This window comes from Sarcophilus harrisii, chromosome 3 (genome assembly GCF_902635505.1).
Source record: "Sarcophilus harrisii chromosome 3, mSarHar1.11, whole genome shotgun sequence".
NCBI classification, from domain to species: Eukaryota; Metazoa; Chordata; class Mammalia; order Dasyuromorphia; family Dasyuridae; genus Sarcophilus; species Sarcophilus harrisii.
The window spans coordinates 255,467,218-255,583,247 of record NC_045428.1 but is presented as its reverse complement, the minus strand read 5'-3'; the positions used below and the strand labels follow the sequence as shown (position 1 = coordinate 255,583,247).

Here is a 116,030-nt window from a genome sequence, read left to right as displayed (position 1 = left end):
ACCTCTAGTGTCTCCTTTAGCTCTAAATACTATGATTTTATGATCTAAGTGTATGCTGGAGCCAGCTCCAACAGGGGAAAGTTGATTGTTAAATTTTAATTATAAGCATTTACACATACAACTCAGAAATGAGTAAATACTACAAATTAGGGCTTGATTTATTTTGTTGATTACCTAGACAAAGTGACTGAGAATATGTTACCAATGCAGATTGAATATAAACCTATGCCTTGCCTACTTTTTTTTTGTAGAGATGGTTGACCAAAACACCCCTGTTATGATCCTGTATATAGAAAACTTGTTTTCCCCTGACCAAAACAGTTTCATATCTTTCCAGTTATCTGGAATTCCACCACTAGCAATTTCCTATGAAAATCATAAATTTTCATCAGCTCACTATTTTTCAGTCTTCGATTTCTCAAACTAAAAGCAAGAGATGCACCTAGAAAGAAGAAGAGGCAGTTTAAAGAGCTCGAGGATTCTTAATGTTGGTAATAATAATAAAAATGATAAAATAGAGAAATGCTATTATTATCTGTTCTCTGATTCCAAGATGTGTTGCTCTTGAATTGTTGATGTATTTTTTAAAACATCGTTAAAGTCTCAAAAGTGCATATACTCAAAAGTGAAATGAACAGTAATTTGAATTTCACCAAATCTGTGTTATTACTTTCTCTTTAAAGAAGCTTCATTATTTTAGGCAAAATAGAAGACTAAAATTTCTGGGATGAAGAAAATGGGAGAGAGACCCCAAAGAGTAGAAAAATATGTTAAAAGAAAAAAAAAAAAACAACCAAATGTTTTTCTTATTGAGCATTCTCTTCACTGTTAGCAAAGAGTGAACGCCTAGATTAAACATTTCAGTATTTTAAAAATTGCATATTAGGGAGGCCACACGCGCTCTAACCTCTCCAGGTGGCATCCCTTCACTTTCAGAGTGGGACAAGTAGAAGGGGAGGAGGAGCCAGAGGCGGAGCGGGACGTGTGATTGCAGTTTAGCAATAGGTTAAGCCTGATAACCTCTTCCCCCTTTTGTTCAACTGGGTTCTTCCTAAAGAGAGGAAAAGGTGGTGAGAGTAAGTAGCTCCACAGTAGAGGCAGCATCTGTGACAGCGGCAGCAGCAGCAACAGCAACAGCAGCAGCAGCAGCAGGGATCCGTCCCTAGAGGAAAGGAGGCAGCCTCTAGAAAACTGAACTGGCAGCAAGGAAGGGAAGCATCCTCACGAGTCACCGCCAGCTCTGCGCTTCCACTACAATCTCCAGAGCATCAACGGCAGTCCTGTCGGTCACCACTGTGACCCAGTTTGCCAGCCTCTGCTTGCTATTCTGTGATCCCCCTCCTCTTCTCACCCTTCTCTCTCCTTTCTTTCTTCCCTTGCTGCATCCATCTAGTTTCTCGGAAGAGCAGGGGTGTGGGTGCTTCGTGAGGTGTACCTTCTTCACCAGCTCCCCAGATTTGCTCATTCTAACCCTCAACCCTCTCTACGTTTATTTTTCGGAGTAGGGGTAGGATTGGAAGAGGTGAACAGGAAAGAGGGTAGAGAGAGAGAGAGAGAGAGAGAGAGAGAGAGAGAGAGAGAGAGAAAGAGAAAGAGAGAGAGAATATCAAGGGGAGGTGGGACATGGAGAGCAAACGCTGCTTCGCTAACCGATTCGATGACTACCAGGGCAGCCTGCTAGCTGGCCAGTGCAAGGAGGCGGTAGCGCCCTTGGTCACTGCCACCATCGACCGCATTTTGAAGGAGCTGCCTCAGTTTGGGGGCAGTGGGGAGTCTAAAGGGGCGGCGGCCCGGGAGAGCTGCTGCCAAGGGGGTCTGTATAGCGGCGTGGCCGGGGTGGCCTACATGCTGTACCACGTCTCCCAGTGCCCTCTCTTCGCCCCGTCCCGGGAGAGGTATCTCCGTTTGGCCAAGAAGCTCATCGACGCCTGCACCCGCGCCGAGGAGTGGGGTGAGCCCGACGCGGATACTCGCGCTGCCTTCTTGCTGGGGGGTGCCGGTGTCTACGCGGTGGCAGCTTTAGTTTACCACGCCCTGGGCCGGCCTGACTATGTGCAGCCCCTTGGCAAGTTCCGGGAGCTGTGCACCATCTGTGCCCCGGTCTCCTTCCTGGAGTGCGGCTCGGACGAACTGTTCGTGGGTCGCGCGGGCTACCTGTGCGCCGCCCTGGTGCTCAAGCAGAAACTCTCCCTGGAGGTAAGGACACCTCTTCTCCCTATGTGTCTCTCCAAACTTCCTCTGCTTCGAACTCTTTCTCTATTTCTCTTTTCCCCATCAATTTCCCTTCCCTCCTATTTGCCCCAGAGCCTTATCACAGCAGTGGGCTCTTCCACATTTATCTCATCCTCAATCTTTCCCGGTGTCTCCTCTCACAATTTCTGCCTCAGTGTCCATTGAGCTTTCTTTTATTGCTTCTCCAATTAACTCCTCCTCTCTCCTCATCCCCACTCCACTCACGTCTAGGATTCTTTGCCATGAGACTTTGTTAATACTTTATTCCTGTCTATAAGAGGGTTTTTTTTTTTTTTTTTTTTTTTACACTTAAAACAATAGTTTTAGGCTCTTGTCCCAACTATATTTGGTGCCTGGAAGCTGTATGATGGCTTTCCATTCTAAGTGAAAATGAATCAGAAGGGACTGTCATGAAACAAATGAGAAAACTAAGATTCTAAGAAATTGAAATGGTTTACCCAAGGTCACCTAGCTAGATAGTTAGCAAAGCTGGGTGACTCAGGAAACCTTTTTTTTTTTAAACTGAATCTGGTGCTCTTTCCATAGTAGCACCCTGTGGTGGGATTTTCCCATCAAATGTGAACGGGGTTTCCCTTCCTATGAAACTTCATTCAAAATACTACAGATATACTTCTTTTTGAAATATTAAATAATTAACTATTTTTTTTTTTTTTTGTACTGAGTTTGCCAGCTATTGTTTCTATGCAGTCATGTGAGAGTAAGTTGCTTCTTCCGACTCCTTGGAATGAAACCAAAGACAAGAATAACTGCCTTGTCGTAGGTTTGGGATTTATTTAACATTTGGTTAGTTTCCAATTCATTTAATGCTTTCAAAAATACTACCTTAAGGTATGGAATGTAGCTCTATTAAGTGAAGAAATTTTTTTATGAAGAACATTCAGCAAACACTATTGAGAACCTACTATGTGTCAGGTATCAGGATAGAAACTGGACCTGTGATTTCACTGATGTAGGGATCTTCTTCTGCAGGAAATTCCCATCAATTCAGGTCGATACTTTGCAATTTGTCCTAGAGAACTGGAAAGTTAAGTGACTTATTCGGGATCACAAAACTAGTATGTTTCAGAGGAGAAACTTGAATCCAGACTTTCTTGATTCCAAAATCAGTCCTCTTTCTACAAGGATAAATTATCTCTCAGTTGATGATCATATACAAGTATAAAAAAAAAAAAACACAAAAAAACCTCACCAAAAAAACACTCACATTTAAACAGTCTATGCCCTCAAGAGATTACATTCTATTGGACAAAAGGCAATCATGATTCTACATGGAGATTTGTGCTTTCCTCTTAAAATTTGTGATTTAACCTTAGTTAACATCACAGATTTTCTTTACAAGTCATGGGATTTTCATAAGTTACTTTTTAGTGCCTTTTTGAATTGGACTGAAATTAGCTGCTCTAATTTTTTTTCCTTCTCTCCCTTTTGGTTCACTCCTGGAAAAATGTAATTATGAGTGGGGGAAAGTGAAAAAAAAAATCTTGGCTTCTATGGAGTGGAAGATACACTTAAAAGCTTCATAGTAACTAGTAATAGAATTGTCCGGGAGATATCCCATTTAAAATTTACAAGGGCCAGATACAGATCTATTGAGGACACAACACTTGAATTTTAGTTGATTTTATTTGGGTGAATGAGGTGTTTGAAGATAAGGTAAAAGTATACATAGAGTCTATTTTAAAAGCTGTAACTGACTTATGCTAAATCCAACAGATTCACACTCTATATTTTCTTGATTTTCAGAAGGTGACAAATCAATTAAAGTGAGATAGAAGGCTTGTTCACTGTAAAAAAGAAAGGCTGTCATGTCTCTGTGATAAAGGCTTCTAATCCAGTAGTCATTAATATAGAACTTTCTCAAGGGCTATTTTCATAATATTTAATTAGTAGAGCCACAAGTGTATTGATATAACATCAGATTTCCCATTGCTTCCTTGATGCTCTAATGTTTTTAGGACATTTTCAAATTTCATTTTTAGTAGTATCCTTCTCACTCTCTCCCCCAATTCCATTCTCAGGTTATAGTGGTTTGATTGTTCTTTCCCCCCCCCAATTCATTTTACCCACTCATTGTCATTGACCAAAGTACCTACTTCAGAAGTATATGGCAGAATGAGAGGAGACAGACTAATTTATAGGTAAGAAATCCTGACCAGGACAGTTGTAGCCTCTGGGCCACAATTTGGAGAAGATCACTTATCTACACAGACATTTATTGACACATTATTTCTACTCTATTGATAAACCATATCTATCATTTTATATTTCAGTTTTGGAAGTCCTTTTCCTTTGTCTTTAGTTTCTAGAAGAAAGAACAACTACCATAAGTAATAATAGTTATGCAATTAAATAATTCTGTCATTTCCAATATCAGCCACAGATGTTAGGTAGAGGTTTGGGGGGTAGCTGGATAGGAGTGAGTGGGGTGACACAAAAAAGAAAGAGAGGTCATTCAAGAAAAAGAACAATTTCCTTAGAAATTGAGCTTTGTGGAGATAGGAGGGAAACTAGAGTTAATTACCTATTACACAAGTCTTTATTTATTATGAGAAATTTTGCATCAAGTCCTATGAATTTTTCTATCAGAATTTTTCATATTTATCCTTTTATGTTTATTGCTAGAGTCACCACCCTGACCAAGGCTGTCTTATCTCCTGTCTAGATTATAGCAATTATCTTCTATTTAGCCTTTCTCCTTGACTATAGTTTCTACCAGCTTCAATCCACCTGCACAAGATAATAAAGTAATTTTAAAATAATGTTCCTCTGCTCAAAAAATAAATTGGTTTCTCCTTCCACTCAATTTTTATTAAACAATGTTTTATATCCCTCACAGCTCTCAGTACTAAATTAAGTTCATATAAAATAAGTACTAGTCATGTTTGATTTGTTGATATTTATTGTTTTGATTTGTTAAAATAATTTTTCACCTTATTTCTCAAGAAGACTCAATTTATTTGCTTATCTACAAATCTGCTTCAGTGCCTCATCATAGCATTGGAGGTGACCCAGGTGACTTCAAGAACACTTTCTTGAAGTCAGTGCCAGCAGAGTGCAGGCTGTGCCAGGTTCTTTAGAGCTGGAAATCCTTCAACTCCAGTCCAGAAGTCAAACAATACTTGCTGTTTGGGGACCACTCTAGTTGAGTGTGGAGATCCTCCTCACTAGAAGGTTGGCTGATGATATTTTTCAGGTATAGTAACCCATGAAAAGATATTAAGACATGGAGGGATTGCCATCTGTCTATTGGAGAAAATTGTCATACCCACAAAGTGATTGAGCTGTTGAAGGCAGTGGTGAAGGGGAAGGTATATGTATTTGGAGCCAGAGATGAGATCTATAATTACTTCCTGTGTAAACTCAAGCCACTCACTTAGCTTTTTTGAACCTCAGTTTCTAATTTGTACAATGAAGGTATTTAACTAAATCAGAGGCATCAAACATACAGGTGGTAGGTTCATGCACTCTTGGCTGTGGCCAGACAGATTAAAAATACAAATGGAAAATGTTTAACAAAATAAGTAAAAATATAATAAGACACAAATAGCAGTGCTTTAAAAACTAAATCCATATATGATCTGCAAAAATCCTTCTCTACGGTGAAAAGCTTCCTGTTTCTATGAGTTTGATACTACTGGACTCTCTGATACACAAAGGCTTTTCCTTAGCTCTAAATCTGTGAATATTAATATCTTTGTACTTTTGAGTACAAAGTGGTTTTGCAGAATATTGTGAGTTTACATTTAATTGATAAAAAACAAAAGGGAAAACCAGTTAAAATAAGTGTTTTATCTATTCATTCATATGTACTTCTCAAAACTTATTGCTAATAACAACAAAAAAGCAAGCCACTGGTGCCTGAATTTTACAATTGGGATATTAGGACTGAAAGAGAATAAAATGTAGAAAAAGCTTTCCTAGTCAGCTTTTACTATTATACTATACTCATAACTTGGGTACTTTGCATTAAAATACTGGATACTATTTGTAGCCAGTGAACACACTAATTCAGCTAGCCAAATCAGATGTATACATAGGTGAAATCATTAAGCAAGTGGAATTTCTTTTTAGCAGTGGTCTCTACATCCCCACCCCCCTTTTTGTGCTTCTTGCCCTTATCTCTGATATCTTTCATGATGAAGATAACCATTCCCTTTTGGTGGGTGATAATTACAAAATTTATTTCTTTAAGTCTTCAGTATTAAAATATTGTAAACTGGGATTCTGAGAAAGGGCCACTTCTCTGTAAGATAGGAGCCATCAACCTGGAAAACATAGAGAAATGAGTAGAGCTTGAAAATATGTAAAATGAAGCCAGCCAATCTTCTGAAATGAGCTGAGAGGAATTAATTGTCATTGGGCAACTGGAACTTAATGAAAGGTCCAAGAGGCAGTTGTAGGGGTTTAAGATAGAAGTAGAATAAGTCTGGGAAGTCCTAAAGGATTTGTGTTTGGACTTAACCCAGACCCTGATTGCTTGATGGTGGAGCTCCTGAAAGCAGGGAAATGCAGGGATCTCTAAATGTTTTTAGCTATTCCAAGATTCTTTGGTTCTCAGTAGCCAGAGAACTATAATTAACGTAGTTGGAAATACTACAAATGTTTCATGCCATATGGATTTATACAGAAGCAAATTTTACTGATTCTACCAGTAGATATATTTCATGATTTTAATTAATTGTAGGGTTTTTGTAAAAAAAAGTTTTTTTCACAATAGCCAGGAAGAAAGCTCTCTTCTTCACTTACAAACGACTTTTATAAATTTCTTTTAGATAGTCATAATCCAAAAAAAGTCATAATGCCATACTATACAAATAAGAAAATTGTAAAGTTTCAGTTATTGATATAAATCTATATCATTTTTTAAAAAAAGAGGTCAATTCAGGCCAACCCTTAAATTAATTAGTTAAAAACCTGGAGGAGGATACTGTATTACACTACTTTAAAATCAAATAGGGGAAAAAAAAACCTTCAACAATTTAAAAGCTATGTTTCAAAATATATTCAACTGAATTTTATCTTTGTGATATAAAGGAGTATTGGCTAAAACTCAAAATGCATCAAATGACTTACTTCTAAATGAAGGCCATTTTGATAATATTCATTCTTTGTGATTTTTTTCCCCTCTCTCTTTTCTTAATGGGCCACATCAGCTATTTTAAAACAATCAGGCATAGTTTCTTCTTACCATTTCTTTCATTAAGATATTGCTGATGTGTGTTAGCTAAAAAAAATTAACTTTCCTTTGTATTATAATTGTTACATGAAGTGAAATTTATTACATAATTTTTGTTGACCAATTGAAGAAATTTGAGTTATATCTAGGTTCTGAAAGAATTACTATAGACATATTGATCATATATTTTTTCACTGTAAATAGCTTTATATCCTAATGACCTGTCAGTACCCTCATTTAAGTTGTTCTGCAGTACTGTGAGTAGTAAGTGAACTTTTAAAGTGAAAATGACAGATCTTATTCATTTCTCATTAACTTCGTTAATTTAATTGATGCTACTTAATTTAACAAGTTATGCTTACTGTGTAGCTGGTTCCAAAGTAATAGCCGATCGATTTCTTCTATGTGGTAGAAATATATTTAAGTAATCTCCAGTATACTCCAATTTCATAAACTGGCATATAAACTTGTCAAAACAAGTATTACTCTCTGTCATTCAGTTTTTCAAAGTAGGCAAATTACAGCATTTATTAATTGGATTCAATTAATGTGTTGATACTTGCTTTATTTGTTCCATAAAGGACAATGTTATTCTCATACATTATTTATGCTCATCATAGCACCATTTATCATTCCCCAATTATTTCTCTTTCCCTATGGATTTAGTTACTAGGGAAACTCATGAAGCTTACCGAATGTTTGACCTTGTTATTTCTTGATAAGCATTATTTTGTAAGAATTGATTTCATCTATATGTAAGTTTTGATTTGTCATGCTGGACAAAGCACCGTCTTTTATAAGATTTGAACTTATTTTATTGAATAGATTTAACTCTTTATGGCACAGTTGTATGGCTCTGACATGTTGAAGTTTGACTTTGCCTTTGATTCTTTAAGGAATCATGTTTTCTTAGACTGGAAAGTTGTAGGCGTTACTGAGAAGATGCTGTGCAAATGGATGGTAACAAAACAAGCAATAGCTGTAGCACTTTTTTTTTTTTTCCGGAGTAATAGTAGTGCTCCCTGAACAGAATGGATCCCACGTGCTCTACTAGAGTGAAGTGCAGTGTCCATGGCAACCATGCCATCATCAACCTCAAGGCAAGCACTATGGAGATTCATTGAATTCCCACCCACAAAATGGCTTTGCTGGAAATGTTCTGAGGCTGCTTCCTACCAATACTTCTTAGCTAATAACCGGTATGGAGGTAAATGGCTAATTTTAATGTCCCAAGCAAAGATTTGTCTATCCTAGTATTCCAAACATCAGTGTGCTTTTTGTTATTAAAATGCCTTCACCCTTTTTTGTGTGTGGCAAAAGAATTACATGCATATTACAAATGCCAAGCTCATCAGTATAATTGAGCATGATTCTGATTCTAATCATAAATAAGAACTGACAATTATGTAGCATTCTATGGTTACAAAGTACTGCACACATAGATGTGTGCATGTCATCAATTCCAAATATAAGTTCTGTGAGGTGTAAAACTCAAGTACTGTTGTCTTATCCCAGTTTCTCAGGTGAGAAGGAAATGTAGATAAAGGAATTTGCAGTTAGATAACAAAATGGATAGAGCCCTAAGCTTGGAATCAGAAGGAAGACTCATCTTCATGAATTCAAATCTGGTCTCAGACACATAGTAACTGTGTGACTCTGGGCAAGTTACTTAATATTGTTTGCCCATATTCCTCATCTGTAAAATGAACCAGAGAAGGGAATGGTAAACTAGTCTAGTATCTTTTCTAGGATAACCCAAATGGTGACACAGAACTAGTTGGGACTGAACAATATATGACAAATACATATTTTCTAAAAGGAAGCTGAACTAGGTTTTGAACCCAGGTTGCTGCTTTTCTGTATCATAATTTCTGAAAACTGTTTTAGGTAAAAGAACAAACCTCTTCCACCACTCCTTTTTTCTCTTCTTTACTTTCTTTCTGTCCAAAGAAAAGACACACTCCCTAATATTCATGGAATGGTATTCAGACTTGTGTTTCTAATAAAAACAACAATAGTTAAGAGATTGGCATTCATCAAGGCTTAAGAAGCTGAGCTCTTCTTACCTTACAGGTAGATAAACTGATCTGTCCAAGGAAGTTATGTGTCAGAGCAGAGGAAGAAAGGAGACATCATCTCTGACTTAATCCGTTTGAATTACAGCTTTCACTCTCCATGGATCAGATTTGTTTTCCTTTTTAATGCTGCAGGTACTCTGCAGAATTCACTTAGGTATCGACTCTCTTGTGACTTGGTTTCTGACTTCTTTAAAGTAATTCATCTGACTTATTTGACTATTAATTAAGGTTGTATTAGAAAATTTCCACCTTGTGGGAAAAAAGCCCATTTTTCTTTCCCATCATTCCATTAGTTCAGATGGACTGATTCAAAAGAGATAGTCCATCTTCACTTAAGAACCTCTGCATTTCAGTGAAATGAGCATCACATTTGGAGCTATTAGAGGAATTTAATTTAAATTCAAGTCTTAGACTTACTGTCTATGTAACCTTGGGCAAATTAATTAAATTATTTGAGCCTTATTTCACTCATAGGTAAAATGAGGGGGTTGGACTAAATGATATCTGAAATCCTTTATCTCTCTAAACTTATGATCCCCTGTACTACAAAAAGGTGTGGACAACAAAAATGCATTGATTTAGTTGCCACTGATTCAGAGTTTGTGAAGATGAAAGTTTAATACTTGCTGATTTTTACTAAATAGTTCAAAGTGATTTTCCTCTGTAGGAAGATATGCAGCGTCTTGCTAATAATCAAAGGAAATGTGCTCTAAATTTAATAGTTGGTTAAAGCCAAGGACTCAGAAAGGAGATTCCTTCAAAAGATTGTTAACTTCTGGGTCCATTAATTAATTTTTATAGGTTAAAAATGTTCCTGGGATATTATTAAGCAGGTAGCTCTTGTATGAAGTATAATTTTCTATTTATTTATTTTACTTATTAATAAGGTGATTAGTTAATATTGGTCCATTTAGACATACACATTTATGTAAGTATGTATAATACACTTAAAAGAAATAAATTATCATGTTTAAAATACTCTATAATTCTGATTCCCACCCCCAAATCAAAATATTTTATCAGTTCTGTCTCCCCTCTGTTATAGAATAATCCTGATAAGATAAAACTCTTTATATGAATTTTATTGTTGTCTATTTAGCTTTGTTTTATTCTACTGATATAGACTTCATCCCTAAGTCTCCTAATCATCTTATTATGTAATTTCAAATCAGAAAGAGGACTGGGTAGGAGAAAGAATATAGATAGTTCCACATATAACTCACTCCCCTTACTGGAAAAATAAATCCAGATACATGGCATACCAATTCAAGATCTTCATTTTTCCAAATGAAGGATAACACATTATTACTAAATGCTATTGAAAGGAATTGTAAAGAAAAAACTAAATTTCCAGAGATTTCTGCAGAAAAAAAAAAATTGTCTTTATTATGCAAGGAATGGTTTGGCTATTCAAGCAAGGAATTACTTGAGTATTGAGTGATTCATGGCTTTAAAAATCAGAAATTTAAAAATATTCAAAGAAAATTATTGATTTTGTCATAAATAATAGCAGAAATGACTCTGCTGCTAAACTGACAGTTCCCTTTCATATCCTTTCCCATATCTATCTATCTATATCCATCTCTTTATTTATCTATCTCCATGACTTCTCCATGTAGGGCAGCTAGATAGTAAAAGTGGATAGAGCTCTGAATTTGGAGTCAGGAAGACTAAGATCAAATATGGCTCAGATACTTATTAGCTATATGACCACGGGGAAGTCTTTTTGCCTCAGTTTCCTCATCTGTAAAATGGGAATAAAAATAATAACTATCTTCCAAGATTATTGTGAGAATCAAATGAAATATTTGCAAATCATTTGGTACAATGCTTGGCACATAGTAGATGCTGTATAAATGTTAGCTATTTTTATTATGATTATTCTGTTTCCTCAGAAAATATTTCTGTTAAATGTTCTGGGCTGGATCTGACTTGGGCTAGTTGCATGATAATTTGGATTCAAAAATGGAATTAAATGAAATACTAATAGATCATTCCATTTTTAAAAAAGGAAATTTACTTAGTTACAGCAGGAGAAGGATCCTCAACAAGGCTAGGCATTAAAAACCCTATTGAGCTGATTCAGCTGACTGAAGCTCCCATCGTGATCCACCAGCCAAGCATCAGAGCCCCTTTTGGGACCTTGTTCTGTTTTGGACTCATGCAATATGACATCAGCAGTCTGAGCCCTTAATCTTTACCCTGAGCCAACCAAGTCTACAGGAATACCTTAATACCTTTTAAGAAAAATAAGCCTAACCTCAATGGAGGAAGGGATTAAAATATTGCTCTTATGACATTCTAGTCAACCCTCTTCTAGTCACACATTTAATTAAGTTTTGTATAGTGTTCTAAGAAAGCATTTATGCAACTCATGAATTATTAATTACATCGATAATATTATTTATGGAGTTTAGCTATAGAAAGGCAATGTGATTTAATGGGCTAGAGAGCAGCACTCAGAGTCCTGGGTCCTTTGACTCATACTGACCATGTGACATCTGGTAAATCATTTAGTGCAGCTCTCTGTTATTACTTGCAAAACAATTGCAGAGATACATTGATAAAGGGCATTTTCTCACTTTAAGTTCCTTACACTAATGAAATCACAAGTCCATCCTTTCCTACCCCCTAGGATTTTGGAAAATAAATCTATTATCTACCAATGGTTCACCATCAAAATGTGGGGTATGGTATTTTTTCCATTAAAATGGCTACAAGACAAATGCAACTGGGTCCTAATGGATGTAAACAGTGAATCTCCTGAAATGGTCACATTATTTGAATTTGTGCTGCATATTTCCCCTGGACTAGAACCAATCACTATATTTTACATAATTATAATTTGAATAGTATAAATTTAAATATCTGAGACCACTTTAGGGGATTCTTTATCTGCATTAATTGGAACCTAGCTGTATTTATATTACTATAGTCATCTATTTTTTTTCCTTTAGATAATGACATTTTGTTAGCAGTGATATTCAAATCGAAATGGGTCTTCCTTTGCTTTTAGATAAGTATCTAGACAGGCCTCACAGAAATCTAGAGTAAGACATTCAGAATCTTATCATTTTAGTTTTCACCCATAAAATTATGTTCTAGAAAATAGTAGCAGAGGTAGATATCTGCAAAATTTACCACTGTGAAATCAAATTACTACTTACTTGGAAAATGTTTAATAAATAAAAATATGGTACAGCATAGATGATGTTAATTCATGGCTTTAAAGTCAATATTGATTTTGATTCCTTTCTATCTGAGTTTGACACCTATACTCTACAAGACAGTATTTTTTACTTTAAAAATCTGCATGGATCAGTTGGTATCAATCTGCTACATCTCTGCATTAAAAAAAAAAAAAAAAACAATGTTATCTAATCATATTCACATGCCAGGCAAAATTCCAAGGTATTTAACCAATGAAATTCATGCTTTCTTGAAGTTTATATTTTCAAATTTCCATGCAAATAAGCTCATACCATATTTGAATGATCTGGGAGCACTGATTTGGAACAGGAAAGGACCTTGGAGATCATTTATTCCAATTTCCTCCTTTTATAGAGAAGGAAACTGATGGCCAGAGAGGTTAAAATCATTGTTAAAGGACATAGCTGTTAAATGACAGCCACATGTGACTATAAAAGAGGATTCTGCCCAGTTATGAGTTAACGATAAAAATCTAAATGCTTTGAAATATAGTTAGGTTAGCTTGTATTCCATTCAATCAGCATTAATTGATACTTCCACACATTCATAATGTTTCAGTAGATGATAGTTATAATGATGTCTGAAGGTCTCTAGAATCTTACCTTGTGAATATTCAATGAAAAACTAAATATTATTCATACTAGTTTAGTGCCAATTGAATGTATTTTAGTTCTCAGAAAGATAGCAATATGATGTCTATTAACCAGAATAATGAAAATCAGAAAATGCCACCTTTCAACCATGTTAGAGAAGAGAACTTAGTGCTTCATTTATCTAAATCTGTCTTGTATAAGACTTGAACTGTTGGAGCTCATGATGAATAGAGAAGCAAGGAGGAATGCCAGTTGGTTAAGTAAGAAGAGTTTATGAGAAGATCCAAAATTCTAAACTTGACTTTGTCATATACTAGTGGGTGACAAAGCAAATCGCCTAATTTTTCTGAGTCCAAGTTTCTTCTTCTGTAAAATGGAGATATGCTCTACCTATTTCATAGATTTGTTGTGAGAATCCATTGAAAGCACTATAAAGTATATAAATGTAAAGTATAAGGATTATTCTAGAGTGGTATAATTACCCATTTATTTTATTCCTCTCTCTTTTCTCTTTCTCTATCCTGACTTATCCAGGTTAGTGCTAAGGATTGGGAGTGATAACAATGGCCACTGGGAGTAGAAATTAGTCATTAATAAAAATGGCTGTCATTGTTGTTTGTCCTTTTTTCTCAAAGAGGACTATGATATCAGGGAAATGATACCATGACATGCAAGTGAACTGGATTTAAGTGAGGGAGGACTGTATAATGTCACCTGTCTCACTTTCCCCAAATTAGACGTTGGGATAGCTGCATCAGGATAGCTGCCTAAGTCACCCTTTTTCCTGCTGACTTCAAAGCACATCCATCACAACTTGAGACATGAGGTGAACGCATGCTAGCCCAAAGTGACTGCTATGAGAATCTAATCACTATTATTTGGTCACTTATAAGACAACTTACTGCAGAAATTTTGCACAATATATGGTTGCATTTTTATTGTCATTTATTGTCATTCTCAACTCAGATGGGCTCTGGATTCTAGTGCAATCAATACCTTGTAAGGTTTTAGGCTGGGTATGATGTGGGTTTGAGGGACCCTTCCAGGCTTGAGTCACTTTTGGAAAATATAGAGCCCCTCTGAGGAAATGAATGAGTTCTAGATACCTTCAGAAAGTTGTATGATAATCTGACCAGGATCTTCCCTAACATCTTTTGTCTTCCTACCCCATTAAGTATGCTACGATGATTTGACATATCAAGGCATAGAGGTCCAAAAATAAGATATAAAGGAGATAGTTCATAATTATACATTTAAATAAGTATAAAAAATTCGCCGGAGAAACTTGCTTGGATTACAATCTCTCACATTCACTTCTTGAAATCCTTGACTTTCTTCAAGATACAAGTCAAGTTTATAACTCTAAAAGAGTTCCCCTCAGCTGTTAGTGCCTTCCCTTCTAAGGTTACTATGCATTATATTCTATGTTTCTTGTATATATATTTATGTATTTATATGTATGAATATATATATATATATCTATGTACATATATACAAGTACACATGCATATCTGCATATCTCTTCATTAGAATATAAGTCCTTTGAGGGCAGGGACTGTTTTTGCTTTTTGTTTGTTTTCCCAAGGCTTAGAATAGTGCCTAATACATAGTAAGTGTTTAAAAAATGCTTGTTGATTGATGGATTCATGGTGACTAGGATGATGGGTTGAAAGATTTTTGTTCTATACATACATCATTTCCAGTGTTTCACCTACTATTTTGCCTTAAGGCTTTTTCTCTCTCCCCTTTTCTTCATCCAGCATATAATCCTTTTCTTTTTATTGTACCCTTCCCTGCATAGATCATGTTCAGTTTCTTTGGATGCATTTCTGGATGCTGTCTCCCTCAAATGTTCCTGGCACTAACTATGGTTCTTTGAAATACTTATACACAATATCCTATTGATTATGGAAATAAATGAGCAAGTTGCAATATTCATAATTTCATGAAACAAAAAGGAAATTCTCACAACATTCAGGGTTGATGTTGATCATTTGCAAAAGGATAACCCACAATTTAGCCATCAGGCTCTTCAGAGCAGATTGACTTCTCTTATAAAAACTCAGCATTCAAGGATCTGCCAGTAGAATCTCTTAGAATTAAGTGCCTTGATTGACTGGAAGATGGGTTAGTTATGGATCTGACCATATATCCATTTATAGCACAGAGATGACTGAAGGCAATTCCTGTCATAGTATAAAGTGGGAAATTTGCCTAATTCTTGACATACTAAAGTAATTCAATTGAATGCTTTCATATGGACAAATTTAAATCTTCTGATTGTTAAGTTGAAAGCTAGCTTTTAGAAAGTGTCATTTTGGACATGCACAATGTCTAATTTACACATAAAACATTATTTGCTTAATATTCCCAAGGTTTTTAATCACTACTCAGCATTAAAATTCTCTTTTCCTGTCTTTTCATTTTAGTCTTCTGCTTTTAACTCTCTTTCTGTTAAGGTCTTACATTTACACATCAGTTACTAGGATTGATTTTGTTTATTATGAAAACTTTTTTCTCCAAGATTTGTTCTCTGTATTTATTCTTCTAACCACAAGGTCCAGGAACCAAAAATCTAACTATATAAATTCCAATTTGTGGAACATTCAAAGGGATCAGTAATCTTATGAATATAGATATTCCCTCCATTTGATAAATATTTGCTAAGTACCTATAATATCCTATTTATTCCTATTAATTGTCAATAAAAATAGCTATTAAGCTTTTATGGTTAATTTCTAGATTGATGTTCTAGAGGAAAAATATTGGACTAATTATCAGAAGGACCGAGTTCTAGTTTTAGCTCTAACATTATTTTTGTGACCTTGGGCAATTTATTTAATCTTGCTGAGTCTGGTTTCCTAATTTAAAAATAAGGATGTTAACCCACTACACTAGGTTAAGTTCAGAGAGAAAGTCTACATTATGTAGAAAAAGTAGCATTGGATGAGGAATCAGGAGACTTGGGTGTGAATTCTGGTACCCACACTTGTCAGTTGTGTGACCATGTGCATAATATACATTACATCCCTGACTCTCACTTTTCTCAGAGATAACCATACTTATATTATTTAATTTACAGGGCTGATTGTGAGGAAAGCATCTTGAAATTCTTTAGATGTTGTAAAGGTCTGAATTAATAGCATCAGATGAAATAATGAATGTGAAAGCACTTTGCAGATTGTTTAACACTATACTTATGGGTGTGATACTTTAGTTATTCCATAGGATATATTTGCTTAATTGTTAAATGGGTCAACTGTAAATGTGACTCTGGAGCAGCTTGAAGGAAAACCTGTCTCTGAATTGTAATAGATTCAATACAATTTCCAAATGGTAAAATTTTTGATTGCTTTTTTATGTGCAGGTGTGGGACTATTGCAGTGAAATTATTCAGTAGAATGAATTAAAATTCAATTTCATAAACATTTGCTAAGCACCTATAATGTCCAAGGTGATAAGACACAAAGATAAAACAAACAAACAAACAAACAACAAAAACAAAAGCAAGAAAAGATATAGTCTGACCTCTTAACTGGCATGTTGTACTTTGGGATAATGTGGCATGTACAAAGATAAACATGTTACAAGATACAGTGTGATAGGTCTGAATGTGCTTAGGAAAATTTGAGGACGTAGAAAATACTTCTAATAAAGGGGACAGATTCAGAAAAGATTTCAGAGAGGAGGAAGTTTGGATAGAGATTGTGAAAGACCTTCAATGCTAACCTAAGGACTTTGCATTCTATAATAGAGCAGTGGTTCCTAAATTCTTCAAGAATGAGAACTCCCTTTTTAAGGTATATACAATTCCATGAACACTTCTAGGACAGTATTTATACTATTGCCATCAGTTGGCTGAATGTACAATGTGACATAATCTTACTCTGAATAGCCACATTTAGACACATTGTAACTTGACTCTAACATAAGGATGTCATTTTGGTCGTCTTTGAAAACAAAAAGACAGCTTCCAACAACCAACTCTGAATCCAATAATGCTTTTAAAACACGTTGTAGTACAGGAGAAAAAGCACTGGTTCTGAAGTCAGAGGACCTGGATTCAAATTCCTGCTTTTAATGCTTACTTCCTGTGGTGGAAAAACACTTAACCTTCGTGAATCTCAGGTTCCTCATCTGAATACCAAAGGGGTTGAAATGGATGGTTTCTGACTCCTCTTCTATTTCTAGACTGATGACCGAATTATCCTAGCTTATCTATATATTTGAAAAATGTCAATCACTTTATAAGAGGTCTGTTTGCTGAATTGTCATATGGAATCCAACTGTATGTTTTGTTGGAGCAAAATCAAAATAACCATGATTATTCTCCTTTCCCTTGCAAGCCTAACAGGTGGGAAGTTCGCAGCAGAGAGTTTTGAACAGTGGAGTGTGACATTGTCAGACCTGTAAATTAGGAAGATGACTTTAGTAACTATGTGGAGGCTGGTTTTTCAGGATGCCTTTGAAGTAGCTAAAATAAGAAGTGATGGGATTCTATACTAGGGTGTTGGGGTGTGAATGGAAAGATAAAATAGATAGGGTAATTGAAAGAATGAAAAAGGTACGTACTGAAAAAGTTGTAAAGCTTTTTGATAACTATTATTGACTACTGTTAAATGTAGGGTTTTGATAAGAAATTATTAATGAATTATCACTGCAAATAGTATATGTCAACATAGTGAATGAGGATAGAGCTTGAGTCCTTTGATGATGAAGATTCAACTTGGAATTGGTCTGTTATTTTCTTAAAGATATTTTTTCCAGTGGGTTGTGCTTTTGTTTGCTGGATTTTCAGTTTGGCTACTTGTCCTTAATCTCTTGAATTTGGAGTTTTTGGAGTTTGCATACTTTATCACGTAGCTGATGAAAATTATCAGCTTCCCTCAGGTGCTAAATCTTTCTTTTGAAGTTAAAGGATTTTTTTTTTTTTTTTTTTTTTTTGGTGTAGAGGTAAAGGATGTTTTGGATGGGAAGAATTTTCTTTTCCTTTTAACTGCTGTTTATAATCCAGTTTATAATGTTATAATCCAATCCTGTTCAGCATGCCTATGCAAAATTTTGAAGGTAGTTGTCCCATCTAATCAATCAAATCCTGAACTTTCTGGATCTCAGATAATTCTTATGTCTTTATCTGTGGAAAAAAAGTGTTATTGGATTAAGGGCTAAAATGTGTTCTGAGTTTGTTTACTTTTAGTTTTGAACTTGCAAGGTGACTTTTAAAATGTCTCAGTTTTTTCAATAAAATTCAAGTATTTGTATTTAATAGATCAATATGAAACTTTGAAAAGGGATAGTATGACAAGATGTACTTTTTTATTCGTATAAAATAATTTATTTCTATCTGATAGCTCTTTTTCTGTTTTCAAAAGGAAGCATAAAATAACTTGATTCTCCAAATTTTTTGAAGAGCTGGAAATATAGGACTGTGTATAATCAGCAACTAAAAACTAAAATTTAGGGGGGTGGATTTTTGGTTTTTTGTTACATCAGGTATCTTGTTGAAGTGTGTATATCTGAGTTTATATGCTCTTCAAAAATGAAGCAGTTTCTTTAGCCATATGGCAAAAGCATGGTATTCAACAAGCATTTATGATGAACACCAAAAAATAAAATAACTCCTCTCTTCAGGGAATTTATGACAACCACGATAACGAAGTAACTAACACTTGATTTGTAATGAAATTCTATGTGTTTGAATCTTTTGAAGAGACCATTATTAATTTAACTTATTCTCAATCTGCTGTGACCTTTTGCTCTTTCCCTCTTCTTTCAATGACCATTTTTTATTGGATTCAGGTCATTTTATAAATCATTGTTAATGGGATCTTTGGTTCTTTGGCTCTAGTATTCTTGAAGATCATTTTGATGGAAGGCAGGCGATGGCAGTTTTTATCAAACTGGACATAGTTTAAAGAATCCAGGACTATCCCAATGCCATGCTGAGACACTTCTCATGCTGAGTCATATTTCTATAGGTTACTGAAGTAGTATGTATACATATACAGATCACATAGATAGTAAGATTGTAATTTGGATTTGAACTCAGGTACTCTTGACTCCAGAGTCAATGCACTATCCATATACCACCTAGCTGCTCTTATGTATAATTTTAATATCAATAATTATACTTTCTAAATTCCTTATGGAAGTTACCCTCTCTGAACCTCCATTTCCTTATAATTAAAATGAGGAAACTGAACTATGGAAACACATATCTGTTCTCTACAGACCAACCCAGCTACATCTGGAAAAACTCACTGCCACATTATAGATGACTTTGAGGGGATATGAAGGAGGGTGACTATTAATCAAGAATAACCACCTACCAAGGTAGATAGAGAGATTGCATTCTATGATAATGGCATGAGTTCTCATACAAGTCAATTAATGCATTTTTGAAGTATTAATTTGAATATACACACACACATAATTATGTATTTATGTTTCCATGTCTATAAATAGAAAGCTTGCAGATGATTTGTAATAATGAATTAATAAGCAAAGCACATTCATCAATAGATAACAACTACTAGATAGCATATGTGATTCTATAATGGAAAGTGATTGAAGTGATGAAGCTGCACATTTAGGATAGGAATTGTAGTCTTCTGAGAGGAGGAAGTTAAAGGGAATTCATTCAGTGATAGAATTGATTTGCCTAGTGACAATGGGATATCATTTTCCTCTAAGAGTTTTATAAATTGAAAGGTCATCATGGGGATTTAATGTGTTGGATGATGAGGCTTTTGGAAACTACTTAAAGCAAGCCAAATTATTACATAACCGAAAAAACCCACAGTGAAGTGGGTATGTGAAGACCTAAGTTCTGGTCCTTCTAGGCAACTAACTGTGTGATCTTGGGCAAGTGACTTCCATTGATTGGGCCTCAAATAAATTTGAAAAATAAAGGTGTTAGAAAATTTGATTTCTAAGGTCCTCTCCAACTTTAATATGGTGTTATTCTATAAGTTATATGGAAAGGAATATATCTGTTCTAGATAATAAAAACAACAATTGCTCATGTCTCTATGATACTTTATAATTTACAAAGTAATTTTACATGCCTAATCTCATTATTTTCATGGTCCTATAATTCCATGTTAGGTTTTTTTCTGTATAACAACATTTTTCTGGATGGTGCAGAAATTCTTTAGGAAAATAAGTTGCAAATTCATTGATCAGATACATTGGGAAGATTTCATTTCCCAGCAGAAAGAATATTTGTGTAGTTTGTTTTACTTTTCTTTTTCACAATCTCTTTGTTCTTCAGCTTCATCATCTTGGTCATATATGGTATAGGGATAAAATTAATTTTTTAATTAAAATTTTTTTCAGCTAGCAAAAATCTTCTCCTCTACTCCTCAAAGAACCTCCCATCTTTAAAAACAATGACAAAATCCCCCAATCCTGTTACAAATATGTATAGTCAAATGAAACAAATGTTTATATTGATCATTCTCATTCTGTAAGCTGAGTCCTTCACCTCTCTATCTGGAGGTTTATAACATATATTATCTTTAGTCATCTGGAATCCCAGTTATTGATCATACTAATAAAAATTGCTATTTCTTTCAAAATTATCTTTATCATGTTGATGTCATTGTATAATTTTTCTCCTGATTCTGTTCATTCCATTTTGGATAAGTTCATATAAGTCTTCCCAGTTTTCTCTGAAACCAATCCGTTCAACATTTCTTACAACAACAAAAATTACATCATATTTATATAATATAATTTGTATAAACATTTACTAATTTATGGATATCTCTTCAGATTCCCCTTTTTTAACACTTCAAGGAGAGCCATAAATATTTTTGTACATTTCTAATTATAATTTGTTTTGCTTAGGCCTAATCTTTCTCTTAATTTGTCCCTCAAATTCCTCTTTCCTATTTGTATGTTGAGTGAATATATTTCTGTGATTCCGTGTGTGTATGTGTGTATATGTGTGTGTGTGTGTGTATTCTTCTATTTTCTGACCACTAGTTCAGATAAGAATGAAGTTCAAGTGTCAGCTGCTCCCACTGACTTTTTCCTTGTTTGTATCAATGTTTACTTTAGAACCATGATTCTGTGAGATCATTTTTCCTATCTTTCCTTTTTCTCCTTCACCTTACTGTATTCCTCTTCCACATTCTTTCCATTCTTCTTAAAAATGGTATTAAAAAATCCTCATCTTTCCCTCTTTTTCACAGAAAAAATTCTATTATCTACTGAAAGAAAATGCCCCTACATACATACCCCCCTGAAAAAAGTTTCCCAGAGAAAAATTTCTGTAGTCTCTGGACAATACTTTACACAGAATAGATGCCTTTATTGAATGAATCATTTTATTGAATGAATGAATGAGAGTTGGTGACAGCAAGCTAGTAGTGGATTTCACTTCAATGAATAATATACTCCTTTCTTCACTTGAAGATGTGGATCTAATTACAGATTTCATAGTGATAAAGTGCATAACAATCTTTTTACTGTCCTATGAGATGAGCAAGAGTAGCATGGTACCATAGAAAGAGCATTGACTTTGGAGTTATAAGATGGAAGTTCAATTTTAGCCTCAGTCATTTACTACCTCTGTGACATTGAACAAATCTTTTAACTCCTCCTTCTTATGTGAAGAAAAGTAAATGGACTAGATGTCTGCTAAAATCTCTTCTATTTTTAAATCTATGATCTTATGATATTGCTACCTTTGAGGTTTAATTGATATAAATATGAAAGCCTAACCAGACAAATACTTTATAGAAACGTCTTTCATTTTAGCTGTTAAAGATCATTAAAGAAACACTTTGGGACTTCCAAGGGAAAAATAACCAGAATTGAGTTAAGTTGACTGACTAAGCAAAACCTCTTCCAACTCCACTGAGATATGAAATTAGCTCTTGCTTCCCTGAACTGCAAGTACTACTAAAAGATAACATTAAGACCCTACTTTCCTCTGCACTTTTTGTGAGCTAATGCCTGAGTTAGCATAAAAGGGCAGTGGAAATACGCTGACCTATTTTTTTTAGGACAAAAAGAACCTTTTAGTGATGCTTCATGCAGGAGTAAAGTCAAGAAAATAAATGAAGAACCCGCTTCCCCAGATGTCAAGGTTGACATCTCCAGATTTTAAATTAACTTTCAACTTTACTGTCCAAGTTCTATACCCAGATGGCTAAGTTATTCTCCAGGGCATGAAATATCTTATCAGATCCAGAAAATGAGACTATACCATTGACAAAATGCCAGAGCCTCTGTTGGGAAGCTTGCCGACATTTCACCCAGACCATTGAGTTCTTCTTCAGCTGTTCTGACATCTGCACCTGTCCTGCTGTTCTTCAACTCTGCCAAACTGCTCTCCTTCACTGAAGCATGTGAGAAGCTGTCCTTTGTGGGATTGGAGAATAGGATCCTTTTAAGATGTGAAAAGCTGCACTCCTGATGAGACAGAAGCAACTCCAGTGTGATAACTATAGAACACTCTAGCACAAAGTAGCCAGTCCTTCTGATGTGTCCTGCCTGAATTGGCAGCATGCCTTACTATCCCTTTCAAGAGGTACTTAGTCCTGCCTTTATACTAAAAGAGGTATTGGGATAGACTGTTTCAATTTTATCTTTGGGGCCAGTGCTAGGTGATGTTTTGAGAACTCATTTAGAGATGATTGCCCTTTGCAATGTCATGTTGAAAGTGGTGGATAGAGGGAAGGGGTATGTGTTTGAGTCTGTGCGTGTTCTATATGAGTTATGGTGGCAAGATGGAAGATTATGTTGTGAAGGAGACTTCTATTATTTATAGGTCCCTCCCTTTCCCCTTGCCATCTACCGGAGATTAGATTGGAGAGAGAGAAACTAGGAAAAAAGAGACCATGGGAGGCTATTGCAACTTAAGATATGAGGAGGGCTTATATTAGAAGAGTGAAGGAATGAATGGAGAGAAACAGATGTATGACAGAGAAATTGTGAAAGTAAAAGGTAGACTTTAAATTAACTTCTACTTCACACGTATTTACTTAGATTATTCTCAAGAGCTGTTGCAGATGAAATATCCACAATTCTGACAGTGAAGTGGTAGATTCAGAGTACAGACTGAGGTCTTTTTTGAGTTTTTTTTTTTTTTTTTTTTTTTTTTTTTTTTTTTTTTTTGCTATGGCCAATGCAGAAATTTGTTTTGTTTGAATATATATATATATATATATATATATATATATAATAAGGCTTTGTTTTTCTTGCTTTCTTAATGGAAGGAGGAGAGATGGGGGAAGAGAACCTGTGTTTTTGTAAATAAAGTAACATATAAGTTGTTGTAGGTCTCCCACAAAGACCTTCCAAACTATAATTTTTCTTTCCTTAAAGTGGGGGATCTTGGATATTTACTCTTTATGGGATGAAGAAAGTTACATATTAAAAGAATCATGGAGGGGGAATAGTAGTAAAAAGGGGGAAAACTGAAAGGTATATGCTAATTTTATTATATATTTAAAAGCAATACCAAGTTGTATATAATAAATTTGAAGTTTCATGTTCTATCTCACCCCCGTGATATTATTGTTTCGAAAATGCTTGTTTTATTTCTTAATTATTTCTTAATGCTTCTTTTATTTCAGGATAAAATAAAATAAAACTTAAAACTTAGTTTTAAACTATGTTTAAAAACTAGTTTAAAACTTATGAGATTGTCTCAGTGCTCTGGAATGTTCCTGAGCCTTCCCTCAACATGAGATCTTTAGAAAGGAGTGATGCTATTAAAAATTTAAAAAAAAGAAAGGAGTGATGATAGTCAAATTTTTAATGTTATGTTGCTTCTTTTCACGTGTTTTCTGTGGCAAGAGAGAAATGATCACAAAGCAAAACCTGCGTTTTCCTGCCACATAACAATATCTTACATTTGTTGTTGTTTATCCATTCTCTAAGAAGACAAATGACAAAATAAGAGTGGTGTCTTTACAATACTCTAACCTTTTTAAAATATTATTTTATTTTTCTAAATTCATTTAAAGATAGTTTTCAACATTCATTTTTATAAGATTTTGTGGTCTAAATTTTTCTCCCTCCCTACTTTATACTCCCCTCAAAAATCCAGCAAGCAATCTGATATAGATTTAATATGTGGAATCCTTTTACCATATTTCCATATTTCTTATGTTGTGCAAGAAAAATCAGACTAAAATAGGAGTGGAGGAGGGGAATCATGAAAAAGATAGAAACAAAGGTGAAAATACTATGCTTGGATTCACATTCAGTCTCCATAGTTGTTTCTCTGGATGTGGATGGCACTTTCCACCACAAGTCTATGGAATTGCCTTGAATCACTACATTGTTGAGAAGAGCCAAGTGCACCACAGTTGATCATCACATAATCTTGTTACTGTATTACTGTGGTACAGTGTTCTGCTTTTGCTCATTTCACTCAACATGAATTCATGTAGATTTTCCCAGATTTTTCTGAAATCAGCCTTTTGATCATTTCTTAAAGAATAATAATATTCCATTACATTCATATACTATAACTTATTCAGCCATTTCCCAACTGATAGGCATCCCACTCATATTCTAAACTTTTTATGGAAAGTTTTATGGAAACTACAAATAGGTTAAAGGTGGTATGCCATAATGGTTAGGGATTCTGCCTATATATATTATAGCTTCTCATTTAAAAGAGTTCAAATTCCACCTTTTGCAGAAGACATTTTCTGGTCTTCCCACTAGGGAAGGCTTCCTGGGGAGACTAATATCCATCTATCCTTACTATATCTTGTTATACATAATTATTTACCTGTTTTTTCCCCATTTCAAATGTGAGCTCCATGTGGACAAGAGAGATGTTTTTGTCTTTGTAGCTCCAGTGCTTAGTACAGTTCCCAGTCTACAGTAAACACTTAATAAATGTTACTGACTACTGGCCTAAGTTGCAGTACTTTATTTAGTAGGTGATGGGGAAATAGCGAATGATTCAGACACGAAGTAACAAAATTAAAAAAGGGCTTTATTAGATGAATTTTGTGGCAATGTACAAGATACTTAGGATGGGGAATGAGACTGGAAGCAAGGAAAACAATTTGTAGGCTACTAAGTATGAAGAAATAAAGGTATGATATAGCATAGTTATATAATCAGTATCTCAACTTGGGGATAAAGAAAATAGGCAGAGCTTTTAGGCTCTTTTATATTGTCAGGTGGGACTTGTACAAGGAAGATAATTAGCCCTGGCATTTTACCAGTGAAGGGCAAGTCAATCGGAACATTTAGCTTTTATTGTTCAGACATGTCATGTCCAGACTTTTGTGATCCTATTTGGGATTTTTCTTTTTGGCAAAGAAACTGGAATAGTTTGCCATTTCTTTCTTTAGTAGATTCATTTTAAGCAATTAGAGGTTAGGTGACTTTACTCAGTATCACAAAGCTAAGAAATGTCTAAGGCTGCATTGGAACTCAGATTTTCCTGATTCCAGGTCTTGTGCTCTATCCACTGAGCCCTTATCTGCTTCTTGAGAAGTTAACAGATATCTTAATTGAAGCTATGAGCTTAAATGGAGTAAAACCAAATCAGCAAAGCAAAGTGGATGAATCATCTGTACAGATGACGGAAGCCCAGGGGCAATGCAAATGGCAGGACTTTACAAGTCATGAGTGACAGCTATTTTTCACAACTAACTAAAAAAACTGAAGACTTTGGCAAGTTCACCCTATAGTTATTGGAGATACCTTTATACTGAAGCAGACACTCCGAATATTTATTAAGTACCTATTATGCACAAGGCACTTTTCTGGACTTTTGATGTGCAAATGTAGTTACACTTTAGGAGTTCACACTGTAGGCCATCCCCCTACCCTGATAGTCTTTTGAAACATTCATTTTGCCATAAGATTTAGCAAGTAGGAATCAGGAGAAGAGATAGGTGAAACAGACCTTTCAGAAGAAAAATTAACAAGATTTGCAATTGATCAGGCCTTAGGGGGACAGTCAAGGAAGACTACTGATGTGAGCTTCAATGATTAAAAGAATGGTGATACTTTTAAAAGAAAAAGGGAAATCAGGAAGATTTTTGTTATCCCTCTGCCACATATTTTGACATTTAATGAGAAGAATGTGCCATAATGGATAGAATGTTTGACTTGGAGTCAGGAATACCTAAGTCTTGCCTCAGACACTCAGTAGTTTTATTATTCTGGGCAGGTCTGTTAACCCTCCTGAGGATAATAAAAATATCTGCCTCATAGGTTTAAGGGAAGAATATGAAAATGCATAAAAATAAAGCCCTTTGCAACTTTAATACAATGTGTGTGACACACACACACTAAACAGCTAGTTAAGGGGCACAGTGGATAGAGTGCCAGACCTGAAGTCAAGAAGAATCATCTTTGCCTCAGTTTCCTCATCTGTAAAATGAGCTAAAGAAGGAAGTGGCAAATGATTTCAGTATCTTTGTCAAGAAAACCCCGAATGAGGTCCCAAAGAATGAGGCACAACTGAGCTAGTTGACACAGAGTGTGGAGCATTGAACTCGAAGTCAGGAAAACCTGAGTTCAAGTTCTATCCCGGACACCTACTGGTTGTGAGACTCTGGGAAAGTCACTTATCTCTGTCAAACTCATTTACCTCAAACGGATAATACAGATAATAATAGCACCTTCACTAACAGGGATATTGTGAGGATCAGATGAAATGGGATAACTTCTGAAGTGCTTTGTAAATCTTAAAGTCAAGCACACACACACAGACAGAAGAAGAGAGAGCAAGGATAGATAAAAACAAAAGAAAGAAGAGAAGAGAGGAGAGAGAAGAGGAGAAAAGGAGAAGAGGGAAAAGGCAAAAAGAAGAGAAGAGAGACAGAGACAGAGACAGAGAGACAGAGAGATAGAGACAGACAGACATACAGACACACAGAGAGAGATAGAGAGATAGAGACAGAGACAGACACACACACACACACACACACACACACACACAGAGAGAGAGAGAGAGAGAGAGAGAGAGAGAGAGAGAGAGGTTGTACTTAGCATTTTTTATGTCTCAGAGTATTCACTAATTTTTTAATGGGTGTATCTTTCAAGGTTCAGACAAGATCTGAGGTTATAAAAGTTTAGAGATGACATGAAACTTAGTTCCCAATCCCATTTTGGCAGGTAAAGAAAATGGAGGTTCCCTGAGATCCTATAGTTAGTGAATCTTGACTCCAAATGTCCACCCCAAAGTGTTTCTTTTTGCCTCCTGTGGTAAATTAAATATATACTATATCTTCCAGAAATATTTTTTTGCTGAACTGAATTCAAAAGAATTGTCTGATTCAACATAGTTTCATTATAGTCTTATTTTTAAACTATTATTATGTGATCAGTTTCTGAATCTTAAATGTTAATGCTTACTAATGTTAACAAAGAGATGTGCTTCCTCTTTCTCCCCCCCCCCCCCCACCTTTCTCTCTGTTTCTGAATGCAAAAGGGCATTTCTCCACTGAGTACTCAAATTTGCATTTTGCTTATTAGCTTTTCCTGTATAGGTAGAACCTTATCTTTTAAATACTCTTTTCCTCCATAAGAGCAAAGATGAAACCAATTTCCAAACTCTTTCTGTCAGAATTTTAGCACATCAGGCAAGTCTGTCTCCGTCTTTTCAGGGTATCCATTTGTCACATTTCAAAGTTTTACTTCAAATGGATAGGATTTTGTGGGATGTCACAGTCTCTTGAAAGCAGCAAAGAGCAGCAGACATCTTTAGATGTGAATTCTCTCTCTCTCTTGTAGAAGATTATTTGCAGCTGACAAATGCTATATTGAATTTTCTTCTGCAGGTAGAAAAAGTGAAATCTGTTCAAAATGAAAATTGTAGAACATCATGGAACATAATTCTTTTAAGCATGTCTCATAAAAATTAAAATGTATTTGGTATTATTGCTATAATATTCTGAAATATCCTTCTTCCCAATAGGAAAATATGATAGGGTGGTATGTCAGTAGCAGTACAAATAAATGTCTGACATTTTGTCCAGGAACACTTTTTGTGAATGAAAATAGAAGCATTAATCTATTTTAATAGTGAATAAAAATAATGGACCATCAGGATTCCTAGATTGACCAGAGAGATTAATACCTTTTATTAGACTTAACTGAATGTCAAATAATATTTACCAATTCCATTTAAAAAATGACAGTTCTGAAAGAAATATTCAAATACAGTTTCTAGCTATCTTAAATCTTAACTTAGCATTTAACCATTTTGGCATGACAGTTATTTCTTCCTTGAAATTTTTTTTATCCATGATAGAAACCTTACTACCACAGAGCAAGGTATTATAATCCTGAGCTAGTGCTTTGAAGATCAGAGATTATATCCAACTATAATCGTCTAAGGATTGTGCTGGGATAGAGGAGGAAAAAAGCATCTATACATACATACATATTCATTTCTAGGCAGAAAAAATGGAAAGGAGATAGATTTTGTGCTCAAAGAAAAGAAGTACATGTCAGTGATTTCACTATGTGACAATGCTAAGTATCACTAGAAAAGGCTAAAAAACTACAATTCAACATGAATACTTCTGATGATCTCTTGTCTGACATAATTGTGGGGAATCTGAAACTTGAAAAATGAGGAAACTATGTAGCCTATTAAAGCCATTACTTTAAATTTCATTTCAAACATATTTTGAGATAAAAGGAATACTCGTTACTTATTTGAATATTACTTGGAAATTGGAATTCCCACAGGGAAATCTATATAGTGCCTTTCAACTAGAACTAGGTCATTGTATTTGCTTCACTTCCTCCTTAAACAGTTTTACTTGCTGTACTTAGCAAAAGAAAAAGAGACATAATGAAAAATCAAGACTTAAAGAAAAAGCCAGGATGAGTTAAAATTGACCTAGATAATTGATCTCAAACAGGTGTCTCATTTAAGTCCTGTCCTGCCTCCCCTGACATATTTATTGCTAGATTAGACCTTTAATTTTCATTATTTTAAATGAGATAATATGGAGAAAGCATTTCCCAAACTTTAAAGAAGTACATGAACACTAGCTATTATGTTATTACTATCACTCCAGGGCTTCCAAAATTCTCTGATTTTGTTACTGTGAGTGCATTCCCAATGAAACAGACCTTTGAAGTTCTGTTCTGCATCTTTGAACAAAATATCAAGTGCCTAATGCCCTACTTTCTGGTAATAATGTCTATTGAAGATCTCTCCTGTTTTTATAGATGACTGACAAACCAATTTCTTTGTCCCTTCTCCAAGTTTTTCCAGCGGACCAGTCAAGTCAACAAGCATTTGCTAAGTACCTACTATGTGCCAGGTACTGTGGGAGGCAATTTACATATAACTACATCCAAGAGGTAATTCAAGGCAATCTCAATAGACTTGTCATGGAAAGAATCATCAACATCCAGAGAGAGAACTACAGAGACTTAATATGAATCACATCATAGTATCTTCACTATTTTGTTGTTGCTGTTGTTTGTTTGCTTGGTTTTTTTCTTTCTCATTTTTTCCCTTTTGATCTGATTTTTCTTGTGCAGCATGATAACTGTGGAAATATGTTTAAAAGAATTGTACATAGTTTAACCCATAGTGGATTACTTGCTATATAGGGAAAGGGGGAATTGGGGAGGGAAGGAGAAAAGTTTGGAATACAAGGTTTTGTAAGGGTGAATATTGAAAACTATCTTTGTATGTATTTTGAAAAATAAAGAGCTATTATTATTTTTAAAAGGTTATTGTTATTTGGTGCTTTAAAGTTTTACAAACAATATCTCAACTGATCCTCATCACAACCATTAGTTGGTAGATGCTATTATCATCCTCATTTTACAGATGAGAGAACTGAGACAGACAATGTGATATACCCCAGGTTACACAGTTAGTAATCATATGAGATTGGATTTGGATTCAGGTCTTTTTTACTTCAATCCCTGTACTTTATCCATTGTACTAATAAGAGACAATATTTACACAGCACTTTACAAATATTATCCTTATTTTACCCTCACAACAATCCTGGGAGATTAGTGCTATTATTATTCTCATTTTACAGAGGAAGCAACTAATGCAAACCAAGGATAAATGACTTGCCCAGGCAGGGTCACACAGCTGATAATGGTCTGAGGTTGAAAATGGACTCAGATCTTCTTGACTCCTCAACCACTATTCCATCCCATAGCATAATGTTATGTTATCTAGTTGCCTCTGAATAAGAAAATGCATAAAATACTACCAAAAAGTCCATGAAGAACATAAACACTGAGGTGTTTTTTTTTAATTTTCAGTAATATTATATTTTTCCAAATACATATAAAAATAATTTTTAACATTCATTTTTAAATAATAGTTTTCTATTTTCAAAATACATGCAAAGATAGTTTCAACATCACCCTTGAAAAATCTTATATTCCAAATTTTTCTGTCTCCCATCCTTCCATTCTCCTCCCCTATTTAACCAATATAGGTTAAACACATGCAATTCTTCTAAACATATTTCTGTGTTTATTATGCTGCAAAAGAAAAAATCTTATCAAAAAAGGGGAAAATGAGAAAAAAGCAAGCAAATAACAACAAAAAAGATGAAAATACTATATTATGATCCATATTCAGTTCCGAGGGTCCTCTTTCTAGATGCAGATAGCTCTTTCTGTCACAAGTCCATAGTATTTAACATTCACTTTTGTAAGATTTTGTATTCCAAATTTTTCTCTCTTCCTTTCTTACATCCATCCTCTCCAAGATGGCAAATAATTTGATATAGGTTAAATATGGAGAAGTACTGAGTTTTGGCAATTTCTGCAGCTTCATATCCCATTCCCCAAATTATCAAAAGGAATTGTACTTGAGGTAAATGTTATGGTAACTCTCTGTCATACTGGTAAGTTATTTTATTCAAAATTCAGTATTTTTAATATATGGAATAAAATAAGCATTTCAATAATAGTATAATAACAATGATTGCATATGAAACTGTAAATCTTATGTACAACTTGCTATTCCTTTTAAATATATTCCCCTTCTCTCCCCTTTCCCCTTCCACCCTAGAGATGGCTACCATTAGACATAAATAAATATATATAAATATACATATATATATATTTATATTTGTGTCTATATGTGTGTATGTAAAATTATTGTATATATCTATTCATCACATCACTTCTTTCTCTGGATGCAGATAGCATCTTTCTTCATTTCTTATAGCTAAACAATTTGTGGCATAAGATTGTGATGGAATAGTACAATACTGTGCTATAAGAAATGATGAACTCAATGATATTAGAAAAACATAATAAGTTACTCTTTCTTACAGAATTCTACATAGTATTCCTAACATTTACAGCACCATCCTATGGTTTAAATTCCCCTCTAAAAATAAACATGCTTTGAAACTTTATCTGCATTGGATTTACACTGAGTAAACTCTGGCTTTGTTCTCCAAGTAGGATGAAGTGCAGGAACCATACAAATGTCTTTTTCCTTCTTTATGTAAAAAATATTTCATTTTCAATAAATTTATAGCAAGGTTATTGGGGTCTAATATATTCAAAGGTCATTCTTTTCTAGGGTTGCATACAAATTGCAAGTCTGCTACTTAATTTGTTTTTATATTTCATTTCATCATCCTGAGAATTCAGAAGTTATAACTAGATATTTTTTCAGTAATTTTTCGATCAATTAAGATTAGGATTCCCAGCTCACTTAATCAAATGTTATTTATTTTAAAAACTGGAAAAGCTCCCATTCCCAGTTGTTGCTCATATCTCTATATATTAAAACCTTTAAAATCTTAGAATTAAATGTAAATATGAAAATCATTGAATATATAATTTATTAAAAGTGAAATCAGTAGTAAAGATATAGATTATTATTTATAATGATTTGGCTGTGAGAAAGATCACACCCAGAATTACTTCCAACCATAACTATAACTTCAGACTGGTTTCTCTTTACTTCTGAAAGCAAAATCCTTCACCATTGCTTAGATTGCAAATTCAGAAGATGTAAATCCTTAAGATATCTCCTGAAGCTGATGCAAAGAAGGAATGTTCCCTTTTTTTCTGCTAAAAGAGTAAATCATGTGGAAGTGGATTTCTTTGACAAAGAGAAGATCTAATTCAGTTCCAGTTGATCAATGATGGACAGAAGCAGCTACACCCAAAGAAAGAACACTGGGAAATGAGTGTAAACTGTTTGCATTTTTGTTTTTCTTCCCAGGTTATTTTTACCTTTTGAAATTAAATATAAATATTTTGAAATTAAATATAAAAACAAATTAAGTAGCAGGGAAAAAGTCAGAACAGAAGTGAGTGCAAGGGATGATATTGTAAAAAAAATTACCCAGGCATATGTTCTGTCAATAAAATGTTACAATTAAAAAAAAGAGTAAATCATGGCATTATATTGCCTAGGAAATTGAAATTTTCCTTCCTTTCTAAGATAGGCCTTAAGGATGTGTCCTAGAGCTTCTCTCTCAGCCTATATGCAAGTCCATTTATGTCTTCTGTAAGTCACCATTGAAATCCCTGGTGAGGATGGGAAAGAGAAATCTTTCTTCTTTTGCTGCACATTGGAATATGGTACAAGGGGGAAAGTTAAAGAGCAGTCCTCAAAAAGTGAGAACCGAAAGCTTCAGAGTAGGGTCAGGTGCTTTTATAGTCCAAACTGACTCTCAGTCACATTAACTCATCACAATAACTTTCCAGTGTCCTTCAATTTCCTTCACAGGGTCCAAAGGATCATCAACTTCATTCTGATTTGATTAAATTCTTAAATTTTATAAAGGACGAGAAATGGCCCTTTAATCTTATCAAGTTGAGTGGAGGAACTCCTCAGTTTGAACGGGGCTTCTCCTGATTCACTCCATTTATAGTAAAAGGCAATATTGGTTCCATGGGTGCCACATTTGTGCCTACATAATATCAGAAAATTAGGTCCCCATCCTGTCATGTTGGCTGACTTTTTGATGGAAGATTTGTATACAAAAGTAATAGAGAAGTAAATGAGAAGGCATCAGGGGTTGTAATCTGCATGACTGGAGAATATACCTATACTGACAAAATCATAGAGTGTAACTCTTGTTTTAAATGTTTCTTATATAGATGTCATAGCCATTCTTACATTCTGTTTAAAAGGTAGAGAAACTTGGAGAGTAATAATTTAAATTGTAATCTTTATGGAGTTTGAGTGTGAGTTTGCCTTTAGTCTATGAGCTTCTATAAATAGTTTGTGGAGGAGAAAAAAGGAGGAATGAATTTTTTTTTTCTTGGAAGATTTCCTAACTGCTATTTCATGAAGATTTTTATAAAGAGAATTTTATGAGGAAAAAGTCTGGAAAGAGGCTATTTAGAATGATGACTAGAGAGAATGAAAAGATTGTTACTCTGTCATGACTGGCTAGAGATAAGCCAGGAAAGACAGAAAGCAAGAAGATGGAAGGATTGCCTTTTTTTTCCTGACACTCTTGTAATCTTTTTCTTGTGAAGAGAATGAAGATGATTCATGCAGATACTTATGTGGTTCTTAAATAAATTGGATAGTGTAGAATTTTGCTTTCAGAAGTGAAGAGAAACCAACATGAAATTATAGTGATGGTTAGAAATGACTCTGAATGTGATCTTTCTTACAGCCAAATCATTGTAAATAATTGTCTATTTCTTTACTACTGATGTTACTTTTAATAAATTGCACATTCAATGACTTTCATATTTATATTTAATTCTAGTATTTTAAAGGTTTTAATACAGAGAGATGTGAACAACAACTGGGAATGGAAGCTTTTCCAATTTTAAAAATAAATAACATTTGATTAATTGGGCTGGGAAAACTAATCTTAATTGATTGAAATGTTAAAAATGTATTAATTACTGAAGAAATATCCAAATATAACTTGGGAATATTCAGGATGTTGAAATTAAATATAAAAACACATTAAGTAACAGACTTGCAATTTGTATGCACCCTTACAGAGGGATGACCTGTGAGTATAGTAGATCCCAAATGACCTTGCTATAAAGTTATTAAAGATGAAATATTTTAAAAACTCAGCATAGCAAGTTCACCTTATTATTAAATATCTCATCCTGAGTTTTCTTCTTCTTTGTTTTAGTTTTTTTGTGGTTTAGTCATTTTAAAATTATGTCTGATTCTTTGTGACCCCATTCGAGGTTTTCTAGGCAGACATATTGGAGTGCTTTGCCATTTCATTTTCCAGCTCATTTTATAGGTAAGGAAATTGAGGCACATAAGGTGAAGTTATTTGCTCAAGGTCACACATCTAATAAGTATCTGAAGTCAGATTTGAATTTAGGAAGATGAGTCTTCCTGACTCAAGACACTGGGTCCACTGTGCCACTTTAGCCTTTTAGTATTTATTAAGTATCCATGGAAAGTCAAACACTTGCAAAGTATCCAAGACATAGTTCCAATTCTAAGAATTTGCATGTTATCAGGTGTCAAATAAATTAAACGAGACCTTGGAAACAAATGAGGTTTCCAAGGAGAGAGAGTGGTTGCAAAGAAGTGCCAAGAATGTCAACTGATTCATAAAATGATGAAATTTTAGGTAAGATAAGGAATTTCTCATAAAGCTACAGCAGAAACAACAAGAGAGTCAGGGATATGGAAGCCCTTGATAGAAAGTAAGTTAGACAGGAGACTATCAAACCTTTCTCATGATAAAAGAAATTTGAGCTAAATTCTGAGTCATCTTTCCCTGCTCAGTAAAATGAGGGAGTCAGGAAACAAGTTTGTAGAAGTGCTGATCACACCTAAAGAGTGCTTAAGGGACTATGCCTTGTTCTGATGCCTGAGCCTTATTTCTGTTTTCTTCTGGCATCCCAGTTTAATAAATATCTGGCTCTTGAACTGACTTTATTAATTTCCATTTGCCCAAAGTAATGCATTTGTCAACCATGTCCACATACAGAGGCAGATGCTGAAAAAAGGTGATTTTGTTTGTTGATGGTGTCAGGGAAATGAAAGCATCATAAACTGAAATGTTCCTCTTTTCTTCTGATTGCCCAAAGGTACATGTCCTCCAAGGTTCTGTCCTTGGTGCTCTTGCTTTCTATTTCTAGACCCTCTCCCATGGCATCTTATCCAAGTCCAGATGACTCCTTAATCCTTCTCCTTTAAAAGCCAGAACTCCAATTCTGCATTTCTTATCTGGATAGCTTCATCTGAAGGTCTCACTGGGACCCATTACTCTACATATACAAAACAAAATTCATCAACTTCATTCGAAAATGTGAATCCCCAAACCCAGCTTCTCTATTTCTGCTGAAATCTCACTCTTTCTTAACTTTCCTTATCCATTCTGTTGCAAAATATTGTTAATATTTCCAAAATATTTAAAATCTATTTCTTCCTTCTTATTTATATTGCCACTTCCCTGGTTCAGTCTGTTTTACTTAATTTTAAAACATTTTCTGACTAATCTTCTTGACTCTAATTTCTCTTCTTATACTTAACTTTTATGTCCCTACCCCTGATTATTTCACTTCCCCTAATGCTCAGGTCTGGTTACACCATTCTTTTATTTAAAATCTTTCTGTGGTTCCAATTTTCTGGCAAATAAAGGGTAAATTAGTATCTAGGCCTCTCTATAATAATGACTCCGATCTTTAATTTCAATTTTCTTTTATACTACTACTTTTAGTAAGAGCTTAATAAATGCTTGTTGATTGATTTATTGATGTATTCTATATTCTAGTCAAAGTAAATTCTTCAGAATATGCTATTCTATCCATGTCCTTTGGGGTCTCTCTGCTTTTTACTCTTGCCATCTTCCATTCCTCCAATTAAAACTCCCCCCCACTCTTGCTTGTTGAAATCTTTCCTTTAAGTCCATTTCAGATCTTGTTTCCTCCATGAAACTGTCCCTGATTCTTCTAGCTTAATGTCATCTATTTCTTTGAAAATTTCGCCTGGTTCTTTCTATAAATCCCTCATTTGTACTTATGTATTTGCATATATAAATACATGGGCGGATCTATTCATGTAGTTTACATCTCATAATACTTCCTCATTGTCTGTTATTCTCATAGATCTTCCATAAAGGATTTTCCTAATAATTCTGGAGTCCTTTATCTTGGTCATTTTACATTTTTATGGGTACCAGTGCAGCACTCAGATATCAGTTGTTATTCATTACCATCATGACATAACTGGACCACTTCCTTTTCTGATCATACATAATTTTGATGACACCCTTAAGCCACTTGAAAATATATTGAAATATTTTCGTCATTGAAATTATGTTATTATCTATTTTTATGCTCACCATGTACCTCTTCATTAACTTTTGCATCTCTCCCAAATTTTGATTCTGTAGAGATTGTGATACTTTATTATTCTCTAGCAGAGGTCCTCAAACTATGGCCCGCAGGCCAGATGCGGCAGCTGAGGACGATTATTCCCCCTCACCCAGGGCTATGAAGTTTCTTTATTTAAAGGCCCACAAAACAAAGTTTTTGTTTTTACTATAGTCCGGCCCTCCAACAGTCTGAGACAGTGAACTGGCCCCCTATTTAAAAAGTTTGAGGATTCCTGCACAGCATAAGAGAGAGAGAGAAGTACCCTTAAGAATAGCTTGTGATTTAGCAAAAGTAGTATGTCTGTATGTCCCAAAGCTATCAAGGAGGGAGAGACAAGGGAGGGAAGGAGGGAGGGAAGGAGGGAGGGAAGGAAGGAGGGAAAGAGGAAGGAAAGAAGAGAGGGAAAGAGAGAAAAACAGAGCAAATAGACAGAGAGACAGAGAGACACACACAGAGAGAGACAAAGAGTGAGAGAGAGAGAATATATGTGTGGTTTTAATTTAAGTTTAATTTAGGGGAAGCAGCTTGAAATTGTTTGAAACACTATATAATTTTCTAGATGCCATCCATCACTTTCCCCCTTTATTTTTAATGTGTTCCCCAATTTATTGCCAAAGTATAAATGCTCTTCACAAATATATGAACTAATGGACTTACTCAATGGACTGGCCATCTAATTGCATGACATAGTCTTGATGAAAGTTATGACCTGGGGTTGATCAGATTTTTCCTAGATTTGTCATGTTTGCTTCCAACTAATTGGAGTAACTCTATGCTTGGATACTCAAGGAATGACAAAGTGTGCAAAAAGAACTAATGACTTGCTGGATGTTGAAAAAAATTATATTTTACCCAAGGACCTTGCTTCTTTATGGGAACATGTAACTTTGGGGCTTCCCATGAGGAATAAGGGAGGAAGGGCAGGTGACCCTTTCCCCAAACCTGGCTATCACACAGTGGTGACACATATCAGTGTCACATAGGTGAATCTGGGACTGGATTTCAAAGCCTTAGTTGCTTCTTCTAGTTTATGTTTTTTTCCCTAAATATAGGTGACTGAATATGACCTCAAGTTGGATATCCAGTCTTGGAGGTAACTTTGTGACTTAATGGGGCTTGGAGGTTCTGGAACCAATGGGTAGAACTGAATAGGAGAAGTTTCATCTAGAAAATGATCTCTTATCAAAAGAAGTGGCCAGTGTAGACATAAACATTGAAGAGACAGTATCAAACCAAGCTAAAACATAACTATCCAATGCCCTCCAAAATGCTTTATATTCTGATGAAGTTTAAGTCTCAAATTTCTGGGAGAGCATAACCATAGTTATAAATGAAATGACTGAATCCTCTTTGAAGTCTTTCAGCCAATTCATACTTGTGAATGTTTTGTGTAGCATTTCTTTTGTGTGTAGAAAATAAATACCTTTCCAAATCTAAATAATATTGTATACAGAGTACCTTTCTACTCCCTATTTTGAAAAAAAAATAAGACATATACTAAAACTTAAGCTTCAAATAAATCCCTGAGGTGCTGGAGTGGTATTCTAATCAGCTGGAAAGTGAGAGAAAAGAGAACCTACTTGTTCACTTGAGTCAGACTCCTGTAGGACTGAAACCAGTTCAGGCTGTGTCTGTGGATCTAGAGCAGATGGAGCCCTTAGTGGAGAGGGAATAGACTCTGTGCTCCAGTTTTCACTGGCCCAGAAGTCTTCAGAACCTGTCCATGTGTGCCCTAGAAAAGAAACAATCTGTGTTTCTCGTCTTGAAGGAATGCAGAAATCTAGTGAAGAAAAAGGAAAAGTGTTGATGGAGACATGAGAGGGAGTGATAGATTAAAATGGACTAATAAGATTCAAGTGAGTTCCAGTTAAGATTGTGGAAGGAGTCAAATCCTGAGGAAATAAGGCTGATGCCAGAACTCTGGCAATGAATCTTGAGCAATTTTATTTCCATTGTTCATTCCTGATAGAGTCATCAGCTGCTTTGAGCCTTTACTGAGGGGCAGGAGGAAGACACTTATCAAGGAAGAGTCGTACCCTTAAGAATAGCTTGTGATTTAACAAAAGTAGTATGTTTGTGTGCCCCAAAAGGCTAGCAAACGTGCATACCCTTTTATCCAGCAGTGTTTTTAAATGGGTCTGTATCCCAAAGAGATCTTAAAGGAGGGAAAGAGCCCCACATGTTCAAAATTGTTTGTGGCAACCCTCTTTGTAGTGGCTAGAAACTGGAAACTGAGTGGATGCCCATTAATTGGAGAATGGCTGAATAAATTATGGTATGTGAATGTAATAAAATATTATTGTTCTATAAGAAATGAGGAGCAAGCTGATTTCAGAAAAGTGTGTGAAGACTTACATGAACTGATACTAAATGAAATGAATAGAACCAAGAAAACATTGTGCACAGTAACAAAATTATGTGATAAATAACATTGACTTGGGATGGAAAGTGCCATTCAAATCCAGAGAGATAAATATGGAGACTGAATGTGGATTCAAGTATAGTATTTTCACCTTTTTGTTGTTGTTTATTTGTTTGCTTGTCCCCCCCCCCCCTTTTTCATGTTTTTACCCTTTTTGACTAGATTTTTCTTGTGCAGCATGACAAATATGGAAATTGTGTTTAGAAGAATTGTACATTTAATTTATATCCCATTGCTTGCTGTCTTGGGGAGGGGAGAAAGAGATAAAGAGAGGGAGAAAATTTTGGAATACAAAGTTTTGCAAGAGTGAATGTTGAAAACTATTTTTTTATGTATTTGGAAATATAAATTTTTTTTTTAAAAAGAATAGCATATTTGCAATAAGTTTACAACAGTAACCACTAAATTCTAGCAAACCTTCAGATTTTGAAGATTTTTTGATTGCTTTCAAGTCCTCAGTCTGACTATCTTCTCTGGATAGTTGTTCATCATGATACTATATGAACCAAATACGTGACAGAGGTTCTGCAAAACTTATCAATGCAAAGTATAAGATCATTTTTCTCTAGCCAAGCTAATGCCTTCATTGGTCTTTCCTCATTTTATTCCAGGATCAAAACACTCAGACATTGAACTTCAATTTGTTTTCAATCTTCTGATAATATCTTGACAAGTCTAGAATTGGTTACAATGAGTGCTTTTACTTCATAGATAGATGGTAGGTTTAGACAGCAGAACCAGGATGTCTGCAGCTTTGTTGATACCAGCAACTTCTGTTCATTAAAAAGGTTTTAAAGATATTTTTTTAAATCAAATGTGTATCATAAAGCTCTTTGGACATAATGGTTGCTTGTGCTCCACTGTCCATGGGAGCATTGCAATCCATATCCAATCCACATCCACATTCACATTGCAATCTTTATGGAGAAAGTCTTCTAGATAGTGCAATGAATAGAGTTCTGCACAATCAGGGAGACTTGTGTTCAGATCCAGTCTCAGATACTTGCTAAAGACACTTAACCTCAGTTTCCCTCAGTTTCCTCAGCTGTAAAATAGGGATAATATCAACACTTGCCTTGCAGAGTTGTGATGTTCAAGTGAAATATTTGCAAAGCAATTAAAACAGTGACTGGCATATATATAGCAGGTACAATTCCCCTCCTTCCCTCTTTCATTGTTACTTCTGTATAGCTGTTTTTTTTTTTTTTCTGATTTCATCTCCTGAAATATCATTTTTGCTTCTTTTTGTAGCAACCCTAAGATGTCAGTATCAGGATCCAAGTACGTATTGTGGTTCCAGTCACTGATGATGAAAATAGATCATTATAGAAGTGATAACAAATCTATGACATTTTAATGTACATTTGTCATCTTATTAGTTTCAGTTTCAAAAGTCCTTAAGATGTCGTGTCTTAGGTCATTTGCTAAGTTTGCTTGTAGTTTCTTTTCACATCCATGCTTTTTGCTATTTTATGGGTGATACTACTTGCATTTTTTTGCAATCGTCTTCTGTAATATTTTACAAATGACCTTGTGTGCTAAACCAGTGTTGTCCTTAGCTGCAATGTCTATTTATTTGGTGAAAGAGATTGTGTTTTCTGGTTAATGTGGTTTCTGGGTGACTTCCTTGTCATAATGATCTCTTTACACAGGTTAAATTTTTTTGTAGGAAATGTGATAATCAAGGTAAATGTTATTGCCTTTTATCCATTTATGATTTTTTTAGTAGTGACAGTTTAAATAGGTCAGATTGAAGCTTTTGAAATTATATGTGGCATCTTCCTGTCATTTTTATATTAGTTTATCTAATTTGATGTTGATTTTGGCCTTTGCTCTGCAATAACTAATCTCTAATTTTGGTTTTATAAACAAATAAGTCTATTGATACATATCAGCATCCGATAATTATTTGTTTATGATATATGGTTAATTTCAATTTTATAATGGTGTTAATTACTTGCTCAATATGTAATTTATATAGTTATTCATATACATATCATGATGAGCATAGTAGAGTATAGAGTCTGGAATCAGGAAGACAACTTCCTGAATTCAGATCACCATGTGATCAGACACTTGCTAGCTCTGTGACCCTGCACAAATTATTTTACCTGTTTGCCTCATTTTCCTTATGTGTAAAATGAGTTGGAGAAGGAAATTTAACCCACTCCAGTATCTTTGCCAAGAAAACCCCAAATGGGGTTACAAAGAGTTAGAAATGACTGAAAAATGACTGAACAACAGCAATAGAAATCATGAGCTCCTTTAGAGTGGATATTTCCTGAGGGCAAGGACAAGATCCTGGCCTCCTCAGCATTTAGCACATTGCATTACACAGAGTGAATGTGAGATAAATATTTATTAAATTGAACTAAAGAAATTCAATCAGCAGGCACAGATAGTCTTATCTGGGGAGCTTGAGAAATGATATAAAGGAACAAGATATGATAGTAGATGCAGGAAATGCGATATAAGATTGATTAACATTTTTCATCACTTGACATCCCAAGTAATTCATTTATTCATAGGTATTATATCTACCTCTTCCAGACCACTTTTAGCATCAAAATTTTAATTTATTTCAACTGTTTTTAATGAAAATCTTTCCAAAATGTATAACTAAGTTAACTTACTTCTTAAATCGAGCATGGTGAACAAAATTTAACCTTTTTTTGGCACCTTAAGAAGCATTACTATGAATTTTTCCTTGAGGTCTATAAGGATATGTTTAACTCTCAGCCCATTGTACTTTGTGAATTCTTGTGTTATTATTTCAGAGGGTTTTTTTCTTCCTTAGTTTTCTGGCTATTATTATTATTATTATTTGCTATTTTGAGTGTGCCTATATGTTTTTAGCTGCCTTTCTCCTTGCTTCTAATCAATATCTCCCACCTCTAATCTATCAGGAAACCAGATTATCGAGAATGAATCATTCATTCATTTAAGTCTCAATAAACATGTTTAATAAAGTCATAGTATATAGAGCACTGGGTGTGGAATCAAGAGGACTTGAGTTCAAATCTGGACTCAGACACACTCACTATATGATCCTAGGCAAATCATTTAACCTCTGTTTGCCTCAGTTTCTTCAAATCTAAAATACCTACCTTGAAAGATTGTTGTGAGGATCAAATATAATATTTATATAGTATTTATTATATCTTATTATATATATTATATATTTAATATAATATAGATAATATTTATAGAGCAGGATAGGATGTAGATAATAAAATATAGAATAGGAGATAGATAATAGAATATTCTATAATAATATAAGAATATAATAAAATAGAGATTGTTTTTATAGAACTCAGCACAGTCTGTAGGTGCTGAATAAGTGCTCATTCTTTCTTTTCTTTATTAAATACCTCCTGTATGAAAGCAATACTACTAGACACTAGAAATTCAAAGACAAAAATGAAACAGTTCTTGCTTTTAAGAACATTCTATTCCATTAGTGAGAATACAAACAAATACAAGTATTTATTAAACCTCTGCTTTGGGGTTATCAATATTGTCAGGTCACCTAACCCAGCTCCTAAGGACTGATCCCAAGAGCATCCTCTCTTAGACTCATTGTCTTCATCTAGAGTTACTACAGAAAAATTTTCAATTGCTATTGATAAGTTTCCTCTAAAGTAGATTACATAGTCCCAGCTCCTATATAGGCACTCAGGGTACCCCACAGAAATGCAGATGATGCAGAAGGACTCCCAGAAACTCATAGACCAATACCCAATTGCATAAAGCACCTAAATAGCCCATTCATGTAAATATATCTAGAAATGTGACCAGAAACACTTTCATTCACATTCATATAGAAACATATACACACACACATATATTTGACATGAGAACAGAAAGGAAAAGAACTATCATTTTTAAAAAGTTATTTCTTCATTGTTCTTTTCCAGTTTAATCTCATTTACATTTACAGCCTTAAAAGCACCCTAAGAAATTGTCAATTATTGTTTATAAAATTTTGTAGTTTCGTCTGTTTGTTTGCCATTGAACTAAATAAATTTTTTTCCATGTAACTTGTCATGTGAAGTGCTTTTGAATAACCTGCTTTATAAATCCTCTATGAGAACTGACTGAAGTATTGGAAATCAAGAGAATATGGTTTATTCTTCTACTACATTAGTCACTCGGTGGTTTCCAGAACCATTTTCTTTTAAGCCTGAATTCATAAACTATAATTTTATTCACCATTTAAGTTCCAAATAGTGACAATAATCTCTTTTGCATCCAGCAGCAATGGCAGAGATCCTTTGCTGCTTGGAATGAGCTCTTATTTCATCAGCATGAGTATTCCCTGCCCTGGTGCAGATTGCATCTCCTCTCCTTCCCTGGAATTGCTGGGACCAATCACATTCTTCATCTAATGGATGCTAAAGCTCATCACTATTATCTAGGCTGGTTCTTGGACAGCAGCAATGTGCCATATTCAAAGCACTTAGCTTGGTGCGACTTGCCAAAGTTTGCTCCTTTGGCATCTTCTTTGAAAACTCAGCTTCATCTCAGCGCCAAGATGGTAATTTTTATGGAGGAACACCCTAACTATTGTGTAGTCCCCTTGTGTGGTTGTGTATATTTTTCTAATTCTTGATGATAATGTACAGGCTGAGCTGAGCAGTGACTGGGGCAAAGGAATTGCCTGCTGACTTTTGCATTTAAAGCCTGGAATTTAATCCCCATGACCTGAGGGGATCTCTGACAAGATTCAGTGTCATCCATTATGTTCACTCATCTTTCTTTTCATAACCTAAGCAAATCATTCCACCTTTGCTGTTGGCAAAGCACTAATAGGAAATAGCTCAGCAACTTTTTGTGGGTTTTGAGTGTATTTGTTAAGCATTGGGTTTGCTTTTCTAAAAAAGCAACCCAAATCTAGCCTTTAACTGATGTAAGTATTTTGTCTAATAACTTTGAATTATGAAATCAGTAGATTTAAAGAGCTAGAAGTCTTGGAAAATTACTATATCAAAAGCTCAGAATTTACTCAGAATTTATTTTCTTCTTTTGTAGTGAGGGCATTATTCAGTTGCTGACACAGTAAATAAATGATAAATGAATATTGTGGGATATTATTGTAGGCACTACTAGGCATTAGACTCAGTAATAATAGAAGATCATAGCTTTAGAACTGGAGGAAAAATGGAAGGCAATCTTGCTTAATCCCCTCATTTTTCATGTAAAGAATAGGAAGAAAAGAAGTTGTGACATATGTAAAACTATATATAAACCTCAAAGGGCTATATAAACATTGTTTGATCATTTCTATTGTGTCCAACTCTGTGACTCCATTTGGGATTTTCTTGGAAAAGGTCATGGACTGGTTTGCCTTTTCCTTCTCCAGCTCATTTTACAAATGAGAAAACGGTGGCAAACAGATTAAAATGACTTGCCCAGGATCACACAGCTAGTAAGTGCCTGAGAACAGATCTTTAACTCCAGTTTTTCTGATTCTTGGACCTACAATTCTATCTATTATTGAGTCACTTAGCTGCTATGTAAATGTTAGCTGTTATTATTATTATTATTATTAATCATCCAAGATCATAGAGGAAGTAAGTGTATTATTGGAATTCATACTAGTTCATGTCTTCCTGTTTTCAAATTCAGAACTTTGCCCACTCTATACCACATGGCCTGATTCTCTAGTTCGAGCTCCCTATTTGAAAGATGAAGGAAGAGAGGTCCAAAAAGGTGAACTAGTTTAAGGTTACACAAGTGGTAAGGAGCCAAGTCAGGATGTTTGATATGATGCATTACTCTCACTGTTTCCGGCCTTATAATCTTGAAATATGAAACTTTCTGTGCATTAACTGCAGGGCTTGTCATTGATCTTGAATATAAGTAAATCACATGTATTATAATGCAAAATGAGAGAGGAGGAGTGGAAGAAGGAAAGATAAGGAGATGAGAGAGAAAAGAACAAAAGGAAGGGAGGGAAGAAGTAAAGAAGGAAGAGAGCAGAGACAGAAGCAGACAGAGACAGAAAGAGACAGAGAGATAGAGCCACAAATACATCTACAGAAAAGGCATCTTTTTGAAAATGTAGGATGGTTGTAAACATTTTCAAAAATGCTCAGTGAAATGCATACAAATAAACATCACCATGAAATTCAGTATATAACAGTCACATTAAAACCCAATTTTATGCCCAGTAAAATCAATCAAATTAATATTTTTCTTAAAAGAGCATAACTTTTTTCAGAATGATAAATTTTGGAAGTAGAAGAGCCTTTCTCCTTGCTTTATTCTTCTTTCTTTTTCCTATCTCCTTCCTGGTTGACCAGATCAAGAAGGAAGAGGGAAAAAAAAACACTCTAAGTAAGGCTCAAACACCAAACAGATATTTTAGGGGAAACCATAGTAGTGAAAAGGTACACTTATTTTTAATTGAATTTAATTTTATCAGAGGAAAGATTCATCCCATTTAAAAAGACTTATAAAAAAGGTAAAAAATACCATTATCTATTGAAACACATAGAAAGATTTAGAACAATAATTTGTTAACTTTTCTGGGATCCCCTACTAGGTATTACATTTTTTCTATTCCTTTAGAGGGAAGCAAAAAGTAACTGTTTTATTTCCAAGTTTTCTTTTTATTTCCATTCCAACTTCTTCACAGTCAATTGAGCATTTTTTTGAACTATTACTGTTGGTTAAATAGTTAAACTCTATTTTAAATAAACAGAAGCAAAATTCTCTCTCTAAGTACTTTTGCAAGTAGCTTTAGTCTGTCATTTGACATTTCTTCCTCTGGCTGTACAAAGCTGAGAGAAGGGAACCTGCCAAAGTCTTCTATGAGAAAGAGGTAGAGTTTACCCTGACCCCTACTCCTACCCTTTTTGTTTTCTAAATGTCTGTCAAGGATATTCAAATGATATTTACTACTAAATGCATAGTAACCTACCTTGGCCTTGCCCTGATGCTATAATTACAGGTCAAATACTGAGCACCCTTTCTGTGGATTGCACTGATAAATGATAGTTTCCTTTCCTGTCTAACTCAGGTGTTATTTGGTTGAACACGCGAACCCATTCAGAGGTGTTACAAACTATATTTCCATTAACTGTTGTTTTGTATTAAGTTCTGGCCAACAAGGTTTCTTTCCCTATTCTTTTATTTGATAAAGACTTGCAGCTACTAAGAGTTCCAGGAGTGTTACCATACAGAGGGAATGCTAATGCAAAAAGGTACACCCATTTAGGACATCTAATAAGATTCATATGAGCATGAACAATAATATTATTTTAGGGTATTTAAGATATTTAGGGGTGGGTATGGTGTATGAATATTCTTATAGGTGCTACCAATGGTAATAAGAGAGGATCATATGTATTGCACTGGAGGGAAAAGGCCATCTTATTCAACTCCTTCATTTTGCAGGTAATATAAGTCCTGGAGAAATTAACTGACATATGTAAAGCAATATGCAAACTTCAAAATGCTAGGTAAATGTTTTTGATCCTTTCAGTTGTGTCCAACTCTGTGACTCCATTTGGAATTTTTTTGGCAAAGATACTGGAGTGGCTTGCCTTTTCTTTCTCCAGTTCATTTTACTGGATAAGGAAACTGAGGCAAATGAGGTAAAGTGACTTGCCCAAGTTCACACAGCTAGTAAGTTTCTGTCTCTTCTCTGTCTGACTCGCTCACCTTCTTCCCTTCCTTCATAGGGTATTTAGTCTATTTTCAAAGTTCCCACCTTTTAAAGTTAGTTATAGTTTTTATGGTTTATTCTTACTAAGGAAAGATGAATAAATATCATTTAGCAAAAACACCTTTCAGAATATATAGTAATGGAGCTTAGTAAATACTTAATTAATTGAGTTAAAATCCAAAAAAGGAATGAGTACTTTTCAGAATCAATAGCAATGAGGATGGCAATGGAATAGCTTGGATTTCAGGAGGTTAGCTATGATTATCCACCTTCCACTCCTATCACTTTGTGCAACTACCTACCTTACCCTTGCTGTTCCTCAAGCTCTGCATCTTTAAACTGGGATACTTCCTCCATTTCCAATAACCTTATTTCAGTTGCAGGACAAGAACAATTGTAGCAGCAGAACTTAGATCTCAGGGTGGTTTGGCACTGAATGTGTGAAAACACACAGAACATATCACCTTTACTGATCTATTTTAAAGAGTGAACCATAAGGAATAAATCACGAAAAGAAAAACTTTGCAGAAAACATTAGGTTTCATGTATTTCCTCTATTCATACTAGTAGAATATATACATATGTACATATAGAATATATATATATATATATATATATATATATATATACACACACATATATATTAGAAGTTCCAAATATGAAAAGCAAAATAAACAAATTAAGAAATTGGAATTAAAAAAAGTAAATTCCTAGAGAGGAAAATATTAATTTACATATTATAGGTATCAAATAATTTCCTTTGAGAATATTTCCTGATTGGAATATTCTACTGAAAGTCTTTTACTTAGGAATGTAACTTAAATCTTCCTAAATTTAAGAGTCCATGTAATGATGAGTTAAAAACCAAATAAAGTTAAGCTGGATAGAGATGTTATGTAAGGTGCTATAGATTTATAGTATATCTAGCTAGCTAGTTATCTGTAGACTTTTGCACAGAATGGATAATATTATGATAACTGACAAGAAAGAGATGGCAAAGCTGTTCAATTCTTTTTTTTTTTCTCCTGTTTTTTCTCCTTAATATTTTATTAACTTCTTCTTTGAATTTGAGAATTTCTATTTTCTGTTCAATTGGATATTTTTCTTTGTTGCTTTTTAATTTCTTTAGTTGTATGCTCAATTTATCTATCTGTTCTTTCTTTTTTTTAATCGAAGTATTTAGAGATATAATATTTCTTCTTTTGGTTTCCATATATTCCAAAAGTTTTAGTATATTGCCTCAAGGGAGAAATACATTTGGAGGTCTAGAAGAATAGGTCAAAAGTGTAAATGATCCAAAGGGCAAGTAACATATGGTCCCAAGTCGAGAAAGAATTCAGATAACTTGGCATCCAAACAGGTTTGAGATTACAAAATTTATATACAGTTTGTTACACTTAGAATGGTGAATTAATTGGCATTTAATTATATAACCTCATGTACGTATACTGTGCCTGTCCTCTTCATTATATTGAACACACTGGCTATGGATGGCTACCACTTACTGCTAAAATTTTTGGCAGGATACATCACTATATTTGAACTAAGTAGGATACTCCTTTGTACCATAGAACTAAATCCCTGCATGCTTTCTTTGTATTCAGTGCAATACTGTTTATCATGAAGAGAGAATTGATGACTTTTGAATTTTTTAGTCCAGAGAAGTGACATCTTTGACAGTTTAAGATGATAAAATATGTAAGAAACTCCACCTTTCTCATTGATCAGTAATAGTGTGGCATAATCTCCAGTTCTTTATCACTTTATCTTCTAGGGAGCATAAGACACAAAATGAATAACTCATTTTATGTGAATTCTGTCAAAGAACTCCCATACAGCTTTCCACCATCTTAGGAGTTAAATAATGCTATCTTTTTCCATTTGAAATATATATATATATATATATATATATATATATATATATGTGTATATATATATATATATCCTGTCATTAACTTTAGAAGTCATCATCTGTGTAAAGAATGGAATCCAATAGTCCTTGAAAGCTCAGTGTCCCTTAATATAACAAAAGAGTGACTGGGTGAGAGTCTCGTTTCTTTGAAAACAACTGATAGAAAACTGCAATTGATAGAGAATCAGTTATGAAAGGGCAGAAAAGGGGACCATCAGGACATCTAGTTTCAAGTTCCATCTCCTATTTAGTAGCTAAGTGACCTTGAATGATCTATTTAACCTTTCTGTGCTTTAGTTTACTCATTATGAGGAGCTAACTAAATCTTTAAGGTTATTCCCTGTTCTATCATCTATGATTCTAGGTTATAAGAACATATATATGGTTATATTTTAGGGTGGACCAAAGTTTTATTTTCTAATTTTCATAAGCATTCTTATGCTGCAGAATCTGCCTTCAAGCATTTTAAATTAAAATAGCATTATTGCTGTTCTTAAAGTTGTAATTTCTCTCAACCAGTCAGCAAATGTTTAGTGTTAGCTGCATTCATGCCATGCTCTGCTGACATTTTTCACTTTTATTTTCTCTCCTGTTCATTATCAAACAGTTTTCCTTATACTGAGGGAGGGAAGGGCAGGGAAATAATCTCCATCAGGAAGAGAATCTGCCTTGGTAAATAAGATAGAAAGTTGACCTCTCAATTAAGGAGAACTTTATTCAAGTCTTGCCTCTTACATTCTTATCCTGTGACTCAGAGCAAAAAAATTCATCCTTCAGTGTTCCCAGGTGACTCTCTAAAACATTAAGTTGCAGAATTCTGGTTGCTTTGCTTGTGTAAAGGGCAATGCCTTCCTAAGAAATGCCTATTCCTATGAAATCACAATGGGTAGTTAGCTAGGTGATTCGGGTGAATAGAGTGCAGGGCTCATCTTTGTAAAAATTTGGCCTGATACTTACTAGTTGTTTGACCTTGAACAAGTCACTTAACCATGTTTTCCTCATCTGTAAAATGATCTGGAGAAGGAAATGGCAGATCTTTGCCAAGAAAACTGCCTAGCGGGGTAATGGAAAATTGAACTCAACTGAATAGCAACAAGGCTATGAAATTACAAATTTAGCCAATGTTTCCTTTTCCTATCCCCACCTTAACCTCTAAAGTGATGCTTTATAATGTTCATTGGATCAGTAAATGAAAAGAATTGGGTTTGAATCAGGCAGAGACAAATACCCTATTTTTGTTTTTCATTTTTTAATCCTGTGTTTGAATAAAAATCAATCACAATCCTTCACTGAACAATGAGTTAATCAGTCAATTTGACATTTATTTAGTGTTTACTATCTATAACACATTGAAAGTATTTTCTCAATATATAGGGTAGGGTCTTTCAGGACTCTACAAACACAAGGGACAGATAATTGGTCTCCATTGCTTTTCTTGTATGTACAGATATGTTGTACAAATTATTATGTAGTTTAGACATTTTATATGAAAAAAATGAGAAATAGAAATGTTACTGTTTTTTGGAGCTCTGGAGTTTGTAGCCGTCATAGGGAAGAGAACAGAATTGGGAACAACATAGGGTTTAGAATGGTGGAATTGTCCAGTGATTTATGGGAACATAACAGTGTTGGAAAGAACCTTAGTGATCAACTGTACCAGTCCAGACCTAAATTAGGAATTATATCTGTAATATTATGGACAAGTGGCCATCAAGTTTCTTCTGATAAGTAATTTCACTATTTCTGAGGTAGCCTATTCCATTTTTGACAGTGCCAGTTGTTAGGACAATTCAATCAAACAATGATTTTCAAGTGCCCATAAGGCTTATGAAAATTTATATCTTTATATTGGGGATATAATGACCAAAAAAAGTAAGGGAAAAAAAACCTGCCCTCAAGGGCTTACATCAATCAATCAATCAATCAATCAATAAACATTTATTAAACACCTACATATACCAGGCACTGTGCTAAGAGTTGGGGGTACAAAAAGAAATAAAAGACAGTTTTTGCTCTAAAGGATATTACAATCTAATGAGGGAGACAACATGCAAACAAACATGTACAAGCAAGCTATATTCAGAAATAGTAAGAAATGATTAATGAAAAGAAGACACTAGAATTAAAAAAGGTAAAAAATGAAGTTTTAATAGGGACTTAAAAGAAACCAGGAAGGTCAGTAAGTAGAGGAGGTATATGGGAACGGGGTGGACAGTCAATAAAAATGCCCAGATCTCAGAGATGGAGTGTCTTGTTCATGTATCTGTTAGGAGGCCAGTGTTACTTGATGGAAGATTTCATGGCAGGGAGTAAGGTGTACAATGACTGGAAAGGTAAAATGCCAAATACTATGTTTTTGATTATGAAGCCAATAGTAGACCACTGGAATTATTTGAGTAGAGAGAAGAGTGACAGGGTCTGATTTGTGATGTAGGAAAATCCCTTTAGTGGCTTAATGGAATAAAGTAACATATTACACAAATAAGAAAATATAAATTGTATTTTTTAAAAAGCAAGAAGTTGTTAAGATAGAATGGAAAGTACCAGCAATTAGGAAATTTGGAAAAGACCCCTTTGATGTGACAGTTGAATTAAACTTTGAAGGAAGCTAGATATTTCAAAGGATGGAGGTAGGGAAAGGAAAACATTTAGACAGGAGTTTCAGTCTGTAAAAAGATATTGGGATAGGACAAGGATTGTCTTGAATTTAGATCTTCAAGGAAGCCAGTTTAGCCGTATCTCAAAGTGAAAAGAGGATATGACATATTGACATAATATTAACATATTAGTAATGTCATGTTTTATATATCTGTATATACACATGCATAATTAATACATATATCATATATACATATGTATATGTATAGTTAATATGTGTATATATATATATATATATACATATATATAGTTAATATGTCTTTAATAGTGAGAGGCTTTTGTTGTTCTGTTGTTTCAATCATGTCTGATTTTTTTTTTTACCCCAATTGAGGTTTTTTTGGCAAAGATACTGGAGTGGCTTGCTATTTCTTTCTCCAGTATATTTTACAAGTGAGGAAAATGAGACAATATCAACTATGTTGTAGTGTTAATTTAGATCTTTGGTACTCTCTTGAAACTTGCCAATCTGAACTCCTTAAAAAAAAAAAAAAACTTAGGTAATCTTCATATTAGGACAATTAGTTTTCAAATTCCTTGATATCATAAATATCTCAACAAGTCAAATATCCCCAAATTAGTATTTCTAGAACTGTTTGAACTTTCATGGTTTTGTGTGTGTATGTGTTTGTGTTTGTGTGTGCATTTAGAGAATCTTAAGAGTTGAAAGGGACCTGAATCATAAAATCTATCCCTTTTTCAGACAGGCTTTCCCCTCTAACATCCCTGACAGTTGGTCAGGGAGGACTCAGAAGGTGGTCCAATTTCTAGGCAGCTTTATTTATTAGAAAGTAGTTGGTTACATTGAGACAGCTTGTGCCTTTCTTTAATTTTATCAGAACAACTCCTGGGCAGCCACATTATTTTTTATTAATGCTTCTTTCTAAGAATTGAAATCCCACACTAGCTGTGTGACCTTGGCAAGTTATTAAGCCTTTCCCTGCCTTAACTAGTGGATTTTCTCAACTTAAAACTTAGGATAATCATAGCATCTACCTCATGGGAGGTTGCTGTGGGGATCAAATGAGATCATATTTGTAAAGTACTTAGTATAATAGGAGCTGGCACAAAGTAGGTACTTAATAAATACTTGTTTTCTTCTTTCCTTCTTCCCTACTAGAATAATTTTTAGTTGTATTTTCTGCATTTTTGAGGTCTTCTTTAAATTCTCTGGTCATGAAAATTGTTTCTTGAAGCTCTTTGAAATCTAGTTTTATAAATTCCAAGAAACATATCTGGCTCTGTCTAGCATTCTCCAGTTTTTATATACTCAAAGATATTTATTTCTCCCCAAAGTTTCTCTTACTGCCATAAGTTGATTTCCATAGTCATTGATCAAGATTAAATCTATGAGTAGTTTTCTTCCTTAGCTCTCCTTTTTTTGAGACATGAGATTGTCAGTTTAACAACTTTTTAATATGAAGTTATTAAGAAAGTTTCAGTTGTACCATTTGTTCTTCCCCAAGATGAAAGGAATGAATGAAATACCTCTAATGTGTTTTGTGTGAAGGTTAAAATATACCAAAATTTCTATATTTGTTTCAAGACTATTGAAGCACTTTTGTTACTTGTGGCTAAAAAAAAACCCCAACCCCCCCAGCCCCCCCCCCCAAAAAAAAAACTCAATCACAACAAGAATAGGAGTCATTCTGCCTGCAGCACCCAAGTTGCTTTGTCAGGATAACTATTAACTGTCTCAAAGACTCCCTCTGCTGTTCTGAGCAAAAATCTTTATTTTACCCCTTATTCTTTTTAATACTACACTTTGAGCTTCACTGACATTTTAAAACTAAATCACAAGTCCCTGATTGCTCAGATATAAGATCTTAAATCCATCTATCACAAAAGAGGCTCTTATAGGACCATGGACAATAATTTAAGAGCTAGAAGGAACCTAGGAGACCATTTAGTTTAATCTTCTTACTCTCTAGAGGAGGGATTTTATTCAACCATAAACTCTTTTGATCCCACTTGGGATTTTCTTGGCTGTGGTTTGCCATTTTCTTCTCCAGCTTATTTTACAAGTGAGGAAACTGAGGCACACAGAGTGAAGTTTCTTGGCCAGGATCATACAATAGGTAAGAATTCAAGGTCAAATTTGAAGTCAGGTATATCCACTGTTCCACCTCACTATTCCACAGATGAAGAAACTGGATTATTATTTTTTGGTTGTTGCTGTGCTGGCTTTTTTTTTTTTAAATTAAGCTACTTATGACAAATCATTTGAATTATTGACTTTTCATAGATATCAAGACACAGAATATGAGATATGTGATCATTTAAATTTACATGCTACAGTCCAGAAGTATAATTCAAAAAAACAAAAACAGAAATCATAAATGAAAAATAACTTGTATAATGGCAAGATCTCTCATCTTGGAGATAGTAAGAGTTGAATTCAAATCCTACCACAGAAGATTACTTTCTAGGTGATATTGGACAAGTTATACGTCTTGCAGAAATAGTTTTCAATATTTATACCTGCATTATTTGGAACAATTTTTTGTGAAGATCAAATAAAATAATGAGTTTTAAAAATTTTAAACAGACACATGTATGTATCCATATGTGTATATGGATATACACACATATTTGTGTATATACACATATATATATATATACATACATACATGTATATATATATATATATATATATATATATATATATATATATGAAGTTGGAAATAATTGTAGATGGAGGATGTGCTTATGTCATTGAAAAACATTTATTAAGAGCTTATGTTAGGTCCTTTGCTAAAGGTTGGAATTATAAATACAAATAAAAAGAAAGGGGCTAAAGAGTATGGGAATGAAAACTGAAAAGGTGAGAGACAGGGAGGAAGAAGGGAACATGGTGGAGAAAATCCAAGGAGTGCTGTCTCATAGGAAATGGAAGAGATGGCTGGCTTGAACACCCAATTAATGGAAATTCTGGGAGCAACCCAGTCATAAGATGAGGACTCAAGGTGTCCAAGGAATTCTGGGGTTGAAAGATGAAGAGGTTTCTGAGCCTGATGGAGCCTGATGGGAAATGATCTGACCTTGAGTATGACCCCATTCCCTGTTTTGGGCTTATTCCCTTATTTGTACAATGACACCGGCTGATTATTAATGGGAATTCCAACTGGGAGAGTAGTGGCTCATGAGCTACGATAGTAGAATTCACCCGACACTGTTACTTCTAGTTAATATGAAAATAGTAGCCATCACCTAGGACCCTAACTTGCAACTAGGAGTGCAATTTGGAGGGGAAAGTAGCACTGGGGGGGTGTTAGGGTACTTATTAAGCACTTACTATATACCAGACACTTGGTTTAAAAATATAAGCAAAGTGAGAAAAGACCATATATTAAAAGATGCTGGGAGACTGGGGATGGGGATGAGGGTGAAGGTACCTTTGCAAATGTATAGTGAAGAGATAGCTGGAAAGCAATATGGAGGCTTTAGCCCAATAAAATAAGTCAAGAGTTCCTATATCAGAGCCAGGTGAACAGGTATTCCACTTTTCCACTGGGTTAAAAATAAAAGGACAGTGGGGAGGGCCATAATGAAGAAAAGTTAACATGTATACATATATACATATATAATGTATATATATATAAACACATTTTATAATCTTTATGAATTATATGGAGAAAGAAACAACAAAAAGCGGCTTCCCCAAATCATTAATTATTATGGATTTACTGCAACTGAAATTTTCTGTGTGTAAGCAGTTTTTTTTTTTTTCAATTCTTATAAATGTACTTGGTTACTTCAGTACTAACTTTTTTTTCAGTCATAAAACATCTGGCAGTGTTACGTGAAATGTCTATTTAGAGATACTTGCTTCTGGATCATCGGTACTAAAAGTGAAATTGCCATATGTTCTATTGCACATGACAAGCCATGGAGAGAGATTCAAATTTTTCTGATTAACAAGTCAGGTTTCAACCAAAGCAGCACTTCCTGTGATTTTCCATCACGCTCCACCCTGTCGCTTCCTTTTCTAACTCCTTATTCAAAGGACATTTGCTCACTCTTGTTAACATACTACCTCTTTTGCTTTGTCTGCCTGCTCTGGTAATTTTGCCTTTAAAGCTGAAAGATCACTGGAATTTGTAGTCAGAAGACATACATTTGAATCTAGCCTGTGTTACCTTACCAGTGGTTCTCAAACTTTTGTTCTCAATATCTCCATGTTGTTAAAAAAAACTATCGAGGATCTGTTCAAAGAGTTTTTGTTCACATGGGTTATATTTATAGCTACTTATTATAGTAGAAATAAAAAATAATTTCAAATTTGTAGACCCTCTGAAAGGGTTTCAGAGACCCCAACAATTCTTTGCACTACACTTTGAGGACCACTGCCTTAGACAAATTACTAAGCTTATTGGGACCTCAGTTTCCTTATCTGTAAAATAGGATTTTAATTATAATAATATCATATTATAATAATATTACTGATATTATTTAAGGAATATTACCATTACTTTAAATGGGATTTATAATAATCGTTACCAAACTCTTTGAGTATGAAATCTCTTTATTATCAATTCATTTCATGTACCTCTATGATGATAGTTATTCTCAAGTATCTGTGATGGAGAAAATACATCAGGACAAAAAACCTCTATGAATTCAGGGACATTTTAAGATGAAATTGAAGTTTTGTTTTTTGGCTATGCCTTCCACTGTCAGGAATTAAGGCTGAAGCTGACCCAAAGGTGATTCTTAGTAGGGAGGCACAAAGTGGGCATGAGATGCTAAAACATCTCATAAACAAGGAATTTAGGCAGGCAAAAGTGGTAAAAAAGGATAAATATACAACTAGGAAGAAATGGCATGGTGATGTGAGGAGACTAAGGGAAAGGATAACCGATGGTTTCCCCTTATGCTCCCTGGTATATTCATGAATTCAAGAAAGGTCTCCAGTCACTGGTTAGATACCCTATGATGACTGTAAAAGAATATGGAGAAGCATTGCATAGGAGGGGAAGGCTTTTGGGATGAGTTAATGGAAGGAATTCATATACCCATAAAATCATAAATCTGTTAAGAGTAAGAAAATTTTTTAATTAATCTTAACAGCATCAACATATGCTTGAAATATAATGACATATACATAAGATATTTATGCAATCTATAGAATATATGCTTATTTAGTTCTAATACTGAGTCATGCTTTATATTTTATTGGAATTATATATACACCAAAATGACAGTATTTATGTATGTATGTGTATTCAAAGACTTCTTTGGGTTTGTGGTTTAAAATATAGAAACCCTTGTCCCTGAGGATCTCTAAGGTCTAGCTATGGATATGTTGAATTTCAAATTTTTATCTGCAGAATAAGACAACTTCAGCAAGTACCACAATGGATGCAATACTTCTATTACTCAATTTTAACATTTTTGTTGCTTTTGTTTTCATTTCCCATTTTTCTTATTTGATTCACTTGGTTAGACTATGGGGAATAAGATCGCCTGCCTGTTTTATAACACAAATTAAAAATTAAATAAAAATTATATACATATACATACATACATATGTGTATATATCCATATATATATATATATATATATATATATATATATATATATATATATATATATATTAATGGGCCAGGTTGGGAGGGTTGATAGGAGGAAAGGATTATTATCTATTACAGGAGTATAAGAGAACATTTTTATTTCTTTAGTAATAATAATTGTAACTAGCACTTTTAGGTTTACAAAGCTGTTCACCAATATTATGTTATTTTATTCTCACAATGATCCTGGGAAAATAGATATTATTATCTCCATTATGCAGATGAGGAAACTGAAGTACAGCACAGAGAATGGTTAAGTGACTTGTCCAGGGTCACACAACTACTAAGTGTCTGAGACAGGATTCAAACTCCAGGTCCAGCACTCTATCTATCCACTGTGAGACCTTACTGCCTCATAGTTTTAAGTTTTGCAAAGCATTTCTGATTTATAACAATCCTATGAGGAAATCAACGCAAGAGTTATCAAATCAGCTTTACAGATAACTATGGCTCAAATAGGGTAATAGTGTTTTGTTCAAGGTCAAATAACTAATATTCATCTGTGGCCAGGGGTGCAAATACAGATTTTTTGGCTTTCAAGTACAGGTCTTTCCACTATATCACACTGTAACTATATAAAGTGTTTCAAAAGTTTTAGCTTCATTTTAAGCTATTAAAGCTTTTTACTATGTAAGTTTTTATTATTTATCATTTAAACTTTAATCGCTTAAAATGGCACTAAGTCTTTTGGGACACTATATATATTCATTGAAACTTTCCTCTGTGGTGAATTATAGAATTGGAGAGACTTAGAATTTAGAGATCATTGAGTCCAAACCTCTTCACTGTACAGATAAGGACAACAAGCCTAAAGGAGAATCATGATGTATTCAAGCATATCCTCTGTATGTCCTTGCAACAAAACTGACATCAAGAATTTCTAGCTTCTCGAAGGCTAGAGTTGAAGTTGAATTAAAAAAAAAAAGAGTTGTCATACATGATAAAATATATCATTGCATAAGTAAATATTTGTTGAATTGTTTTTCAGTTTTCAGGAGGAATTGCCATTTCCTCCTCCCATTGAAATGAATGAAAAGCCTGAGATATAAAGTTTCTAGGTATTAATAATCAATTTATTAATTATGACTAGCAAATAATCAACAAATTGAGGTCAGTGGCCCTTTTGAAAGCAAAGATGAATCATTGAGATCACTCAGTGCTTAAATACCTTTGGAAGAGTGAGTATCCCCAACAAGGGGAAATCAATTCTAGTTAAGATTAATGAGAGAATGAATATTCTATGAGAGATTCTAATTCTAATTCCAATGAGGGGATGGGAGATATGCCTCTAATCTGTCACTCTTGGACAAAGAAATTCATCTCAAGCCAAACCACAACTACATTTTAGACAAATGAAATGAAATGAAGGGATCCATCTCCACCCAGTCTCATCTGAGAATCTGGAATTCACTTAGATTAGATTCTCTTTATTCTTTAATTAGAAATAAACTCTCCTAGGTGGGAGATTGAAGAGAATGTATCAATCTTTTCTTTATAAGAACTGAGTTTTGAATGAGGAAGTAAAAAAGGAAAAATCCCGGATCTCCACCCTTTCTCATTAACAATTGGTTCTTAATAATAATTTATCTCTAAGCCCATTTTACAGATGAGGAAACTGAGACAAACAGGACTAAGAGACTTGCTCAGAATCACATAGCTACTAAGTGCCAGATTTGAGATCAGGAAAACTCATTTTCCTGGCTTCAAATGCTGAAATTTATCCACTGCCCTAACCAATCACCTAACTGCCCCAAAAGTAAATATACTTGCTATATGAAGAAATGTTTCCATAAGATCACCTCCAATTCTTGACATCATCCCCCCCAAAGTTTTGTCACTAGAACGTAGGTGATAAATGAAATGTTTAAATATAAAAATAAGCATCAGTAATTTTCATTCATCACAGTCTAATTTGCATATGGTAAATTAGCCAAGGAATTCATATTTCTATATATATCATGTAGGTGGTAGACACATACATAAGTCACTCTCTTTATTTTAGTATTCTTCTCCCTTCCCTTGGAACAGAAAGACTGATAATGGCTCTATCCTCTGAAAAGTCCTTTATGACGGGGACAAAGAAAGCAATTTCAATCACTTTAGTTTGATTTCATTTTTACCTCCCAGTAAGCAGTTTGACTTTTTTTTCACCTACCTCCTTCAATCTGTTCCTAGTTCAGAATATGAGAATTGATGGAAATAGAATATTAGTGACTTTAATAAATGTGAATTTGTTTATTCTATTCCTGAAAATATGGCATATTTTTAAAGCATTTTAATATAATTTGGTTACCTTTTGAATCTGCACCCAGAGAAAGAAACAATAAATAGAACTAAGTAGAGAATGGTTTACATATAGAGAATATATGTATCTATATTTATCTATCTATCTATATTTGTGTCTAATGGTAGCTATCCCAAGGATGGAGCATAAAAAAGAGGAAATAAAGAAAGTAACATCACAGTTATTATATATTTAAAAGGAATAGCAAATTATACATAATAGACTTGCAGTTTTCATGCACAATCATCTTTTTTCCTTCTATTTTACTGCTATGGAAATGATTGTTTTATTTATTAAATCCAGAACAAAATAATTTTTTAAATTTAAATTTTAAAAATGTAACAGTCTCTGTCAGAGAGGTTATAGAATATAGTGGATAAAGACTTGGACCAATTCTCCCTATTTCCAATTCTTTCATTGCCTTTGAAATGTTGCTCAAAGCAGTGCTAAAAAATCACAGATGGTATAGGAGGAAGATGAATGGATAGTGGCTAAATGTGGGATGATAAGCAGAGACTGAAAAATTCCTTGAAGGCAGAAATCCAAAGGGTGCCATCTATCAACTGCTCTGAAACACCAGTCACATCAGGAGTGGCCAACATAAATTTTCTAAGGAAGCTCAGATTCCCATAGAACAAATAATATGTGTTTGAGGGGAAAAGCTAAAGGGACAGTTTTCTTGATAGTGCCATTTGATGGACTGACACATTTTAATGGAGGGATGAGATATAGATCTGTCACAGTGAATAACTTATTTGTCTAGACATTCACTTATCCACAAAGATTATTTGTGAATATATTTCTTCATGCTACAGCATTATTATGGCAGCATCTTTTAAATGAACATTATGCATGTCTTTATGCCTGTATGTCCACACATACATGAATAAATATGTTCATGTGGATATGTACACATACATACATGTTTACATGAGAGGTGATATATTTCCTTGGAGTAAGAAAGTCTGAGACCAAGTCTTGTTTCCAACTCATACTGGCTTTGTGATCTTGAACAAATCAATTAACTTTTCATCACTTAAAGTAACTCAGCTCTCCAACACTATAAATTACATATAAGTCACTAATCTGTGCATATTCTACACCAATAAAACCACAGGTCTGGACAAAACAAAACCCCTAACATGCATGTATTTCTCCTATCTTTATCTGATAGCTAAAGCTGAAAGATGAAGCTACTGTCTTAACTTTTATTTTTAAATAATAATGAAGAGTTGGAATAGGTTCAACCAACTGTTTAACATATATTGGACTACTTGCCATCTAGGAGAAGTGATGGGGGAGAGAGGAAACACAAGTTTTTGCAAGGGTTAATGCCAAAGAATTGTCCATGCATATGTTTAGAAAAATAAAAAGCCTTAATTTTTTTAAAAAATGGGAAAAAAAAGTGTTGAAGCTTACCTATGACATCAAATTTTCTTATTGTTCAGTCTTTTGTCAGTCATATCTGATTCTTTGTGACCCCATTTGGGATTTTTCTTAGCAATGATACTAAAGTATTTTTCCATTTCCTTCTCTAAGTCATTTTGTAGATGTGGAAACTGAGGCAAACAGGATTAAGTGCCTTGCGTAGGGTGAATCAGCTAGTAAGTGTCTGAGGTCCAATTTAAACTCAGGTTTCTGCCTCTAAACCTTCACTCTATCCCTTGCTCCATCTAGCTGACCCTTCCCCGGTAAAGAGCTCTAAACTCAGGTGAAACTGGTATCATTTAATGGACTTGGATTTGGTCAGCAAACTCTCTAAAGGCAGCATTAGCATAGTAGTTATGCTGCAAGTGTGGGCAACAGAATTGTAAAAAAAAAAAAAAAAAAAAACATACAATGTAAGAAGCATTGATTCTCTATAAAAATGATTCTATTAAATTTAAACATAATAAAATATGACTCAATGGGGCCTATTATATGGAACAAAAGATCAAAAAGCAAAGGAAATACAAATCTAAGTTCTAAGGTGATCCCTTTGACCATTAAGTTTTCTAAATCTTCTTGCAAGTGTTCATCTAGAAGCCCATTAATAATATAGGATAATTTTCTTTAGGATGATGCAAGGATGAAAAATTTCCAACTTTGGCAAACAAATATTAAGAATTTCAAAGCAGCAACCTTGGAATTCCATTTATGATATTGTTTTCATTTTGGAAAAATGTCTCCATGACAACAGTCATGGTTCACATACTATATTGATTGGAGGTTAATTTATAATGATCTGATGCAATTTCACTGCAATGGAATATTGTGTAGTCACTGTAAAATACAGTGTCCCAAAAGGCTTAGTAGGGTTTTAAGCTATTATTATTATTATAACATTTCATTTTAATGAGAAAATTTACATATATCAATGTTAATTACATTAATATCAATTAATATATAATAATATTTTGTTTATTTAAAAATATTTCTGTTACACATTCTTTTTGGGAGGAGGAGAAATTTTTTTCCTCTTATCCCTCTCCCATGTATAGATTGTATTTGTGAAATTATGCAAAACTTGTTTCTATCAGCCATGTTGCTAAGAAAAAACACACAAAAATCAAGAAAAATAAATAAAATTAAAAAGTATGATTCAATCTGCATTTAGAGTTCATCTTATTTTTCATCATGGATCTCTTTGGAATTGTCTTGGATCATTGTCTTGATCAGAGTTATAGCATATTATTTTAAGTTATAAGTATAACAAAATGGTTTTGAGGCTTTTGGGATGCTATATATATGATCTTTGTTTCTCAAAGAGCTCTTAACCTAGTGGAGATTATAAAACAAATGAATGAAGGAAAGATGATATCAAGTGAAATCTGCTATGTATTTATATAATGAGAAGCAGTGAGTAGTAGAGAGTAGAGAGTTAGCCAGCATCAGTAAGAACTGGGTTTAAGTCCCTCCAATGACAGATAACTTCTTTGTCATCCCAGAAATCTAAGTTGCTGGTCTTCATTGATAGAAGGAATTTCTTTATACAAAAAGGAAAAAAATACAACAAAAACATCAAAGTGACCAATTGGGACAGACAAAAATAAACCTAGTGGATCAAAAAAAAAAAAGTCAGCTTTTGAAGTAAGACCCGGGTTCAAGTTGTCTCTAAGACACAATAGCTAGGGGACCATGGGTAGGTCATTTAGTCTCACAATACCCTTGGGTATTTCTAAGACTGTAAAGTTAAGTCAGTTCTACACCTAGAAGGAAGAAGAATGTCTCATTTTATCCTGGGTATTTCTTTTTTGTGTGCAAAGATTTTTTTCATGTGGTCTTCCTCATTAGATTGCAAGTTTCTTGAGAGTAGGGACCTGTTCATTCCTTGTATCCCTAGTACTTAGCAAAGTGTTTGGCATACAGTAAGTGCTTAATAAATGCTTCTTAACTTGATTTGACTTAAAATACTCCAATTCTGTCATTTTATAGATAATGAAACTAAGGCTGAGGGAAATTAATGATTCTCCCATGATCATAGAAGTAGTAGGCATCATAGGAGAACCTTTTGTGTTATCAAATGTCCTTTAAAGATCAATTTCTACACTGACTTCTCTAGATTAGTGAAATCAGGTATAACACACACAGACACAGACAAACACACACACAGACACAGACATACACATATACACATTTAGAGCTGCGAACTACTTTCACTGAAAGGAAAGACTATCAGAGAGCACTAGATTCAGAGTCAGAAAGACTTAATTTTGAATTCAACCTAAGACATTTATTAGTTGGGTGACCAACTAAAAAATAAATAATAATAAATATAAAAATAGAAATAAATAAAATATGATAATTTATAACATAATTTGTAGTATATTAATAATAATAATAATAATAAGATGTAACAGAAGTCAGGTTTTAGGAGTCCTTTTGGCTTTTACCAACCCATCTAGAAAGTGCTTGAAAATTGACCACTTACTCCTTTCTGGAAGACACTGAGGGCATACAGTGGGTACCAAAGATGGCTGTAAATATTTAATTTTACTAGTCAATTTGCTGCAATGGGTTAAGATCTGTTTTTCTTCATTAGTTCCTCATCTTTTCCTGGATTGTATTTTTTTTTTTTTTAACATCAGAATGAAAAAGCACCTGCTTTGAAATAATTTCCCTATCTAAAATTTCAAACCAGATTCCCTGTTCAATCACTTTAATGATTTATGGGTAATTAAAAACTCCCCAGATTACCCCAAACTCCTCTCTTACTTAACATTCTAAGCATAATAATCAGAAAACATCAAGTAAATTCAGATAGAAGAGACTTCATAGAGCCAGGTGTTCTCCATTTGAAGAGTAATTAAAAATATGTAAAACAAAACCATTTTGGCTAAGGATTCCCAGCCAGTCATATCTTGGAACACATTTCTCCTGATGTGGTACATTGAAAGAGTTCCCTGCTGGCAATACTTCTGGGGTTTCTGGCAATGTAAACATTTATATACAAGACACCTTCCTTGCTCTGTAAAGACACTCTCTAGGCCAGGGATTCTTAATCTTCTTGGTATCATAGTCCCCACTGGCAGTATGATGAAAACTATGTGCCTCTTCTCAGAATTATATTTTTAAATAATTGAAAGAAATAACTAAATATTTTAAATAATTGAAAGAAATTGAAAAAACTAATTTCAGTTAGAGCTTAGTGAAAATAAAGATGTAAGGCTTCAAAATAAGCCCATGAACTCTTTGAAGGCTAAGAATCCCTTTTCTTCTGTAATTCATTCTTATCTTACACAATTTTCTAAACAATAGTTTTCCCACTTCATCTAAGTTGGTCAATTCAGTTCAATTCAGCAATCATTAAATGGAATAAGTTCCATGATGCTGACATCTATTTTCATGGAGTAAATAGGGAGATAAATTTAGATAAGACATAGTTCTTGATCCACATGTTCAAGGTGGTGTCCTAAGTGCTGGAAAGAATAAAGTTTAGCCTTAAGTCAAGCTTTCTGCTCCATGAAACTCAGTCAAAGGGAAAGATATGACAGAAAAATAAATAGTTATAACAAAATATATTAGCCCAGTGTCCCAGGCAACTCTATGACTATAATTTGCTAAGTGGACTCTGGTCTGTATTATTCTGTAGAGAAAGTATTCTCACTGAGAATTGCCTATACCAGTAAGATCAGAGATCCAATAAAATAAACACATACTTACATGAGAGGCAATTGTTAAATTTTCAGTGAACTTTTACATCTCAGAAATTGGCAAATGCAAATTTTTTGTTTTATTGATTATCTAGACTTAAGAAAAAGAGAAAATTCTAATATGCATATTAAACATAAAGTGTATTGAAGGTATTCTCCCCACTCTCCAGCCAGTTATTAAACATTTACTACCTGGATCCTATAGATACACACAATATATATGTGTGTGCATATGTGTATGTGTGGATATACAAGTATACATGTATATACACATAAGTGTATATGTACACATGTATATATATATATTTGAAAAATGTATGTGTATGAGTATATTTGTGTATATCTTTATTTATATCTACCTATCTATCATCTATCAAAATAATCCTTCTCAGGAAGCAAGAACCAGATTGTTGAGAAATTTAATAGCTATATGCACGAGATATTTCTTAGTCACTGTTTGGTGACAGTAGTCATATGAATACAAAATGAGAAATCCAGAAATTTTCTTTCACACTACTCTAAGGCAATGATCTGCAAAGTGGGGAGTGGGGTTCCCCACTGGATTGTGATCACCAAAACATGCAGTCTCCCCTAGTGCAAGCTACCAAACGTCCTCTTTCAGAGCTGGCTGCTGGCACTTTCAGAAGCAGCTGTGATTCCATCTCCATCCCAGGTCTCCCACATCACCTTGTGGCTATGGTGAATGTCCCTTGGAGGAAAAGCTCTGCCCTTAATCAGACTCTCTTCACCTTCAATATTGTAATGGCTTCCTGATTGATCTCTCAGCCTTGTTTTTCCCTTTTCCAATCCATTCTTCTCTCAGCTGACAAAATGATTTTCCAAAACACTTCTGGCCATGTCACTCCTCTATTCCATAATTGCCAATGGTTTCCTATTGACTTTAGGATCAAGTATCATTTCAGCTTTATTTTATTCTTTTAAAAGTATCTACTATGTGTAAGTTTTAAAGTGACCATAATTATTAGTACAATAGTTTGTTGTCCAGACATTCTAGTTGTACCCAACTCTTCATGACCCTATTTAGATTTTCTTGGCAAAGACACTGGAGTGGTTTGCCATTCCTTCTCCAACTCATTTTACAGATGAGGAAACTGAGTCAAACAGGGATTAAATCACAGCTAGTATCTGAGTTTGGCTCAGTAATCTGTCTCCTGCACCACCCAGCTATGGGTACTATGTATTATGTGTTATGGTACATGATTACAATTTATAAAGATATATAAAAATTTATAAAGAAGTAAATACACTCATATCTGGGGTTCTGTACAACACACACATTTAACTGACAAGATTATATTGGCAAGGGTTTAACAACTGGATTTCCAAAAAAAAAAAAAAAGATAGCATGCATGACATACTTTTAAGTTTAATTGGCATTATTAACCCTTTCTCCATCACTTTAAGTCTAGGAGATAAATCAAAAACTGGTTTTTAGTATTTTTGCTGATTTGAGGTAAAAATGCTCATACTGAAGACTATTATAGGGCAGGGATATTGGATCAGCACCACTGGTCTAGGGCAGGTTGGCCACCCCACACTTGTTTAAATACAGAACTGAACCTCTTGAGCATTGCATATATGCTCACTACATTGGTACCTCACATGCTTCACACTTAGTGTGTGGCTTTTCTCCATCTGTAGTTCGATAATAAGCCATTTAGACAGTAGATACTTTATAACTCTACAATCCTAAAATGAGGAATAAAAAAACTGATGGACATATTAGGAATGGTGGAGTGAAAGGATTTCCAGAAAGATGGAAGACCTGGACTCTAGCTCTGGAACAAACTATATGATCTGGAGAAAATAAACCTTACCTTTCTATGTTAAGGTCTCTCATAGCCAGAACCTCAGTTTCCCTGTGTAAGCCTTGGACTCTCGGGCACTCTTGGAGACTAGAGGAAGCCCAGAAAAGAGATAATTCAGATAAATGATATGATACTCAATCTGGTTAATAATCCCTTGCCCTCACTGCTTGTGGGAAGGGAAACTCAGCAGACTTCTTACACTTGAGGAATGCACACCTCCTGGGATAATAACCTAGCTTTGATTGACTGATTTTCTCCGTTTTAACCATAAACACTGATATACACATCACGGGGGTTCCAATCTACCATCACTCTTATACCCAGATGACATTCCTCCCATTCACACATTTCCTCTTCCCCTCCTATTCACACAACTGAATCATTCTAAATGCAACATCATATTCCTTTCTTTCCTTGTACATCCTGAAACTAGCTAGCTTTCACTTCCAAATGATTCTTTCAAATGCTAGTACTGGGAATACATCCCATTTCTTTCTTTCTTTCTTTTTTTTAGACAAAGCTCTAAGGACTAATTGTTAGCTCTGAGCAGCTGTGTTCCCTCACACCCCCCCCCCCCTTAACTCCCCTGCACAGCTGTTCCCTCTCCTATGGAATTCTCAAACTTGGGCTTTCTAGGTCTCAGTTTTTCTCATGTTTAAAAGGAAGGGAATAGACACAAAAGGCCCCATAAATTCTAAATTTTTATAATTCAGTGACCTTCAAACTTGCTTTGTTCCTTGTTTAGTGTCCAACAGTTGTTGCAAGGAAAATTCTTCAGATTTTATCCTGATTAAGGAGGCAAAACTCAAGACAAAGAGAATTAAAGGAGATTTTTTATAAGGATGGCAAGGTAGCAAGCAAGACCTTCCTTACTTGGGATTTTCTTGGCAAAGATACTGGAGTGATTTGTCATTCCCTCTCCAACTCATTTTACAGATGAGAAAACTGAGTCAAACAGGAATAAATGATATCTAGTATTTGAGGTTGGATTTGAACTCAGATCTTCCTGACTCCAGGCCCAGCAATCTATTGCACCACCCAACTACCCCCCTAGAACATGTATATAATTTATTAAGAAGTAAATATATTCATTTGTGGGTTTCTGTGTATACACACACATTTAACTGATAAGGTTATGTGAAGATCGGCAATGACTTCAAGGTAAAGCTAGAATTTATTGGGAACTTTAAAGACAATTTGGGAAAGACCCACTTCAACAAAAGAGACAGGGCCCTTGTATCTCTGTTTTTCCCCAAGGCTGCAATAATGGGTCAATGTACAGGGAGGGGTATTTATGTCACAGTGTGTGACATGCAGCAGGTAATACAAAAAGTTGCAGACTTGGTATACAGGCTCCTGCAACAATAATAATAGCCCTTCCCTGCGTTGTCAAGATCAAATAAAATAATAATTGTATACCACCTGGCACATAGTAAACACTATAAATGTTGTAGCTATTATAATTTCTCAAGCCAAAGATATAATTATAATTCCTTAATCTTTTTCCCTCCAAGTGGTAGGTTTTAATAATGAGTGAATGGATGGATGGGGAAGGGGGGAGGAGTGTCAGCTGTAGGAGAGAATCTATAGTTTATTTTCCTGCCTTTAATATATCTGAATAGAAGAAAAACAAGAAAACTGTTTTCATCTTCCCCTCTCACACCTACCTATAATGGACCCTGTTTTTCTTTTTCTTTGCTGATCAATAAACCCCTGGGAAGGTCCTACTGTTCACTGAGATAAGGAATTGCAAACTTAACAAGTCTCTATCCTGTGAAACAAGCTTTAGTTTCTCTTTGTTTCTTAACTATGTTTTTGAGAGATAAGAGGAAACCACCCAGACTGGATGTATGACCTGAGGAGGTTTTACAACTGTACTTTCTCAACCAATTCTCTGTTCTAAATTTTGGATTAGAGAAGAAAAATAATCAACACCCATTAAACACTCATTTTTTTCTGGATTAAAAAACCAAATAAATAAGCCATCAAGTAAACAAAATAACAATAGATGGGGAACAAATAAATTACCTCCTAATTAAGTTATTAAATTGAGATAGGGAGTATTTGAATTATTAGATGATCAAAATGTCAGATTAGCTAAAAAAGAAAACACATACACAACAACATTTTATTTTAACTTTGTTTATATTGTTCTTCTTCACTTTGTGGGATTCCTAGACATAGTGAACCCAAGATCCAAAGTGGCTGGAAAGGATATTAAAATATTTTTTAAAATTTAAAAATTAAAAAGAACTAAGGATTTTCTCAGGTAAGTGACTGGTGGTAATACATTACAAATCTTATTGAGTTTGTGACCAAAAGAGTAGGCTAAAAGTATTAAGGCCCAACAGCATATATAAATAACTTCAATATGTTTATGTGTATATACACATGCATATATTCAGAATAGTACTGGCTCCATATAATATATATCTTTATCTCTCTCTCTCTCTCTCTCTCTCTCTCTCTCTCTATATATATATATATATATATATATATATACACACACACACATAATACACACATATAACCAGAATGGTCCTGGCTATAAAAACTCAGCTATAGAATTGAGTAAAATTATACTTAACACCACAGAATGTCAGCCAGTGATGGTGAAAAATTCTTATCTGTGAAAGTGAGAGGGTTGGGTTAAATGGTTTCATGTAATACTTTTAATACTCATATGGCTCTTGTGTGAAAAGACCTTTCTGAACCAATGTTCTTAATCTTGGCAGCCTGCTGGAGCTTATAGACCTTTTCTCAGAATAATGGTTTAAATGAATAAAATAAAATAGTAAGGTGTATAAAGGAAATAAGTTATATTGAAATGTAGTTATAGAAATATTTTCTGAAATTAGTAGATCCCTTGAGGACCCCAGGTTAAGAATCTATGTTCTAAATTGTAATGTGACTCTTGGAAAGTCAGTGATGATTATATTAATTGATGTAACAGTAAAAAAGGATGAGAAAATAAATGATGAGATCTTGAGTAACTGGATGCAGTTGGCAGAGAGGGACCAGATTTATGGAATTGCTCCCTGGGACAGTCAGGGAAGGGCCCTGATGGGGATCAGTTTATCCTTATAATTCCACCCTCTGTGGAGGTCTTGGGCACTTCCATCTTGCTATACCTGGCCAGAAATCCTACTTATTCAAACTTTTGAAGTTAAATTTCTCCCATAAATCTGTTCATGGTTCACCCCATCTTTACTGAATCCCTTTTGGGTTAGTTCACCATGGTACTCTGCCTCCTGGTGTCTTTTCCCTCCCTCCTCCTTCATGCCATATGGTTAGGAGAGGGGTGGGGAGAGGAAGAGAGGACAGGAGAGGTGGGGAGAGAAAAGGAGAGGAGAAGAAGGGAAAGGAGAGGAGAGGAAAGAAGGAAGGAAGCAAAGAAGGAAGAAAGGAAGGAAGGAGGGAAGGAGGGAAAGAAGGAAGGAGAGAAGGAAGGAAGGAAGGAAGGAAGAAAGGAAGGAGGAAGGAAAGAAGGAAGAAAGAAGGAAGGAAGGAAGGAAGGAATTTTTGAGTTTTGATCTGCCTAGTCCATGAGCTCTTTCTCTGCGGGTGGATAGTATATTTCACCATGAATCTTTTGGAATTGTTCTAAGAATGGAAAAATAGAGTTAGGCTGTATCCATGGGGTTTATTCTTTCTTAGAAGGCAACAGGGGTTATCAAGACAAAGATCACAAAGTGGAGAAAAATGTAATTGTATAGTGGCTCAGTTGGGTCATCCAGACAAAACCACTCAGTGGTCCTATCAGGTTATCTCTGGGCTGGGTTGTTTTTCAGAAGGCCTACTGTGGCCATGTCAGGTTTGGCCACTGGACAGGGGATGAACATGAGCCAGTATGACTTGTGTAGAGTAACAGGAGACATTCCAGGTTTGGCATGCAAATACTGCTAAGGAATTTCTGATATGTCCAGTTTCAAGGATGCTCAGTTTGTCTCCTGCTTCTGATTCCCAGATCAGGCTAGCCTCTGGGTAGTTGAGAAGTTTGATTTTTTTTTTCTTTAGAGTTCAGTCTAAGAAAGACAAAACATGAAGACATGGCTTCATTCCTCCAAAGTAATTGGACATGCATATATGGGAGCACAGTTAGAACTGAGCATAGGCAGCAGGGACTATATATACAAAATATACAATATAAAAAAAAAACCAGAGAGGGGTCTGATCAGGTCATCTCTGGACTGAGTTGTTTTTCAGAACTGTTGGTTATCTAGCATAGCAGGAAGTTTTGGTTTCAGTATCCCAATCCCACAAGGAACTTCCCATGTGTAAATACTGCAAGAAACTTCTGATTATTCCCTGATAAGGGAGCTTGAGCAAATCATGGTGATTAGTAAAGTCATCAACCATTCCATTTTTTACAAACAAATCAAGATGGTTAGTAAAAATCATTAACTGCCTCAGTTTCATAATCATTACGTAAATAAGAGTTCCTAAGTCTTTCACAGTGTATTATTCTCAAAATATTTGTGTTGCTCAGTTGTTTTGCAGTTGTATCTGACTCTTCGTGATTCTATTTGGGCAAAGAAACTGGAATGGTTGCCATTTCCTTCTTCAGCTCATTTTACAAATGAGGAAATTGAGGTATACTGGGTTAAGTGATTTGCCCAGGATCACACAGCTAGGAAATATCTGAGGCCAGAGTTGAACTCAGAAAGAACAGGTCTGACTTTACGCCTGATTCTCTATAATAATCAGTGCCTTTTACCTATTATCCTTCTCACAATATTATTTTTGAATAAATTATATAAAATTTATATAAATATATGATATTATTTTGTATAAAGTATTTTTTGTTTCTTCTTACTTCTCTCTTCATCATGTCTAAAACATGCACCCATTTGGTGCTTATCTTTTACATAATATTGGTCTACACCTAATTCTGCCAGACTGTTTTCCAGTTTTCCCAACAGTTTTTTGTGTGTTCAAAAGTGAATTTTTGCCCCAAGAGCAATCTTATCTCTGGATTTATAAAAACATTAGATTCCTGTGTTAATTTGCTTCTATACATGGTATACCCAATCCATTTCATTGATCATTCTGATCAGTCTATTTCTTATCCAGTACCAAGCTATTTGGACAATTTGAACTTTGTAGTATAGTTTGAGATCAGGCAATGCTAGATTCTCTTTCTTCCCATTTTTTTCATTGATTCCCTTAATATTTTTTTATCTTTTTTTCCTCCAATTAAAAAAAAGTATTTCTTGTTCTCTCATTCTTTTGATAGTTTGATTAGTATGACATTGAATAAATAAATTAATCAAGGCAGACATTATTTTATAATATTGGCTTACAAAATATCATTTTTATATTTGTTTGCTCTACCTATGAATATTTCTCCAATTATTTAAAACTGTCTTTATGTATATAAAGAGCATTTTGTAATTGTGTTCCTCTGTATGTCTGAGCAAGTAAATACCTATTTATTTTATACTGTCTGTAGTTATTTAAAGTGAAATGGAAATCTAAAATAAAGGAAATTGATGTTGAGAACCAAGAAAAATGCCCGAGATTGAACCATGGTTTTGACTGGGGAGATGCAAGGAAACATTGGGGTCTTTTAGGAATTTTGAGGTAAGACAGTTTGATTTTAGTGTCACTCTAGAGGTGCCTAAGAAAAGAAGGGTTGAAAAAGTATACCACTTATATGAATATTATGGAATATTATTGTTCTGTATGAAATGACCAACAGGATGATTTCAGAAAGGCCTGGAGAGACTTACATGAACTGATGCTAAGTGAAATGAGGAGGACTAGGAGATCATTATATACTTCAACAATACTACATGATGACCAGTTCTGATGGACCTGGCCATCCTCAGCAACGAGATCAACCAAATCATTTCCAATGGAGCAGTAATGAACTGAACCAGCTACGCCCAGAGAAAGAACTCTGGGTGATGACTAAAAACCATTACATTGAATTCCCAATCCCTATATTCATACCCACCTGCATTTTTGATTTCCTTCACAAGCTAATTGTACAATATTTCAGAGTCTGGTTCTTTTTGTACAGCAAAATAACGGTTTGGTCATGTATACTTATTGTGTATCTAATTTATATTTTAATATATTTAACATCTACTGGTCATCCTGCCATCTGGGGAAGGGGGTAGGGGGCTAAGAGGTGAAAAATTGGAACAAGAGGTTTGGCAATTGTTAATGCTATAAAGTTACCCATACATATAACCTGTAAATAAAAGGCTATTAAATAAAAAAAAAAAAAAAAGAGAAAAAAAAATAAAAGAAAAGAAAAAGAAAAAGAAAAAGTATACCACTCCATAATAGGTAATCACAGAGATTAAGCATCATAATCCTGTAGCACTTTAAAAAAGTATCACTTATGGAATATGATTTCTTTAGCTTTATATAATATATGGTATATATGCAGGATTTTTTATTCCACCTCTTCTCCCTCAAACTCCCTAGAGGTAAAAAATGCCTCCCCTTCCTTTCCAGTGCTTTGCATACAATTATATTTGTTTATTGAATCAATATTTATTGTTATTAAAGATTATTAAATCTGGGACACGCAAATCAGAGTAGTGCATTGTAACTGATTAATAAATTATTGCTATCTTACTGCAAAATGAAGTAATGATTAGAGTGCCAAATATAACATAAAGGAATTAGAAGTCTTGATCTTAGAAAGTAGAACAAAACTAAATGGACTTCACCTTGATCCAGGAATATGTTTATCCAGAGAAAGACTGAAGTCTTTTTTCAAATGGCCTTGTACATTTCCTATGGCTGGAAGATTCTGTTTATTATATTGAGTAATGTATTAGGTGGGAAGCAGGGTAGGAAGAACGTCATGCTGCAGATAATCTCATTTTGACCTTTATGAGACATCAGTTTGATGCGTGGAAATTTATTTTAATAGTTGTCTATTCAACTTTGTTTTTAATGGTGAAATCATTCTGTTATGGCTAAATGCTTCAACTGAGCATGTCAGGCAGTGGTGATTTTCAAGAATAGTGCCTCTCTAAGCACAATTTAAATGTCTCTAATTGAAGTATAATATCTGGGCCAGACCTGCACTGTGCATGAAGAGCAATAGACTAGTTAAGCATGAGAATAAAGATGTTTATTATTGACTGTTGTCTGCACCATGCCTCTAGCTGAGTGACAATGATTAATGATGAAACAGATGAAAAGGGTCGGCTAGAACCTGTAACAGAAAAGGTATGTGGGCTTTTTTGTGATAGGGGACTCTGAGCAGAGAAGATATGAGTTGACTATAATAGAAAACATTATAAAGAAATTAATGACAAGGTAAGGATTTACAGAAGTTATTATCATGTATACAAAGGATTCAAGGGTTATGTGAACTGACTGTAATCAAAGTCTGTATTTGACAAAATAAAGAGAGAAAGGGAGAAAGGAAAAAAGGGAGAGGGAAGGAAGGAAGGAAGAAAAAGAAAGGAAGGAAGGAAGGAAGAGAAAAAGAAAAAGGAAAAGGAGGAAGATAGGGAGAGAAAGAAGGAGGGAAAAAGAAAAAAGTCTTAATAACAAGATTTCCTCTTTTTTATGTCTTTCTTTTTTTAACTTAGATATTGACCCCAGCACAGATCAAATCAATCTGCCAGGCTATCCTAGAATCCGGAAAGCAGTATGCAACAAAAAAGAGAAAACCATTTCCTTTAATGTATTCTTATTATGGAACTGAATACTTAGGTAAGTGGAAAACATAAAGAAAACCCTGGAGGATGAAGGTCTTTTGTGATTAAATATAACCCCGACAGCAAACAGGAAGGTTTTAAATAGTAATCATAAACTTTACATAACGAGAATTCTGGAGATGGTAAATCATTAAGGCAAATATTTCATTTGCCATCATGAAGCAGCAAAGGTTGAAACACAGCAATTAGAAAGGTTCGTCTAATGTAGACGCAGATTTTTTTCTAAATTGAGTTAGAAAGACTTTCAAAAACCCTTGAAAAATTAATTCTATCTTTTCTATTAGGAAAGCGTGACTGAAGCTGCTTTCCCTTAAGAAATAGCTTTTAAAATGGATAGAACCAAACTAAGACTGATGAGTTAATAATGATTAAAGAGATACACTCCACATCAAATGAGAAGTGATTACTTGTCTCAACTATGAGTACTGCAAGAAATGAGCCGACAGAACCCAAGACAGGTTTCTTAGTGACCCAAGCTATCGCTTGAAGGAGCAATGGATTTGGAGTCAGAGGACTGGGATTAGATCATGGTGCTGTCACTTATTATTTTTGTGATGTGGAGCAAATCAACTTAACTTTCCAGGACCTTGTTTTATTTTTTCTGTAAAATGAGTGGGTTGGACTAAGTGATTTCTGAACTGCCCTTTAGATATAGATTTGATTGACCATGATTGCATATGCTCCATTGTATCTATTACATGGACTGTTAGGTGGTGCCATAGTGCACAGAGTATTAGGGCTACAGTCAGAAAGATTCATCTTCCAAAGTTCAAATCTGACCTGAGACACTTAATAGTTCTGTGACCCTGGACCAGTCACTTAACCCTTAATTTGTCACCTTCCTTATCTGTAAAATGAGCTAGAGAAGCAAAAGGCCAATTATTACAGTATTTTGGGTCACAAAGAATTGGATATAATTAAAATGACTGAACATCAACAAAATATATATATATATATATATATATATATATATATTCATATGTGTAGAATAAACCGAGCAGGAATCTAATACATCAAATTTTTAAAAATTTGATTTTATACAACATATGTTTCTTAATATGGTGATTTAAAAATATAATATGATAATTCTAAAATAACGTAATGATTTTTTAAAATGTCCACTTTAAACCCTGTGTACTTATTTCCCACTTATTGCCCCAAATAACAATAATAACAAAAAAAAAATAGTACCTTATTCTATCTAGGAAGTAAATGGGAATTTTAAATCTTTTTTCTGGCTATTTTTTTTTCTTTTAATAGCAAGATAGATTAACATTTTCTTATAAAACAGATTTTACAAACTAAACCTTTAATTATACTATAACTTCCAGGGAAGCATAAGAACAGTGCTTTCAAGTTTCCTGACCTTAATTTTAAAGATGATAATTTTTAATCCAGAGACCAGAAAGCTCCTTACAACTTTCTTTGAAAGCTTAGATCTTGGAAGTAAGATGCTTAGTCAAGTTTCCTTTTTGCAGTTCTGAGGTTGTTGATACGTTAAAAAAAAAAAAAAAAAAAAAAAAAAAAAAAAAAAAAAAAAAAAGAAGAAGTAATTTTTGTCTTCAAATCCTTTGATAGGCGTGACTAGAAATTAGATGGGGATGAGAAAGCTAAAAAGCTTTCTAAAAGACAACAAAGCACCAGTCATAAAAAAAGAAGTATAATTCTCTTCTAGAAAATAAATGTTTTAGCTAGCACAAAGTAAAGTGTCTGAGTGGAAGAAAGAAAGCATCAAATATGAAAAATTGTCTGAAGAGCAAGTTCAGAGATTTATCTATTGCCAATATGCTTCCCTCCCATGAATACCACAATAATTTGAATTTGAAAAGAAGAGGGAGGGTATACAGTTTAACTTTGCTTTAATGATTTTTTTTTTCCTCTGAAAGTACAATTGAATAGTGTGCGAACAGTTATTACTAATGAAACTTTCAATACTTGAAGAAAGCACTTTAGATCAGATGCTCACAGATAAATCTAGTATGGTCGTTCACACCTGTAATCCCTAATATTGTAGGTCATGGAGGCTGGTTCATTGCTTGAGTTCAGGAATTCTGAAGTCTAATAGAACTAAAACCAATTAGGTCTCCCCAATAAAGTGAGTCCCTCAGAAGGGAAGGACCACCAGGCTTCTCAAGGACAGGAAAATTAACTCAAGTCAGAAAAATAGAGTGGGTGCCAATCAGTACTGGTAACAGACCTATCAGTAGCCATTGCACTCCCATCCTGGGGAATATGTGAAAACCCAATCTCAAGAAGAAAATAATCATTATATAGAATAAACTTGTGTGCTAATAGAAAATCATCCTAATCTTTACATTAAAGCAAATTCCCTAGAGACTATACTTTGTTGGTCTAATTGTAATTATTTGGAAGTAATAAAATAAAACTCTATTATTGCCTTCTCACTAATCTTGATTGGTCTCCCAGTTATTGTACCACAGTGAAGTTTTACTCCATTTTGCTTTTATTTATAGGTGCCGCTCATGGTCTGTCTTCCATTCTTCAGATGCTGCTCTCTTACCATGAGCACCTCCAACCTGCTGATCGGGAGTTGGTTTGGCAGAGTGTTGACTTCCTCATGGAACAGGAACAAAATTGCAACTGGCCTCCCGAGCTAGGAGAAATGATTGAGAGGGAAAACGAGCTAGTCCACTGGTGTCATGGAGCTCCAGGTTACACATTTTGATTTAGCTGAAAATATCCTTGATTTAGCAGAAAGGAGAGAGAGATACCACCTCTAGTGGCTTCTGGAAAGTGAAATCATGTCATTCTGATGAAAATTCACACACTTTCAGAGTTAGAAATCCATAAGACTTCAAGGCATCTACAGAAAGGATAAAATTCAGTTTGGCAGATTGTCTAAAAGAATTTCTGGGTCCTGAAAAATTCTTTAAGATATGTTAAGTTTGCACTGGCCTGTCCTCATTTAAGTACCCGAGAAGATACTATCAAAATGGTCAATTATTCCTCACCAATCAAAATTTGGGAATTATACATGGATTTTATTTTTAGATACTCTTTCTGCAGTCCTCCCTGTCCTAGATAATTGAGAATTGGTTACACTATTCAGATCAAGAAAAATTATTGCAGTATAGGAATAAATGGAGTTTTCCTTAAAATAATCAAGTATCATCCATTTAAAATTATCAGCAAACATTATATGTAATGGGATAAACTAGAACCATTCCAAATAAAATCAGGGGTGAAACAACTATCACCCTATTCAATATTGTATTAGAAATGTTATCTTTGGCAATAAGAGAAGAAAAAGAGATTAGAATTACAGTAGCTAATGAGGAAATCAAATTATCACTCTTTGCAGTTGATATGATGGTACGCTTAGAGAATTCTAGAGAATCAACTAAAAACTACTAGAAACAATTCACAACTTTAGAATGTTGCAGGATACAAAATAAATCCATATAAATCACCAGCATTTATATGTATTACCAACAAAGTCCAGCAGCAAGAGATATAAAGAAAAATTTCATTTAATAAAAATTATTGCAGATTGGAACAGTGAGCAAATGATACTGCAGTTAAGTGATACAGTGGATAGAGTGCTGGGCCTGGAATCAGGAGGACTGAAGTTCAAATAGAGTCTTAGACTAGTTGTATGCAAGTTACTTAAAAAAAAATCCTTGTTTCCCTCAGTTTCTCCATCTGTAAAATGAAGATGATAATAATACTATCTTTTAGGATTGTTGGGAGAATCAAATCAAATATTTGTAAAATGGTTGGCCTATGATAAGGGCTATATGAACGTTAGCTATTATTATTACAAGCTATTATTAATTTGCCATCTGACTATTCTCATCTCTCCTTATTACTAGGAGAAGGTATTACCTTCTTAGAGAAACAACCTCACTGTCAGGATTGAAATACTCCTTCTTATTAGAATTCAAAGAAAAGGGAAATAAAGTTTTTTTTTTTTTTATAATTTCTTTCTAGTTATTCAAAGTATGATTTGTCTGTCTTTGTGGATTGTCAAAGATATTTTTAAAAATCCCTCAAACCAGTCAGTTTTGCTAGTTTATTAGTTTCAATGGGGGAAAATTTTTGAACAGGGAAGATATTTAAGTATGTGCTAATGTGAGATTTGGGAATTATGCATGGTTTAATTTTTAAGTGTTCTCTCTTGAGTTTTTCATAAGCATAGGCACTTGAGAATAGCTTACATTATTCAGTTTGCCTTGGCTTGCCTGATTTCAGTAGGTTTCTTACTTATTGCCTTTTTAAATGCACTCTGCAATCTCAGATATAGTTTTAATAGCTGGTTGAGCTCTCTGCCTATAAGCAATGTTGCACCTAATTAGTCCAGATCTATCTTTTATTTACATTCCTTCAAGGAAAGGGAATTTGAAACAGCCTTATTCACCTGCTTTAATATTATGGTATTGCTTCAATTAAATCCTATCTTCTATAATTTCTTGATTTATTTTTATCGATGAGGAAAAGTTGACCATTTTGATTCTGAGAAAAGTCTAACTCAGGCCAGTGCGTTGGTAGTTTGAAGTTCAGTGTTGGGATAAAATAAGATATATTCGTTGGTCATTTAATAGTTAATAAAAAGAGATTTGCTTTGGCAGAGCAGGAGGATAATCAACAAAGATGAGCTTGGAGTTCACCTAGAATTAATTCAGCTGAGCAAAGTTACTTTCCCCCTCAGTTATCCATTGTGATCCACCAACCAAGAATCAGAACACTTTTAAATATCCTACAGGAAATTTTGTACTCAGGTAACCAGATTATGATGTTATTAGCCTGTACCTTTACTTTAGTCCACTTAAACAACCAACAACCAAGAATGGTCTCAATATTTTGAAAAAAAAATTATGTTTTTAATTTGTGGGACAAAACAAGCATTTCCATAACATAATAACAACAAAAATATGATTACAAATGAAATTGCAAATCTGCTATGTATAATTGACTATTCCTTTCAAATATACAACAAAATTATCTTGTAAATTTCTTTTTTTCCTTCCCTTCCCTCTCCCCTAGAGATGGCCACCATTAGACCCCAATAGGTATATATAAATATAAGATATATGTATATATAACATATATATAAAATTATTATACATTATACTTTTAAAAGAACAATTAATTCACACAGAGAAGGCTTAGGATATTAGATATTACTCTTACTGTAGATGGTATCTTGTTTGATAATTAAAGACTGGATATATGCCATTGTGTACAGAATATGAATTCCTATTTCCTTCACTTCTACTAGGCTTTGTATTCTATGTATAGAATCACAGAACTTAAGTTCTCATTTTGCCAATTAGGTTTTAACTAAAGTTAATGAATCAATAAAGTTAAATGAGTTGAAAAAGTTAACACACCTAATTAATGGTAAAAATAGAATTAGAACCTGGATCTCTTGTGAATCCATTTGAATATCTTTACATTATGATACTTTAAGCATTTTCATTACCACTGGCTTCTCTTCAATTTTTGTCCATATCTCAGTACTTCTGTGGACATTCTGTTATCCCATTGGTATGGGTACTTCCAAACTAGTGCAGATAACAGTCCATCCATGACTTCTCATTCTGTACTGTTCTTGCTCATTTGCTCCCATAATTACTCTGGAGAGGTCTATCCAACATGATGGATTAAAAAAAAAAAAAAAAACTTTCACATATCAGTAAAACACCAAAACTTTAAGTATTGGGACAGCTAGGTGGTGCAGTGGATGGAGCACCAGCCCTGAAGTCGGGAGGATCTGAGTTCAAATTTGATCTCAGACACTTAACACTTCCTAGCTGTGTGACCCTGAGCAAGTCATTTAACCCTAATTGCCTCAGCAAAAAAAAAAACAAAAACAAAAACAAAAGAAAAAAACTTCAACTATTCATCTGTTATCCCTTCCTCTCATTACCTTTTTTTTTATTCATACTTGTCCTTAATGATATCTTAAACTTAGTTCTGTGCATTCATTTTATTTGATGAAGCTCTTAACTAAACAAACTTTAATGGAACTATAATTGTATTGATATAGGTGCTCCCTCCAGTGGTACTGTTTAAAACTCATCTCTGCCTTCTCATTCTATTTAATTCCTGCCCTTATTTTCCCATGAACTCTTCTAAGTGTGTTTATACAATGTGCTAACAACTTTCTTCTAGGTTTTTAGACATTCCATAGGCCACAGGACATCACATGGATCCTTCTGTTACCCCTTGTTCTTACTACATGAAAAATCCCTTTTTTTCCCAATAAGATGTTTCCTGGATTGTCTCTTTTGTACTTTTCTTATACATGTCCATTATTGTTAATATTCTAAGCACTTGTCCTGCCCACCAAACATCTCTCCATTGCCTTTTGTCAACCATCACTTTGGAGATTTTACTGCTCTATGATATGTCACTGGAAGAAATATTTTGATAAAAGAGATTGTTTTTAAGGTCAGCAAATAGTTCGTTGCAGAGAAATCTCCCAAATGCAACTCAGATTCCACTACTTTGATAGGACCATCAAGGCTTATGTTCCTCGTTGAGACCCAAAAGTCACTACTCACCATGCTGTTATATCAAAGTAGGACCTTTGTAGAGGAAACTAATCTTAAATGCCTCACAAGTTAATAAATGTCCTGAAAATTATTTTCCTTAGTTGACCAATGTCATGCAATCAACACAAATGTTCCTTTAGGGAAACATCTTTCCATTATAACGTTGGTTCTATTGGCACCTATCCGTGTAATCCACTTTAATAATATTATTATTATTTAGTCTAGAGTTTCCAAAACTAATAAAGCTGCAGATTACATTAATACTCAAATTAAATGTATAGAAGTAATAAATGTTGTTCTGATAGGATCTGGAATACTCTTAGGGATGAAGGGGCAATTGAGAAATTAGGAAAGCCTCCAAAAAGGATTGAACCCATTTTAATATCCAAATTAACCCTATAAAACTTTTAAAAATAAGATAATTTCATAAATAGTATCCTGTAGAGGAAATATTAACATGGAAAATTTCTCATTAAAAAACATTTCAAGGGGCAGCTAGGTGGTTCAGTAGATAAAGCACCAGCCCTGAGATCAGAAAAACCTGAGTTCAAATCTGGTCTCAGACACTTAAAACTTCCTAACTGTGTGACCTTGGGCAAGTCACTTAACCCCAATTGCCTTAGCAAAAAAACAAACAAAAGAACACATTTCAAATAAAGTCATAGAATTCAGAAAGGAATCTAGAGATCATTTTATAATATGAAACCTTGAAATCTCTGGATTAGAAAAGACTTCTAAGGTCATTTTATGCTTATCCAATCTTTTTTAAGAATCCATCCTTCCCTTTCTGCTTGAAAGTCTGCAGGGACATCCCTCTATCTCCTGGGGCAGTGCATTCCATTTTTCAAGAGCTCCTACTGTTAGGAAAACCTTACTTAAATCAGCCTCTTGGCAACCTTTGCCTATTGCTCCTAATTCTTCTCTCTGAGGTGGAGGAGAATACAATTGTCCCATCCCCTGTAAGTCTTCTCTTCTCCAGAAATGACCTAGTTCTCTCACTATTCTATTTGTTCTTTTCTGGACTGGCTTGTGACTAACCTTTCTAAAAATGTGCCACCTAAAAATCAATAGCCCAGATTGTGGCCTGATCAAAGAAGAATAAAAGTGAACTTTAACCTCCCCTTTTTATGTACCATGTTTCTTTTCATGAGTCATTCAATTCAATAAACATTTATAAAGCATTTACTATGTGCCAGGCACTGTATTAAGTGCTAGGGATGCAAAAAGAGGCAACATTAATGCAGTTTATATTAAGGTAGTTTTATATAATTATAATTGATACTCATAACCATAACTCTTAGTGATATAGCTAAAGTGAAGAAAAAATTAATTATAATTGTTCCATGTGATCTTAGCGTAGTTTATTCTAGTACTTTGAAAATTGGTAATAGTATATATATCAAAGCTCTCAGTTAAACGAGAATATATAATTAAACTGAATAATTCAGTTCTCAACTATTCTGAATAGAGGATCACTATAGTTGTCATAAATTTCAATTAAAGAGTCAAGTAAATTGTGTTCTAGTCCTGACTCTGCAAATGATATGTATGCTGAAGAAACAAGTAAATCCTTTATTTGAATCTATAAAATTAGGTAATAAGGTTTGCTTTCCTTTGGATGAACTTTTGATATGCAGACGTATGATTGAGTGAAAGTGTGAAAAGATGTAAGAATTATGATGACCCAAGTTTTTTGGCCTATATTCATTATGTGGGGAAATCTTTCTAGATTTGCCACAGTAATAACTTGGCTTTCCCACATAGCCCTTACATATCTTCAGCAGATCAACAATAATCTCTATTACCCAAGTTCTAGCCATATAATCCTCTCATTTTATAGATGCAGAAATTGGGGCCCAAAAAGTTCACCCAAAGGGAAATCTATAATACCCCTTACTTTAATACCTGATCCTCTGACTCCATTTTCAGAGTTCACATTACATCAGGCTTCACAAACCACCAGATTTTGCAAAGTACAGCCTGGGAAACATAGACATTTCTTTTTCTTTCTCAACATTCTTACTGTTCAGTTTTTAATAAAATCAAAATACATAGTTTAGAATCATTGAATCTATTTATCCACTGAACTATAAAATCAGACCTTTTCAGAAAAAAATGAGAAACCAAAATGTTCCATGTATTATTATTTATGCTTGGACTGTTGTTACTAATGGTTACAGAAGGGTCTGGGAGAAGTTCCTAACAGCTAAGGAACATAGTGCCAAAGTAGGAGGTCATTGTTTGCATTTATTTTTGGAATACATTTTGGAAATGGTTTTTAAAACAGATTTTTTTTTTTCTAGTTGTGTTTTGTTTAGATGGTATTAAAGTTTGTTCAGCTCCTCTGAGCTAACAGGAAATAAAGGTGATGATCCAGCTCAGAATCATATTGAATTGGCAGCAAGCTTGTGTTGAAAATAATAATCTCAGCAAGCCTTAAATCAAACATTTTCCTCCAGTAATCCAGATAGGTTTCTGTAATCATTTCATCTTGACTTCCTTTCAACTACCTCTACATCTGACAGTGATAATAGTGTTTCTTAAGTGAGAGTGAATTTACTTCACTAACTACTGTGATGCCTTATTTGAAAACTATTTATTTGTGATTTTTTAAAAATCACATTGATTTCCAAACATACCTTATCTCCAATCAAACCTCACAAAAACAGTTCAGAAAAACTGACCAACACAATTATCATTATCAGTCAATCATCATTCACCTTTTCCCTAAGAACAGAGAGAGGTATGTTTCATCACATCTTCTTTGGGACCAAGACTGATCATTACAATTAATTTTAATTGAGTTTTTTTTTCATGTTTTCTTCATTTACATTTTTATAGTTATTATGTGTGTGATTCTTCTGATTCTGCTTACTTCACTCTATATCAGTTTATATCATTACAAGTTTCTCCAAATTCCCCTTATTTGGCATTTCTTACATCTATTGCCTTAAAATAATAGCTGGTATGGAATAATTGTAGCACTCCTTGCCTTCCTAAGCCTTTCTCCACAGGCACCCTCAATCAACCCTTCCAATCCAATCCAATAAATCACGTGTCCTTGAGGATCTTATAACATAAAGGGAGAGACAATACACAAAGAGAGATAAGAAAGTGGAGGAGGAGATAGAACATCAAGCATGAAGAGGTCAAGAAAGACCCTTTCTTTCTCTCCATACTCTTTTCCACCTTTTTCCCTTTTTTAGCTGAAAAGCTTTATCTCCCCATTATTACTTTACCCTCTTAGAGTCTTTCACACCTGCCCTTTTTCTAAGCCACAGTGGGGAGGAAGTGCACAGTGAAAAAAAAAAAATCAGTGTACAAATTCACAGGACAACAGGTGGTTGTAACCAGGACTAAATTTAACCAGCTTTGGGAGTTCCTGGCCCGATGACTAATTTTACTCCTATGTTTTGTTGTCCAAAGTTCTGCAAGGCAAGTTAAATAAGGATACTTCCTCCTTCTGTGACCTGGCTACTGTTCCTGTCTTGCCACAGCATTCTGTTCTATGCATGTTACTAGACATGCTGATAAGGGATTTAAAATGGTCTTTTCTCCTTCTAGGACACTACAATCCAAGAATTTCATTTCTAGCATGTGATGCCAAAAGATAAAGTGACAACAAAACCAGACTTGCTTCTCTTATTGTTCGAGAGGATCTAAGATTGGAGCCTTCCTAGTTGTCAGCATTAAATTTATTGTTTGTCAAACTTGGAAAATATTCTTAAAATATCTTCTCATTCTCCATTAACAAAAACTGATCTCATTCAATTTATTTTTTGGGAATTTGGTGAAGCTACCTTTTTGAATTTCTAAAATAGTGAAAGCATAGATATTTTATTAAATCATATTACTGCATTCATTCTTGTATGAAAAATAATTTTGCATTCACATTTGTATTCAAAAATCAATATTTCACCATTAAATAATAATACTTAAAATCAATATGTTAAATTGGTGTCATTCTCAGGCCCTGCTCCAATGTTCTGATGATCAAGGACAATCCATAGGGGTAGAGGAAGGAATCCAAAAGGGCATGTTATTCAGAAAAGAAAATAAAAGGTTATCTATAGGATGAAAGTAGATCCTAGATACATTTTTTAACTTTCCTTATTTTTCATGAAGGTTATTTTTATCTATGTTTTCCTTGACATCATGACTATTATGGAAATGTTTTGTATGATCACACACATATAATCTATATAGAATTGCTTGCCTTCTCACTGGGGGGTAGGAGGATGGAGGGAAGAATGGAGAGAAATTGGAATTTAAAGTTTTGAAAACAAATATTAAAAATTATTTTTACATGTAACTGGAAAAAATAAAATACTAAATAACTTTTTAAAAAAGATAATAGATACTAGAAGTGATTCTAAAGACTGAGAATTAACCCATTTTTAAGGGCAGCATAGCACAAAAAGGAGGAATCAGTACTGGCAAGATGAGCTCACAAACTTTCTTCTTCAAAACAGTTTATGACAGGGACATGATAACTCTGTCTTCTCTCACTCCCTTGAGATTGTAGGCTGATGTGTGAACTGTGCCACCAAAGTGGGAACAAAGTTGAAGTTCTAAAAATGTTATTAAATTCTGCATACCCTTTGACCTTTGTATATCTCCATTAGGCTTATATCCCAAAAGATCAAAAGAATGAAGAAAAATATCTAAATATACAAAAGTATTTTGTACAGATGTTTTTTATCCAAGAAGTACCCGCTGAACACATTATGAAATATAAATGGAATAGAATATTATTGTAGCATAAAAAATTGTGGACAGTTTCAGAGAAACCTCTGAAGACCCATATGAAGACAGAGTAAAGTGAGCAAAAGAAGCAGGAGAATAATTCATATTGTAAGAACAAATAACTCTGAAAGATAAAAAACTATGGTCAATGCAGTAACCAACCACAATTTTGGAGGCCTATGATGAAATGTGATAACTATCTTTTGAAAGAATATGATGCACTGAGAAAGAAATTTTTTTGAAAATAGTTAAGGTAGGAATTTGTTTTTGTGACTGAGCATATTTTCTTTTTTCTTTTGGGGAATTCAGAATAAGAAAAGTAAATTTTTATTAACTTAAAAAAGAAATTTACAAAAATAAAACTTTCAGAAATAATGGGTCCTCAATATTATCATGACTCCTTTGGCAATCTAAATAGTGTTTTTAAATGCATAAAGCAAAATACATAAAATCACAAAGGAAATAAAATATATGGAAGTAAGTTATAAAAACATTTTGGAAAAAAAAAAAAAACAAGTTCATGGATCCCAAGATCTGAGTCACCCTTTAGTATAGAATTATAAAATGACCATGTAATTCATAATTGGTTAATTTTCCTTCCTTAATGTGTACCTTCACCCAGAAAAATCTGTAAAACTATATGTTAATCTAGTATTATAATCTATTAGTATATAATCTAGATTATGTATTAAAAAGCAGCTTAGTTTTAGGTGTATTAAACTATTTCTAATTGCCTATAGAATGCTTTCACTTGCCTAGACTACAAATTACTTCAAATTCACTGTGATTAAAATGGAAGTGTGGATCAGGAGAAAATAGACTGAAAAAATCTGAAGAGACTTGGATTATACATTTCTAACACTTTCTAGCTGTGTGACTGCACAAATCATTTGACTTTATTGAACCTCAGTTTCTTCACTTGTACTACTTAAGTCACAGAATTGTGTACTTTATAGACATGGAAGTACTATGGAAATGTTAGCTTTTGCTGCTAGTACTGAACTCAACTAGCTTTTCAACTGGCTTTTCTGCTTCTGTCCATCATTTTTCTAGTCACCAAGGCTTGAAGATTCCGTCATCCTTGATGATTTTTCTCATTTATAGAAAACTTGCCACCTATCTAGGAAAAGCTAAGCTCAAATCTTGCCTGGGACACATAATAGGGATGTGACCTTGGGCTTAGTCATAACCTCTCAGTCTTAAATCAAAGCAGTCAGGGTAAGAGAAGCATTTTTCACTTCTCCAAGACCAAGCTTCTGGGTTACTATGATGACCACAGTTCAACAGTAGTTCTTTGTACTTTCCATTTGCATTTTTGCAATCATCCTCTTATTGGTTTTCCTTATTCTGCTTATTTTACCCCACAACAGTGGCATAAGCCTCCCTTTTCCTCTCTGAATTTTTTTCACATGTGTGTTAATTTTAATTTTTACATTATTTATTTATTTACTATTTTCCCCAGTTATATTTAAAACAAATTTTTTTTGGATTTGTTTTTAAAATTTTTGAGTTCTAGGTTCTCTCCCTTATCCCCATTCACAATTGATTTCATCAATTCTTGTAGTAAAATAAGTAGCATTCCAAATAAGCTAATTTATAAAGATAATGCTTGGCAAGTACTTTATCTTTTTCCTCACAGCTACCCTGCAAAGCAGGTACTATTATCATTTCCATTTTATAGCTAAGAAAACTAAGACTAGGGTTAAGTAACTTAGCCAAGATTATATATAGCTAGTATCTTAGGTAGAATATAAACTTGGACCTTTCTGATTCCCATTCCAGTATTCTCCACTGTATCTTAAAGCTGCCTGAATTCAACCTCCTAATGTAATTCTTTTATTGTAGCCATGCATCCCGCATTTCTATTCACATCATTCTAAGCTTAACATATGTTATTGGCTTGTTTCAGGAATGGCTTCCTCCCATCCCTTCTGCCTGGAAATACCATCCATACTTCAAAAGCCATCTCAATCCCCTGTTTTTCCATGAAACTTCTTCTAGCCACACCAGGCCACAATGATCTTCTTCTCCCAGCTCCTGGACATTTTAGGATATATTCCTCTTTTTGGCTACTTTATCATTTATTACCCTGGTACTTAATTGTTTCATATATGAGTCTTGTCTATCCAACCCCAGGGAATAGTATTAGCTCTCAGAACACTTGTTTGGAATTCCATGTGTCTCACATGTATATATTTTAATATCACAAATCTAGACAAATAGCTGGTCTTAAATAAATATTCAATGGATGAATGAGCTATAGTTCATCTTTCACATGTAACATAGCAACCTCCCCAATTTTACCAGTGTATTTCCCTCTTTCAAATATCAATGACTGATTTTTCCCTTTTGATTCCAGGGTACATTTTATTCTAAAAACTTTAAAGAATAGTGGTACATTTTTAAAAAAGAATTAGTGGATAGTTGTTTGTAGTTTATATGTTTATGTTAAGATCATGGGCTTTTAGAATTGTAAAGATCTTTAGAGATCACCAAATTTAACCTAAGGAGAGATACAAATTATTTTTGCTATGGTTAATGTGGAAAGGCGTTTTGCAAGACATCATATGTATAATGGGTATTGCATTTGTTTCCTTCTTGATAGGGTGGAGAGGCAGTGAAGGGAGGGGGCAGAATTTTGAACTGAAAAAATGTATTTTTTAAATAGCACAGGATGTGGAGTCAGATCCCAGTCCAACAGCTTCCTCACCAAGTGTCCAGAGGCCTCTATCTGGGTTTCATTTTCTTTATCATTAAAATGAGGTGACTAAACTGCATGGTTCTAAAACCCCAGTTGGTTCTAAATCCTGTAGTTTTTAGTTTAGAAGCTAGAGAACTGCTCTGGATATGAGTCTCTTCATGTGAGTGCCGGCTATTTGTTATCTTGGTTTATTTCTAGTAGTAAATTTGCACGTGCTGTTTTGTTGATTGAATGGATTTATGTTGAAATAACATCTTCCTGAAACAATGCAGGAAAAAAATAGGAAGAGGGAGAGCAGGAACAGTTTCAAAACTTCACAGTTCAGACTTATGAAAGGGCTAGAATCGTGTTGATTTTTAGTGGTTCTCCTGATTTTAATTTAACCAATATTGTGTAATAGCAGTATTTAAATCTTGTGCATTTTGACATCCTGTGAGAGAAAGTTAAGCTGAGTAAACATTTAGTCACTGCCAATACTTAGATTTGCCACAAATTATATACCTGTGTCCATAAGAAATATCAGCCCACTTTTAAATTAATGGAATTATCTCAATCTACTATTTCCAGTCCTACTTTCTCCAAAGGGTACAATCATAACAAATTTGAAATAAATCCCATAGGAGAGAAGATAGATCTCACTTTTAAGTGAAAAGTATGCCGTCTTGTTTGAGAGACTCATACTAACTTGGATGTCTGATATTTTTACAGGAATTGCCTACCTCTTTGCCAAGGCATACCTGGTTTCCAAGAAACCTCAGTATCTGGACACTTGTATCCGGTGTGGGGAGCTCACTTGGAGAAAGGGTCTGTTGAAGAAAGGGCCTGGGATCTGCCATGGTGTCGCTGGCAGTGCCTATGTATTCCTCCTGTTATATAGGCTAACTGGAAACTCCAAATATATCTACAGAGCGCAAAGGTCTGCAGTATTTACAAAAAATGTTATCTTTTTCCAATTATGTTTGTTCCATTGTAGAACTACAAAGCTATAGCTTGCCTGCTTTAAAAAATGAAAAGAAAATTAGTGATGCTGGGTGCCCATATCACTCAGATTCCTAAGTGCATGATTGGTCTATTTGCATCATTCATCTACTCTATACCTGAATGAGGAAAGATGATAATCATCCTGTCTGATCTGACACTGAAGGGTAGAAGTGATTTGTAGAATAAAAGGGTCAAAGCTATCTGGTACTATATTTTCTCTTTTGAATGGACTTGGAGTAAAGATTATTTTTTCTATCAAAATTTCAGGAATATACCCTCAGACTTGTCATTATAAATGTTTAAAGGTTTATGAGTTTGTCAAAAACTTTTCAACCCATTCATGTTTTTCATTTCTGTTATCTGTCCTAGCAAAACATCCAAATGTTTATTACCCTTGCTGTAATGTTTCAAGACTTGCTTTAATCCACTTAGTGAATAGTAGAATTGAGAATGCAGAATGGGAAATTTGGAAAGCAATCAAAACTTTAGTATCTGAGCCCTAAATTCTACCTACTAAATCAAAACACTCTTCTTTTAATGCAGAATCTAGATCCTTCTAGTCTACAAGCTAAAAGAGGTCCCTTCTTTATCTACAAGACAACATACAAGTAATATGGTTTTGTCTCATTTATATTTCCCCCTTGTTCTCTACCATTGATCAAGGTCACTAGGTAATAAGTATGGAAACATCTCATCTATCCAGAATTCAGCCATTTGGTAATACTTATAAAATAGTTCCAAACTAGTAAATAAATAGAAAAAAAAAGCATCTGAGTATCTAGGGTAGATATTCCCAAGTCCAGGTAATTTTCCCAAAAGGAAACCTTACTATGCGGCAGGTACATGGTGCAATACCTAGAATGATGGTCCTGGAATCAGGAGGAAAAGTTCAAATCCAGCCTCACATATTTTACTACCTATGTGATTCTGGGCAAGTCATTTAACTTCTTTCTATCTATAAAAAGCAATAATAACAAGACTTATGAGCATAAAATCAAAGTATATTTCTTCATTGCTTTGCAAATCTTAAAATACTATATAAATGTTAGCTATTATTATTTGATGTATTTATACTGAGATCCATTATCTGTTGTGTGGACCCAAACTTATTAGACATATCAAATTAGAAAGGAAGGTTGTGTTTATTCTTAGTTCTTGAAGGAGACCATGACATCAGGGAGGTGATGTCATGACATCAAGTGAATTGGATTTAAGTGAGGGAGGGCTGTACAAAATCACCTGCCTTACTTTCCCCTCCAGAGCCATCTGGATCCAGTGGCAAAATATAGATCAGAATAGCGGTGGCCTTCAGGAGGGAAGGTAGGTAGAAAGGAGAAAGACTTCTTTAGACAAGGCAACTAAGATGCCCACTGAGCCACAGGAAGCCTGCCTGGACCACATGGTGGTATATTATGGTCCAGATATCATTTTTTCAAGGTATCATTCAATACTTCAGAAATCTATTATTGCATTACATATATTAATATGTACATTATTACGTTTAATAATTAGATCTATTATTACATCATACAGTAGGTATGACTTCCAATAATGCATTGTCAACTATTTACAACTTATTTGACAATCATTGAGAATTTTTGTGGCTGAAAAATTCATTACTCTACAGCTAACCTGGCCTTTATGAACTTAACTTGATTGATCTTCAGAGAAGTCATATAGCCTATTCCCAAGCCCTCCTTTGAAGTCTTAAACTTGCAATGTGCTTGGAAAGCCCAAAGTTACTTATGAATAGTAAGAAATATTAGAGTAAGCCTTGGAGAAAGTTTAAAGATATCACACTAATAAATACACTTGGGAAAAATAAAGTGCTTTCTTATATGTAATTTTGCATTTCTGTTAGACATGGGTACTGATTTTGTAACTGGAGTTGAATAGCCAGAGCTTTGTCCCAGAATATTGAACTTGAAGTATGTCACATTACATTATAACACTTAAGTCCTCCAGCAAAACAGACATGACAGAAATTAAAAGCTAGTTAGCAAAAATAATTAGTTAAAATAGGAAGCTACTAGGCAGACAGGAAGGTGTAAGATCCTCCTCTACCCTATAGTACTCTTGCTTCAGGAGTGATATTTTGCCCCAGATATAAAAATTCCTAGTTGTGGCTCTGATGGACACTTGGTGGTAGCATTTATTAACCCTGAAATATAATATACAATATCACATGGCAAAAGAATTGGGGCCTTATCTCAACAAAATAAAACAAACACCTCGAATATGTTTGTGATTTTAGTTCTTGAAGTTACTTTGAAAGTCATCAATCAACATTTTTCATAATATTACAGTTAGATCTATTCCCACTGAGATTTGTAAGGAAGATGTCTTTGAGATGATGTAATTTCTCCTGGATCATGACACAATAGTATATATACATCATTGGAAAGTAAATTTACTATACCCTTCTGAGAAAATGAAGTGCATAATTCCATTTTCCTTTGGAAAAGATTATTAAACCATTGTCTAGGAGTGCTTGTCTTATAAAAACCATAACTAACCTAAAAGTAGTGTTGGATGGAGAATATGTTACTCCCTAATAGTTTTTTAATCTTTATTTGTAAATAGCAATTGCTTTTTATTCTGGCCAAAAATTCTGAGGGTCCTCCCTTCTCAGATTGATCATTTTGTGATGGCAAATTAGGTTATCCTTTGTTTCAATTCTTATCTAGCCTTTATTCACTGAATGGTCATTACCTAGCCTAGGTAATGACTAATTACCTTGTCTCAGGGGTCCTCAAACTATGGCCCGCGGGCCAGATGCAGCAGCTGAGGATGTTTATCCCCCTCACCCAGGGCTATGAAGTTTCTTTATTTAAAGGCCCACAAAGTTTTTGTTTTTACTCTAGTCCAGCCCTCCAACAGTCTGAGGGACAGTGAACTGGCCCCCTATTTAAAAAGTGTGAGGACCCCTGAATTTAGACAAACTGAGACCTAGAAAAGAGCTTAGCTTAAAAAGGCCGAGGTCTCCCATTGCATCCTAGGTCACTGCCACTTGTCTTGACTTATGATTTGTCACTGGGCTTTCTCTGGAGGAGAGAGTATGGCTATTGACTTTCTGAAGCTTTGTCTCAGTTAAATCCAATTGATTTAAGACTTCAGTCCTCTTTGAGAATGAAAGACGAACAATAGGAGACATAAAAACTAAACACAGTAACTCAAATTGCATACCGCTCTGGGACCATTTAGTAAGTAGTCCTAGACTTGTATAGGCCCCAAGAGAAGCAGTGTAAGATAGTATAAACTTCAATAAAGATATTCATAAAAATGATCCTGAATCATCCTGAAAAGTTGAAACTGTGCTCAATATCAGCTTTAAGTCAGAGAAGGATATAGTATGTATAGTTTCATTTCAGATAATTTTTAAAATGCCAAGAAAAACACTTCTTGGTGAACAATGGGTATGCCCCTCAGTTACTGAGGACAAGGTATCAAATTCAGAAATAAGGGCCCTTAAATCATACCTAAAGATCCCAGCAGGTTACATTGATTGACAAATCTACATTATTGAATTGATTTTCAGTCTTGTCCAATTCTATATAACCCCATTTGGGATTTTCTTGGCAAAGACACTGATTTGCCATTTCCTTTTCCAGCTCATTTTTACAAATGAGGAAACTGAGGCAAACAGGGTTAAGTAACTCTCTGAGACCAGATTTGAACTTGAATCTTCCTGATTCCAGGCCTGGAACTCTAAACACTGCATCATTTAGTTGCCTTAGAAAATCACATATACATATATATTATATTTATAGTAAATATATGCCTATATACACAGCAGATATATACACATATATTTGTAATATATAATATAAAACATAACATTTTAAATATATGTAATATATAATTTATAATAATAAAATATGATATATAATAATGTAATATAATGATATATCAATGTATAACATGTAATAATAATAAGTATATTTTTGTATACATATATATATATATATATATGAATAGTTAAATCAATACATTAAAATCAGATAAGGAACTACATTTCATTGTTGTTTAGGTCACCCTCAGGAGTGTTATGGGCTACATGGTTGATACCTCTGATCTAGAAAATTCAGTTTTTCAATATTATGTCTCCCTCCTCAAAGAATCAGATAACCAAAGCTTTACTGCATTAGGCATCCCTGGGTTTATAGCACTTGTTTGATGGGAACCTTTTATTTAGACTGAAAGATTAGCTCCATCTCATACTCATTTAACACTTAATATCCATGAAGACACTGTCAGAAAAGCTTCCCATCACAGCAGTCAGATTTTGTCCTTTGGGTCCACACTAACAGCTGTCCTGTGGTTACTATTTCATGTTGGTCAATCAAATGCTGTCTGTCTATGGTACAATAGTAGACAACACACGGAAATGAATTAAAGTGACAAGTTGCTTTCTTATCTAAAGGTCACATAGACAGAAAGAGACAAAAAATACCTTATACAAGAACTGGAGTGTGGAGAAGGAATGTTCCATTGTAAGAAGGTACAAAAGAAATAAAAATAGGGAGAAGGATTTGTTTTTTGTTTTAAAAATTTATATAATTGTGCTATTGATTTTTTATAATTAGAAGTAATTAGATAAAGATGAATATTATTTGAGGATGGCATTAAGAAACTAAAGAGAAGCAGACCTTGTAATGGGCAATATTTGTGTATCAGTGTTTTTTTAGGTAGAAGCCAAAAGATCAAAGGTGAGTGGTCTGTAGACTCTTCCTCTGCTGTTTTGATGACACGGTTCCAAGAATAATTAAGTTTTTCTCTGAAGGTTTTCCTAATTTGCCTTCAAGGTCCTTATTATGCCCCCCTCCCCAATAACAGCAGAAGACTTTCCCTATCACTGAGCTTTAGAAGTCTTTCCCAGATACTAATGAAGAACCACGGGAAATCTTCCTCTATGCAAATCCCTTATAATTTTTGTTTGTTCATTTCCCCCTGTGCCAAATCCTCTGGTTTTTGGAAACTTAACTTTTAAAGAGTTTTTTTTTGTTTTGTTTTGTTTTGTTTTAACCATGTACACAATAACTTAAACAAATACACCCACACACATACACACACCCAAAATAAAATGGCACTCTATGTGATTACAATGAACACACTTGACCTCAAAGAACTGGAAAAATGTACCCTCCTTTCTTTCACTGCTCAGGTGGTATGGATGTGGAATGTTGTATATATTTTCAAATAATCAAGTGTTGGCTCTTTTGCTTGCTTTTTTTTTTCTCTTACTAAATCTTTGTTACAAAGGATGTTTTAATAGGTAGGGCACAGGCAAGGGATATATTTAGAAACAAACATGATAAAGAAAACAAATGTTGATAAAAGTAACTAAAATTTTTAAAAGAGGAAAAGAGCAAACCATCAAAAATGTTTTGTAATACTTCATCCTCCCCACATCGCAATCATTTCTTGGGAAAAAACTCAAAATGAAAAAATAAAACCTCTTCCAACTTGAGACGAAGCTTCCTTCTAACCAACGAAGAAAATACAAACCAGATAATGACTGAATAAAATCATGTTTATAATCCTCTATCTTAATAAATGAGAAGGGAATTTTTTTCATTATTTGCTTTCTGGATAAGAGGCATAATGTGTAGCTTTTTTAAAAAATTGAGTAATATTAAAAATATGTTTTATTGATAACTTTTTGTTTTGACATTAAGTACTATTCCCAATCTTTTTTCCCTCCCAGAGTCATCCCTTCTTTATAATAAGAAAAAAGGAAGGACAAAAAAAAAAAAAGAACAACTCAACATTCAGCAGAATTAAAAAAAAAAACCCAATTCTGATTCAAACCCATGAACCCCTATCTTTGTAAGGAATCAGCAGAAAGTGTCTTCTCATATCTTTTTTTTGGGGGGGAGAGGAGTCAAGTTGTATCGTAATTTTGTAGCATTCAATTTTTTTGTTATTTTTCTCATTTATGTCATTATAATCATTGTGTATATTGTTTTCCTAGTTCTATTTACTTTACTCAATATCAGTTCACTTAAGTCTTTCCATGCATTCATCAAATCCATTGTTTCTTACAGTACAAAATTTCATCTTATTCACATATTTTTTATTCTTACCAAAATTTCTCCCTTGCATTACAGTTATTCAAGATTCAAAATCTTTCCACTTTATATTTCATGCCATAATAATTATGGCACCCTTCACTTTTTTCTTTTTCTGTTCTTTAACTGAGAAAATAACTTAGAAATCAATAAAAATGATGATTCATTTCAAATCTGACTCTTTCAACTTAGAATTCATATCTTGTATTTTTCTCAGAGGTTCCCTGAATTCTGCTTAACTGGATCCCCTAAAGAAGCTATATGATACTGTTTAAGATACGTTGGATTATTTGCCATCTAAGGGAGAGAGTAGGAGGAAAGGGAGGAAAATTTGGAACGAGAGTTTTTGCAAGGATCAATGATGAAAAATTATCCATGTATATGCTTTGAAAATAAAAAGATTTAATTAAAAATAAAGAATAATTAAAAATTAAAAAAAATAAAATTAAAAAAATTTAAATAAAAATTAAAAATAAAAATAATACTACTTATATGATAGTAAGTTAAGGTAGTGTTTATTGACTTGGAAGGATACTCACGGAGTAGTTGGAATGAAGGTATGTTTCTTATCTGTTAGTGAATTATGTGTGTTTCAGACATTGTCCCCACTTTCATTTAATTTTGTTATTGTAAAGACTTGCTTCAATCTGCCCATTGAGCAGTAGAATTGGAAATGCAGCAAAATAGCCCAAACTTCAGCATCCTTGTCCCAAATTCTTCTCTGGAATAAAGCTCTAAATTCTTTTATCTTACAAGCTAAAAAAGTCTTTTCTTTACTATGGGATAGCATACAAGTAATATGGATTTGAACTTGACTTCCTGACTTCAGGTCAGGGCTACGTTCATATGTTTATGAGAGTAAATTTATATGTGTGTAAATATTTATGTATATTTATATTTATACATATATATTTACACACATATATATATGTATATGAATATATATGAATGTATATACACACTCATGAATATGGATCCATATCCATATTGTATATATACACACACACACACACATATATATGTGTGTGTATATATATATATATATATATATACACTCATGCAAATGAGTGTGTGTATGTGTGTGTCCTTGTGTGTTTTTGCACACACAGCAGGTATTGTGGAGCACTTAGAGCTTGGTCAAGCATCTAAGACACCGAGGTCATCCCCTGCTTTTTGGGTCGTTGCCCATCATTCTGACTTTTGCCTTACCCGCGAACTTCAGTGACTCAGGAGCAGAGAATGTTCAATTCTGCCTCAATTAAATCCAGGCTTGGGCAAGTCAGGACATCATTCCATGATGTCACTGGTTCTCTGAAACAAAGGACAAACCACATTCTTCTGCTCCTGCTCTTTTCTGACCTCCTGCCAGATCTGCCTTCTGCTTGTCTTGCACGGTGTCCCATCTCTGTCAGATAGGAAGTCTTGACTAAATGTTGCTTCATGGTAGTTTTTCTGGCCACTGCTTGTTATTATTTTATTTGTCCTTTACATTATACTGTATTTACTATACTATATTTATTTATTATATTACTATATTATATTTATATTATATTACAGGGACTTGCTCTATTTCCAGTTTCTTCCTTCAGCTAAATTGCCCAGCAGAGAGTCAACCTTTTCTTTAGGAGGAATGGGCTCAGCCATTGTTCTATTAGCACAAACCCAGAGGATTTTCTGCCATCCTTCCTTTAGAGAGAGCAGAAATCCATCACAATTTGTCATTGAACTAGAAAAAAATCCTCAAAGGTTTCTCCTTCTAAAGATCTGTTTATTTCTCTGAGCCTTGGGCCAGAATGAACATATTCTTTGCAAGAGGAAATCCCTTGCTTCAAGTAACATGCTCTGTGAAACAAAGACCCAGGGTCATTCTAGGTAACCAGTTGATTAGTTATTTTTCAGTCATGTCCAATTCTTCATGACCCTCTTTGAAGTTTTCTTAGCAAAGATACTGAAGTGATTTGCCATTTCCTCCTCCAGCTCATTTTACAAATAAGTAAACTGAGGCAAACAGGGGTAACAGATTTGCGGAGGGTCACACAGTCAGTGTCTGAGGTGAGTTTTGAACAGTTAGACTCATTTTTCCCGACTCCAGGTCCAGCACTCTATCCACTTCACCACCTAGATCCTTTATTGAAATCTTTTTACTGGTCACCAACAGGAGACCATGTCTGATTTGGAGTCAGAAAGTCTTTTTAATTGCTTATTTAACTTCTTAATTGCTAACTGTTCCCAATCATCATTATTTAATTGCTACTTTTATCAAGAAAAAAAGGGGGGAAGGGCAAAGTTAGGGCTGACCAGTGATTTCTTAACTCCAAACTCTTTTGCTTTCCTATGCAAATGTGTGGAAGTGGAAAAGTCTACAGGACTTTATCTGCCCCTGGCCTTGCTGCATTCTGGCCCTTCACATGAATATTTGGTCAGCACTGAGCTGTAAGCAGAAGCAAAGGAGTCAATGAAAGGAGAGAAATTAAAGATGTCAGAAAGATGGAGAATAATTCATAGAGCAAAGCACTTATAAAAATGGAAGAGGAAAGTATCAGGTACTCAGATATGGGAATTAGCCTTGCAAATGAGGCAGGTCCCCTCTTCCTCTAAAATAGAATGGACTGAGGAGGTTAAGATAAATTCTGTACCCTTATGCAGGATTATTTGATACATAACATATATTTGCCTAATGGGTTCAATGGTATAAATAATAGTCTAAGCTGACATGATTTCGTTCTGATTCTATTTCATATGAGCCTTTTTTCTGTGCTTTTGGTCCTCCGTCAGGAAAATATAAATACTGCTTGGCATGTTTTATTATATTTATGCTTCTCAATATTGTCACAGATATTAAAGAAAAACTATCTATGATCTTTTTTTCTTTTATCCTTCTTGGATTAAAATTCTTCCATTAGAAACAAAGCATGAATATGAAATTCAATAATCCAGCTAAACCATTTACATATTGCAGCACATGCAAAATAAAAACAAATGATCCAAAATAGATTCAAACAGAATCCCTTTTTATCTTCTGAAAGAAATTACTGGAAAGGTCTTGCCTATTTACTTTAAGTGGTTTTCATGGAAACCCAAATGTTAACAAGATAAAATAGTTAATGAATCTTATATAACTCTCTTATGAAGTTGTTAAACAACATGACATTTGAGCAAATGCTGTTTAAATGGAAAAAAGTTTCCATAAGCTTTTTAGCATCTAAGATATCAATTACCTTTTTTCTTTTCTTCTTTATAAAGAACAAAGTGGTCCAGGCAATGAACAAAAGAAAAGAAAACTAAATTTCCATATTAATTCATTATGATTGTGTCTCCATCATGAAATATTTTCATATTGATCATTTTTTTCCTCTAAAAAAAATCAAAATATGTCTTGTCTGGTTTTGGTGTTGGGATTTGATGCCATAAAGGGCAGCTAGGTGACCTAGTGGATAGAGTATCTGGCCTAGAGTTGGGAAGACCTGAGTTCAAATATAGCCTCAGACAATTACTAGGTGAGTCATCCTGAGCAACAATTTCAGCATCTTTGCCAAGAAAATTCCAAATGGATCATAAAGAATCAGACGTTTTGAAATGACTCAACAGCAAAATTTGACACCATGAGTAAGTTTCAAAACTCGTCCTATTCCTATTGTTGAAGAATAGATCCTAAAGTATAATCTGGAACCTTTTCTCATAACAGATTCCCTGTCAATTACAGGGAAAGTGTCCCCAGAGGAAGGTGAGAAATTTCTTTTTAAAGAAACATTTATCATATTAACTTACTGCTATTGGGGTGAACAAACTATAGCTACTTTTTTTTTCTGCTTGAATTGAGGGGGAAAGAGTTATCATGGAATGTCAAATTGCCTTGCTTTGTAAGCAATGAAATTACTTAAATTTGCTTGGAAAAAATGATAGTTTGGTACAAAACATAGCAGCAGTTACTTAATTATTCTATTAGATTTCAAGACAGGACCTACATTCATATCCCAGTTCTGACAATGGCAATCTACTTTGTTTTTATTTCTTTGATTACTACAAAAATGCTGCTGTAAATATTTTGTTCTTTATAGTAGAACTTTTCTTTTTATTAATGCTCTCCTTACGATATATGGCTAGCAATGGATTCTTTTGGTCAAAAGGCATAATAAAATTATCATCACTCAATCATCAATCATCAACAATAACAATTTGCAAATATCTTCACAAATAGGCAAAATCTTGATTCTTTTGAGGCTTATATCTTCTACTTACAAACATTTGTTATTTTTATTGACCAGATATGTTTGCTTAGAGCCTGTATTTACACCATTGTTTTGGATATTTTGAAGAAATAATTTCACAATTAACTTTAAATCCACAAATATTAAGTTCTCTTCAACATCATAGTACCTTGTTCCTTTCCCTATTATTATACTATTATATATTAATATTAACAATATATTAATAATATACCATATGTTATATATTATTATTATAACAATAGCTAGCATTTATATAGCATTTAAAATTTGCAAAGTGATTTACAAATATCTCATCTGATATTCACAATAACCCCAAGAGATAAATGTTATTATCCCCATGTTACAGATCAGGAACCTAGACTAGGAGAGATTAGATGATTTGCCCAGGATTGCACAACTAATAAGAAGCTAAATTTGAATTCAACTCTTACAGACTCCAGATCCAGCATTCTACCTATTAAATCATCTGACTACCTTTTATTTTCCCAAATCTAATTCCATTTTTTCTAAGTGGAAGTAAAGGTAATAGTCAAACCCTTATTTCACAAGAAAAATAGCTTTTTCCTCATCTCTGTGGAAAGGAAATAATTAAACTTGAATTCACTAGATGTTACAGAGCTCAGGTACATGAAAAAAATAATCCAAAGGCTTCTAATGTGGAAATTTTCATTAGCAAATTATTGATTTTTTTTTAATTTTCTTTCTCAGATTTGCAGAGTTTTTGTTTACGGAAGAGTTCAAAGCTGGTTCCCGGGTTCTGGAGAGTATCTATAGTCTGTATGAAGGTTTCTCTGGAACTGTGTGCTTCCTGATTGATCTGCTCCAGCCTGGTGAGGCTGAATTCCCTCTCTTCAGCGTCTTTGTCTAGAAGATGACAATCACCAGTGAGACCATGCAAAAGCATCTGGGATTTTCCTTTAGCATACAAGGAAGGCAATTTATACATAAGCCAGACTTAGCGGTATCACTACCACTAGCCTTAATATTGCTGGGGTATGGGATGGGGGTAGCGGTGGGAGGGAGACAGACATGTTGGGGGTTCTGATAATGGCAAATGATGCTAGACTTGAGAGGGAAACCTGCATCTTTTTTTAAAAAATTACCTTTCTTATAAGCTTAGAAGTTTATCTGTTTTAAGGAAAAACATGAGATCAGAGATAAAGAAAAAGGGGAGAAAGGTGAATTACCTTTCAGTTGGTAGCATTGAAAAACAAGTGAATATGGAATATGAAAATATAAAAATATATGGAGGTCCTAGAGAACTAAACAGTTGTGGGAGCTCCCCACTCTTAAATCTAAAAACAAAGACAATCAAAGACTTGTAGAGATGAAACTTTGAAAAAAGGGTAAAGCTTTCTGATGGATGGAAAAAACAATATCTTGTTGTTTTAAGTCTTGTGTTCTATACTTATGGAAATGTTATTTTTACAGAATAGAGATGTCTGCCCAAAGCCTGCATTTATACCATTGCCTTGGGCACTTTGAAGAAATGATTTCACAATTAATTCTAAACCCAGAGATGTTAAATTCCCTTCAACCTCATAGTGTATGATCCCTTTCCCTTTCCCTAAAACAAATAGAAATGCACATAAACTGTTTTAGTTTAGCAAATGTTGCAAGTGTCTTTGTCAAGTACTTTTCTCTGTTTTGATGTGTTAAGGGTATTGTCTAGTAATTGAATTTTAATTCAACAAACATTTGTGAAGCTTCTACTCTGTGCAAGGCACCATAGAAGGTGTTAGTATGCAAATAAAAAAGAAAAACCTCAGTCCCTGTTCTCAGGAGTTTACAGTCTGGTAAAGGGGATGGAAACTGTACACGGCAATTACAATACAAATTAAACTATCTGAAAGTGTATTGAAGAGGCCCAGCAAGATGAAGTGAGAGATTAAAAGAGACAGGGGTTATTTCTTGCTCAGAAAAGCAGGAACAAGATGGACCTTGAAAGAGAAGGATTTTGAGAGCAATGATATAGATCAATTTCAGTCATGAGGTATAAGAATATTTTTAATAATGTTTTTAAGTGTGTAATATCTATTAGGATATTAGTTGAATTTTAAACTATTGGTCAAATCCCCATTTCAATACTGGAGTAATCAATTACAGAATCATGTTTTTATTAGCTTCTGGTAGGTTATAACTGACTCAGTATCTTGGTCAGAGATCAAAAGAGACTTCACATGGTGAACCTGGGTAAAACACTGCTCTCAGTAAAATTAATAGTTTAGACTGTTTCACTTGTCTCCCTAGGCATCTATTCAATAAACGAATTGCTCCAGAACTTTAAAGACAAGCTGTCAGGGAAGTTTAAACCCTGCTGTGAATACATAAAAATCTTAAAACAGTTCTAGTACAGACTTAGTTGCAAAACATTATAGGCCACTATAGGATTTTTAATGTACCCATGTAGTTTGTTATTTAATCTTTTTAATCAATACAAATCTGTTTTCTTTCTTTCCCACCTTCCTCTGACATTAGTGAGGAAAATAAATAAAAACTCATATCAAATATTCAGCCAAGTAAAAAAAAAAAATCCTATATTGGCTATGTGCAATAAATGTCTCATTTTATATCCTGAGTCCATCACCTCTTTGTTGGGGTGGGGGGTGGGGATGGCTAATGTGCTTTATTGTGGGTCCACAGAAATTATGATTGGTCATTGCATTGATCAGAAATCAGATTCTTCAGAGTTGTTTGTTTGTATAGAATTGTTGTCATTTTATAAATTGTTTTTCTTTTTCTCTTTATCTGTACACTTTTGTGATGATCAATTTTCTATGGTAGGGTGGTGAGAAAACTGAAAACACATCTATATTTTTAGAATTCAATACAACAGACATTTATAATTGAGAACCTACTAAATATAAAATTTAGTGCTATTGCAAATGATAAGACACTGCAATTGTGAAAAAGATCTGATAAGATACAGCATATGAAAGAAAGTTGTTTATACAACCATTTGCTCCAGATAATAGGTTAGCCTGAATTTGGGACCTTAGATTTAATACTAGAAGAGATCTGAGAGGCCATGTAGTCTCTCTTCCTTATTTTACAGATGACAAAACTAAAGCTCAGGTTAATTGACTTGCCTGAAGCCAAACGGGTAGTAAGCATGAGAGATGGGATCAAATCTATATGATCTGACTTGAGACATTTTCAATGTACCATGTTCTTTCCCTAAGAAATAAATAACTTCTGTCTTTCCAGCAAAGTCATGACAGCTAAATAGCTGAGCAAAACCAGTTAATATAGTGACTATTCCCAATTGGATATTTAGCTTTCTACATATGGGGATCCTTAACTCTTGACAGAGAAATATATTTAATTATCTGGTCTCTTAAGTCAAAATGGATCATTACATTTCTTCAGAATTGTTTTTTTTAACTGTTCATTTCATTTATGTTACTGTATCTCTTAACAACTATTTTAATTTTCAATAGAAAAAACTATTTCTAAGCAAACCTCATATCCAATAACTTGTTTTCCCTTGCATTTTATTTATTGCTCATTACTCATTAGTTATTATTCATTACAAACAAAACTAAATTTTAATGTAATTCTTTTTTCTATAATTGAATATTCATATTTATAAACACAGACCTATACATATTACCTCAAGCAGTAGTTTCAATTCTGGGGTATTAGGAAACAGTAATTCTTGGGCACAACTTAAAACTTGTTATGCAGAAATCTCCAGAACATTCAAATAACACTCAATCAAAGCAAATTCTTCCTATAACTACTTTTAAACTTTTACAAAATTTTCATGAAAACTTCATGTTACCAGCTTGGAATTCTCCATTATTTCATTCTATATCTGGTTGAATACCCTTCTTCAAGATAAGGAACTTTATTTTGTTTTTACAAGAATATAGTGGGGGAGATTAATTCTAGGGAACTATGATATGTTAAGCTTGTAAAATATTTCAATTTGATCAATCTTGTTTTAATAACCAAAGACTTGTTTTTTGTGTAACAGTATATCTTCTGGAATTAAAGAATGTTGTCTTTAGAAGCTTTTAAAGGCTTTTTTTTACAACTAGAGGTACAAGTCTAGTATTAGTCAAGTATTAGTCAAGAAAGATTTTAAAATCTGATTTCTGAGGAATCACAGCAAAGGAATGAAATAATACTTTATATTCCATTTAGATCAGGGTAGTTAGATAGCCCATCCTATTACTATATTTGTTTTCCCCAAATAAAGTTGTAAATCATCCCTACCCACCCCACCCCCCTCCCGCTGCAGTTTTGCTGTTCACTGTTCCCTGTTTAGTGCTTGGAAACCTTGATTTCTTCCTTTCTAATGTGGATGGTTTGGTTTTGATTTTGGAAGTGGTTCAGTTGTTTAATGATATCTATTAGGGCATTTTCTCAATCAAGTAAATGAGAGAGTAAGGTAATATTATCCCTTCCTGATATTTCCGATAATGCAGTGTAATTATTAGCTTAATGGCATTTCTTAGTTGAATTTGAGCTTTTTCCTTGACTCACCTCTTAATATTACCTGCCCAAAGAGCTCCCACGCTTCAATCAATTCATTCCTTGTCATTTGGGTTTCTTTAGACAGTAAATCACAATGGTTTTGAATATACTTTATAGTAGCCAAGTAAAATATGTTTATTTGTGATTGAAACTAAGTAAATGGATTTTGTATGTATGTATGTATATATATATATATATATATATATATATATATATATATATATATATAAAACTCCAAATTTTATTGTGTCTATTAGATACAGAAAAAGAGCCATATTTATTTAAGCTCTCAAATATGCTTTTCCATGAAATGCCAGTCTCCTTAGTGTATTCAATATTCTAAACATGACACTGCTCTTGGGATTTAAAAAAAAGTCCAAAAGTATGATGAGATCTCCCTTCCCCACACTGTGCATGCTCATAATAAGCTTTTTAACTTTGGTTCCTCACTCCTGTCTTGTTTCCATAGAGTTTCTGTTTGTGCATAGTATACACACAATTTTCTTACTCTCACAGAGGATATTTGTATTAGGCAGAAATCATTCCTGCATAGATGGAGATCTGTTAAAATGCAAATATTTGTTTTTCTGGGAGCAAAATATTCAGTCTGTACCAGAACCTACTAGAAGGCTGCACACCCATTCTGCAGAGCCATTCAATTCCATTCAGTTTAATAAGCATGTATTAAACTACATAGAACAGTACCCCTTTTCCCAACTGTGCCAGCGAAAGGGGATCCCTGAAACAGGCATTCATTGAATTTGGCTGCTGAGGCTAATTCAGACCAGAGAGTTGTCTGACAGGTAATCAAAGCCCAAATTTGACATGTTCCTGTTTGGAGACCTGGATTAGTTACCAATTGTGGGTCTGTATCACCTTTAAATAATTAGCTTACTATTCAGAACTCTACCTGATCCAAACGAGTTAGTAAGATTTAAATGGACAAAGTAGATAAAAACAGAGAAAGGAAATAGAACCATGAAAAACATTATGGCTCACAGTCAAGAGAAACCCACTTTGTATTTCAGAAGTTTCAGGAAGCCCCTGTCAGGTATTTACTTATTTATTTATATTTAATGATTTATTCCCCTCCTATTTGCAAAGATTTTGAGCTATCGGAGCTAGAATGAATCAGGACAATTTAAACAAAACAATTAACAGAATCCAAAACCATTCGTAAAAAAGTAAAGAAGATGCTTTAGGTAATTGGAAAGTGTTGTTTCTCCAGTGCAATGGTGAAATTAAATTTGATTTTCCTCATTGTTTGGGCAAATAGGGAAAGTTCTCATTGTCTGATCAAAAAAATTCAGGGGCTAGATGGTGCAGTGGATAGAGCACCAGCTCTGGAATCATCAAGAGGTCCTGAGTTCAATTTTGACCTCAGATACCTAATACGTATTAGCTGTGTGACTCTGGGCAAGACACTTAATCCTATTTGCCTTACCCCCTCCCCCCAAAAAAACCCAGTACCTTTTTAGTTGTCAGAAACAGGATTAGAATTGACAGCAAACATATATGTATACATACATATGTGTATATATATACACATTTGTATCTGTTTCTTGATCATATTTAATCTCAGCAATAATTTCAATTCATCTTCTTGTTTCTCTGATGAATACTTTTGGAGTCAAGTAATTCTTTTCCAATAAAATATGAACACTTTGAGGATAGGGAATGTTTTCATCTTTTGGGTCATTCTCTACTTGGTATCTTGCCATATTTTCCCATTTGTATGGATTCAAGTTCAAATGTGGCATTAGCTCCTGCTAAAACCTGAATTCATACAAATGAGAAAATAAAACTTGTCTACTTGTTTCCTCAATAAAGAAAACTTGGCTTCTTATTTTATATAATTCTAAAATTTTCTAAATTACTAAATTAAATGTCTCAGTGCCCATACCATATTTCACTCTATCTCCTTAAAGGATAATAAAAAATCATGAGAACTTCATTTATGAGGCACTTTCATATATATATTAGTAAATTTGGTCATAACAACCTGGGAGGAAAATAGGGTAGATATTTCCACCCATGTTTTACAGCTCAAAGTCACACAATTAATAATTGATTCTAATGTTCTTGTATTTCTTAGGTTCTTTTGTGGGATATATTTTGCAGAAATCTGACTATCATTCCAGTGAGGTGAGGGTAGATCTACTGCAGTAACGTTTTCTCAAAAAAAGAAGATGCCCTAGGAGAACAAAATGGGATTGTACTGAAATTAGTCACTTGAAGTGCTTCCCATTATGTAGTTTCAGTTTAAACTTCTCAACTATATGTGAAGTACTTCTGAGATGGGACCATTTTTGAGCACACTGCTATTTTTCTCTTTCTTTCTTTATTAACAAGGAAAGTCTGTCACCTCACGTTTATAATTCCTTCTAGATCACTAGAGAGGACATTTGATTCCTTTCCCTTTAAAATGGAAGGGTCTTGTGATTTTAAAGACATCACTGTAAATTATGCCCATTTTAAAACACAGGTTGAGTTTTCATTGTATATTGTACTTAAACGGTTGAATTCAGATCTTTATTCATTTTCCTCCTTCCCTCTACATTTTTTTCTTCTCCTTCTTGCAATTTCCCACAAATAGACTGTGTCTGCTTTCACAGTAATAGTTTTACCTGATTTCTGGGAAAGGTATCCTGGAAGCTGTTACTGATGGTCCAAATGGATTGCTAAGAGAAAGACATTGGATTCCTCCTCTGTACCCCTCAATTTCCCCAGAGGCCAAAGCATCATTTTTTGTCACTCTCAATCAAACTAGAAACTCTTCCTAGACCTTTTTATTTGTTTGTTTCAGATCTGATAATCCCCAGTTTTATAAACATGACTGAATCATCTGAATATTTATAATAGATCTACAGACTTAGGCCTTTATTAACTTGCAAAATAACCTCATTTTTCTGTCTTTCCTTTGCAATATCAATATTCTAAAGAGAGAGTGGTGATGGGAGGAAGAAGACAATTTCTTATGGACATTAAATATGAAACATCTTAATGTGTATTGATGTAAACATAAGGCATATAGGAATCTAGTAGAAAATGCAGTTTTGGTTGATGTTTTACTATATGTTGTCTGTAATGTTAATTTATGGTGTTTACCTTTGTGCATTGTTATTATGTATAATATATGAAGTAGAAAATGCAATAGAATTAGTCTAAAGGAACTATATGCTACTTATGCCTGTTGGCAATCATCAGTAAATTATTTTTGTGATAATTTGGTCTTAACAGGAGCTATAATTTCAGCTTAGGTTTCTTTAGGGTTCTTAATCTCCATTTGTCAATGATAAATGCATTTGATTATATGAATAATAACTCTTCAGAGTAGATTTCTTTAAATGAACAAATCTCTCTCTCTCTCTTTTTTTTACCTTTCCCTTTTAGAGATATCCTCTGAAGGTAGCAACAGTTGTAAGCAACTCTGTGCTTTTCTTCAATTAAATTTCATTTTTATTCAGACCTTCATAGAAGTAAGATTGTGGTGACCAAAGGCAAAAATTAGGTCTAGGATCACTCTGACAGAGACCTCTATCATGACATTTTTTTCCAAAAAGGCAACACTCTTTTCATCTTTGAATATCTGATGGCCTTATGTCAGATAGTCGGATGGGGCAGATCCCCGTTACCTATTTGCAAATTGAAATAGGATAGTGAAAGAGGCATTAGATAATATCATCAGTGTGAAGAATGAGTAAGTTAGTGCTATATTCTTTTGGATGATTATAGCAAACTTACATTGACAAAAACCCAGAAAATAAATATTTTATGATTGAATTATACCAAAAGCCATATGCCAGAAATACTCAGGGCTTGTATGGCAATGCTACATCTTAAACCATGATAGGAATGGAAAATTTCCAAAATATTAGCACAGAATTTGCTTCATTCACAAATATTTTTACAGAACTAATTATAGAAACAGGGTTTTATTACCTTGTTAAACAATCTATGAATATGTTATATGTAGTACTAGTAGTAGGCTAAGGCAATTAATTGTGACCATAAAATTGTGACTATAAAAGAATAATTTGTAGTTAGCCTTACTAACATATCTATTCATATCTAAGATTTAGTATTAATGTGACTGTTCACATGATTAACAACAGTAAGAATAATATTCATGATAAAATTACATCCCTTGTAATAGATTTGCATTGGGGCACAAGTCAAAATTAACAATATTTAATAAAAATATATATGCCTATAATTATATATGTATACTTAAATAAACATATATATATACATATATAACTGTAGAAGCAATCAATGAGTAGTCAAATAATAAGAATTAGCTCTTATTTTAAAATCCTACTAATGTACATTAGAATGCTAAATCTAACACTAGTTCTGTATTATATAATTCAAATTTTCAATTACTTTTTTGCAAGGTAATTGGCTGATGCTTTGTTCTACAAATGCCTTTTTGTAGAAGCAAAAGGCCTTGGGCTATCTTGGAAACAACTCAACAAATTATTTCTAAGTACTTATAGGTACATCCAAAAATAGACATATAGCAATTGCGTCTAAACCCAACAAACACTTTGCCAGATCCTTTAATATATTCCACAATGTCCTAAGTTGCTGAATTAAATGCATTTTATAACACAGCAGTAGTTTCAAGTATACTGGAAAGTTACATATTGATACATCAATTTTTTTAAACATAAGGATCACAGAGGTCTGTTGTTCAGAATCTAATATAAAACAATTTCTTCAATATTTCTGTCCTGTCAGAGAAATGCAATTAATTGTATATTAAATTAAATAGATGCATCTGCCAGAGGGGAAAATGAACATTTATGGTACCTAGCAGATACTTGTTCAAGGACAAAACAATATATGAAGGTATAATTATAGACATGAGTTCAAGGACATTTCTGAAAGAATGAATTTTAAAATACTGAAATCACCTCCTAATACTGATCACATCCTAAATTCTTGTATTGATTGTTCACAGAATAAGAAAGTGAGAACTACAGCCTAATATTATTTCCCTTCTAATTGTAATGTTTGCTCCCAGCCATAGTAGAATATAGTTCTTTAGAACCAAGATTAATTCTGCTTTTGCAGAAAATGCACCTTATTGTTTCACAAATTACTATTATAATGTTCTAAAACACTGTGATATTTCCTATGTGTTTTCTATACTAGTTTTGTACTGTATATAATAATCCGATAGAAACTGGAGTTTATAGTATCTAAAGCAGTGTTATAATGTTGGCTTACTAGTGAAACACCCACATGTACAAACAGCCACCTTGTTAATATAAAACCTGTGATTATTCTTTGCCTTAAAATAAAGTCTAACCTTAAATATGGAAACTGTGTTAATAAATTGTAGGCATCGTCCTTTTATCGTCTGCCTTTTTTTTTTTTACTGTATTTATTTAGATAAAATTTAAATGCAAAATAAGAAAAAAGAAAATAGGAAAAAAAACAAATAAAAACATTGTCATGTGCCCAGCAGGAAATTGGCAAAAATTCAAAATATGTAACAATAAGCTTCCATTTCAAGAAAGCATATACAATAGAAGACATTGTATTCATAACTGCCCATTTTTTCTTTGCTTCCTCATAGATTTTCTTTTGTTCTTTGCAGTGCTTTGTTCTTTTTTCCCCCTCTCCTTCTTCCTATCTCCCCCAAGAAGGCTGCAGCTAAGCAAATATATTTATGTATGTATGTATATATATATATGTATATATATATATATACACACATACACTATGTATACATATCTGTACACAAATACCTGCACACACACACACACACACACACATATATATATATATATATATTCTTACATACAAACTCACATATGCACAGTTATATATAAATATATATATATATATATACATTACATACACACATCTAAAACAATATTAATATGGCTGATTTAATGTAGATTTCTCTCTTGATTCAGTCTTTTTATAAAGTTTTACTTTGTCCAAGATCAATGATTACCACCCTAACTATTTTTCTAATAAAAAATCTTTTCCTGATCCTTGTTATTTTGTTTGTGTGTATCTCTTATTTTCTATCCCTGCTAGCTTTTCTAATTTACTTTTACCTGTTAACTTGTCTTGCTATTACTTACCCTCCCCATTGGATTTCCTCCTTATCTTCTCCATCCCTTTCCTATTACACTACACATCTTATCCTATTTCCATTGATTTACATATTCTTTTATAACACACTTTATTCTATTCCCTCCTCTTATTTCTTTATAGATTTTGAAGTGTGCTATAACTTTTTTTTGTATATATATATATATATATTTCTTTATAGATTTTGGAGTGTGCTATACCATTCTTGAGATAGATAGATATGTGTGTATACACATATAGTCTGCCTTATACCTACAATTCTATTCAGTTAATATTTATTAATAATCTACAATATAAGGTATCATGGTTTTGTGCCCAGTTTCTTAAATTGTAGTTTGTGACCCCATATGGGGGTCTCATAACTGAATGTGGGGGTCATAAATTATGATTTATTATCAGTAAATATTTTATTTTTGTGTATTTTATATACCTGGGTCACATAAAAGTTTCTTGGGCAAAAAGGGATTGCAAATGGAAAAAGTGGACAATGCTAACCTGAACTGGTAAAGGAAGTTTCCCTCACTTAAGAGTTCCCTATCACAGAGCCAGTCCCTATTCCTGTATACATGGCAAAGATATTAATAAGTCAGAGTTTGCTCTCAAAGAGCTTATATGTTCCTGGAGGAACCCTACATGTACACAGATAAGTAAATAGAAAGTATATAAAAATAATACAAGTAATTTTGAGAGGAAAAGAATGTACACATCTTGAGGGGATTGGAAAAAGTCTTCTGTAAGGGACAGCATCTGAACCATGTCATGAAGAAAGCTAAGATTCCAAGATACAGAGATGAAGAGGTGAGTACATCTCAGATAGGTGAGATCTAATCAAGGGCACAGCGATGGGAAAGAATGTTGGGAAACAGGTAGCAAAGCAATCTTAGGGGAAGAGAGTGCATAAAGGTGACTAATATGAAATGAGACTGGAAAAGTAAATGGTAGAGTCTTATTTTAGGAGTCCTTATTCTGTATTTTATTGGGGAAACATTAGGGAGCCATTGAAGATCTTTAGCAATATCGATTTGGCAGTTCCAAGTATAATGTAGATTCAGCATACCTTGTCTACTTGACACATGGTTTGGTGATTTGCTAGTCTTAATAAAGACATATTAGTAAACCAGAAAACAGCAGTACCTTGTACTTTAGCTCTTAACTCTACCAAACTTCAAAACTTTATAGACCTGTTGGGTTATACAACATATAACCCAAGAAGAATAAATTTAATTACCCCTTTTCTTGGTCCCAACAACACTCTCATCTTATTTCTGTTTTAGATCATTCAAAAACATGATCAGAATTCCTGAAGAATTTATCTTCAGCTGATTTTATAATCAAGAAATAAGTTTTTTTTTTAAAGATCAAATCTGTAATGGTTACACAAAGGCTGGCACAAAGGAACAATTATCAGGATGGTATGCTCTAATGAGAACAACATTTCCTTATGACTTGTTAAATGTTACTGAACTTTGTACCATACTATTGGTTGTTGTGGATGATATGGCTAGAAGCTAACAACTACTTTTTTGAAGTTGCTCTGCATTAGCTGATAGTCATATCATTCAAAGCAATATTTTAAGATAAACGCCTGTGTTTGAAAGGGGAGATGGAATAATTATAATGTAAAAGAAATTAAAAAGCTTGATATGAAAACATTTTCATCTTGTGGTTGCTTGCTTGGTACCTAATATTCTAGCCATGCTTAAAATGTTGCAATCAGATGTCATTAAGTCAGAGGCTCCAGGATGAGAGTCAGTTCCATTGCATTTGCCAGAAAGCATTTATTAAGGGATACCTGAGGCAAACAGATTAAATGACTTACCCAGAGTCATATAGCTAATAGGTGTCTGAGGCAACATTTGAACTTGGGTCTTTCTGACAGCAAGTCCAGTTGTCTACTGTGCAATTTGGCTTCCATTTATACAAACAAAAATAAGTTCTACTTAGTAACATACACACATATATGCAAATTATATACATGTAAAATGTATATTTCTGATTCAATGCCTCTGGTATGTCACTTCTCTTGCTAGAAGATGAGAAGTATGATCCTTTATCAGTCTTCCAGAGTTCTAATTGGTCATTGTGTTTTTTAAATATTAATAATCTTTTTTATTTTCAGAATATATGCAAAGATAGTTTTCAACATTCACCCTTGCAAAACCTTGTGTTCCAAACTTTTTCTCCCTCCCTTCCTTCTACCCTTCCCAGAGAGCAAGTTATCCAATATATGTTAAATATATACAATTCTTTTATATATATTTCCACAATCATCAAGCTGTATAAGAAAAATCAGATCAAAAAAGAGAGAAAAATGAGGAAAAAAAAACAAAAATCAAGCAAACAACAACAAAAAAGGTGAAAATACTATGTTGTAATCCACATTCAGTCTCCATAACTCTCTTTCTGGATACAGATGGCTCTCTCGATCACAAGTTTATTAGAATTGACTTGAATCACCTTGCTGTTGAAAAGAGTCATGTCCATCACAGTTGATCATCACATAATTTTGTTGTTGCCTTGTACAATGTTTTCTTGTTCCACTCATTTCACTTAGCATCAGTTCATGCAAGGCTCTCCAGGCCTTTCTGAAATCATCCTGCTGATCGTTTCTTATAGAACAATAATATTTCTATACCATAACTTATTCAGCCATTTTCCAACTGATGGGCATCCATTCAGTTTCCAGTTCCTTGCTACTACAAAAAAAAGCTGTTAAAAACCTTTTCCCTTTTTTTTGGTCATGTTTTATTATAGTTCTTAAATTTCCAAATTGCTTCTCTTTATTATGTAAGACCCATTGTATGAATTGTTCTCTTTGTTCTGTTCTTTTCATTTTGTGTCATTTTATCCAAATCCTAAATTCTTTGAAATGTTCTCTGTTGTCATTTCTTTTGGTATATTTCATTACATTTGTAAGTCATAATTGTTCAGCTGTTCCCCAAATGTTGGGGAATCACTTTGCCTCAATTTCTTTGCTATAACAAAAAGTAATGTTGCAAATGTCTTTTGTACTTTGATCCTTTTCTTCTATCTTTTATTACTTTGATATATATATATATATATATATATGTTAGTGATATCAATGAATAAAGATATACTCAATTTAGTGACTTTTTAGGTATAATTTCAAATTGGCTTCCTGAACGGTTGTGCAATTTCACAACTGTACCAACAGTACACTAATGTATTTATACTCACACGAATATATTATTGATGGAACTAGAAATTGATCCCGCCATTTTGGAAAGCCATTTGGAATTATCCCAAGAAAGTGACCGAAATGTCCATAGCTTTTTATCTTAAATGCCATATTAGGCACATATCTCAAGTAAATCAAAATGTGTACACCAAAATATAGCAGCATTTTATGTGGTATCAAATAAGAACAGGATTACTAAATAAATTGTAGTAAATGAATGAAATGAAATGTTTTGGTAAGAAATTATGACTATAAAGAATACAAAGAAGCATAAAAAGACTTATGTGAACTGATACAGAACTAAGTAAGCAAAATCAGGAAAATTAACAACTTCAACAATATAAATGCAAAGAACGACGACGAGATAGAAACTGAATACTTTGTAATTATAAAGAACAAACATGACTATGATGAAAACATGGAAGAATATATCTCCTTTCTTTACAGAGGTGGGACATTATGCAAGTGGCTCACTGTATATAATGTCAAAATTGGTGGATATATTGGTTGGTTTTGCTGATATATTTTTCTCTCCTTTTTTCCTCTTTGTTTATAAGGGGTAGTTCCCTGGTTTGAGGAAAGGGAAAGGATATATTGAGAAATGAAGCTGGTTTAAAGACAAAGTACCAATAAAACTTGTTTTAAAAGAATTCAGTAGACAAAAGGGGAAAGGAGATATTGAAAGTCTATATCCATCTATCTATCATCTATCCAACTATCTATCTAGCTATATTATCTATCTATCTATCATCTATCTATCTATTTATCTATCCCCCCCCCCACACACACACAATCTGACAACAGAAAGCCAAACTGAGCTTGGCTTGAAATCCCACCCCTCTGGGTATACCTGAAGGGGCTTGGTGCTTCTTGACCCCAGGCTCAAGGTTTTCCTCATCTCTTGGTAGTGAAGCAGAGAAATGCTCTTCATGATATTAGCTGCCAAGATGAAATTCTTCCCACTGATCATCGAGTGAATGTATTGCTGTGTATTGATGAAAGGCACACTTCCAGCTCCTTGGCTTGAAGGCTCTTTGAGCCAATGGCTTAATACTAGGTGGCTATTACAGTAAATGAGTTTTCACTGGGCCCTTTTGCTCTTTCTCATAAATACTTTGAGCTTGTTCTTTGTCAATGACTTCTGGCTCTGGAATGACCTCAGTGGTGTCCATAATGAGAATCCTGTCTTGGTCCCACATGAGGAAGGTCCAGCAAACCATTAGTCCTTGAGACCAAACCTGGTCTCCTCACTGCAAAGGGTTACTGCAACCCTGCCATTGAGGGTGGCCTTCCACCTGAATGGAGAGATAAGCTGGAGAAAGAAAGCCTCCTGCTAAGGACAGATATATTGCTCATCTCATTCTATTGTCTCAACTGTCTTCTCTTTGCTTGTCAGGGTGCCCAGGGCAATGATGCTGCACACCACAGTATAGGTCTTGGATTTCATGGGATAAGCAATGTAGTGAACTTTGCATCACAGTGCAGGCTGTCTTAGTGAATTGGGAGCATTGTAAAGAAAATAGTCTGGGAGCACCTGAGCCAAAGCCTCTTTGGTGAAATATAGGAATGCCCTTGGGAAGTTGACATTGTAGAAAGGAAAAAAAAAAGAATTAATGGGATTTATCAATACCCAAGGAGTGCAATTGAAGGGCTCTTCAACCAGTTGCCAGCAACCAGTAGGGTGAGGGACTACAAATGAATAGCCACAAATATCTTCAAAATAACAGAAGCAAGTCACACGGCCTCAAGCACCATCATTTGTTTCAATCCCATTCCCTTTTCTTCCTTCTTCCTTGAAGATCTTGACTTTTCCCTGAAAATGATGTTATGGGGAACCTTTTTGTATCACTCTGAACTGGCGAAGGCCTCATGAATAGACAGTTTCTGATCTATGTACCAGTAGGTAGAGATGGGTCTGAAGTTTGCCCAGGAATCCCAAGTAACATCTCTGGAGCCAGAGAAAGTTCTTCATGCTTTCTCACTTCCTTTTTGGTATCATTCTGGTTGGTAGGTTGTACAAAGGAGCGGCCTACTCGGACCCTATTGACTGCCACAAAGGGAAAGTCTTTACTTTAGAAATACCAGCTACCAATCTGGGACCTGCTACATTTCCCTGGCCCTCCTATTTATACCAAGGGATAAGCTCTGTTATATATGGGAGTGGGTCCAAGAGACTGTTTCTTCCAGCCTCTTCTTTGCCAGGGTTGAACAGTGAGCTGGAGTCTCCATACAACATCTCTTCATCCTCCACTATAGGGCTGATCTCAAGCCCCTGACCCTCAGTCTTTAGACCTCCCAGTTTATCCCTATTAACTTTTTATAAGATTTTGAATGTCCATTATTTTTTCTTCCTCCTTTTCCAATAGAGCAAGTAATCTGATGTAGATTATAAATGGGGAATCAAGACATTTTTTTTCCTTTGGGTACATATTATTTTTTTCAAGTATATATAATGATAATTTTCAACATTTATTTTTTAAAAGATTTTAAATTTCAAATTTTTTTCTTCCTCCCTTTCCAATAGAGCAAGTAATCTGATGTAGATTATAAATGGGGAATCAAGACATTTCTTTTCCTTTGGGTACATATTATTTTTTTCAAGTATATATAATGATAATTTGCAACATTTATTTTTTTTAAGATTTTAAATTTCAAATTTTTTTCTTCCTCCCTTTCCAATAGAGCAAGTAATCTGATGTAGATTATAAATGGGGAATCAAGACACTTTTTTTCCTTTGGGTACATATCATTTTTTTAAGTATATATAATGATAATTTTCAACATTTATTTTTTTATAAGATTTTAAATTTCAAATTTTTTCTTTCCTCCCTTTCCAACAGAGCAAGTAATCTGATGCAGATTATAAATGGGGAATCAAGACACTTTTTTTCCTTTGGAAACATATTATTTTTTTCAAGTATATGTAATGATAATTTCCAACATTTATTTTTTAAAAGATGTTGAATTTCGATTTTTTTCTCCCCCTCTTTCTTCCATTCCCTCTCCCCAGGACGATCAGCAATGTGATATAAATTACATACAGGGGCAATGAAGACATGACATATATCAAAAAACCAAAAAAACAACCCCCCCCCCAACCCCCCAAGCCGAAGAATCCAGATTCCCTTTAAGTAATTTCCTTTTTGTGTCCCATCGCTTTTGGGTGAGGTCTCGGCGCCACGGTTGGGCCCGCAGCCACAACCGGTCCGCGCTGGCAGCCGCGCCCCGCAGC

General features: G+C 34.0%; 1 protein-coding gene across 1 annotated transcript; it reads left to right on the top strand.

The window, feature by feature from the left end:
* The first annotated feature begins 903 nt into the window (after positions 1–903).
* LANCL3 (LanC like 3) lies at positions 904–101,468 on the top strand. Its single transcript, XM_031959438.1, has 5 exons — positions 904–2,196; positions 73,629–73,752; positions 76,232–76,429; positions 88,431–88,638; positions 99,712–101,468. The coding sequence occupies exons 1-5, from the start codon at positions 1,624–1,626 to the stop codon at positions 99,869–99,871; spliced, it is 1,263 nt and encodes a 420-aa protein (XP_031815298.1). The 5' UTR covers positions 904–1,623; the 3' UTR covers positions 99,872–101,468.
* The last annotated feature ends 14,562 nt before the right edge of the window (positions 101,469–116,030 follow it).

Excerpts from the sequence above, each read along its gene's own strand:
- LANCL3 (XM_031959438.1), top strand. The coding sequence starts at position 1,624 with ATGGAGAGCAAACGCTGCTTCGCTAACCGATTCGATGACTACCAGGGC. Across the intron at positions 73,753-76,231 it reads TTATGGAACTGAATACTTAG|GTGCCGCTCATGGTCTGTCT; the intron begins GTAAGTGGAAAA and ends TTTTATTTATAG. Across the intron at positions 76,430-88,430 it reads CTGGTGTCATGGAGCTCCAG|GAATTGCCTACCTCTTTGCC; the intron begins GTTACACATTTT and ends ATATTTTTACAG.